This window comes from Rissa tridactyla, chromosome Z, assembly GCF_028500815.1.
Source record: "Rissa tridactyla isolate bRisTri1 chromosome Z, bRisTri1.patW.cur.20221130, whole genome shotgun sequence".
Taxonomy (NCBI): Eukaryota; Metazoa; Chordata; class Aves; order Charadriiformes; family Laridae; genus Rissa; species Rissa tridactyla.
This window is the reverse complement of record NC_071497.1, coordinates 31,926,898-32,071,076: the sequence shown is the minus strand read 5'-3', so window position 1 is coordinate 32,071,076 and position 144,179 is coordinate 31,926,898. Positions and strand designations below refer to the sequence as shown.

Below are 144,179 nucleotides of genomic sequence, written 5' to 3'. Positions count from 1 at the left end.
TCTTACCAACCACAGCATACCATGAAGAGCTTTGTCTGGCAGCAGCACCCTGGTTGAAATTTGTTATGGACTTTATGGACTGTTGCTTTGGCAATGTATTTCGTGCTGGAATAGCACCTTCCCTGGTGACAATTTTTTTGTCAAAAAATACAAGTTCAACAAACGTTAAGTTACATAGTTCTGCTATAAAGTTGAGCTATTGGAGTAAGAAAAGATTGACTTGAGACATAAAATGGACAAAGACTTATCTTTCTTTATTTTTTCCATCTTTCTTCCTTTATATGCTTTAGGTCCCTCAGATTATCATCCAGACCTTCATAGTGGCTATCAGCACTTTCTGAATCAGATCATCATCAGCATTTGACTGTCATGTGTGGCATTGGATGGAATCACCTTGCTTCCTTGTGCCTCACTTAAACATCATGGGATTCTTGCTGAATCATGACCTTGCTGTGCATGAGCTGTGCTTTGCAAAGGTTGTGAAATACAGAGGAGAAGAGGAGGTAAAGGAAAAAAAGAGTACTTGGTGAGTAACCAGAACATGAAATGAGAGGGTAGAACAGAGAAGACATAGGGGGAGGGAAGGATCAAGCAAAGAAACATCCCAGAGAGCACATACATGTGCGTATTCCCCTTTTTTCCACAGTCAGCTGGCACAGGGTGTCATATGACCTTTCACAAGTCATTTCAACTGTTGTGCCTTTGTGTTCCCTCTCTATTGTGGCTGTGTACCCACAAAGGCATTGGAGCAAGGGCTGCCTCTTGCTCAGGGTCTGTTAGTGACCACGTAACCCTGGTGTGAGTCTGTTCCCTAAGTGCAGCTGGTCACAAGGCTGCATATCCTATACTTCAGTGGTGGAACACCACCAGCCTGTGGAAGACTCTGTGTGTGTGAAAAACACAGTGGGCACATGCTTTCTGTGCCTCACTCGTCATTTGCATGGGCTTGCTGCAGGAGGAGTTGGGCCAAGAGGACAAGCCTGCATTGCTCAAAGCTAGCCCTAACATTCAAACCACTCTTGCTGCCCATTCAAAGCTGTTTTTTCCCACTCCATCTTCACCAGCATCAGCAAGGACCCACCCTTGTTTGTCAGCAAAGGCTGCAAGGCCTGTTCTCATTAAATCTTTAGAACCGGTGTGAATTTACTGCTAGAGAAGAGGCAGTCTGGGGGTTGTTGCACCCTGTCCTTTCACATCAGCAGATGCAGCACATGGTGAAATGGCTCTGCACAGTCTTCCTCCTCCCCTGTGCCACAGCTGCTCTGGAAATCATTGGAATTAAGATCTGAAGAACCAATTGCAATGTTATGACTCAAGGCAGAAAAAAAAATAGCAAAGAAATGGCATCTTAATATCTAATTAAATAAATAAGGGGTCTGAGTGCAGAGATAGCTAAGGAAAAGTAGGCCTTGATCCAGCAACAATCTTAAGACACTGTGAATGACTCAAAGCATAGGAGAAGGCAAGTACTCAGGAGCTAAAGTGCTGTGCTGGAGCAGGGTCTTTTTGCATAAATGGGCAGCTGGATCTTGAAGCTGGTGTAGTATGTGTTTTTGGTGTAGGGATAGGTTAGCCCTGAAGCTTTCCCTCCAAGTTAGGTATGATTTCCTCAGCTGGCTGGCTTTTGGGGGTCTGTTTGGTCCAAGCTGTGGGAGGGAGGTGTCTGAAGGAATCACTCTTCAGCAGGAAGCAGAGGTCAGCTGCAGGAGAACAGCAGACAGAAAGACTCACCAGTTTGCACCAGACAAACTGTGGCTTTCAGCAATGCCAGCAAAACTCCTGCCAAGGAGCCAGCCTCCCTTAGACAATGAAGGAGGACTGATCCGTATTGCTGCACAAATGGCCTGGTGTCCCACTTCACGGGGACAGAAGAGGCAAATTCTTCAAATGGCCTTGCAATTCCTGCAGTAGGTTTTTTGGTTTCACAGTTGATGCTTCCAGCTCTTTGACGGCACACTCAGATCAATAATATTTCATGGGAAGTAGAAACAAATACACACTCATCTAGTCACTGATTGCCAGTGAAACAGCATCTCCCACTGCTTGCCAGCCATGTCCCTGGTGTGCCTGTCGGCAGCTATGTTGCTTGAGGAAACAGACAAAAAGGAAGGCAGGGAGGAGGATTCTCCTTGGTATAGTTTACAGTGATGCATGGTTATGAAACTCTCCCTCCAGTGCCAGAAAACCGACTTCAAGCTAGCCCTGTTGGTTACTGAAATGTTGGCAGGGTAATTCTGCTCCCATTGAGACTGACGAGAGTTTTGCCATAGGCATGAGGAGGAAGAGAATAATTCCTTCACAGGAAAAGACATAGCCATAACTTAGCTATGTTTTATGGAAGAGGCCTCTAGATGCAGGGGCTGTCCTCTGCTACCCGCAGGCTAGTGTTTACATCATGGCTGGCTTCTGTAAATGATAGTAGCTTCCGTCCCCTGAATCCTTGGGTGTACAGACATCAGAATATGGGAATGCTTTAGCTCACAGCAAGACGTCCAAAATCTCTGGGGAACCACTATGGGCTACTAAAGCTGATCAAATAATGGACGAAAAACTGGAGGGGAAAAAATTTGGTTCAAACCCAAAAGCTTTTTCTGAGAGTTTGTTTTTTTCTACTAGACACCAAATAGAAAAATTAATTTCAGAATGCTTCAAGACAGAATGCCTGACTTGCCTTGAAGAGAAAGGTTGTCTTACCTTTCTAGATCTTAGAAATCTTTGGTGTAGCTTCCTTCTCCTTTTTAATTTAGGTCAATGTTTGATGCGACATTCACTTCTTCAAAACAAAAGATCCACCCGCTTCTTCTTCCTGGACCGTCAAAATAAATTATTTCAGCATTTCTTGGAGGGAAAAAACCCCAAAACTCCAAACTAAACTATAATAAAATTGCTGAAACATAGTATTACGACACAAAATACCCCAAAGAAAACAAAACCAATTCCTCCCTCACCCCCCTCTTCAGCCACGATTATTTAACTGAATTTATGTTCTTGTGACCGAAGCTGTAAATATTTATGGTTACCTGAAAATTCCTAGTCTGGAAGGCAAAATTGCTGTTGGTTTAGAGCTAACCTCTCTGCTGTGTTTTTGCCTTTATCTTTTTTCCTGTGCCTATTGTGTGACTTTTACAGGGTGGGTGGATACTGCCTCTCAAGAAGAGATGCTATATGGTGGCTAAAGGGTGCTGCAATGCCTTGCCCATCCACCAACAGTGCTTCTGCCGTGTCATCTGGACCTGCAAGTCTTGGGTCCAGCGCTGCCTTCCTTGTTCCCACCCTGGGTCTAGCCTGCTCTCCAGGCTGGCAGCAGTGGTGGGAAACAAGCCGTGGAGTGTAAGATGTTGCCAGCACCATTAAAAGGCAGGAAGAATTGGCTGACAAGTGAGGAGAGGCAGGCTTGGGCAGCTGTTGAAAGGGGGTTTCATCTCCTCCACTGCTTATACCTGGGGAGATTAGGGAGAGAGCAGAGAGGAGGGAAAAAGCGTTTTCTTAGGCTGTGAGAATGGAAAGCAAGGGCATCAAAGCAACAGGGGAGCGAGAGCCAAATTTTCTTGGCAATCATCCCTCAGCTTTAAATTCACTGAGAATTCTCATCCTCAGTGTTTGTCGGCTTATTAATAGTTGTCCTATAGTTGAATTTAAATCTGCCTCCTAGGTTGTCAATTCTGAATTAAAGAACGAAGTGGAAGAGGAGGAATGGCTCACGATGGGCCCTGAGCCAGCTTGGAGGGGTGCTAGTGGGAGGTTTCATTGCCTCTAACATGCGCTGGATCCATTTGATGTGGGAAGCATCTGCTGAGAGTCAAATGGATTGGGCTTGGGATGTCCCTGTCTAAAAATAGCTGCCAATGAGCAGTTCATATCAGGGAAATTGCTCTTTGGTGAATTCTGTTTTCATCTGAATTTCCTTCTCGGTATTACTATTCAGCAACAATTTCTGATCATGTTTCAGTGCTGCTGATGGCACGGAGAGAGCAGACATCCAAACATCTTGGACATTTATTACAGGTAAAAATAGATGTTGTTACATATATCCCATCACTTCTCTTACCTATGCATCATCATTGTCAAATGCCCTGTGTCATGGAACAAAGTACCCCGCTAAGATTACTTCCTAATTCACAGTAGAAAAGCACCCAGGAACATGTGTCTTAACCATTCAAAAAGATGTCCAGTGCCTGAATCTGTCCCCTACAGGCTCATCTATTCAAGACTGATTGTGGTATTTGCAGCCCACTTGGTGGAGGGCAGCAGGGCTCTTTATCCCTTTAATCTGCTAGGCAAGGAGAGTGGGAATAAGCTAAACTTAACTCTGCCAGCAGTGTCAGAAGAGGCATTGAAAATGGTGCACACTGGCATGGAAAAACAGTATACTGATTTTAGTAAGGAGTCAGGTCTGTGTTAAAAACTACACTTTGCCTCTGACTTGGGGATAGTGCCAGGGTCTTCCTCAGATAAGGCATTTGCAGAGTCATTTGCAAAGTCCTTGGAAAGCCTGTAACAGGGTGGTGTTTAGAGTATGTTTTGTCTATGGGGGAAAAAAAGGGAGGCTGCTTGATTGCCAAGGCTTATCTCTCTGGTTTAAAAAAAAAAAAAAAAACAAACAAAGAAACCCAAAACTCAACCACAAACCCAAACCCACCTCTGATTGTTTAACTTTACAAGAAGTAAGGAGTCACCCAACATGTTCAAATACACTTTTCTACATCTAGAGAAAAAAACCAAAGTTTCCTCCCTGGCTGGCTGCATTCAGGACAAAATTACAAAGCATCAGTCCTCCTAAACGGATGCTCCTGCCCTGGGAAGCAATGGAGGGAATGCCCATTGATTCAGGTGAATAACTGATAGAATGACTTTTCTTTCTAATCACAGCAGAGTTCCTTTGGAAGCCAAAAATTTTTGCTATGTTTGCATGTTAGTGCTGCACACTGGTCATTCCAGATGCATTTTGGTTAATTCAAAGCCACAGACTGCCAGGGTTCTGCTTCAGCTTTCTAACGTTACACTTCTCTGACACAGGTAGGTGTCAGATCTGACCCGAGTGATGTTCACTGAGCCAATAATTTTCACTCTGTGCCTGCACTCCATTTGATGGGACCTGAAGGAGTTCAGGGCAGGCAGGCTTGCTGAGTCAGAGTAGCGTATCTGTTTGATAACATAGCTGCCTTTCAGTAACTCAGGTGAAAAAAAGGAAAAAAAAAAAAAAACCACCCAAACCTCTCCAGGTTGAATGAAACATTTTGTTCAATCCAGAACATGTTACCTGAAATTTCAGGGTTTCTGTCACATTTTCTGGACCAGGAAAGCATTGCTTGTTTGTTTTCACTTTGGGGCTTTTTTTTAGTGGGGTGCTTAGACCCAGGAGGCCAAATGGAAGAATTAGTGCCTTTGCTCTCTCCTGTAAATCTCTGGGACAGAGCTATAGGGTGTTTGAGGTGGAGCTCTTTGACACCACAGTTCAAGGAACTTTTCTTTCAAAGGTAATGCTGGCTTAACTCACACCCACCTTTCTGCTCCCCTCCGCTCCCTCCTTGCTGCTTCCCAAGTTGTGCTAGTACAATTGCTTCTGGGGTTAAGTATAAAAAAAAAAAAAGGAGGGGTGTTTTTAAGTGGGATAATTTTTCTCATTCTGTTCAGCCACAACAAACTTGAGCTGGTACAACTGAGTGGGCAGGAGTGAGAGGTAAAGGATGAACTATGAACAAGTTGTCCTTTTTGGTAGAAGGGAGTGTTCATCAAATTACGGCCTTGATTTTTTTTCTTTTGAGGCTGTTCAGCTTTCTACAAATAGCTCACTGCATATGAGGACAAAAAGAGAGAGAAGGGCTTTGCAAGCTGGTGAGTAGGAAAAAGAAAAGAGGTGCATTTAAGCCTTTAGTTGGCAAACCAGCAAAGCAGGCGCTTGAACGAAGTCGTCTGTTTCTGAGAAAGGAGAGGAATAACCTCTGGAATTCCTTCCCCTCTTCCCTGTGCCAAGAAAGTCAGAAATTTGTCATGAGCAGCAAAATCAATATATTGAGAAGACCAATAGTAAGGAAGCAGAGATACTTAGAAGAAAAGCAGCATCGTGACAGTTTCAGCCATGTGCGAAAGTAGGTAGGGAAGCCTGCAAGTCTGTCACCATCCACCAGTTTCTGATACTTTCTTATACGTGTCAGAGAAGACAAAAAGCAGCACTGCGTGAGTGGGACATGAAGCTTGACAAAATTAGAGGAGAAATACAGGGAAGGATAACAGTGGAATGACTGCTTTAGGAATTTGCTGGTTTCTTCTTTCCAAAAAGGTAAACTACAGTTCAGGTTATGGATTTAATGAAGAAATTATTGGGATAGACTCCTTGGATCACCTTAGGAGAAAGAAACAAAACAAGTGACTGTGCTTTTCCTTGTATGCCATAACATCCATGAGAAACACAAATAAACAAATTGCCGGGAACAAAAGATGATTAAGGAAATCTTTCAGTTTTACCAATGCTTTCACTTAAACCTCTGATCAGGTATCTTTTCTGCTTGTGCTTGATAACAGCAGCGGAAACTCCCAGGCAAGCATATGCCCAAGGTACTTGGACCTCCTTGTTCCCATATATATTGCAATTCCTTCCTCTCAGGTACTCTTAAGTGAGCCATATTGCTGAACGCCCAGAAAACAAGGTTTTTCTGTTTTGTTTGGATGTTTTAGTGGCTGGGGAGGATGGAGGAGGACAAGAAAGCATTCTTGGGGGAGGACTCATGAAGGGTGGGTTACTCGGTGTGTCCAGAGGAGAATTACTGGGTATATCTACTTAAGAGTGCATAGTACAACAGCATGAAAAGACCTTCAGGGAAGATCACCGGTATTAGAAAACAGAACTAGGAAAGGCCAGCGTGGGTGAGTTATATTTTAAAACATATGACAATTTAAATAAACTTGGTGATATTGCCAATAGGAAATGTCTGGTGATACTGCTGATGTGAAATTTTAGTGGTCCTTGCCCAGAATACAACATTACCAGGATAATGTTTTAAGCATCTACACAGTTTCAAATGCAAAAACAAAGAAAAGAAGCTGCCTTTGTGCGTCACCAGGGATTCATTTCTGAAGAACTGCATTTCCCCCCCACAAAATACATTGACAAGTGTACATTTCACTCTCATCTAGGAGTTTGTTTTCTTGTCCTCAAATGACATAGATAGATGAATTGAGAGCCCTAGTTTCAGTTTTGAATTACTTGAAGCATATTTTTATATTCTCTTTGGCATTTCTGGTGAATAACATAAATACAAAGTATAATATAAAAGTATATCTATACAGTTGGCACTGTAACAGAAAATCCAAAATGATTGATAAAATGGTATATGATTATAATTAATTATTAGTTACGTGGTCATGTCACTGAGGTTCTGTGGTTCACTGACTACAATAACTTTGAAGGAATTAATGTAAGATGTCCACAGTGTTTGGAAAAGCTGGCAGAATATACATAGATCGAAGGACAGACCAACTGCAAGGCCTGTCCATGTGGGATATTTTGTTTCTGGTGCCTGCATAACTTAAATAGGTGCCTATTAGGCTCTTTTTGCATGATCACAGATTTTTCAGGGAAGCTTACACTTAAACTGTGGGAGAAGCCACCTTGCCTGTGAGGTCTTTGTGCCTTGTGCCCACTTCTAGCTGCACTCCAGGAGAGGAATATACTTGCACCAAGCACCTGAAGGGGAAAAAGTTATTTGGTGTAATTTGTCAAGGTCCTTATGCAAAACGACCTAAGCACTAGTCTGGGAATCTTGACTGATTGTTTTTTTTAATGGCCACCTGAGGTCTTCAGTATTGTGAGGCTGTGGACAGGATGACTCTCTAGAAGAAGAGGAGCTCAGTGGCAGTAACCATTTGTTTTCCCCATTCAGAAAGCAGAGGATAAGGGATTCGCCTCTCACGTTTTATGGAGCTAGGTGGAACACGTACATGCTGGTTTCTTCACTCTCACTGTTAGGAATACCTTGCTGCTCTCAAAGTGGATTAAAGTAAACTATGAAAACGAGTGCTTATTCTGAATAAAAACATTCCTGCATGGAGCTGATTTGGAATAGTTGTGTGCACAGAAGCTCTTAATAGCCTGAGGACAAAAAGGAAAATGACCACTGCAAGGCGGTCTTATTCACTCAACCCCCTATTCCTTCATCAGCAAAATCAAAGAATTGATGTATCCTGACTTCCTTTTCACCTCCTACCTGCTACTTCTCACCACCTTGAGGAAGAATGAACCTCAAATATTTGCAAGCAGTTTTTTACAGAAAAGCAATATGGCTTGTCCATGGTTGTCCCTCTGTGTAACACTAGATTACTTCAAATACGGCCTCCTGCTTCAAACCATGATGTGTCCACCTAAAAACACACAGTTGACTGTGTTCAGAATTATATCCTATCCCCAGCAGCATTCCCAAAGCTAACCCTCTAGACAGGTCCATCCGCCATTTCTTTCACACACCAGTAACTTCAGAGTTGTCATGAGTAAGACTTCAGATAAGGTCCCCCGTTAAATTTAATACAGGCAGGACAGCATGATTGATCTACCATATGTAAGGAGAGGACATAATTATTGTACCTTAGCAGCGCAAATTCTCATATTTACTTTCAGGAAACCTGAACTGCAAGTAATTGTGAAAATATAGATAGTAATTCTGCATTCAGGACAGGGGACTGTTAACTCTATGAGTTTTTCCTTGATGTTAGAACAAGTGTTCTTTGCCCAATCAAGTCATCTAGAGTGTTTCTGAAGACTTTCATGGGCTTCTGGACCCCCTCTGAACAATACCTCATTGTTAAAGGAAACCATACCCCTGTGATATACGATGCCGTGCTTCTAATATGTGATATTAACTTACTCTGCTGTAAATAATACCACCAAACTGGAAAACTCTGTTGCTGGGAATTGTTAATGAAACAGTGCTTGCAGACAGATTAGCTCCATGAACAAACCCAAATCATGCATAATCTAAGAATTTGGCTTCTAAAAACAACACCGTGAGATATAATTTGAGCATGAGGAACAGAGCTCTGAAGGGACCCCTGATGAGTCCACTTGAAACAAACAATCTCTCGAGGCACTGTAGGGTTTTTTTCCCTGGTCTCGTGTAGATTCTGGTAGGGTAGCTTATCTAATGCAAAAATTGATCTAACCGTTCAAAATGTCGAGCTATCAAAACACCACACTCCTTACATACTGTATATTAAAAAATCTCTGAGAATCTAAACCCGTGTGGACTTAATCAAACTGAATGAAGGAAACCAGATAAAATGCCTGGTTCAGCCCATGAAGCTGACCAATCTTAACAGTGGGGGGAAAGGGGGAAGGATGGGTTTTATTTTAATTTTTATTTTAATTCTTTTGAAGAGGAAGGAAGCATGCACAAATTTCAGTATAAACGACTTCTTGACTGATGCCAGTGTGGGAAGCATTGTGGGCCTTTTCCTTTAGAGAAATTAGAACTTTGTGTATGAAGTCAAGTGAACTTGTTTTTCCCAAAGTAGCTTTATAGCCCTCTGCTATTCTAAGTAAATATTCTTACATGCAGACAGAGCATTAGAGGGAGCTGGCACACCAGGCTGTGAATGACAAGTGTCATTCAGGTCCCTGTTTCTGCTGCAAGCACTGCAGGACCAAGAGCAGGACTGGTGGTTGTGTGGAAGGTCTCAGCATGGGGTGGAAGCTCTGCCATTCCTAGATGTAGTTTTCCAAATCTCTGCTGCAGTGGGAGAAGGAGTGCTTTTTCCAGCCTGATGGCCAGTGGAGAGGAAGATTTGACATCTCCTGGCCTGTGTGCTCGAGGGATAGATAGCTGAGAAAGCAGCTACAGCTTTGCCTTTACGTGATCTGGAGAGACAACCGTAAAAAACACCATTTGATCTTTTGGGGGATTTCTTAAACCAATGCTTCAAGACTTTGTGATCTTGCCTGTAAGTTCCTTGCCCCATTTCCCTCTCTAGGGCTCAGAGGGCCATAGAGGTGGAGGTGAAGCATCCTGGAGATACTAAATGGCCCTCTTAGACTTAACAACCAGCCCCATCCTCTCCTGTCTTCAACTGGGGCATTCCTAATCCATTCTAACCTCATCCAGATGATTTTGTTTCACAGAACAACAGCAATGGGAACACAATAGTTCCACAGTATTGCATTATTTCAGCTATGGCCAGGTATCACCACCCAGCAATCACCTTGACCCTCTGACATTACAGAATGACTGGCTCATTATGGGAGCCAGTTTGGCATCCATTGTGGGAGAGAATTTGCAAAGCAGCCTGAGGGAATTTGGCGCCCCATTCCTATTGAATTACAATGGGATTTGGGCATTGAATTTCCTTAGTTAGTCCTTTTAAACTTCCCCTTCTTTTTAAAGTAATAAAGGTGGGGGTTTAATAAGGACTCTGTGTTGGCTTAACTTTGCTTCTTTTGAAGTTGCTGGACGTTTTACCACTGACTTCAATGAGAACATCATTTGGCCAGTGCTATGCAATTTTGAAAAACTCACAGTGGAGATTTTGAATTATTTGCTCTTAAATTCATGACCTAAAAGTTTATCCAAAAGATTAATTTAGGGAAAAAAAGAAAAAAGAGGTAAAAAAAAGAGGTGAAAGAAGGAACCGAGCATAGTGGAGAGAACTGAACCTGATGAAATTTAATAAGTAAATTCCAAGGTGCTCTCCAAATGCAGCTTGGTTATCTTAGTCTCAAATAGCCTTGAAGGCTGTAATATTTATTTAACTATAGAAGATAATGCAGGGCCTTCCAAGAAACTTTCCAGCTATGATACACCAGTATACTCAGAAAATCACCTTTGAAGACAAAGACCTAATTAACTTTCTTCAAGATGCTTTATCAGCTTCATCTAGATATTTGTTAAAAACCTCTTTTAAACTACATATATAGATTATTAGCTATTAACTTAATTATGTGGCTTTTGGTCAGTTCAGAAAACCTTCTCTGATATCAAATGTGAACCAGAATCTACCGGCACAATTGTATATTTGGAAATAGCTTGAACTTCATATTGATTCTGCTTGATAATGCAGGAGTTTCTCTGGCAGACTTGAAACCCTGCTTTGAAAGTAGGCATTTATCCCTCCTGGCCATGTTTTTACCACCATTTTGAACTGAAATTGGACGGGGGGTGACACATGGTTAACAATGGGAGATCATCAACTTAAACACCTTCCATTTATGTGAAAGCATTGGTAATGCAATGAGATAGCTGAGGCCATGAGTCCATGCTGAGGGCAGGCTCCAGGTGGTGGAATTTTCCTGGAGCCAAAAAAAAGGAGCCAAGTATCAATACAGTGCTCTAAAAAAAAAAACCGTAAGGGATGAGAAACCGGAGAGGAAGGTCCAAGATGAGGACCCCTGAGCAGGATGTACTTACTTGGCGGGTAGTTTTTGTTTACTTGCAGGATCAGCCAAGGGAGAAGGATACTGGCTGGGCTGCAGAGAAGCTGTTGCACGATTCAGAAGAGGACTTGTGTAGAGGAAGGAACATCCTGATCTCCTTAATGGATGCCTAGGGCCAAAAAGGAACACGAATGGTGAGGCAACCAGGCAGAACAGTGTTTGATTTTGTCTGAAGCTGTATTTTCCTTCTATGAGATAAAGTGCTGGAACAGTGGCATGTAACTCCCAGAAAGGATGTGTATCTCATTGTCCTCAGTTATCTCTAGTTCTAAACAATGCCACATGCTGGGAAGCCAGGATGAGCAGCATTGCTCCAGGGCTCCAGGCTGGCTGGATCGTATCTCCCATTTTTGTGGATAGATGACATATTGAGAGCTTCCACATTGTGCCAAGCAAAGGGGCCAAAGGGCGGTGTTGTAGCTGACCAATGGAATTTTACAAGAGCAAAAGTCCAGCAATTCCATGAGCTTTAGGCAAGCAGCTTAATGAAGTATCCAGCCCTGGAGAGTCAAATTTGGCTTCACTGATCAGTGTATGCAATGATCAGAAAGTGAACTTGATCTCTAATATCAAAATCAAATCTCCCACATCTATTCAAGTAATTACTTTCTCTGTATCAGTTGTGATTAGCATCAAAATAAACTAAGGATCATGCAGTGTCTTCCATTATGTGTTCCTTCGTATGCTGTATCCAAAAGATATTGGACTGAGTTTTTTGAGTCCACTACCTCAGTGGGCTATGGTCCTAGCTCTACCAGCATATTGGATTTCTGGTTCTAGTAGTGTTTGGAAACACGACCAAAGCAGGAAATAAACTACTTCCAGTATATGTGGAAACTTCTCTTCTTTGTAGTGGGCAGAAGCAAGCTCAATGCACAAGAAAATGTTGTGTCCACTCCAGCAAACGTGCTCAAAAAAAATAAACGAGGAAGTAAGTATAAATTGCACAAAGGTTCTCCAGAAAAAGTTGAGCTAAAAGAAGAAACCTTGAGATAAAGGAAAAACATTGGAGGTGGGGGTGAAGGAAGGCAGGAGAATGAGGTCTAATTTTACACTTTTGCTTTCCTTAATTCCGTGAAGATGAGAAATATAATTTAGGCTCAGCACTTCTTTTCAAGGCAACCCCTCTTAGCATTTAATGCTGCAAAAAGATAGTCATGTATGAACATATCCAGAGGAAAAAGAATTTCTTCTCACATCCTGGCTGCTACTCAGCTAACAGGATTTTGTTTGTTAGCCTCAGATGCGTATATTTTCATGATTTGTTTGGACTCACCTCCAAAAAGAATTTGCACACAGGGAGAAACTGCAATTCAAGTGGAGAACTCTGATTTGGCATTAACAAACTCAGTTCTCTCTGTAGCTATTCAACTCAAATAGGAATATAGCCCAATTCCAATAGGAAGCTATGCAGATTTGCTAACAAGTGCTCTGAGAGTGGAGAGCTGCCCAAAGGTGTCACACTTAAGCCAAGATATATTAGTAATGTATAATATGAATAATTAGTAATGTATTATATGAGTAATGCCTTTGGCACATTGATAGGAGGGTCAGCTGATATCTGCGTGTGTATAGGACCCCTCTATTTTTCCCTTGGATACAGTATTTATAGCCCTGGCAACCTGATTCAATATTTCAGGAAGAAAACTCTAATCACTTCTAAGATCTTCTGCCACCATCTTGATTTCTCTCAGTGACATCACAATGCGTTAATGGGGTCACAGCTTCACTCCCTTGTACCTTATTTTCCCTTCCGTCTGGTTTTTGTCTGTCCATTGCTGCAAAATATTTGCGTAGTTTGCAGCTATATTTGCAGCTAGTTTCTCCTCAGTGCCCAGCACAGAGACACTCTGTTCCTAACTGGTGTTTCTAGGCTCTTCTCCCACGCAAATAATGCTGAGTAGATGTCATAGCAGGTATCTTTTGCATAAACTTTTCCTTCCAGAGCTCTCCTATGAGTAACTTTGCTTGGTCTTATGTTTGCAGAGTTTTAGAAAGAGAGGTCTAAGGAGGGACCTTATTGCAGTCTTCAGCCTTCAGGGATAGGTACAGGGAGGATAGAGCCAGACTTTTCTTGGGGCTGTATAGCAATAGGATGAGAGGCAGTGGATGCAAACTGCAGCAAGCTAAGTTCTGATTACATATTCAGAAAAAACAAATCTTGGTGTGGGTAATCAGACACTGGAACAGAGGCCCAGAGCTGACTGTGGGACCTCTGCCCTTGATGTTAAAAATTCAACTGGTCAAGACCTGGAGCACACTGATCTAACTGGCCATGGTCTGAGGAGGATGCTGAACCACTAGATGACCTCCAGTGATCTCTTCCAACCCAAATTATTCTATCATTCTATGTCTACTTATTATCTTATATATTTAGGCTGTTACGATTCTATAGAACATAATGATATTAAAAAATTGACAACAGACTGCACAAATGAATAAATAAATAGCTTTTTCTCCCATCTTGGCATTAATGAAGTTTTCTCTAAGGCTGAGTGATACTAATTCCATTTTATAAAAAATGCAGGCTGATAAGACTAAGTGTGGCTTTTCTACCAACATACTTAAAAAAGATCTGCAGTTTCATTTTTTCCAATTAGAAATGCAGAAGCATTAATTCTTTTTATCTTGATTGGCATCATGTTTCATAATGGAACACTATGAAACCAGTCCAACCATTAAAATCAAAGGGAGACCTTTTTCTTGATATCTGTGGTTTACAAATCAAATCTTGTTGGATGTTGTTTCTCAGTGGCTGTTGGGCATCTTTGGGGTTTTTTGCTTGGCTTTTTTAAAATGCATAGAGTGGAAATGGACATAGTAAATTAATGCTTTTTCCATAATTTTCCATGCACCCTCCTTTCACTGGGAAATGGTAGTATAAGTGAAAGATTGCCCTTGAAATGATAGGAAGGGGCAGGATTTCAGAGTCAAACCATGTGTTTGCTAGCTTAACTTCCCCTTTATACCTTTGCAGATTTTGCTCTCTCTGGTTAATTTCAGTATAACCTGTACTTCAAAGATATGAAATATGCTAATTAATTAACTTTTGCTTTAATTCTTGAAATAGAAACTTAGCCAGCATTGTCTTTGAAAGTGATTCTCCCTGTATTTACAATGACAAAACACTAAATTATGTTTTTGGATTTTCACAGTGAAACTAATATGATATTGTTGCTAGGTAAATTTTCCAAAACTTGTGGCATAATAAATCCTCAGTTTGCCCTTCTCAAACTGAGAAATTTTCCAGATGTAACAAATGGTGATATTCATGTTGCTTTTCTTGTCTCTAGTGGGAAAGAATCAGGACATTATTGTTGTTGGAGGTCTTGATAAAGCCCATTGAAATCAGAGAAAGGACACTTACTGACCTCAGGGCTGCATGAGCAAGAACAACAATCCTAATTTTGAATTTCTTATCTTTTGGCATAATTTCCATTTCATCTAGATATTCTTAAAAACTAATAGGAACTCAAACTATTAATACATTCTTTCAGACCTAAAGCTTTGTTTTTTCCCTTCTCTTTGAATAGAAGAACAGCCAACTTTATCTATCAAAAAATAAAGCACATAATTTATGGCATTTAATCAGTTGAAGAGAGAGGTTAACTCTCATGAATTGCATGAAGCTGACTGCCTGGTTCCCCAAGATATCTTCTTTTTTAATTTGACAGAAACCATGCAAAACAAAACTAGATCCCCCCCAACAATTATGTGGGAACCCAGCACTCCAGCTTTACAGAGATCATAGGAGAAGAATAAGCAGCCTATAGCCCGAGTCAGACCAAAATGACAGACAGATCCCCAGAGAACAGCTTTTTCGTTCAGGCAAGCTTGAGGAAGGGAATATTTATACAAAGGCCAATCTACTTCGCTGGTAGCTGTTTTGTTTATTAATACCACTGAAGACACAAGTGCTTCATTTCTCTCAGCCCAGGTTTCTTTTCAGCCTGACCTTCTGTCACATGACTTGAATAGTATAATATTGCAATGTGTTGCCATGGAAATGATAGTGATGATGGCATGTGTTCAGCATAGCCAAATTTGAACCTAATGAGAGCAGATGTGACTTTGAGCTTTCATCCCTAAAGAGCAGACCTGGTTATATTGTCATGTCTTTTCTTAGGAACCATGAAGAAAGCTCTTAAACACAACTCTCTATGATTGTATTAACTGTTAACAACAATATGAATGTATGGAAATAATTTCTACTTGCTGTAAACATCTTCTTATGAAGTCAAACACACCCACATCAGGAGAGCTATGAAAGAGGATGAGGCATGAGGAAAACAAGAACTCTTAGCCATCTGCAGTTCCCACTGCTGATGTGCATTATCTTCACCAAACATAAGCAGATTCCTGTATGTCACTGTGTGTTATCAGTTTTGGTCTCTACACTTTCCTAACAAAATAACTACTTCCAGTTGCTGCAGGCCAGTATGACATGCCATGCAAAGCTGCATAGCACCATGAATAAATTATGGCTGTCACCAACTTCTCCATTTAAAAAAGACTGTTACAAAAATAAATTAGCACTGCCCTTGAGCACTGCTAAGAGCGAACATCTCACACATGACTTTGCTAACTGAAAGAATAAGACCTCCATTTCACCACAGCAAATCCTGCTTTCTCCATGTGAGAGAACAGCCACTATGCTAAACAACCACGGAGAGAGAAAAGGTCCTAATGCACGAAAGGAGCATTCAAACGAAACATTTTAGAGGTAGTTCCAGCCGTGTTAACTTGGAGCAGTATCCAGAACTCAGCTGAATCAAGATCAGGAGAGAAGTCTAAGGTTCCTTCGTAATTAGTCTGGATAGTGCCTTCCCTGTAGCTTCTTGGGGAGAGACCGAACCTCCGTAACTCCCCCTGCTCCAAGTGTTGTCAGATAGGGATGCCTGAAATGAAGTAGCTGTGAATCTTCACCCATCACTATGTGTGAATTGTCTTATATTGCAAGTATTGTGGATTTATCTTTCGGTATGTAAAAAAAAAGACCAACTCAACTTTGGCTTCTGCAGCAGTACTTGAAAAAATTACCTACAAACACTGACATACATAGCTGCATATTGAGATGGGATAAACCATCCTTCCTTTGTGTGTGGAGTCCTTCTGTCTGACCTTTTGTTTCTCCTTGAGGTTTCCAAAAGTCCTGATTCTGAGCCAGAAGTTCAGATGAAAATGCTTATTGCTGTATCTATGAGAACTTTTTACTGGAACACCCCAATGTATTTTCCAGCAGTGGACACCATCCAGAGACTATCTGAGAAGCCAGTTTAATCATGGTGGTATCACAACATTGGACCAAAACTAATTAGGGCAAACTTGCAATTTCCTCATCAAAAAATAAGGTGCAAACCCTCCATAGGTGTCTATAAACACAGGAAAAAGACATGCTAAAAGAGAGGAGGAGGAGTACCATATCGCTATCTACTCCCTTTAATCCCTATGTGCATTATGTGGCAGAGGATGTGCCTTTTAAAATGTTATAGCTTGCTCAAAAGGCAGCTGAAACCCATGTTGTCCTTTCAAGCATCTGCTGCTGCTTCTCCTGTTCTCCCTGTAGCTCCTTTCCTGTCTTCATTTCTTCAGAAGTTCATGATAAGCTTAAACAAATTCCTATTTCCAGACTCTAAACTTAAAACTTCAAAGCGACTTAGCTGAGCAGTGAGGGAGGGCAGGTAAACTGCACTTAACCTTGGAAGCCTTGCCTCCTGCACTCTGCTTCCCTGTTTTCACAGCTCTGCACCTTCCAGGGACATGTCCCTCTAATTCTGCCAGTAGTCCTTTAGGAGACCAGACTTTATAGTGCCCCTGCTGAGCATCTGGAAAGAAAGAGAGGTGCCAACACCAGCTAGCATCCCTCTCTGCAGCGCTCACCCAGGCCATGAAGCTCTCACCATCTTCAGGTGGGACGGCACAGCATGGCATGGTGCTTGGGCAGAGAGCTGTCAGGGCATACTCCTGGACAGACGGAGTGCCCAAGACAGAAGGCAGGACCTGTAAAGAGGTTGTGTTTCAGCATGCTGGGGAGTTTGCCATCACCCTTCCTTAGCCCTAGCCAAAACTAACACAACTACGCAGTCCCTGTGCACTTAATATTACACCAGTCAGGTGGATTATCCTACAGAGTTCAGGGCGATAGTGCTTTTTGCCTGGTTTTGACATGCTGGTTCCATGGTGAGCGCTGAAATATGATGGGTGATGACTGCAGCTAGCAGCCATAGGCTGGCAGCAGGCTGAGCATATCACCAGCTACAGCTGAAACATTAGCTGAAAGCTGGGTGAAAGGAATCTGTTTAACAGGTGTGCTAGGAGTCTGGCACGGAGACCTGGGCTGGGGCCAGTACCACTGAATGTCTGCTGTGTTGATTCGTTGGCTGGCTAGAGTTACAGCAGGGTGGAGGGAACCAAACGCAAATGCCTTTTGGTCTGCAGCAGCTTCTCGCTTGCTAGAAAATTCCATCAGCGTTCCAGAGTCATCTACTGCACAGGAGATGCAGCCCTCTTTTTCTCTTGGTTTTCCTTTTTCCTCCAGGAGCCCATGCAGCAGTCCTTTACCAGGGGTTGTTCCTCAGCAGTCTCAGTTTAAAACCAGAAAACACAAGGCAGCAGGGAGCAACAGTCCTGAGAACTGGCTGACTGAGTGCAGACATCAAAATCTTTGAGATACGACCTTGTCCAGTAACAGTGGGCAGATCGATATCTGTTGGTGAGACAACCTCAGACTAGTAATTTATGCATCAGACTCATCTCTCCTGTGTCGTTACTCTCAGGATTGCCAGAACTACCTTAAACCTAGCAAGGAAATTACTCCAATTTCTAGACTGTCATTTCAAAGCTGCCAAGTCAACCTTCTCACCACACTACTAACAGATAACGATTGGAAGAGATCTAAACACTTTAGGCTTGATGGGCTGGGACAATTTTAGATAGCAAGCTGAGTAAGAGCTTTCTGAGCCAAAGCAGTACCCTCTGCATCCTCGTGACTTCAGCCACATGTCAGCCAGCCCTAATGTGTGAATATGTCTGACCGTGAGCCAGAAGGCTTCCTGATGTCCCATTGACTCCACTGAGAGTTCTGGGTACGCAGAATCAGGTGACAAAAGAACTGGAGACGCTTTCTTTCATCTGTAGTTTTCAAATATGCCATTACCAATTATTAAATGAAAGATTTACTTTGTATGCCTGAGATCAATAGGTGCTTTGCTTCTGATCTCAATGGGCTTTTTGGAAGAGCATTTAATAATTTCTGTGCTTCCGTCCACCAATTGCAACTACAGCAGAAACTTTTTACCAAGTGCTAGCACTAGATCCAGCAAATAAAGAATGATGATAGAAAAGCATGGGTTTGCTGTGCAAGTAGCCTGTTTGCCTCTAAAAATGGGAAACAGCATGTACCTGATTTGCACAAATTCATCTGGGTGTGGCTGGCCATCATGTGGTATATTCAGTCCACTGAAAATCTTTGCAGGACCAGAGCTATAACCGGTTCAACTCTATGTACTCTTACTCTCACTATTACTATTCTACTTCTTGATTGATCTCCCAGAATGAAGCATAGCAGAATCTGGCCAAGACTTTTTAAAATAGAAGAGAATTTTTCAGCACCAGAAAACAAGAACAAACAGAACCAGAAACATAGGTTACACAGGTAAATGTTCCTAAATGAGCCTCATTCCTTAATTCTTCAAAACAGCAAGCATGCAATCAGGTCAGGGAAAATTGCTAACCTGGAACAATAATTATGATTTGCCTTTTGTGATTTAGCAATTAATTAGCATATGACTAGTGAACATTAGGCTTATACAAGATTGCAAATCTGTAGTCCCAACCTCAGCTGGAGGCTCTGTTAGACTACACTGCTAACATAAGTCTTAATAAGTAGATCGGTAATCTCTGTTATGGGCTTCTTTCCTGTTCAGAGGGTAAGAAACATCCCATTCCTCTAGGTCTGAAGCAGGATTAATTGATTGGTCTCATATGAACCTGAAAGTCATTAAGAGCACGAAGGATGAAAAGCAATTCAAACTGCTTTATTACCATTTTCTAGTAAAGTACCAGTTTAGACTCTGGACCTACTGTGAAGCAGCAGGTTTCCAGATACTGAGTGTGCTGGCATGTGCTTCTGGAAAAGAGGAAACAACTGATTCCTAAAAGCAGAAACATCTGCTCAAGTCATGAATACACTTTCTGGCTGAGGCCAAACAGCAGGATTGCTAAAGAAGTCTATGTGCTTCCAGCCCCATTGTCTGGAGTCACAGCAAAATGGTGGTGAACAGTGAAGAACGTTAGCTCCGCCTTCACCCTCAACATGCCAGTAAATAAAAATTAATTTTATGGGGCTCACCATAGTCCTTACCATGATGGCTTTTACAAGAAAGGCAAGGACGGTCTTCTTTTTTCCCCCTGGCATGGATGGAGAAGCAGAGCTGTTTGTGCAGGAGACACATGAACTTCAGAGAGGGAAACATGGGCTGGTTGCCAGTCTGGGCACTGCACTAGGAAAGCCCACATCTTTGCTTCGGGCGGTTCTCCTACACTGCATTTTCATTTTTTGGGCTGTTTGATACACTTGTTTTCCCATTTAAACAAGCAAACTCTATTGAAGTCTCACTGACAGGTTAGTGATACAAATAGGGGGGAATTTGACCCAATTAATACAATACTGATGTTGGGACCCCATTTAACATGCTTTCTTATCTCCCCAGAGTTCAGTTTAATTGTCAGAATGATGCAAGTAAATAAGGAGAAGTGACCACCCCTATTCTGGAACACAGCTTTGCTGGAAGCAGCAGAGCTGCCAAAATCCAGGCATAAATATCAAGATACTTTTAGCAGTTCAGTATCACCAGCAAGTGAATATGATTGAGAAATCTTACTACCTGTCTGAGGATCTTAACAGGAAAACTCTCCCCATCTTTTATCCTAAATTAGGACGGTGGGCTTTTTCACTCGTATCAGAATGAAAACTTACTTAAAATCAAAAGAATGACAGCAAAGTCTGAAGAAAAGATGGGTTTACCATAGCAGATGGTAAAATTTAACGCTTTATCAATAAGCAATGTCTGTAGACTTGTATTCTGCAAAAGTAGAGCATGGGTTGAATTTTGAGCCGTGATTAGTTTTCCCATTGAAGTTGTCAGCTATCGACTGTAAGCATTTGCTAAAGTCCTCACAGAATGAGGGCCACAGAATGGAATATAGCCGATAGAGAAGAAAAGCGCACTGTCAACCTGTAGGGCATGTTCTGCAGTTCCTCGCACACCAAGCACGCCTTACAAATTGTTTACCCTTTTTCTCTGCTTCAGTGTTATGTGGACATTTACTGCTTCAGAACTAATACTACAGCCTCTGATCCTGCAGTGAGTCCTGTAAGTGAGACCTACCTACAGTAAGGGGTTCTTTCTTCTACTTGCTTCCAGCGCTCATGAAACCATTTCTCCATCCGTACTTCAGCAATGCACTCAAGCACGTGCTTAACATTAAGGTCATGCAGGACTTATGTATGTGATTAAAATTAAGCATGCATTTAAATGCTGCATGGAACTGGGACCTCAATGAGGATGGCTGTTGGATCAACCTGCTATGACCTCTGCTGAGCTGATTATAACTCAGCCTTTGTAGCATTCTATTTTTCCCCAAAAGTCGTAGTTTATTCACTGTGTCTTGTAACAGAAATTTAAGTGCTCCTGTTTTTTTTTCTGTAACACTATGCAAATGAATATTGATTTTTCAAGTCCTGTAAATATTTGAGATGATAGGAAAGATTTCCCATATCATTCCCCACCCCCCACTCCCCCACCCCCAACAAATTCTGCAACACCTTTTGTGCACAGAAGGGATGTGAAGTATAAAAATACTTTGGGTGCTTTTAAAGTTCTATCAAAAAATAAAATCAATTTCTGTGAAAATGTCCATTTTCTGCAAAACAAGTTTAAGAGGAAGAACGTGGACATTGCATTTGTCTCTGCAGCAGAACAAAGAAGAATGGCTAATCATCAACACCACAACGATTCTTGTATTGTCCACTTTTTGGCCATTGAAAAATTTGGAGGCATACATAATGAGGCAGATTTCCTTTACTTTCTTTTCTGAAGGAACATTCCTTTCTTGCTGAGAGATCAGAGAGGACTCTGAATATGCCTGTAGGATTGAGAAGCAGAAGGAGATTTTAAATTTTTGTTCTGCAGATTCAGATCTATGGATTATGCCAGTCTATTACCCCAAAGAAAAACAAAACAAAAGCAAAAACAAACAAGCCATGAGATCATCTGCATCACTGCTGTAAACAGATTAGCCCCATGTCATGTGAAAACTCCTTATCACACAGCTGGGATTTAACGTATGAGGACTCACCCTTTGCCATGTGGCCCTGCATGTCCATACACTCTGATGTTCCAACTGCAAAATATTTTAACAGTGCTTTTTCCAATTTACCTATCACCCATATTATGAACAGAGAGAGTTGATCTTCCTTCTGATTTTTAATCCTTCCCCCTTTCTGTCCAGAAGGACTGCTTAACCTAAAACCTTAATCCTTAAGCTTGGAAAGTCTGTAGTCACTTGCCTTCATAACCATGTTAGCTTTATCACTGCATCATCAGAAGTACTATTTTTTTTTAACAGAAAAGTCAATGTGCTAAGCCTCTCCTCCAGCATTGCAGCCTTCTGATATTTCACCCTGAGATAATGCTAGTGTCTTTGCCCAGCCTCATAGCTGGGGCACTTTTTAATTTTAGATTATTTTCACTCATCCCCAGATAGCTGGGAAATCTTGGCTAATCAAGAACCAAGAAATTATTAAACATTTCATATCTTACCCTCACGGAAAAGAGAAAGAGCTGTTTACCTTAAGAAGACAATTGAAAAAAGGGATGAAAGCTCAGCATCGTAAAGTCAACAAAATCTTTGTCATTCACATCAGCAGGCCATAATTTTACCTATGATGTTTTATTTGGTTCCCAAGTGCTCTTAGCTTTGGCTCTGCTCTACAGGTTTTACAATAGCTTCAGCCCTTTTTTTCCAGCGAGAAGGCATTCATATAATTGAGTGTATGATGTTTCCCTCCTCTCTCCCTGAGAGTGGCTAATAACCTCACCCTTTATTAGAGATGGGAAAAAACACACAGGAAAGAGATGCTGAAAACCAAAATTCATTATTTCTGCCACTCATGGAGGACTTTTTTCTTCATTAAGTGAAGTATCTTGAGGGCACAAGAGAGCTTTAAAATCCTTTTCCTCTGGATCAGACTTCAGCTCTTATATCCTTTTACCACTCCATCCAACTATTTCTCTACTTACACCACTTGCAATTCAGTTTTTGGTCTTTCCATTCTGCCTTTCACCAACCCACCTCTCCCAAGGACTGGTTCTTTTAAAGATCCACAGAACTTCTCTAAGATACATGAGATTCCTCTGTTTATACATGGTATGCAAAATATATACTTCAAATTTTTATATTCTGCTATCAAATTAGGTAATAGGAGGTTAAATCAAGTGGGAAGTACAGAGATATTCTTATTTAGCTCTCTGGTATTCATGCTAATGAAAAGCTGAAACCTCTTTTTTTCTGAATGTTTACATTCCAAAACTTAAACATGTTTATAGTATCACTGTTCATAATTTTCTTTCTTTCACTCATGAAAAAAGCAATCACAGACAATATATTCCACTTGTTTTGAAAAATGTTAACTTTTCATTAAAAATAAAGAAAGTTTGGAATTTAGCTAACAAAGACTGACAAGTCTAGATTTAAGTGCTTACTTCATGCGAACGATTTCATCTTGTAGAATTTCCAATTTTTTTATCAAAAAGTCATGAAGGAAAATGATGGTCTAGTAGTTAATATCTGACACTATAAATTTATGAAAAACTCAAGAAGGGCCTATAAAAAAATGGGAGTTCATCAGAGGGCTTCTGTGAGAGGGACAAATTAGTTAGACCTTCAATCCTTAATGTCTAAAGCTTCATGCCTAATCAATAGGGAAGGCATGCAAATACAGCCTTCATTGCACAGAAGTTTCTGGAATTACAAATTATTGTATATTGCTGGCACGACCGCCTGTGTGCACCTGGATTCCTGCAGTGGAACAGGCACTCCATTAACCACTGCAATTAACCCAGCTCCAGTGAAGCCAGTGTCACCACACTGTTACATACTGGCCAAGGATGTGGGAACGTAAATGCAGATCTGTGCACCCTTGTTCTCCACAGCACTGCCAGTGTGCCCACAACAAACATAGATGGCTCGTGTTTCCATCACAAGGATGCCTCAGATTCCTCCTCTGAAGGGATGCCTGGCTTGTTAGCTGCCTCGTAAAATAAAAACACAAGGCTCCTCTTGCTAACCTATATCTCAGCCTTACCTAGAGGTACAAAAGGACATGTTCTTCAGTTTTGAGAGTTTGAGAACAAGGAGTTTAATCTGAAACATAAGCACTCCTGATTAAATAAATAACAAGGCATCAGAAAGGCTGTGTAACTTCTGTGGAAAAGTTGAGGCCTACTTTGGCTTAGCTTAACATATACATCAGTTTTGTATGTCAGTTGTGTTCCTAATGCAGAAAATCATGCTGTAGAGATGTTGGAGTGCCAAGACTCTGGAATTTAATCTGTTTCCTTTTTTTAACTAATATTATTTATTTTAACAGCACCAGGCAAGATCAAGACTCCATCTTCCTCAACCATTCATCAGAATTGTCAAGCGAAAAAAAGAAAATATGCTATTACCTAAGGTATGCAAGACTTGCCATGTTAGGTCAGATTGATCCTGTGTCTTACAACAACCAATAGCAGATTCTTGAGGAAGGAATATGAGGCCAGAACAGCTACAGAGACACCTTTCTGTAGTACAGTCTTACAGATTCTGAAAAAATCCTGAAGATAAGACTCTACAAACCTGAATATATTACTATATGCTGTGAGAATTAAGTTGTGTACTTGCATGTGTCCATATACTCAGTGTCATGCATGATTGGCCAGAAGGGGCTTCCAGTCAATTCACTCCAGCCTCACACTTTGAACAACAGCTGGCTTACAGGACAGTAAATCCAACAAAAAAATATCTGACCTGCTGCACCCCAGAACAGAGCTTTAAAACTGAAGTCTTTGAACGTGGTATCAGAGAACCAGATCTCGTCAAGTCACTCACCGTTACTTGAACATAGCTCAAATTTTCTGCTCTGTCCAGACCAGTTATATTCACCTCAGGAAGCTTGAGCACCACCACCTCCCCTGAGCCCCTGCCAAAATAGATTGTACTGGGAATAAGTTAAAATATACACGTAAACAACAGAAGCAAAACCTACATGGGATCAGACTACTCATTGTGCAGTGGAAGATCTAAACACAGAGGAATCTGAGGGCCTCTGAGGGAGTTAACACCGTGAGGATGACAGTCACTCTTAAACCCAAGTGTTACTAATACTCAATGCTGTGAGCTATTTGGCCAAAATAGAACAGGCAATCCCTTCATTTCTATAGAACAATCCACACTATATTGAGCTTGGATTGAGGAGCCTGGAGCTTGCCAAAACTTTGACTTTATCAAATGTTCTTTAGTAGCCCAGCCAAAATCAACTTACTTTGACTGGTTGAAGAGCTTTCTATTCTTTTCTGCTTGGGGTTCATATAGCACGTGCATCACTTGGGTCTCTGACTATTTCCAGTAGGGCATTAAGTGAGCCAACTGAGGTCTGTTGCACGTCTGTTCTCTTACTGTTTTTCAACAAGTTATTTGGGCTAGCAGGTATGCTGCTTACACAGTTATATGTGTTTGCCTGTATCGAGTCTTCACACACACACGTTTGTGGCTACATATTTGCATGAGACAAAGCAATTTCAAATAAATACAGTTTCCTTTTTAAACAGTGGTGAAATTTGCAGTTGTCCTTATAAGGCCATTTCTTAGCATGGCCTCAAGTCCTGACAAGGCGCTCTGTTCTGTTCAGCAAGTGCTGTCTTTCCAGTGTGGGGATCCACTCTGCTACTGGAGTGAAGGGCACTTTTTACCTTGAAAAACAGAGAAGCAGCTGATTGGGACCCCATGGGACATTGTTCCCCAGATTAATTTCTTTTCTGAACTGAGGAATTGATGGATTCTTCTATTAAAGAGCAAAGTGCAAGTGCTCCTAGAAGGAAATACATTTTTTTTCTCAATTGGTCTAGAGATGCGGCAGGAAGGAGATAGTCTTTTGGAAAGAACCATCTGAAAATGCACACAAAACCTTAACAAGTGAATGCAACAGGCAGCCCGTAAACTCTGCTCATCCTGCTGCTTTGTATGCTGAAGTATTTGATGGCTTGCCTTGGTAGGTGAGACAAGAAAAAGGGTTATGGATGAGGAGAGACAGGAAGCATCCTGCCCTTGCTTGTAAAGTTAAGACCAAAGGGGACCATACTGAAAACCAGGAAGGATACTCCTCCCTCCCCACTCTGCTCCTGAAGCAGGCTGTGCTTCCAGCCCATGTGGCTGGAAGAGACAATCCAGTGACTGAGATGAGGAAGAGGTGGCAGAGGCTGCTAAAGAGGACAGTGGGACTACATCCAAAGTGAAGCACCACTCAGTGAAAGAAAGAGTAGACGCATCAGGCCCTCAAGGTTTGAGTCAAACCCCATTGTGGCTGATGGAAAGCTTTCCATTCATTTGAGTGGAATAAATGAATGATTCATGACATATATTGTTCAGATGATAGTGAGTGAGCAGTTCCCTAAGACAGGAATGAATCAGAGAGGTGCAGGCTTAGGGTGTGTATGTGTATGAAGTCTTTTTTAGACACAGATTGCACTACAGGAAGCCTTTGATCTTCAAGAAAAATCTTACTTTGCCTTCAGCAACATTTCTGTTGTTACACTGACCTCACTTCTGCAACCAAACATGAATGACAAAATGGCTGGGCTGAAAAACACCAGGTTGAAGGAGGACAGTAGTGCAGGTCAGGACACTTTTTTATTTATGAAACACTGATCTCCTGACTTCCAGATTGATCAAATTAATTTTCCCACAAATTGTTTCCTATATTGAGCAAACCAGTATCCACCAAACGTCCTGCACCCAATCCAACAAATTGCTGAAGGACAGGACTTGTAGATACTCGTGTGCATGGGATTCATCAGGACCACTCACGTGTCAGAGGTAGCAACACACACTGATGCTTTGCAAACTTCTTCAGCAAGCAATGCAACTGCATTAGCAGTACACAGATCAAGGATGGTTTGTGCTGCTCCTAGCTACGTGTAGTAAAAGTAAAGTGCTTACAGCCGCCAGAGGTAGAATAATTAGTGATTATTCCTTTCCTTCTTTATTCAATTACTCAGCCAAATCCACCTATGCCTTAAATTGAGTACAGACACCCTTTTCCTGCTAACTGCATGTTTCCTTAGGCAACACTGGTATTGAAAGTTTCAGTTTTGTGTTGTTTCACCCTTATTACAATTCTACTTAACTGTGGTCATTCAGCCTTTGGTTTGTTCACCTCCCTGTTTCACTCCTCTCATTATTTTGAATATACTGGTAAGCAACCTCATTTTGACAACGCTTGTCTGAGAAACTTAAGTTCAACGGGTATTAATCTTCAGTATCTGCCATGCCTACCCAATTTTTTAAGATGCTTACTTCAATTTTATACTGAAGTTGTTCATATAAGTGTAACACAAATGTTTCTACCAAATTTGCCATGATCAATTAAATGCAAATTCCACTTAAGTTGTTCTGTAAATCTCAGTTACTGTGGTTATAATTTTCCCAAATTCATACACTAGGGGATGAATCTGTTTAATAAAGTGGGATGTTAATAAATTGTAAAGTGTTGTGGTAAAAGCAGTGTGAACATATTCAATCCATGTTTTAAAACTTTTCAAATTGCCACCTCTATATTCACAAAAATGTTATAAAAAATGAACATATTACAGTACAACTGTTCTTCCATTCAAACCTCTGTTGTAGAAGGCCAGTTTTTTTAAAAACCTATGGGGCTATGAGCAAGTTATTGGGATTCCATGTTGCTAATGAAATATTTTAAAAATTCGATCTGCTGAATTAGTTTATCACTGACTGCTAGACACATGCATAGATGCGTAAAAGAATTATTTTAATGACTTTTGAGTTAACAGTTTTCTTTGGAAAATATAGTTTTACCAAAATTATATGTTATGATTTTGGTTATTTTTAATCAGAAAATTAATGATTAAAATTAAATGTGTTGAAATACTCATAAGAATTTTTTACTTGCTCTTCTGAATAAAACCAAAACCCAATTTCAATATATCCAAGCTTTCACGAAATCAAAAGTGTGTTTTCCAGCAAACCTTATTTAATTAAACATAACATACTAATTTATGAAAGGAAACCTAAAATAAGAAGTGCCAAATTCATTGGTGGCCTCTTGTGGTGTGTTTTTAAGCCTTTAGAATAGGTTTAATTGGGTTTCATTGTATGGCTGGAGTGACCCCATATACCCATTGTTCCTGGGAAGATCAACTGAAAGCCATTGCATCTTGTTCTCTTACGTTTCTGAGGAAAGAAGAGAATAGAGAATGATTTATGTTCCCAAGACCACAGAGAAGAAAGTCATTCTGACAGTGGCAGGGAATGGGATTAACTGGATTTCAGTCCTCACCTGCAAGTGTATTTCTTAATAAACCAAAAAAAAAAAACAACCTACAGTATTCAAGTCTAAAAGTATTAAAGCTTTTTTTATCTTTCATATAAAATTTTTTGAGATAGGAAAAGGCTAGGTTGTCCTCTAGACACACAGTTCCTCATCTTTATAGCATCTAGTTCCAATACTTTGTTCCAGGTCAGTTCCCTGGTCTTCAAGGCCCTTCCCAGCCCTGACTTCAACCTTGAGTACTCAGTGAAGAAAAATGAGCTGCCAAAGAATGGTTGGTAGGGCAGGATGAAAGATGTGGCTGGAAGTAGGGAGACATGCCTTCCTTGACTTAAAATGGAGAGTAAGTGGGTCCTTCTTAGGCCATGAGGCTAGCCATCCCTGTTTGAAAGCAGATCCTTATGAAGGACTAGGGAAAGCTGCTCATTGGTGTGGTCCCCAAAGGCTGGATGTAAACGAGAGAGGAAAGACCTGGATGGCAGGCTAATGCCTGGTGGCAGTCAGCAAAGGAGCTGTAGGAAACATTGGGGATGCAGTAGAAGGCCCTGACAATAATATAGCTTTGCATTACTTAGTAGAAATAAGGTTGAAATTGTAAGGAAAATAGCCTGCACTGTGATCTTGATGTGGAGATTTATTTTTTTTTCTCTAGTGAAGGGACAAGCTGTCAGGCTACAGGAATTACTGCACTTACTACCTGAGAGCATTTGAGCAGCGCGTTTCTTCTACTGTTGAACTTTACACAGCAAGACGAAGAATTACTGCTATACAGTAGAACTTGTGTGTCTATTGCAATCTTTTTTTTATAATGCTTGTCCACAATGCTAAAATCTCCATTAAACTTGCTCTTGCTATTCTGGTTGGGATTCTAATTAAAAAAAAAAGAAAAAGTAGGGATACTGTGTGAGACTAATTAAAACTGAGAATTCCACTAAGTCAATGAAAAAAAAACAAAAAAAAACCCCACCCACCTTGTGATGTCTACTTGCAGTTAAGTTTCTTCATGAGGTATATCTACCTGTGTCACTGCAAATTTCTTATGTATTTTAGTGTTTTCTTCATATAATTTAATAGTGTAATGTGTAAAACAACCTAAAGCAAAAATAGTGGGATGTTGAAAACCATGAAATAAAGACTGCAGAAGAAAGAATGCCACCTTTGCCTGCTGTTTGCACAGATGTAAGTTGATGAACTCATTGATGCTTAAACTATGAAAAGGATTGAAAAGGAATGACGGGATTTCTTGATTTCATCAGGTAACATTAGAGACAGTGGAGTGTATTGGTGCCTTTATCACATAACTATCTCAGGAGCCAGGACTTCTACATCCATCTACTTGAAAGTTAGCAATGAGGGAAAGAAATAGACCTGTTCAACTTCTAACGTGCATTTTGGCCTCGACCTGTCCGTTGCTCAGTTTGTTCACGTTTGAACAAGGTTAGACATCCATGGACAGAAGAAACAAGTAGGATTTTGAGGCTGGCAAAAACAGAAGCATCCTGGTGGCAGGATGTATGTGGCTTGGCTGAAGAGTCTTGGCTGATGGGCAAAAGATCTGGAATCAGATGGGTTCCAGGGCTGAAATGACAGGAAGCCTTGAAAAAAATGAAAAGGTTTGGCAGGCTTCATATTCTAGGAGTGGAATAAGACTCCAAAACATGTTCCAAGATTTCTGCAACTGGGGCTGTGGGTCGGGCAAGACGATTAGTCTAAGGGCTTGTCTACACAGGAAATGGACTGGTTACATTGAAATAATGATACTGCTATAGCTTGGCTGGTCACTTTCCCAGTTAAACAAGTCCTTAGCAAGGCAAAGAAATCCTTATGAGAGAGGAAAGACACAAGGCTGGCTGTGCTTATCCATCAGAATGAACTGTGGCTATATCAAAGCCTGTTAGTCCAAAGATGGCTTTCAGTCCTGCTTGTTGGGGAAGACCAACGAAAACAACTTCTGGCAGATGGACATGTTAGCTAGGAAACTGGAGTCCTTCTGCCTTGTGAACACTAAGACAAGAGCTGTACATTTCACATGAATGGCTGTGTCCATCTCCTGTAACTCATACTTCCTCTGCTTGTGTTCCCAAGGGATGAACAGGAATTGTTTAACTTAAAGGAAAAAGAGGATGGATATTTGAAAAAAAACTTGTAGAATACTAAAGGGCTGTGGACTGACGGTCGGTCAGTGCAATTCTGTAGTGTTTGATGAAACAAAACTAGTTAACACTAGACCTGTAAGCCAGGGAGTGTAAGATCAAGAGTGAGAAAGACATTTAGAGCTCCGTGCCTCCTCACCAGCAAACCACACATGAGCTGGTCTGCCAAAGGATTCTTGTTGCCATGAAATTACATGGCAGCTTGATTTTACACTGAAGATATTGAAATCTGTGATTAACTAGCTATGAAGGAAATTAATCATTCAGTACATGAATTCCAGGTACAGTAAAGTAGATAGGCAAACCAATTAATTTATTGGAGTCCCTATGTTTTTTTTAGTATGCCATGGGTTCTTGCACTGGCAATTCCCACCTGCAGCTTGAAAGTTGTCAAGAGGGAAAATAGATATCATTGCAGATCTGGACTTTCTCACCTGGAGGGCACAAGAAACACTTTGAAATTAGGGAATAAAAACTTCAGAGGGCTTCTGCAAAATGATCAAAAGAGAAACAGTTAAAAATGTGGGGCCAGCTCTAAAGATTATGATTAAGTTAGAAGGTGAAGAATGACAATTTAAGAACATATGGAGATGAATGCAAAAGTTCAAACCCTTGGAGCTATTGCTCCAGGCTCTCTGCAGATTCAGAAGGACCAGCATCAGCTGGTGTTTGAGGTACATTTATCTGAATTATCTGGTACATTTATCAGAATTTCCTTTGCAGTCACAATTACTAGAAATAGATTACACAACATGCACACTTGGACCTTGCAGAACCACTGGGCATCAGGGAGAAGCTCCCATAGGCAACAGCACCTGCATCAAAAAACACCACCTGAGAACAGAACAGGCAAGCAGCGACAACTATGATAATCCAGTCTAGAGCAATTTTCAGTGCAAATTCAACTGAAATGGATCTAACCAGCTGCAGCATAGACCTGATTATATCCTCCGCATATGTAATCCACCTACTTTTCTTTCTCAGAAAGGGCTGCAAACTTGCTGTTGCCCTCAACTTTTGTATCCAAAACATGAATTCTTACTGTTTTCCCTGAAGTTATTAATTTCTTTGTGGCTGTTCTGGAAACCCTTGGCTTGATTACCTTTACTGCAGTCACTATTCTGCTGTATTGCCTGATACCCACTATGTCCCCTTAAATCTGTCCCATATACTACTGCCAAATATTAGCCTGCCATTCCAGCTACATCTCAGTGCTCTCCTAAATCCCCTTCTCTGGTTACTACTTACAACCGTGTCACATTTGAACTTTTCTTCTTTTTTTTTTTCTTTCTTACTTTTGCCCTCCTCTTCCCCTCACTCCTTTCCCCTTCCCCTTTCCTTTCCTCTTCCCCTTTAAACAGCACCTTGCTTTTCTTTGTCACTTGTATGCTTTACCCCCATCCCTCCCTTATTTTTAAGGACTAGACATGGCTGAACTCCCTATTGCTTGCAGTACCATTACCAGAAGGACCAGGAAAGTGGAACTGTTGAACTAGGCATTGTACATGTGTCATAACAATCTCTTCTATTTGGCTATTAAAATCAGAGCGTTCTCCCTACATTGGCTATATTTCCTTTGTTTTCTCTTCCAAGCCTTTCCTTAAGGTACATTTTCCACAATAAATTTTCTCACTCATCAAGTGTGTGTGTGTGTGTATAAAGATTTCAAGACCTAGAGCAGAAATCATGCTAACATAATATAACTAACATATCTGCTCAATCATATCACTTCTCATTACATTCCATGTCAAGTTTTGATGCTCGGCATGTTTTACTATTAGAATAGTAAGTACCAGCTTGATTGCAGCAATATCTTTTGTAAGACTACACAGAAAAGAGTACCACCCACTTGCAGTTGTCAGATTTTCAGATAAATTAGTTCATTACTGAGGAAATGATGGCTTTTTTTCTGCCATCTTCTTTTGAAATTAATTCAAATATTAATATATTGATTGGACAGGTGGCATTTACATAGAGACTGATATGTATAAATAATTGTTACCTTTCTGAAGACAGAACGGGATGCTGAAATGTTTTTGTAATTATAGGTGAGGATTTTTTCCAAGTGTACTGGTACTATTTATGGACTTCCTTTTGTGTTTTTCTTTGTGTCTTTCTTTTGTCCTACCTTCTCCCTATTAATGGGATCCACCCAGTCACCTTGAAGGCTGAAATGTAGCCTTCTTTCCATAAAAGAGCTTGAAAATCCTGATACTGAAATAGTGCCGTCAAAAAGAAGCAAAACACACCAAGCCATTTCCACATGTTAGTGTAGAAACTCTATTATGGGCAATCTCAAGACTGATAAGAATGGACACAGGTTATGAAATACATTTTGAAATCTACACTACAGCACCTGCCTTCTTACATATGCGGTCATCCTTCATGACAATACGACTGCCCACCTCTGACTAGATGAGTATTTAATGGACATTGTAAATATAAATTCACATTACAAATGGTGTGTCTTCAATTCTAGAGGACACAACAGCTAACTGTAAAGATGAAAACTGGAAACAATGTGTTTTTCATAAATGGCAAAACACTAGTATAGATGAGATATTACAGAAGAAAGGCTCCTTTGAAATATAGTGTATTGAAATAAATTAATGCAGAGAGAAACTCAGCAAAATGCTACAGTTTAAAATGTAGGAAGTGAAGGTGGGCATTAGGAAACTGAGTAACTCTGGAGAGATCAGAAAGGGTAGCCGAAATGAAATGTAAATTTTAAAAACAGAGTAACACTTTATATCAATGTATCATAGTGAAAACATCAATGAAGAAAAACATGTAATTTCAGTATGTAACGCCTACAAGTAAAAAGAGAAATACCTAAACTATTGAAAGTAAATGGCAAAGATTATTAACCCAATTAGATGCAAGAATGAGTCAGGCAGAAGGTTTAAATTAGCAGTATATCCATTGAAGTCAATGAAGCCAGCCAAATTACATCAGTTGAGGATTTGGCTGATCATGTGGAGATGTGGAATGGAAAAAAAAAGTGCCATAAATACATGGGAGTAGAAAAAATTTTAGTAGAAAAGGTGCCATAAATACAAGGGAGTAGAAAATATTTTAACATATATAAATAGACAGCAGATGGATGAGGAAGACCTTCATTTTTTGTTGGTCAGAAACTTAAGATCATGAGGAAAGTCTTCAATGGCACTCATCAAAATATCTCCAGATTAGCAGTAGCAGTGACACACTCACAGATAGGAAAGGCGTGCCCAAAACACATGGTGTTATTAGAAGAACAGAGTTTTGGCATGCACTTCAGCAGTGTTCAACTTTCTTCAGTGTGCATCCCTACGCTCACAGGGAAAATGAATTGGAATTGACCCATATGTACAACTGGGACTTCAGCAAAAGCTGAAGATGAAACAACTTCATTAGGAAATAAAACTGTAAACTGAAGTAGTTCAAAAGTAGAAGATAAAATGCATTGTTTCCTTTTTATATCTTCAAAGACATGCAAGATGGGAAATCAACTATGCCTGAAATGCTTCCCTGGGAAATGAAAATACCTACTGGAGTTGCTTCAAAAAATGAAACTTGGGCTAAATTTGTAATGTATCAATAAAAATGTCATCAAACTGCATATACCAGACAGATTATTCAGCAGTACCAGGCACTTCCCTACAAAGCCAGAGTTCGCCTTGTTCAATTTTATGGTGAGTCTAGAAAAATTAGATATCAGAAATACTGGCTAGGAAGTGGAACTCAAATCTATCAGAGGCTGTATATTATACAGGTTGAATAGGACATGCAGAATAAAAAATATTTGACTGGTATTTGAGAGCTTAAGTTTTAAAAATACTGGAGTGCTAGAGAGACAGATCAAGAGGTGCAAGTGTTGCATTTAGATCTTAAAAAAAAAGTTGGGGGGGAAACGCATTTTTCAAGGGTTATGCAAGTAAGAATAGCTTTGTATTGAATTGCAGAAATCTAGCAAAATATACACGGTGGGGGAACTGGAAAATGACCAGTAAATATAGTCAGAGACTATTTGTATCCGACTACTAAATTTAAAATCATTTCACAAATCACTCAGTACCTATCTCTTCTGAAGACAAAATCAAACTGGTTCTCTCTTGAAGGCTTCTTAGTAGCGAATACAATATAATGTTGGGATATACTGTTCCTATACTAACCAGCAAAGAGTTGTCATGATCCAGAAGGTCAGATGTTGTAAAGCGACTGCAGTTTCAATCTCATTGACTCCAGGAAAACCACGCAAAAGTTAAATGAATCCAGCTGTGTCTTTGGAAGGACTGAATTTCATAAAACTTAATTTGCACTTATAGCAAAGGGTATTTTGCTTCTTCAAAAGTGCAAAGTGAATTTAATTAAGATTCATGGTCACTGTTTTTCACCAGTAAGAAGTGAAGCAGGATGTGCCTTTAGTTATTTAGCAAACCCTTGTCATGGTAATTACAGCTTTCCCAAAAATCAGTTTGTTGCCTGTCTTCTGGTGATGGATAAAACACCCTTTTGACTAGACTGCACTTTATTCTTTTATTAAATCAAATCGATCATTGAAAAGAGGATTGATTACTCATTGAATTCATGAGTACTTGAATTCATGAATTCATAATCATTGAAATCATGGATTACTCATTGGATCATTGAAAACTGATGTATTACTTACTAAAGATTTAGGGCCATTTGTGATTCATGTTTCAGTTACTAAGGATGTGCTCTGTTCGGTTCCAACCCAGTTGATTTTAACACTGAAAGAATTTTTTTCATTAGCTCTACTGGGAGTTTGACTGGGCTCTAAACACAAGGTTTTCTGCTGCCTGCACTTTTTAGTGTTTAGGTTGGAGAAGTGGTGACCCGTGGGACACAGCAAATCCACGCTTAAGTCTAGCATAGCTTTCCAACACCATATACTCATTATTCTTGACTCACGCCTAAATTAAAAGGTTTTGGAGCGGGACAGGTTCTCTTTGTAAAGTGACTTCTTGGTTCCTGGTCCTGGTGTAGAGTTTCTGAGGAAGATGGGGACAAGTATAAAACATAACCATGAATTTACCCAAATGTCTGACTGCTGAAGATTCAGTTTTCTCAAAGGAGCAAAAACTGTATTTCTAACACTTGGAACTTACACATCTGTCAGATAAGGACGTGACTTCCAATACCCTGCCTGGTCAACAGTATAATTCTCTTAAACAACCTAAAAGTATATCTTTCTATTGGTCTGCAACATTCTGAGGTGTCCTTGCAGATAATAAAGTGATCTTATAGTGAAGAGCTTGCTCTTGCAGATTTCAGAAATTGCCAGACTGACAGGAATAAAACATTCCCCAAATATTTATGAGCAGGCTGAAAGTTTTAGGTTTTAATAGAAGAATTTTCTGAAGAGTTCTTCAGAGCCTAGATTTGGATTATTTATACGTAAACACTTTTGAATCCACTGTCCTCTATAAGAGTATTTGCTAAAAGAAAAATTTGCTGATTAGATATCCCTTGTCTTTCATGGATCAGAGTGGGATTTCTCTGCCTCCAACCAAACAGTTTCTCCTCAAACTCCTTCACAACAAGGAAACCCTTGGAGGTTAAAGAAATAAGTGAGTTGCCAGGGTAAAGGTCAGAACAGCACATTTCTAATCTTCTTAGATAGGAAAGTGAAATTCTCTCAATAGCTGCAGAACATAATATTCTAGAGAGGCAGTGATATTCAGCTCTCCAGTGAGCTGATACAATGCTCGCCTCTTGCATAAGGGCTGCAAAACCTTGCTCTGGTAGGGTAAAATAGCCATGAAGAAGTGGAGCATAAATAGGAAGTTCACTCAAACTTGTTGCAGGAAAAGGAAGAAACTCTTCCAAATCTGGGGAGGAAAAAAAAAGAAGCCACTTTCAGTTCTGTGAGGGGACATTAACAACACTGCCTCACTGCTGATTATTTATAAAGAAGTGTGTTTTCGCTGTCTTATTTTCCACACTGCTTTCTTAATGTCTCCTGCTCACTAAGGCTGCGTTCACTGTCCATGCTAAATGTACCAGGGTTTCCCATCCTGAGGAACTAATTAGAGCCCATAGAGCAATGAGTTTGGGTGAAAAAAATAAAAATAAAAAATGGGAAAGCAAAATAGCACCATCTTGAGCTTCTGCAGTCTGCTCACCTCTCTCCCTGTGGCCTTGCGCCATGGGGCACACTGTGCAGCCCCACCAGCTTCCAGTGGCTGCAGGAGTGGGATGCAGGTGTCAGGCAGGGCCAGTAAACCCGAATCATCGCACACCAGCGAAGACCTGGCCTGAGGATGAGGCACTTGGGCCTGGGCTGGTCAGTTTTTCTGGGTGAGAGAAGATGCAGCCAGTCTGAGAGGCTGGCAAATGTTTCTTCCCCAGCCCCAGGCCCTCCTTCACCTGATGGAACATTGTCCATCCACCTCAGGTCAATGGCGAGGGGTGTGCTAATTTATTCTTTAAAACCAAGAACACCCCTTTCCCGTGGCTTCAGCCAACACGGCAGTGGTACACAACCCCTGCTGGGCAGACGGACAGAAGCTGAAATCCCCTCTCACCCCACGCTACCCCGGAGAGGAGCGGGGGTGCTGAGCCCCACCGTGGCTCCATCTCGGATTCCCCGGTTCCGGCCGTGCTGCCTGGCAGAGGAGATATCGGCGCCCGATGTCCTCTGGCGTCCCCGGCGACCCAAATGCCAGCACCCAGAGAGGTGCAAACTATCTTCATTGCCCCTAATGGGCTGTTAACCCGCCGGGGTAATTAGGACCAGGGGGCTGTCACCACGGTTAACCTCTTTATTGCCGGGCACGGCACCGGGGCGAGCCAGGGGGGCTGCCCCGCAGCTAAAGCCCTCCCCCGCCCGCCCATCAACCCATGGAGGATCCTGCACCCCCCGGACTTGCCCGCCTCGCCTCCACTGGACTTAGCAGCCAGAAGCGCCAGTTCCTGCGCGAAACCAGCGGTCCGTGGACACGGGGTGCTCCAGGGAGGCTTCCCCCTCTCTTTTCCTGGTGGTTGCTCCTTGGTTGGGGCTGTCTCAGCTCAGCATGTCCACCTCGCCGCTGTCTTTCCCCGGCGGCGCTCAGAGCACGGTGGGGATGACAGAAAGCCTGCGGGAGGAAGTTATGGACCACCCGACCACTAGGGAGAAGCCTCCCGCCCCGCGCCCCCCGGCACTGTTCGCCCCATCGCCGGAGTTCGTCTGGCCTCCCGACCTCCTCCCGGAGAGAGTGCCCGGACACCAGCGCTCCCCGCCGGAGCACGGGGGTCCCCCACGGGACCGGCGCAGGAGGCGCCCCCCAATCCCCCGCCAACGGACGGGGCGATAGGGCGGGAAAACATGTCTAGGCTACCTCCACCAAGATACATTTTTTTTTCTTCCTTTCTCTCTCTCTCTTTTTTCTTCCTTCTTTTCTTTTCTTTTCTTTTCTTTTCTTTTCTTTTCTTTTCTTTTCTTTTCTTTTCTTTTCTTTTCTTTTCTTTTCTTTTCTTTTCTTTTCTTTTCTTTTCTTCTTCTCTTTTCTTTTCTTTTCTTTTTTCTTTTTTCTTTTTTTTTTCTTTTCTTTTCTTCTTTTCTTTTCTCCTTCCTTCCTTCCTTCCTTCCTTCCTTCCTTCCTTCCTTCCTTCCTTCCTTCCTTCCTCTTTCTTTCTTTCTTTCTTTCTTTCTTTTTCTTTCTTTCTTTCTTTCTTTCTCTTTCTTTCTTTCTTTCTTTCTTTCTTTCTTTCTTTCTTTCTTTCTTTCTTTCTTTCTTTCTTTCTTTTTCTTTCTTTCTTTCTTTCTTTCTCTTTCTTTCTCTTTCTCTTTCTTTCTTTCTTTCTTTCTTTCTTCTTCTTTCTTTCTTTCTTTCTTTCTTTCTTTCTTTCTTTCTTTCTTTCTTTCTTTCTTTCTTTTTCTCCCTTTCTCCCTTTTTTCCTTTCCCCCTTTCTTCCTTTCTCCCTTTCTTTCTCTCTTTTTCCCTTTCTCTCTTTCTTTCTCTCTTTCTTTCTCTCTTTCTTTCTCTCTTTCTTTCTCTCTTTCTTTGTCTCTTTCTTTGTCTCTTTCTCCCTTTCTTCCTTTCTCTCTTTCTCCCTTTCTCCTTCTTTCATTCTTTCTTTTCCCCTGAAGTCTGATGCCCACTCCTCCCAAGAGCGTTCATTTTTAAATGGGATTGTTTCCTTGGAGGGTGGCTGGTCAGAAGTCAGGTGTTTTGGGGTTTGTGGTTGTGGAGTTGCTCTATTTTCCCTTTAAAAAAAAATAAAAATTAAATGTAATGCTGAGAGACAAAGAGGTAAATTATCTGCCTTGGTGTTGATGGTACGTCAAAGATTGCAAAGCCCAGGCGCTCTCTTCCTGCAAAGAGGATGATTTATAGAAAATTGCAGGCAGAACACACGCACATTCTGGCAGCCGTAAAGACAGTCCCTCCCTTTTCCTTAATGTTCTTTTATCAGCTTCTTAGGAGGTGTCCGCTTCATTTGTCTGCATGAAACCAGTAGTCTTAGTAGGAATCCCCAGTTTTGATGTTTTTTCCCCTTTTCCTTAAGAAGGATTCTCTAAATCCAACAGTGCTCCTTCTGCCCAGATAATATCCTTCCTCCTATTTCTCACAGCACTTGTTTGGGGCGAGGAGGGGGGGAGCGGAAAGAGAGGAGAGGAGGAGGAAGATCTTTCTCCTGTTTAGTGATTAACTTGCACGGCTCAAAGAAACAGATTTAATGGGACAGATCCTGCCTGCGTGCTTTGTACTCACGGCAGTCTTGCGGATGGGAAGATCGGAGACTGCATGGGTTTAATATTTGACTAGTACCTGGGCGACCAATTTTTGTTATTTTACTTTATTGCTATCGTTAGAATTTCTGCATTTGGTCTTCAGCTGAGCTGGGAGAGTGCAGACAAGGAAGTTCTATCATGCCTAACCTCTCCCAGAGCCAGTAAAATCTGGACTCTTTTTAAGAAGATCATCTCAGCCTCACCACTCACATAAAACTTCCTCGGAGCAGGGGAGGGATCTCCCCCTTCACCCGAACCGGAGCTTTGTGGTTCTAGTCTCTCTTCCACCCATGCAAATTGCAGCGCTTGAGGGCTGGAGAAATCCCAGTGATGTTCCAATACCAGTCATGCCCTTGTGCTCAAATTGATTTTGCCTCACTCCCTTGTATTGATTTTCTGAGTCTGCACATAACCCCTAATCCAGCCCCCCCCACTTCCCCCGTCCCCCCCGTCCCCCCCTTCCAGTGCTAGACATAACCCTAGAAAGAATCTGACCTGGTGCTGTAGGAAGACTGGAGCGGGGGAGGGCGGGGGGGGGGGGAATGTCGAGCAAAAGTAGCTCAGCACAATGCTTAATAGAAACGAGACGAAATGAAAATGCAGGCTACAGCCGCTTTGTCTTTGCTTGCTTGCCTTCATCACCAAGACACCTTTCTTTGTGAGCCTTGATCGTTAGTTTCCACGGTTTTAAATAATCAGTCACAAAGGACCAGACAACTAGGTGCTAGAAGGCATAAAAGTTATTTTAAGTAGAATTATTTATTTTATTTTCCAGCCAAAAACGTTTCACCAATGTAGGAAGTGCTTTTGGTGCTCGGTAGTACAAGCTCTCTTTTCTCCTAAATGCTTGTGAGAAATAAAAAACCTGGAGATGACTGTCTTTATTTCCGGGAGTAGACTTCAAAATACGTGCCAGAAATGGACAATTCGAGTCTCCTTTCTCCACATCAAATGCGAGCTGGAAGGGGGATTAAAAACCAACCACGTGGTAGATCTGGTTTTATACTTTGCAACCTCCAGCTCCATTTATGTTCTTTACCCTGCTCAGGGAAGATTAGCCTCTAGATGGATGTGTCTGAGGGATCACCTCAGGGGCAGATCTGCATGCAGAAACCGGTTTTTGCCATGGCTGGAAGAGAGCTATGACCTAGCAGAGCGCTCCATCCGAGCGGCTCCCCCAGCATCGCAGGAGCAGCTGAGCGCTCCTGCACAGGAAGCTTTGTGAAGGCAACAGCTTGGAAGGGGAAGCTCTTCAGATCTTTCCCCCTTCTTCTCTTCCTCCCTGGCCTGTGAGTGATTCAGTGTCCCAAACCTTAACTTTTTGTTACCACCTTCCTCCTCTTAATCTCCTTCATCTTCAACACCTCCTCCTCTATCACTACCATCTTCTCCTCCATCTGTCTGCCTCCTGGATCTCTCTTGTTTGCTTGCTTTCCCCCCTCCTCTTCCACCTCCCTCCCTCTCTTTCTTCTTGCCTTTTCCTCCTCTCTTTTCTTCTCTTTTCTTTCTCTTTTTCCTTCTCTTCCCCTACACGTTGTTGTTGTTGTTAGAAAGGATTCTTGCACCCCCTGGTGCTCTTGCGTTTTGTGTGGTAGGAGAGGAGATTGTCTTCTTTCTCTCTCTCCCTCTGGTTGCTCATTATTCAGAGAGAGACACAGAGGGTGAGTGAGAGAGAGAGAGAGAGACGGATATCTCAGGTCATCTGCAGCTGCAGCAAACCAGTGAAGGAGAGAGAGAGAGAGAGAGGGAGAGAGAGAGAGGGGGGGAAAAGCAGGGAAAGATGGCGATCCTCCATTGCTGAGACCTGGCAAGGAGCACATGAGACTCACAAAACAACTTCCACAACAATAACAAGAAGAAGAGCTAGGCAGAGAGGAAGAGGAGAGGAGGCAGCAGCAAGAGCAGCAGTGCCGGGACGCTCCTGTAAGTTCTCGCAATTAAAACCCATCTCCGGTTTGGCATTGGAGAGATCATCTCTCGTGTGTGTGTATATATATTTATTTTTTTTTGTTTGGTCTTTTCCGTCTTTCTTTCTTTCCACCACCTTCCTCTGAAATCCATTCATTCGGTCAACGGAGGAAGGAGGAAGAAAGAAAGAAAGGAAGGGGAAAAAAAAAGAGGAGAGAGGGGAGCGAGAGCGGGGTGTTTTGTTTGAGAGAGAAGTCTCTTGCATGGAGGAGGAGAAGAGGAGGAGGTGCTGGTGGTGGTGGTGGTGGTGGTGGGAGGAGGAGGAAGGCGGTTAATTAATTTTTTGTTGTTGCAAGGGGGGGATATGGGGAGATAAGTGAGATATCAGCCGAGCTTTCGGGGTGGGGGGTGCCCGAGAGGAGATGTGTGTGTGTGCGAGGTCTGGATGGTGCTGTGCGTGTGGACTTGGATCAGAGACGGGAGAGACACGGAGGAGAGAAAAGCTCCGTGCTGGCACGACCCAGGCAATCGGGTGACCTCTTTCTTCCTTCCTTCCTTTTCTTTCTTTCTTTCTTTCTTTCTTTCTTTCTCTCTCTCTCTCTCTCTCTCCCTTTTCCTCTCCTTCTCTTTCTCCTCGTCTTCTCTCGCTGCCCTCCTCCTCGCCGCTGGTGAGGCTGGTCCCTCACCCCAGCGGTGGTGCCCCCACCGCGGATCTCCTGGAGTTGGGATGCGGGGGTCCCCGGCGGCGTCGGGGCTGGGAGGCTGGTGGTGCCCGCAGGAGGTTGCTTGGAGGAGGACAGCGTTCAGCTGGAGAGCAGGAGCCATTACACACGCTTGTGCTCTCCTTTGAGAGAAAGAGAGCGAGAAGGGAAGAAAGGAAGGGGAAGGAAGGAGCCCACTTCTTGCTCAGTTCCCCGATGTCCCTACCTTTAAACCAGGCGAGGGAGAAGGCGCTTTCTCCCCTGCCCCTTTCTCAACCACCCGGAGCAGCTTTCTCCCTATCTCTCCCCCTCTTTCCCTTTCTTTATCTCCCTGTCCTCCATTTGCAAGCTGTCTGCTTTGGTTCCAGTCCAGGCTCCACAACACAAAGCTTCTCCTCGCTCTCGCACACATGCACACACAGAGTCTACAGGCTCTTTATGTCTTCTGGAGTAACCTTCTTCTCCCCCCCCCGCCCCGCTCTTAGTATTGTGGTTTCTATTCTCCACAGAGATCCTCCTGGAGCTTCATGTAGTTGTGATCTGATAGGATTTCTCCCCCCTTCACCTCCCTCTTTAGGGTGAGAAAAAGGAAAAGTTTCATTCGTTTTTCTGGTGTTTGGAAGGAGAAAGACCTTCAAGTTTGAGTGCTTTCTGCTGCTGCTTTTGTGTGTGTGTCTGTGGGGGTCTGTTTGTCTCATGAAGCTGCTTGCATGTCTAAGAGGAAGTGACTAGTTTGGCAGAGAGCTGTGATCTGAGTCAGGTAAGCCATGTCATGTTCTCTAGCTCCACCAGAAAATGGAGGAGAGAGAGAGTAGACAAAGCTGAGATGGGAAGTGCTCCTAACGTCGTGGATGTCTCTCCATGTTTTGAAGCTTTGCTGGCAGTAGCTGGTTTAATCATGATTTTTTCCCCTAAGGTTTCTTCAGTTTTTTCAATGTACAGCATTGTGATGGGTCTTCTCTCTGACTTCATGCTATCAGGAAATAAGGATTGGAGGAAATTGCTCAGATTCTCCTTCACACAGAGAAACACATCCTCAGGCTTTTTTCCTCTTATGCTTTCATGTGGAGGTCACCTTTCTAGATATTTTTCTTTGGTTAAAGACCACAGAATTTAGGAGGTTGATCAGTTGGCCAAAGAAATAGTGTATATACGCATATATTTATAGATTTTTGAAAGCATTTGGAGGTAAGTGCACGCAGCTTGAAGCTGCTCAGGTTCTTCCAGAGAACGTCATGAAATGTCATTTTTTTTCTAGGTGATGAAGGTGATGCCTGATTTGGGGGATTTTTAACATCTGATTTTCAAGAACATTCCTTCTTTTGGATGTATTTTAAATTAAGATGGAATATTTCTCCCCACTCACTGGGTTGCATTAAAATGATACTGGCAAGCTTTTAGTAGGTTCCTCAGAGCATCATAACACACATAATTTCTCTTGGAACAGTTTTCACAGCTGTCTTTAAAATATTTTTTTCTGAAAACTTAACGCAACATTCTTGTTATGATTTTAATGTCATTATGGAAACTTAAGATCTTTAAAGTGAGATAGCAGTTGAACAGGAATTTGTGTGCTTTTTTTTAACCCCCTTTTAATCTGAAATCATTTTGAGTAGACTCAAACCAGGCCTCACTCTTTTCCCACCAACCTAAATTTGCACATCAGTTGCATAGTAGATGCAGTTCCTCAAAAAATTCAAACTACATGATGAAATGAACGAGGGGGATACCACAGGGTAGTGCTACTGAGCTCGAAGGCACAGCTCCATGGAAGGGTATCAGTAATGTTCATTCATAGGTTACTCTGAAGAATTTAAGAAGGAATGTGTTACATACAGGAGGTGTAATTGACAGGATAAGGGACTAGTGAATCTGAATCAGAATATGGTCCCAGATATGCAAAAAGAATACAAGGATTTGAGGACTGCAATGACTAGCGATGAACTTGGGATCCAGCTGCTGCAAGGTTAAAATCAATGCCCTTATTTTATTTTTGCTATGGAAGAAATGGTTTAGTATATAATCTAATATACTTGGGAAGAATATTGCATTATCAACTGTGCATTTCTTAAGTTGTGGTTGCTGATATGTCACCCAAATTACTGAGATACTGTGGTGGTCTCCATCTTTCAGAAGTGGGCCATGGAATGTACCATTTCAGGTATGTTTAATCTTACATTTTGACAAAGTAAAGAGGGAGGCTAACTTTTTTTTTTTTCCCCTGAGGTGATGTTCTTTGATGCACTTTGCAGTCTCTGCACAGTTCTAAATCAGCAGCCACTGAAGAAGCTGAAAAAGTCCCCACTGGCCTTTGCATATTTGGGTCAGATCCCAAATATCCATCTTCTGTATGAGAGGACTGTATGGAGTCTTCCTAGGTATCTGCTTGGATTTCATAGTTCAGAATTGTGAATCTCCTCTTACTTCTTGAGAGGTCAACTCAGTGCTTGCACTACAATGTGCCCTACAGATACATTGCTCTTGAACGTAGCATGTGCAATCCAGGAACAAGTTTGAAATTTAAGCTGAGGATCTTTATGGGAAGGCCTCTTACCACCCTCCTGTGGTGACAGACACCCTAGAAAACCAAATGTCATTGCAATAGTTTGAGTTGGAGTGAGAGTGGTATTATTTCTATGGGGGGTTTCTTCACTATGAGACTGAAATCCCTTTAGAGAACGATATTCTTGTTAATGATGTTTCTTGCTGTAGTTCTACCCAGGCAGACTGAAGTTCACCTTGCTGTTAAAATACTAACTGAGGGATTCCTTTTATTTTTAAAACCAAATCAAAACTAATCTAAAAAAAAAAAACAAAACCCAAACCGTGAGTATTAAAGAAACGCTAAAAAGAATCTTAATTTGTGAGACAGTGACCAGAATGTTTCTGGTAATCGGGCACAAATTTCTTCACTCGGACAATGGCTTTCAATTGCTTTTGGTTTGTGGGCACCCAGAACTTTTTCATGGTGCAAGCCCTAACAGAAACTGCATTCATAGCTTATTCTTCAGTATATAAACTTGCTTTTCTTAATTGCCCTTCTCAACCCCGTTAGTCTATAGACCACTGCTTTAAAAATGTTTAAACAATGATTGGATTCCCTTATACATTTTTACTGGGTTCATAATGGATTACATTGTTGAGAAATTTAAATTGTCATGTTTAGAATTTCCTTCCATAATTAAAAAATTATTTTGTTACAAGAGGAAGACTGAAAAGATGTTGTGTATGCTCATACTATGAAGAATATAAGTACATGAAAAGAGAGTTGATAAGTAGATAAGTATTGGAGAAGAACTGTGTTCAACATACATGTCTGGACATCTGGCAGATGTTACTCTGGGCCCCAAGGAATGGACAAGTTTAATTTTAGCCTTAAAAAGGAAATGGGAAGAACTGAAGTCTTATAATAGTACAACTTACAGTTTGAGGAAGGTTACTTCAGAAAAGCCCAAAGATGTCTCTTGAAATTTGGAATGACCAGAAACGATTGTAAATGAATTTCTCCTATTGAGTTTTCCTATTACTCCAAACAATGTCTAGAGTTACAGTATAAATTGAGATTGCTCCAGTTTGCTGTAACACTTTCTCTGCGTGGTGTTGTGGATAATTTCTTAAATTGAGCAGAAGAACACTGCTTCGTTGTAAGAAACTGCTGCAAAAGGACTTAAAAGTATGGAACTAGTGAATAGCTGTGTAATATTCACTAACCAACATTGCCCTGTTTGAAGCTATTACTAAGCAAACCTAGAGACAAAAACCTGTAGTACCCAAAACCCCCCTGTGAAATACTGAAAAGAGTGATTTGAAGAAGCATACTGATAGAGGAAGGAGATCCTGTTTTGACTGATCAGGAAAGGCCTACAAAGGCCAGTATGTCCTTGTGTCTTTTCACATATTTTGTTTCCTTGTCCTTTGTTATACTTCCAATACATTGTAGTAGAAAAATAAAGTGCTCCCTTCACAGATATTTCTGTATTTTGAAATTAAATAATGTATTTTATGAACTTTTTCCAGATGAAAATGGTCTGCTGCTAGTGCCAGAACTGTATGATTTGCTTAACTTGCATACTGGATCAAGATGTGATCAAGTATGAACCTGTAATTGCTGGCTTTAGTAAAAATGTTGAACTTGATCAGTCTAAATGCTTGCTTTTCAAACAGTTGCTTTTTTGTAGAGTACTAAATAATCAGGCAATCTGTCTGAAAGGGTTTGTTTAATGGAAATCTTTCAGGTAGTGTTAAAATATAATATGGGCCTATAGGAGGCGAGCAGGAGGTCTGTGAAGTGTTAATTGAGGACGGGGTGAGAAATGCCACCTTACTCTTCAGAGGGTGAGAATAATTTTGAAGGGAAAAAAGGGCATGATAAGAATGACGGCTGCTTAAACAACTGCTAACCTCTGAGAGAGGAACTCAAATTGTTTAATCAAGAGGTGCTGGGGAAGGTGGTGTGGTGCAAGTCTTCAGTTGCTGGCAGAGACACAGTTAACATTGTAAACGGTTGAACTTCAGCATGGCACTTCTCCAAATGAGTTGACTGTTGAAAATAAAATGTTCCAGAAGAACTGGGAGAACAGGAAAGAAGTTAAAATAGCATGGTTTGTATGCCAGTGCTGAAAGAAGAAAAGGGGGGAGGAAGGGAGATAGCTCAACTTATGATAATTATCTTGTTGGTTGTAGTGAAAAAGCTTTAGTAGAAGTTTCCAAATGAGGGGACTATATTTAATAGAATGCAGTCTCCATTTGTGTCCTGAGTTTTGGAAGTATTCTGCTTTCAGCCTGTATTTGGAAGTTGAACACATAGGTAAATAAAAAGTCACATGATATTGTTTTGGGTTTTGTTCCATTTCATTCTTTTAACTTTAAAAACAATACCAAAGATCTGAAGTCTGCCCCTCATCTCTTGAGTTTTATGAAGCTGTGCCAGATGTTGCAGTACAAATACATCTCTGAAGGGGTTTGAAAGAAGAGGTTTGAGATGAGGAAAAGGAGTCTTTATTTCTGGTGTCTTATATTTGAAACACATAGTCTTATGTACCATTTCTGTTTTTTGTGTGTTCTCTTCAGCTCTTCAGGGCTTGAAGATCTTGGTACAGTTGTTTTGTTCTGCTCGAGGCAGTATTTGTTACTGCAGTAACTCAAAATATCCTTGCCTAATCACTACTTGAAGTAACTTTTCTTTAAGCAGTGTTTGCCCACCGTTGGTTGTGATTGCATTGTAGTAATTTTTGAGACACACTGGTTATCAGAACCGTCAACCACAGACCTAGCAACTGTGCTACGGCTTTTATTTACCCTTGATCTAAAAGCATCTTCATTTTTGGCTAGTCTTGGTGATGTAATTATGGACCTCTATGGCTTCTGTTTAGGGGGAATACAGTAAATTTTTGGCTTGGGCTAACAGCAGCTTTTTGGATAGAAGATGGTAAGATCTGTCAAGAAAAACAATCAAATATTGCTCATTTGGTAATTTAAAGATGAAAATGAGACATCTCAGGATATGCTGTCATTGTTCTTGAGTGGAGTCAAATACAGTCTCTTTAAGAATACATGTTTAATAATGTCAGCATAAAGAGCTGTAGGCACAGCATCAATGTCATGAGTGATTAGAAACGACTTACTGAGAGCTTATCAGGGTAGCAATCATTGCAAGGCCAGTATGTTGAGGACAAATAATTCTGAGAAAACACTTGGTTCACTGGACTGTTCCTGTTATTTTGAACTAGTTAAATTAAGAAATCAGTTGTTGAAGAGTGTCACTTGTTACTTTGGGTGGAAGATAAAACATCTAATTGGGATTACGCAGAAAATCTGTGAGTTATTTCATACCTTTGGGAGAAGCTAGGTGCTTGCATTGTGTGCCTGTATTTTTCCTTCTCCTTTCAACGCCAGGAATATGCGATTAATAACTTGCTAGTCATTTAGATAATGGGTGGTGAGCTGCACTGGATGGTGTAGTTGCAGCACATGTTACAGGTACAGGCTCTATGCTGACCTGAAGATTAAGAAGTGGGATGTTCAGTGATGGCATTACTGTTGCTATTAAAAAGCTCTGGAAAGGGGCCTGAGAACCCCAGCTGCTGTCGTGGTGGAGGAAGTCAGGCCTTCAAAGGATACAAGGATTAGAGTGTCAGGAAAAGTAAATGGTAGCATCAGCATAAGTAGAAAATAGGCAGAGCTATTCAGCAAACAGAAAAGTAGGCTAAGGCATGCCATAATTATGTGTAGTGGAAACTTGCTGCTAATAGAGCAATTGCGTGGGGTAGAGAGGCAGGAGAATGATTTTTCAAGACAAAACAAAGCAGACATTGCAGAGAATGATATAGGAAGACTGAGGATTCAGTGTGCTCGTGATAATGTGAAAGAGAAGACTTTGTTTTGAAAGATGCTAAAAATGGAATCTTCTGATGTACATGTGGTCACTGTTTCCGTGGCCTTGTAGGACAATAGGGGCTTCTTTGCACTGTCCAAATGAGCAAACTCTTCCTTCCCGCTTGCAGCTCTTAAGGTTCAAATAGTGCTGCTTCAGGGTGGTATCAGCAGTTGTGGAAAGAAGGCATCACAGAATATTCCTTTTGGGAAGAAGATGGGTCATACTGGATTGGACTGTTGTCATGCAAATGAATTCACAATACAATAGCTACTTATCACAGGACCCAGGCAAACACATTCCTCCCACACATTGTCCCTAGATCTCTCATTGCTGGCAAAGAAAAGAGGAGAATAGGGGAATGTGATGCACAGAACCTGTGCTCCACCAGCCCATGTTTTGAGTTTTCACCTTATTTATCAAATATTTATCTATTTTAACTCACACTTGGATTCTTCAGGTCCAGTCAGACTCAGCTAGATTTGTGGGCATGTGGCTCTTTATAATGGGGTTTTAGGCCTCTCTGACCAAACGCTAAGGAGACCAAAGAAAGCAGTCCTTGAAATCTTGCTCTAATTTTTTTTAATTCCTTCAATCATCCATCCCTCTACCCAGTAAAACAGGCATAATTAGGATTTTACAAGGATATCGGAAATTAAGACCTTGGTGCTGTGTTCTGTTGCTGTGTATGTTGAAACAAACCAATATGTAGGTAAGAAAAGAAAAATCTCCTTTTGCAGTGGTTCTGGTTTGTGAGACTGGAGCAGACCTGCTCTGCTGTTTGCAGACATTTGGGAGATGGGAACTAGAGTTACCTGCCACTTTGTTTCTATGTCACTGCTGTTATTCTGACTGATCATTTGTTCTCAGGTGTGTTGCTTCTTACGGTGAGTATGGAAGAAGAGACTAACTATATATACAATATCTACTTAGTTTAGTTGGCAAAGCAGCCAAGTCTGGAAGACAAGGACAATGGGAGTTATCCCGTTTTCTTCTGTGAAGGGAACAAGAGTCACACAACTGTGTGTGACTGTCAGAAAAAAAACAAAAATAAATGTCAATATAAAAAAATTTGGAATGATTTCTCTCCTTATTTGATCGGAAGCTCTGATGTGCATTTCAGTTTTTCCCTTCCTTGTCTACATCTGGGTGGCTCTGGCTGCAGGATATAGGACCTCCAGCACTGGTGGGCTCTGAAACTGTGCTTCTGTCATGCTCAGCTAAATAACTTGACAAGTGTAAAAGTGTTAACAAATGGCTGATGGAAAATTGAGAGCAGCCAGACAGCTCTCAGCCTGGTTAATTAGTTTCTTGACCGCTGAATTGTTCCTGCCCTCTCCTATGGTTGTGGCTTGCAGCCCTGTAAGAAGGGATTTGGGTTCCTGGCAAGGAGTGCATCCCAAAAGTTGAATTCATGTAACTTGAAGTCAGTGTGGACCAGTTACTTTTGGTCTAAATGACCTTTTATCTTCGTTGGGGGAGGGTAGTGGGGAGAAAGCATATCAGCTTTCAGCTATGTCAGGTCGTATGGAGGTCAAGTTCCCTTGTCTGTGATCAAGCATATGGTGTAAAACAGCCCAGTCTGCGATACTATCAGGACCTGGGGAGAGGAGGACTTTATCAGGCCTTCTGGAGGTAAATACGAATGAAGGCCATGTTAGCATGGCCTTATATGCCAATCAGCATATATGATGGCTCTCAGCTTAGGGCTTGCAGGATTTGTGTATTGTACCTTTCGGTGGTGCTGGCTCCTGATGTGTTTCCACCTTGGTGGCTTGAGAAGCTGTTGTTTCTCAGGAGCATGAAGGTTTCTCCTGCCAGGTTATTCATGCATGCATGAGACCTTCTGAAATCCCTGGCTCCAAGGGCATAACTGTACTACTCACTGGAGCTGCTGAAAGAGTGAGTCAATATATTTGGGTTTTGCAGCTGCATGAATAAATGAGTAAACCTGAATTATTTCTAAATGATTGGGTTACAGAGGTGATAACATACTACAATGAATTTTCCATTCCACGCCCTCTACAAATGTGCTGGTCTTCTTCCACCGTGGAGCAGGGGAGGAATACAAGATTTTCAGTGTGTTGTTCTCCCAAAGAACCAGATAAGAGCTGCTGAAAATGTCTTTCAGACCAAAAGCCTTGAGTCAGAAGTTACTTGGCAGGATGACAGATAGGTTGACCAAAGGTTGCATGTAGTGTGCTCTTGCAAAACGAACATGAAATGCTCGTTGCCCTCCATGGTTCTTCAGTGCTTCCACAGGTTCATCCATGTTACTTCAGTGGTGTACAGGAATATAATTTGCTTGCTGGTATTCTGGTTTTATTTCTGAAGATATTTATTTTAAGAATTTGTGTCTACATAGGTTTGTTAATACTGTACTGTAATATCAGATGGGCTGCTGAGACCTCAAGGGGGGTGAGCAATCTATTTTTAGTGTGTTTGAAGGGTAGATGATGTTTCAGGTTGTGGAATGACTTTCTAGGGGGCCTGTCACCATATACTGAAGTTTTGTATGTCATGGCAGTGGAGGCCAGTCATATGATGATGAGGTAGTAACTTAAATGGGACATAAAAAAAATCCTGCTCTTTGGGGAAATTTTAAAGATAGATGGAGCTAAAATGCCACACAGTCTGTTCTCATGCTTGTTTCCTTGATGTGCTGTAGACATCTAATCCTCTTTACAGGTGAAATAAGCAGCCTGCTTATGATCTGAAGGCAATGCCTGCTGATCTGTTGACATCCAGATTGGAGGGTTGTTCATGTCTGAGTAAGAATTTTAGTAATGGATGACCGAAAGACTGTTTTAGTTGCCCAAGTGGTGTGAGGAAGATGGTTTGTGATCTCCTTCACATCAGAAGTTAGTTACACGTGGAAAGTTGGATAATAGCAGTGCTGTCCTATTTAAACATATTTGACACCCTGGCCTGCAGAGATTTTGAGCTTTAGGTTGAGAAGACTGCCTCAGGCAAATGCAATCTGAACAGTGGATCCAGCCTTGCTTTGGAGGCACTGCACTGTAGTGGTAGCCACGAAGAACAGATTTTAATGATTTATTATGGTTAGATTTTATGTGGATTGGCTTCCTATTTTCTTTGGAAGGCAGTAAAACTGCAACTTTTACAGGATTCTTCTTACATTCCCAAGATTTTGTTTTGTGTGCAGGCATGTACACTTTATTTATTTATTTAATAAATCCTCATTGCCACTGTTAGGAACGTTAACAAAGGCTTTTTAATAGGTCAGACCTCAGCTACCATTGCATTTTCTTGTTACTGTAGTACGTTTGTCAGATAATTGAAGATGGGGGCTAAAGCCCTTATACTGTAAAAGCTTATTCATATGAATAGTCACTGATCCAATTTTGAATTTCACTGCAGCTATTCCTGTGAGTAAACATTTGAAGATCAAATCCTTAGCTGTATGGACTAATTCTTGCGGAGTTTTCAGGGTGGCATTTGGAAAATATATTTTGAATAGAACATGCCCTTAGCTTTCAGCAGCTACCACCTACATACGTGAGATGTTCATTTGTGGTTGCATGTGAGGGCATGGTTGTAGCTCATTTGCAAGAGCCAACAGGAGCTTATGGATTAGATAATTGAATTTTCATTCATGTGTGACTTTTCTTACATTCTCACTCTTTATATTTTGACAGGGGGAGCATGTATGTTACAAATACTTAAGTTTGACTTCAATTAATGCTGGCATGTCCCTGAAATATGATTTCATATGAGTTTGTGGGTGTTTTAGTGAGAACCTCCATGTTGCTGTGCTGCCTGTAGCCGATGTTCATGCATTCTGGAGTCCCATCACTAACTGTGGTGTTTTCAGAAGCCATGGTTTTCCATACTTTTTTTTTGATTATGGAATTGATTTGAATAGATACTAATAAGCTAGTTGCCTGTTCAAGACAGAGGTGCTTTGGCTCAGGGAAAATGCAACCTAGGCCCTTTTACAATGACAGGACTGTGTACGTTTGCATATGCGTACATAATAGAAGTTGCTATCCATGTGGTTCATACTGCTATGGTAGTTCATCTGGCAGATCATTTAAATATTTACTCCAAAAGATTTTGTTCTCTGTTGGTGTGAAGCAGCATTTCCAGTTATTTTTAGGTCTTTTTCATCTTAGCAACCCTGTTGGAGACAGACTAGACAAGTGCAGTAAACTGTCCTTGCATTTTGGTAGAAATCAATAAAATAAAGTTTAATGGTTTGGTCTCAAGGGGAGAACAGACCATTTGGTTAACAGAAGGTTAGGCCAAGTAATACAGTGCTGAGAGTGCCACAAACCAACCCAGAATATCTGGTCGTGTGTCCAGTAGCTGCATGTATTAAGCACTGAAATGGAGCTTTCAGATCTGCAGAGCCAGCAGTTCTGTTACCACTGCTGTGACGCAGGAGATAATTCTGTTGGGCAAGCATCAGCATGGGGGTGGATCTACAGTACAGGATGTGTAATGTCAACATGAAGCATGGGAGCTGGCAGTAAGAAGGAAAGCAGCCATTTCATGCCAGTGCAGGAAGCCTAAATAGATTTTTCCCCTCTGCATCTTGTCCTTTTATGCTGCTTTCATACTTGGTATTAAACGATTACCTTCTGCTTTGTCATCTGAAAACTTCAGCCCAGCAGGGTTTAATTTCTTTCTGTTTTTGAACCTGTTTGTTTTTTTTTAAACAAGTGAAGTGCACTCCAAAAGCATGTCTGATGGATTATAAAAGGGGCTGGGGGGAGGCTGAAGGGCTAAGCAGATCTGGAGAAAGAGAAGAGCTCAGTCATGTGAAAGTCCTGAGCTTCAGATGAAGTTTCATTGTAGATCGTTTTGGCTTTATTGCAGAGACAGTTTGTTCAAAAGCTGTAACCATTTGAGAACATTGTACTGCAGCTGTGAAATGCAGAAAGTATGAAGTACTGCAAGTGATACTGTATATACTTCGAAACTCTGTAATTACTAAGAAACTGTAGAAAGCTATTGTAATTGTTTCTGCTTTCTTTTTAGCAGGAATGTCCCATTAGAATTTCTTTTTCCTATTTGGTTAAAGCTAGCGGCAAATTACCATGACACCATTTTTTAAAGATCCAAATGCTCATAAATGACTGTTTAAATCTGCAGAAAAAGAATTTCTAAATAAGCTTGCTAGGCATTCTGTGGACTTAAAAATCTAGTGATATATCTTCTGTCAGCTCGTAGACTAGTCAACTGGTTTCTGTTTTTTTGTTGTTTGGTTTTTCCCACAAAACATTTGGAGATCATCTTCCTGTAGCTGCAGCCTAGGAAGCTCTAGAATACCAGAGCTTGCTTCCTGATGGGGATGGCAGAGCGGAACTTCATAATCAGACCTCTCATGGTTTCCATTGCCTGTTCCGCAGGATTTTCAAAGAATAATATTACAGCTCCCCTTGAATGAATCCTTGTCTTAGATGCTGTTCTGTGGTAGCCCTGCAAAGGTATCATTTTCTTCATATATTCCTAAGAACTGGAGTGGGAGTTTGGGAGTAGTCAACCCACAGGTATGTTTTCCCAGTTGCAATTTGGTGATGGGAGGAGGGGATGCATATAAAACGTGGCTTGTGTGTGAAGACTGACCGCTCTGTTCTGCAGTAACTTCATCCTTATGCAGTCCTTCTTGCTCCATTGGCCCCATTCAGGAGATTTTTGGGTTGAAGCTATGGGAGTCTAGCACTTCTGCATAGAGCACTTTCAAAAAAATGGCACTGAAGAATTACGTGAAACTTGAACACCATCTCGCAGGGCAGAACTTTTTCTTGGTTCCATAGGTAACTCCATGTCATGGTAGCTGTTTCAGCATCAGAAGTATTGAGGATGCAGGCAAACCAAGAGACTTTTTCTAAGGTATGGTTGCTCTGTCCTGTCTGTCCATGTAATTTCCCTTGCAGGTTTTATTTTCTCGTAGCTGGTAATTTTGTGGTTTTTCTAGTGGTGTTGAACAGTTTTTAGGACACACTGGAGAATGTTCATCAGAAGTGTTTCTTCATATGCAAGTGAATAATGCTTCTACATTTTGTCTGCACCTTTTCTCTTAGAACATCTCTATACTGCAGAGAAAACACACTGTCCTTGACTTTTTCATACCGAAAAAGGTGCTACTTGCCGAAGATAGTTTATTATAAATAACTACTAAGATGATAATCTCACCACAGCATGCTTGGCAGTCTTCCACTGAGTTAGCCTGTTTCAGCAAGGAGCTGTCGCTTAAGATACAAAGCAATCTGCAGGGACATATGATCACACACACTGACTGTTTTCTCTGTCATCATGGATGCCTCATCATTTCCTGTGTTTGATAATTAGGAACTGGAATTATTATCCGGTAGACCAGCAGGATCTAGCACCAGAAAGATGGACTTGAGTTCCCATCTCATAAACATCAGATTACAGAGAAGTTCTCAGTTATGGAGACACTAGTAGGAGAATGTCTGTTGGACGTGGTTGTGGTGGCTTTATTTGCTTTTTTTGTTTGTTTTATTTTTGCTATCACAAGGATAGATGTGAACTATTTGGGAAACTCTGGATATATACATGTTCACAGCACATTTTCCTGTTAGAAATGGTGGAGAAATGTAAGTCTACCACTGGCAATGGTGTAGAGAGGACTTTTTAGTGTTGGTTTTGTTTAGGTAAATAATGACATCAAGATCTCTGAATGTTTCATTTTGTAGAAACATTGTCCAAAAGAAAGACAATGATAAAGAGGTAAGAGGCTGTATCCATTTTTCTTAGGGTATTGGAAAACTAATATTAATACCCATATGTGTTTAGTGTCAAGATTTTACTGTAGTTACGTAGCTTGATGGTGACTTTTTGAGGTTGAAAAGTTGATACTGCTTTGTGGTACATGGCTGTTGATTTATCATGTTATTGCAGCAGTTGTGTGATGAATATCACCGTCTGTTGTATGCAAAATTCTTTTCAAGTAGAGTGCTGGCAAGTGTTCATGTTTTATTTCTTTAGAAACTGCTTTGTTAACAGTATTGTATGAATCAGAACTTTTTCTAACCTCGATGTTACTAATGGATTCTGTTCCTTGGTGCTTGATGCTTCTCAGAGTCCTATCAACTTACATTTCAAGCCTGGGCTTCTATGGTTGCTTAAAAGTATGGAACATGATATTTAGTGTAAGTAATTGGTAAGGTTGAGATGGAACAAATGAAAGTATCAGCAATGATGCTGGAATTTTTCTCCCTGATTTGATTGATCATGTTAAATCCTGTAGGTATCTCAACAAGATCAAGGGGAAAACAGGACATGAAGAATTTAGTCAGACACTGATTTGCAAGCCTTAATACCAATCTGTTTTTTCAAACATCACAAGTGTTTGGAGTAATTTGCCATCCTCTTAAAGGAAAGCATGGAAGGAGGCAGAAGGATGGTAACTCTTTATCTAGTGATGGTATGCTTCCCCACAAGCGTTACAAAGGCAAATTCCTGTGTTCTTTGCTGAAATTGTGGGAGTAGATTAATGATGGAATGGGTTGTGTTTGCTTATAAGATGAAGAAATCATTGGAACTGGTTCCTGATGTTCAATGACCCATGCATGATTGTGGAGTGTTCTTCATCTCTTAACATCTGACCTAGATGCCTTTACACTTCGGGATGGCTGTTCAGAGTCTGTCATGTCCAGAAGCCACCTAACTTGGGTGACCTTGTGGCTTTAAAGAAAATCCCATGGAACTGTTAGTTTCAACCTTACTGAAGGACACATTCTGAAGAGCTAGCTCATTAAGCAAGCTTTGAAGGGTGTGCTCTGCAGAGCAGCTTCCTGTTATTTGGTTAATGGTTGACCTAGTTCTATTGCCATATGCCTCCTGGAACGCATTCTAATATAAAATATGTGCTAAAGCAAGACTGGGATAATAGAAGGAAAGTCAAAGCCTTTATGAAACAGAAATCATATAGTGCTGTTGCGTTTTGGAGGGTATTCTAGATACTAAAAATGGCAGTATCTTCATGGAACTGTATTGATTCTGATTGCAAACTCAGGAGTGTTAATCAGACCCATTTATGTGTTTTTTTCAGACTGGCCTTGTACAAAAGGTTTGTATCTGTAATTCCCTGTGCTCCATATGTGAAGCTAAAGTTAGGGACTGAAGCACTCAGAGTGATATTACAGCTGTGAGGAAAGATCAGATTAGATCTGGCTAAAGGCAGGAGCATTTTTCCCCCATGGTAGGTGGTTTTTTCATTGCAAACCATGGATTAGCAAATTTTTTTCCTCTTTAAATCCTGGCTAGAAGCCAGAAATGGGGATTCAAGCTTCTACCAGGTATCAGAGACGATGCAGCATACATACTTACACTTGGGCAAAAATATAAGAAATTTGAAGGTACTACATTAAGTTCAACCTCCAACCTGAATGAGTACTGGCTGAAGCTCTGAGGAATCTATATAGGCTGTGTTTTCTGGTTAATTTGATTTTCTGCCCTAAGAAAAGGAAGGGTATGCAGTAACAACTGTTTTCATAAGCAGTGTGCACTATGGTAGAACAGTGGGAAGGGAAAATTAAAGCCATGCTTTGTAACCTTTTGAGAACTCGTGACTATCAGTAGATGTGGTGATTTATTATTCTTCTGTCAGTGTGGGAAACTGAACTGCTTACCAGACTTACTGCTTTGAATATTCATATAACCTGGCAGTGGCTAACCTGTGTCTCTTCAGTTGCAGATGGCTTGCAAGCAGTCCAGGTGTGAATTCTGGGCAAAGGTATGTCACGACAGCGGTGGAGGTGGTTGAGGCCAGCCCAATTTGTCTGTGTGGGAAGAAGTAAGCTGTCAGGACTTGTAAAGGCAGCTGTTGCTGATCAGCATGGGGAGTGCCTAACCTGCAGAGAAATGGTGGGATGTCTTGGGAGTCGTAATCATCTTGTACCCCTGTAACTTCTTCAACTTGATTCCCTTCATGTGCTTCTCATGACTCTCAGCTCATTTGGTGAGGCTATGAATATTTTGGCTTATTTGGCTAGGATACATGTAGTAACGGCATTACGCAGTTTCTCCCCTTCTTCCTCAGTGCTTAACACTAAATGGTATTTTTGTAGAGCTTCTGGATCTGGGGGAAACAAACTGCAATATTTTTAGTAGGACACAATGTGTTGCATGAGCTGTAATCATATTGGTCATGAAAAAAATCTCTGCTCTGGGGACTGACACAAGCACAGCTATTTGTGCAACCTGATCAGAACAAAGGATAATGCTTCTACTGCAAGATCAGACAGATCTGATGCTTCAGCAGGCTGAGCAAATGAATGGAGGAAGTGGTCCGCCTCCTCTTATCCATTGTCTCAAAGATGCAGGCTCATAGAGAAGAAAGGGAGGTTGAATAGAGCTTCTGAAGGAATATACTACTTTGTGTTCTGTGGGAAGAGAGCAAGCAGGAGTTCTAGAAGTTCTCTGCACCGGCAGGCTGACAAGCTTGTAATAGGAAAGTGTGGCAATGGACTACTGGTTTTAGCAAGTACTTTCTCTTCTGTAGCCTGCCTAGAAAATCTTAACTGGTGTTAGGAAGCTGATGAAAATGTTCCAGGCTTGGAATATCGGACCAAGCCTACCTTGAAGGAAGCTCAGTGGGTGTAGAAATCCAATTAATTCTGACCTGCTAGCAAAGAATGATTTAAGACTTTTTCTATACATGAAGAAATTCAGAGTTTTTTTCCTTTCTTTTCCTTTTTTTCCCCTTTTCCTGCTTTTTCCTTTATTTTCCATTTTTCCTTTTCCTTTTCCCCTTTTCCTTTCTCCCCTGAATAACTCATTTTTGTGCTCTGGGATACCTCTCAGTTGTGTTCTTGATGGGATTTTTACATAGGCAGAGCTGGGCTGATCAAATTACTGGGACAGTCAGAGTCATCTTCTGCTTAGGAGAATCCTTCTATTTCTCTTGCTCCAGCTGTCAAGTTGTCATAGCCAAATTAACCTTAGTGGGATTTTAGTAGCAAGCTCCCCTTTTAAAGGCATAATGAGGCTAAGGAGATGTGAGAAGAGAGGAAGCAGGACAGAGATTTTTTATAAGCTGGGCAGAATTGAGGGTTACTTCACATTCCAGAGCTATAATATTTGACTTCCAGCCTCAAAGGGGATTTCAGCTGAGAAATGAATCCTTTAGAGGAGGGGTGTAGGGGTTCTATCAGTATCATAGCTGGTTAGATCTCTGTGTATTACCTTTTTGCATGGTCACTGGGACTAGAAATTGCTAGCAGTTAGGTTTCTCATGGTCAGGATACGGAACCAGTTTTCTTTAAAATCAAGCTTTTCTTGTCTCAGGGGCCCATAACTGTAATTCCTTTAGCAAGCATGCTATTTTTCTTTCTTTAAGTTAATGGAGATTAGAGTTGTGTCTGATAACAGAACCAGTCTTGGTGATCCGTGAGGTAACTTCCATCCTTGTTTCTCCCACGTACTGTCTAGAAGGTATATCAATTGAAAAGAGAAGTAATTAGTTCCACAGGATGCTGACAGAGTCCATCACTAGTGCGCAGTGGGGATGAAGATGCTGTTTTAGGAGCCCACTTAGAAAAGCACATCAGAAAGTCATCAGACTCCTTGAGTGGAAGCCTGTGTTGAAACTATTAAATGTGTAGATGAATGAGCTGTCATGATCAGCGTGTTTAGTATCCAGAAGCAATTGTGAAAATTCTCTCTGTTCTTAGGAGAGGGTTAAACCCCGTCCCAGAGGATGTGCCTTGCTGGATTTGACTCAACAGAACCTTCAGTATGGGTTTCCATCTGCTTTGACCTAGGAGAAGTACTGTTGGGGAGAGGAAATAATGATACTAGCTGCTCAATGGCTGAGCTCTTAGGGATGCTTTGCCTCCTTTATTCAACCATGGTTACACTGTGTCAAAACTAAATCTGTGTTATTTGGATGGGGTGACCAAAAATGCATATATTCCAAAAATGACTATTAGAAAAGAGTTCAGTGAGCTTTGAAACAATGCATGGGTGTGAGGACCAGAGGAAAAATCTCCAGGTTGGACCTAAATCTCACAAATAAATCAAGGAGCATTCTCCCAAGTGATAAAGATTTGTGTCTGAAAGTGAATAGTTTCTGAAGGAACAGTATCAGCCTGGTGGTAAGCAGAGACAAAAAGTCAATTGCCTTTTGGTGAAGGCCGCAAAAGCATTTCTTATTATCTTCTGCTTATTCACCTCTTCAGGAAATAGGAGGCACAGCAGAGGATCTTGGCTAGTTTTGGAGACCTTCAGAAAAGCATTCTTTGAAGCTGTTGTATTTCCCAACTTTATATTAAGCAGATGTTATCTTTGTTTTGTGGGATGTTTTTATTATTTTCTTAATAATAGAACTCCTTAAGATATAAAACAGTTGGACCAATCACTGTTTTCTGAAAAGTCAGAGCACTGTACCGATCATAAAGCTGATAATGCTTTCACAAAAAAAGGCTATATCATGGCTAAGATAAGAGGAGCCATGAAGGGTTGGCTTGCATGAAAGTTTGAACAGGGCAGTGTGCTTGATTTCTAAGTCATCCATCAGGTCAAGAAAGGTGGATATCTGAAGTTCATGTTGCTGAATGTTGTTTTGGAATTTACCCATTATACTTCAAAGACAACAGCAAATTTTTGTTCTGTTATCAAATGTTCACAAAGGAGTTGAGCTGAAAAATGGTAATCATCAAAACGTGTTTGTACAATTTTTAGATCTAAGTCTAACATCTTTTGTGCTTTTTTTTCCTCCAAGTAAAAGGGACTGAGAATTGGGTCAGTTCCTCAGGGATTATCCAGATGGAGGCACCTGCTTTTGCAGCTCAAGGAGAAGGGGACTATGGGATGAGAAAACCTCATGCAGAGAGTGCAGAGCAGTCATAGGTCTCATTGGCCATTGGCTTTTCTAGTGTATTAGAAAAGACTTTTGGGGCTTTCCATAACCAAAGTAAATAACGACCTTGCTTTGATAGATCAAACAAATAACACCAGTGTTGTGCCTTTGACAGCCCTTGATCCCAAAGAGAAAAGCAAGGGTTTTCCTTTTTATTTTGGACACATTCCACCACAAACAAAAGCATCCCACAGGTCAGACAAGAAGGGTATCTGACAGGATTTAAAGAGACTTTTCCTTTTTCCTTCTGTTCTCTACACCAGTAATTATATTTAAAAATATATCAGACCTAAAAGCTCCTCATTCAGTTTATGTTTGTAACAGATAGAAAATGTGGAACAGAAAATGCTCTGTGACTCACTCAAGAAGTGTCTTGGCTTTGTAGCCTATGTGGACTTGAAGGGTCCTGTCTTCCTTTTAAATCAGAGAACAGTGATCCTGCAAAGCAGTATATATCATTCAAAATGGTTAGAATAGCAAAGTGGACTAGTACAGCATTTAGACACATAAACACAGGAGATACAGTTGTCCCTCTGCTGATATGTGTAAGTACCGCTCTTGGAATACTAAATCCATTCCTGAAGTTGGCATGTCTGTAAAATGAGTGTGGAAATGCTGGGGATAGTAATGATTTGAATTCTGGAAAATTGTTCTTCACAGTGAGAGCTTTCAGATAGTCCATTCCTCCCTTTCAGAGGTTTTCAGAAGTGACATTTAGAGGACTGAAAGCAGCTAATTTGCCAGGCTATGTCCAATGTTGTCGGAATCTGGAATCTGTACCAAGCTGTAACAAGATGCAGTGGCTGGAATCTAAGACTAGAAAATGTTTGCTATATAAATAGTTCTTTATTTCTAATTTAATAGTGGAAAGAGATTAAGAGCTATTGGAATGACTAATGGACTGTAGAAAGTCATAAGGCATCAAGCCTAAGTGTAGTTTCTCTTCAGATGCTGTGGTGGGAGACAGGCTTTACACTGTTACCATTGAGTTGGATGTGGACAACTGTCTGGCTGTAGAAGCTGAACTTTCTGCAAGATGACCCCCACTGCCATTATCTCATGTTAGGTCAGGGATTAGTTGTTGTAAAGAACAGCTGATGGGAACACTGTAACGTGGAGGTGTAAGAAGTCTAAGGAGGTGATTAACTTTTACCAGAACATGCAAGAAGACTCTTCACCTGGCAAAGAAAATGGAAAGCAAATAACCAAGTTAAATGAAATGATAAGGCTCACTGCACGTTTGTAGTTATCAGTTTAGGCTTGATTATCTGTAGTGGGTTTTCCTCCATTTCCCTGTTTTAGGCTTAAAACTATGGACAAATGCTTTATATTTTGTTCTCAAAGTGGAATCTTTGCACAAGGTTGGTGGTGGAAGCTGCCTTCCTCTTAAAAATAAGATGTGTTTTCCTGTTATCTCAATAGAGAAAAAGAAGAAACGTAACAGGGTTTTGTAGTCCTGACAGAGCTACTACAGACTTTCATATTGTGGTTTCTAAAGGAGACTAAATCCCCCCAAAAAGAAGACTTCTGGTTTCCTCTGGACTCTACAACCCAGCACTTCGGTCACCCAGAACCTTAGTCCTGGTTTTACAGATAGGAACTAGAGACTTTGTTCCTGCAGTTACCACAGAGGTGGCTGTGGCATAAAAACCCAATCAGAATTTGTCAATGTGTCAATTTCCTAGACTAATCTATTACAGATATCTCACCAATTATATTTTGAAGGCATTTCAGTAGATTCAAAGGTCTCGACCCTTTCAGTAGAAATATGTTTCAGTTTTTTGTTAAGACACCTCTCAAAACCTTAGACTTTGTTCTGTTAAGGATAATACGTATAGGAAACGTAGAGATTAGCTCTTTTTGTCTTCTGTGCTAACCAAAGACTTTAACAATAAGCACTATCATTAGATCCTCTTTATTTGATAACTGATGCGCAAACAAGTCAGTTTCTGGGAAAAATGGTACATTAGCTTGGTTTTGAAGGTCATGCTGCAGTAGAGGCCTCTCTAAATGCTTTTAACTTTATAAAACAGTTACTACAGCAGGATGAAGGAGAGTTTTGATCCCCTAATTGACAACTGTTTTCAGTGTTTAATTTGTAGTTTCAGTTTTGGAAGACTGCTTTCAAGATTCAGAACTCTGTATTGCAGTAGTCTAGGTGGAGGAATTAGAAGACAATGGGAGAACAAAGGAGTTCAGGAATGAAGAAGGAGAAAGAGGTCTGAGCTGTTTCCCCTGTTTCTTGGTTTTGGAATGAGTGATTATTTTAACCTGTAAGTAACACTTAGATTAGTGACTGTCTTCCATCATGAAATGCAAGTAAAGTTAAGATAAGAAGGTAACTTCCTCTTGGCAAACTTTCCCCTCTCCATTTCTCTCACATATTTTGTGTTAAGTCTTTTCTCCCAAGCATGGGTGCAAAGGAGACTTCTTGTCTTTAACTTGAACGTTTCCTTTCTTCTAGTAATCAAGTCTACAGATACAGCCCCTGTGTGCTCAGCTGAAAAGGAAATCACTTTTTTTTGACAGTGAATCTTCACTGCCAAAATGATCTTGTACTGCAGGTGGCTAGAGGTATATGATACAAGTTAGTTTGTCATCTTTGGAACACATCTGAAGGGCGGGCTCTTCAGGAAGGGTGAACTGTAGCACTAGTCCTATGATTAGCAAGTCTGGTTCTGCCTCCTTCAGCTTCTGAGACCTTGAAGATCCATTACAGGTTCTGCTTTCAGGTAAGAAGAAACTTCTTCCTATTTTGACCCTCCATAATAAAAGGCTTTAGTAAGTACTGATCCACATAAAGGTTTGGTCCTCAGCTGGGAAAAACTGGCAGAACTCCAGCAAATTTCTAGAAATAAAAAACTGGAGAAATCTCTGGAAACATAGCAGTTACCAGGACTTGCACAATATTCTGTAGCTTGTAAGAATACAGGAGCAGGAAGTTGGAATGACACTGATGGCTTAATCTTTCTGTGATCTCTTGTTTTTTTATGAGGCAAAGAAAATCTGTAGGAGAGAACTTTGCTCCTGTTCTATTGGTGGTATTGCCTTGCATGGCTTTGTTTTTCTTTGAAAACTGATAGCAGAAGACTATCCAACCTTCAGGAGTGGAGCCATTATATGTGGGGCTGTGCAACAGGAGCCAAAGTTTAAAAATAAAATACCAGGCTGCCTTCCTGAGGATCCAGACATAGCATACAAACACACACACACACACAGAGACACACACACGCAATATCTTGACTGACCACAGTTATATCAGCTACTGAGTTCAGAGTAACGGACAATGAGTACCAAAAAGGGAGTCTTGTTCCTCAAAAAGAAAAAGAAATGTAAGACTTCTGCAGCCTCAGATACCAGTTTCTGGAGTGCATGGGAGGCCTCTTGTCACCATCAGGGTTGAGAGACACTAAGACCAGATGACTGTCAATCACTCCTGCTGGTGTCTGCTGTAGCCCCTTCCCACCCCTTTCTTTTCTGGCCTTCATTTTCTCTGCCCTTCTGAGTAATGGCTCTGGGCAGAGCAGTCTTTTTTTAAAATGTGCTCCTCTCTTAAGAGATAAAAGCAATGGCTTTTATTTCATACTGAGTGCTGAGGGACTAGCATTCCAAACATCTTCAGAAGAAATGAAAGACCAACTCCTTTGACTTCAGAGCTACTTTAAAGATTTAGATCACCAGCATTGTTCTCTGCAAGGCTGTGGAAATAGCAGACCGGGTCAGCTCGTGTCTTTCCAGAAAACCTGGAGAAGGAGGAGGTCTACAAAGGAGGTAGTAGATAGACCAGGAAGAATTATTTATGGCAGAAAAGTAGAAATTTAAGGTTTAATGCCAGGAATACAGCTTGGAAGGTTAGATGTTATGTTAGAAAAGAACAATCTTCTGAAAGAAAAGGCAACACTACTCAGATGATAAACAGTTTAAGAAAATTGGAAGATACAATTCTTGATCACTTGTGAAGGAAGACAGGGATGAAGAAGGTGAAAGATTTAACCCTTTTTTGCCTGCTTCCCCAAAATGCTGATGTCATATCAACTTCCAGACTTCGATAATTGTGAGCTGGGCTGACAAGGGTGGGAACTCAGGGTTCTTCCAGTGGCTCGGTGTGAAGCAGCAGGGAGTGTGCTTCTCTCAGGTGACATGACATAAACTGTGTGCAGGTGGCAGCTGCACAGTTTTATCTGCCTGTATGCCGCCTCAAGCTAGTGTGCTGAAGGATTGGAGCCCACGTTTTTGACTGCACGGAGCGGGCAGATGCAGTTTCCAGAAAAAAACCTGATCCCCAGATGCACCTCACAGTAAATGCAAACTGGATTTTTAGCTAAGCTTCTTCCAGCTGCAGCAAGCGTGTTTGTGTATCTCAGTTGACAGTTAGGGGGAAGGAAAAAAAAATAAATAAACCAAAGGAGAGGTGTTACCACTTTTTATCTCTGCCCAGGCAAAGCAACAGTCACAGCTGCCCATGACACACTTGGCTCTTGGCAGAGCTCAGGCTGGTTGTGCTCTGCAGGCATAGGATGAAGTATGCTCAGTATGCTTCCTTCAACAGGAATGCCAGCAGTATCTTGGATTACTACAGAGATTGCTCTGTGTCTGTGAGCTCCTTCTGCAAATTTTGGGTTCACATTAAATGGGATCAGGAGTCCTTGGCAGCCTGTGTATGGCTCTCAGCACAGGCTAATCACCTATTTTGGAAAGTTGTTTTCTTAGACATCCAGAATCTCAAACTGGAACACTTATTTTATTCAAGTTTTTCTGACAAAACATACTAGTTTAACATACTAGTTGAACATACATTGAAGGTAATGCTGTATGCTAAACGTTTTGTAGGACTTGATTCTCTTACAATCTGAACTTTTTTTTAAAAATCCATAAAATATCTGGGTCTTGTTTGTGGTGATGTCCTAACAATGAAGGGTAGGTACAGCTGTCAGTATGTGAAAAGTAATTGCTTGGTTTGTTCTCATAAATTTTATTAGCCAGGGTGGAGTGGAAGTGTGCACACGTTTTGTGGCTCCAGCTAGCATGTGTGAAAGAGAGGTCTGATTAAATCAAACTTCCTCTTCTTTGGTCATGAGTATCTCCTGCTTACAGAAGATATTGAGGAAGACCTAGAGTGTTCCTCTTACAGATATTTTTATAAAGGTGCTAGAAGGGAGATTCCCTTTGATGACTTGTAGTGAGTTTTGGTGGTTTTCTGTCCAGACATTTTCTAGAACAGAAGAATTATTAATATGCTGCCCATTATTTAGAAGAGTTTGGGAAGACTTCAGAAGGATTCAGCAGTTTGGGCAAAATTGTATTAAGAGAAAAGCCTCTCAGACCATATAAGAATTTCAGTTTTTCTAGCTGTCAATCCTTCAAAATGAATATCCTCATACAAAGATCCATTTTTGGATGGCCACCCTCTTTTCCTTCTCCCTCTTGCCACTGTGATCTCGAGTAATATGAGGGTTAGACCATGTTCAGCATCCCCAAACTTTGTCTCCCCTGGTATTCTCCTGCTCTGCAGACATTTTGCTAACTTGACCTAAATTCTACAGCAAAAGGCCTGGATTCTGTGCAGGAAGAAGTGGAAACTCCAGTTAAGAAGTAAATACAAAGATAAATAAAGAGCATCAGTTAATATCCTTGTGTGTGGTATATGATTTACTCCTCCTCCTGAAATTTTAACTTCCACTTTGCTGGTGAACCTTTCATTTGTAGCTGTTGTGGGAAGTTAGCACTGGGATTTCAGGCTCAGGAGCACAGAAAGGTAGCATGGCATAACGGGGAAGGGATGGAGTCTGGAAACCCACTTTCTGCTGCTGGCTGTGTGACCTGGAGCCAGGCTACTTCACTTCCCTGTGCTTCTCCGTTACCAGGTAAAGGAATAAGGTTCTCGGTGGCGGAGACTCATCTTGCTTTTCACACACAGAGAGCCTGTAACAGTGTGGCCTGAAGCTGCATGAGTCAAATAAATAGGTAGTAATGGCATGGAACAGAGTGTCAGAATTGCTACTTGACATATATATGTATTTAATTCTGCCCTTTTGTTCCTTATGTGCTACCTACAGGTTGTGAGTCTTCAGATTTTATTCAATAATTTGAAGCTGTTTGAAAAGCAGGGGCATACTTTAGTCTTTTCTCTCTCTGAGAGCAAGTCACTTCTGTTGACTTAAATGACTTGTTTGTGATAAATGAATAGAAACCTGAAACATATGATATGGTCTTTTGTCTTGCTTTGGTGTTCCATAAAAAGCAGAAGGAAAAATGAAATTTTTGCAGGACTGATTGTATAATTTTGGCATAGACTCTTTTGTCAATGAAGTTCTAAATTAATGTGAGACTTTCGCTCTGCATACATTCCTGCAAACAAGAACCCACGCGTCAATGAATGCTTGTTGCAAGAAACAAATAAAAAAGTACAAATGCCTTTTATTCAAATGAGTTTTAAAGGGGAAGAAAGTCTAGAATGGATTACAGAACACATTACATCCTTGCTTTTTTCTCTTCTGTAGTGTTAAAGGATGTTGGCTAACATAAATGGAAGTGCCTCAAAATATCCTTTGTACGTATTTTGTTGTTATATGGTTAATGTATGCCTCTTTTGGGATGAAAAAACAGGGAGGAGATTCACCTGACTGGCAAGAAGTGTTGCTGAATGCTGTGTCTCAAGGGCTCTTCACTTACCTGGACTCTTACTGAAGAGAGACATGTATTGTTTATTTATGTGACTGTCCATGTATCCTCTCCATGTGTAGCTGAAAAGATGCATCCTGTCCTTTCAACCTGTATAAATCTGAGGACATGCAATTTTATAACAGTTGATTCTATGGTCTTTGTGGTTTAGGTTTTTTTTTGCCTTGTTTGCTTATTGCCATCTTTGTTCCTTTAGTGAGACGAAAAAGTAATTTCTGTATATGGTTCTGCTTTTAAGTAATCCTGCTCTGTTTTAAAACTTCTTGAGCTGGAGGAATCAAGGACACTTGATCTACCTACGGTATTTATGTGTACTTCTTGGAAAAGTAGCAGGTTGGGAAGCTTGTAAATTTCTTCCCTTTAAGTTAAACTTTGGTTCCTTTTTTTTTAAGTGGTTCTATAATCATCACTAGAACCTACTTCAATTATTTACCCCTTTGCTTTGGAACTGCAGAACATTGCAGTGTGTCTTTGTCATTACCATAGGTGAATATTCTTTCTCTTTGTTGAAAACATTGTGAGTCAGACTACCCATCCTTTGCTTTCAGAACATCAATTCTGAAGTTTTCTGATTAATTAAAAGGCACATTATATTGCATAATTTTGTTTGTATCTCATCAGGTTCAAAGTTCTGTTGTGTGTTTTAAACCACCACAGGGCTTGAATCTTCTGGGTTCTTTTGGCTATTTTAAAAAATGTTTTTGCCATCTTTTTAAAAATGTATCTTACCTACTTTCATCTACTTTGCATGCAAAGTAAATGTCAAGGTTTGTCCAGCCTTGGAGTTATCTAGTCAGAGCTCCTGCAGTTTCAAATAACCTTCCTTAAGTCCAAAAGCATGTCCAAGTGTGGGTACAACCTCACTTCTGGTTCTTCTAACACACTTGGCTTGGTATGATGTGCAGGATGACCTGGAGGTGTGATGAAAATGTTTGTTAGAAGACATGCTGAGGTCAGTTGGATAGAGCTTCTAGTGAGGACAGTAACACTAAGTGGATCCTGTGTTTTGGTTGTGGAGCTATTGCCAGTCGAGATGTTCTGTCCCCTCTATTCCAGAAAGGGAATATCCGTAGAGTACTTACCCTCTCTGCAGCTAAAGCAGCAGGTAGTGGGGAGAGAGGACAACTGCTGCCCAAACTGCTTTCCTAGAGCCAAGCGTGGATTGGCTTTTGGTTGTAGCCAAAAGCAGAATAACTGTCCTGAAGAGCCACTGTCGCCTTACTTTTCAATAACATACCTGGATTTACAATGAAATAAGAGATCTTCTGAGGAAAAAGCTTATGAGAAGGCCATTTCTTAGCCATTCATCTAATGCTTCTCTTCAGGCTTCTCTTTGTTGCTTCTTAGTATTTACATGCAAAACCAAAATTCTGGTGAAGTCTAAGGTGTCATCGGGCTGTCTTTTCTTGAATTTGTCTAAGTATCTTGGTGTTTTTTTCAGGGCATTTTTTTTCCTATTTGGAGAAGGTCCATTTTGACCAGGCACATACATGCGCACTTTCTAAAAAGTCCGTCAACCTTGAATTTGCCCAAGAAGTTTCTGCTCTTAGGCTAGGAAAACTGAAAATCTCTTCCAGTCTTTACCCTTCTTTAGACAGAGCGCTCTCTGGGGACCTGTGTTGAGTTTTCTACATCCTGCCTCTTACAAAAATCAAGCATTTGGGTTCAGTTTCCAGATTACACAGATTTCCAAAGGTTAGGGAAACTAATTTATCCGGAGACTTTCTCTGAAGTGAACTGTCCTATGCTTTTCTTTTTCCATCTTCTTCCAGAGTGTTTGAATAAAAAAATGATGGCCAGGTTTCAAATTGGTGATGACCAGAGGTAGCTAAAAATCTTTAATGAACTATTTGTAAATTATGAGAAATTGTTAGTTTAATTCACTGGGTTAAATAGAAGGAGTGGGTGGCTGGAAAATAGAAGAACATCATATTCATGGGCTCCCTTTATTTTTTTTTTCAAAGAGATACTTTCTATGTTGATGAACTAGTCTTGAACTGAACTTTCCTTAATGACAGGAGACAGTTTTCTTTATATGTGGTTTGGCAATTGTTTACATATTCTGGGATAAAGTTTTGGCAACTAGTTTCTCTTTTATCAACTTTCACCCTGTATCTTTAGGATAAAGCGAGAATGGTTCCACTTTCTTCAAAATTAGAGTAATTTATGACAATGGGAACTGATTATTTTGTTCTTAAATTGGATTTTCTTACCTTCCTAGTTATTTAGAATCCTTGAAAATTTTTCCATTTTAAATGGTTAAACGTAAAGCAGAAAAATCCAAGGTGTTCTGTAAAGGACTTGCAGAACAGAAAAAAGCCGCAATAGTTCTGTAATGTCTACATACTTGCAAGGATTGTAGCTTTTGAAGGATGCAGTTGGTTATAATCTCAGGCCCGCTTAGCCATGGACCTTATTACAAAGAAAATCTTAGTTATTTTTTGTTCTTTATGGTCCATTTCCTGTTTGGGTATTTCTTAGAAGGAAGAAAAAGAAATTGGATCTTAGTGGTTGACCCTCAAACAGCTTATTTAAAGCAAAAACGATTAAACTAGAACAGAAGAACTCCATTAGGAACTTCAGCATTTTACCACTTTTGATACAACTCAGCCTTAATAATAGTTTTCTCCTTAATTTGAATATGTCCAGAGTAGTCAGAGGAGTTTATCATTGGAGACATGGGACATAAGGTTAACAACAGATTACGGTTTTTTTCTTTTTGTGAGGGAGATTGTTCTTCATTATTACCTGCATAACAAAGTGTGCTTCTTTTATAGACAGACAATAGCAGCTTTTTCCTGTTATTAATGTAATAGTTTCTAATGCCTCTTTGATCCAAACACTTTCTGGCCGGAGAACTTCCATTAACCTTAATCAATTCATAGATACTGTGACCCATAATCCTGGGATCACTCTGAATTCCCCACCCCAACCCTGAAATGCATTGTAGATGTTCTACTTAGTTTCTTCTAGGGACTGTCTGCTATCTTTGCATCACACAAATATGATGATTGAGCCAGTATGCTATTTTAGTATTTTGTACTTGGGCTTTATATATGACACCAACTGCAAAAACTTGTTTCCTGGAAGGACCAGGTGGTGGAGATGGAGGTAGAAGGGAGAGTAAAAGAAGCAAAGTTCTCATTTGGACCCAGGATATTGCATTCCAGTGTGTATATATTCCATCCCAACATGTAATCCAATGGACTATGTGTATATATAGATATAAAAAGTTATTTGGGACAAAGAGACGTGTTTTTGGAGAACATAAATATTAGCTGCAACTTGTTCCTCCTTTTCAGCAGTATCACTTCCCAGCCATCAGAGACTGGACCCAGCATCTTGCTGCCACTATCCCAAACAGACAGAGGATCTTCACTTGCACAGCTGGAAAAAATCTTTTGGGAGGGGTGGTGGGGACAAGGGTGGCAGCGTAGTAATCACTAGTCTGGGATCTGTCAAATAGTGGAAAAGTATATATTCTTCTACCTGGGACAGAGATGCTGGCTGCCATACTGCGAGTGAGTCAGTGGGCAAATAAAACTGTGTATTCTGTCTGGCATTATAAATGGGTCAGTGATGGATTTGTATTACCTGAGGAAATTAACTGGCTGACAGAGAGGCTTCTGCTTGCTGCCCAGCAAATGTCGAATGTAGCAGGAAGCTTGGGTGAAGGGGAGGGATAGCTGGAGACAAAGGTGGTGTTAAAATAGCTAGGATGTTACTGGAGCTCCTCAAACGAGTGTTTCTGAGGAGGAGACTGGGAAAACAGAACAATTTTTAGACTTTGTTAATCCATGTTTTCTTGTTCTCCAGTAGGGTTTCAGCCATGGATCCTGCTTTATAATTAGAGTCGTGCGTGAAGTGGTTTTGGGTCTGCATGAGGTGATGTGCTGTTCTGTTCTGTTCAGCTTTGTTTGCTGGCACAGAACGTGACTTCTGGTGCTTTGGTTTTATAGGGTTAAACCCATTCCTTTGAATGCCCTTTTTCATCCTCTCCACATGCTCTCTGCATGGGGTTAACCCTTTAAACGAATACCTCTGGAGCATGTAAGATCTCAGGACGGACTGCAGGAGAGGGCTGCATCATCCCCAGGGTCTATTAAGCTGAGCTCATATTGGTGACAAAAGGCAGGCAGTGGGTTTTGTCTCGCTTGGATCTGATCCACGCAATGTTTGTGGTTCCTGACTGCCCTGTGAATTTCTTTTAGATAGTCTTGAATGTCTACCAGACTGAGCACTGTATTATGGAAATGATCTCTAGCTGAAAGATTACTCCTCTTACCAGCCAAGTTCCGTCTCTGTTGCCATTTCTGTGACATAGGTCCAGTCTCTGCACTTAAAGGAGGAACATGCGTCCAGCAAAGCATCTTTTCACATCCATCTTTCAAGATGGGGATAATGTCTCTTTATTTTGTGTTTTTGAAGACATTTTTCAGTAGTAGTCCCAAAGCAGAGCTTTGCCCTTGGCATTTGTGGTTTCTGAGTGCTAGTGACTTGATTTCCACCTCTGACTACACTAAGAGTGCCTGCTTGCGTTTTGAACCAGCTGTGTTGGCTGGTCTAATCTCAAATCTCTTAAGATTAAAATTCTGTAGCCCCTAAAATAATCCAGTAGTTCATGCGTTCCCGTGGTTTAGCTCTGTCACCAGTTGATGAGCTGTATTTAGCCTCTGTAAAAGCACCGTTCTCCTTGCAAAATAACATTGGTCCTCTCTAAATCATGCTCGCAACTCACCGGTTAAGTGACCATAGAGTGGAGCATGTAGTTTGAGGTGAATGGCAAGATTATTTTTAAAGGCGCTGCAGGCTGCGCCAGTCTGTTTTAGGGTTCATTTAAGGGCAGATGGCCATCAGGAGATAATCTCTTCTGTCTGCAGTCAGAGCTTTGCTCTTTCCCACTTCAGTTCATGGTATAGCAGGGTATGTGGTTGAGTTTGTCATATCTGATTTGCTACTGGCAGGACCCCCTTGATAACAGTTCTGACTTTTCTTGGCAAGAAAGAGATCTTTGCTGGGCTTATGCCAGGCTGAGGAGCCTGCTCCTCCCCCTTCTCCTTCCAGGGTGAGGCTGGTAATGCATCCTTTGTGTAAAGAGCTCCTAGAAGATGTTATTTGCAATGCATGAGAAGGAATTAGGTTGTTTCTGGAGTGCTCAGGCAGAGCGCTGCCGTGTTCTTCAGCACCACCTACTGACATCTTCCTCTCCCAAGTCCATGTACACGGGGGAGTGCACTTCTCTTAACTCACAGGAACTGGGTTTCTTGAGGTAAATAACAATACATTTTTGGCTGGAAATTAGAAACCCCATACCCGTTGCTTTCAGTTGCATTAGGCCATATGGGGAGCACTAAATAGCAGGATAGAAAAGCCAAGTTGCTTGATTCTGGCATCTGTTTTCCTAGGTTTGGCCAGCCCACTTGCTTCTTCAACACCTGTGTCTATGGAGAAGAGCGTTGAAAGGTTGGGTTGTGTAAGTGAGGTGGATGACTTGGCTCGTTTCCTGTGAGCATTTAGTATGGGAACCAAGGGGCAGACGACATTTCTACTCTACAGTTTTGCCCTGTGATGTTCCATCTTCCTCTTAAACCCTGCAAGGATTTAAACAGATAACTTTCTCTACAGGTTTTGACTGGGAAAATATGTGGGTTTTGGTGTTTTTTCATTTTCTGCCTCTTTTTCACCTTCTGATAGGAAAGGAAAAAGTTTATTCTGTAAAAAAAAAAGGAGCCGGTCCAATCAAAATTCCCCACTTCCCAGTAAAATTGTTGTTGCATCTTCTTGTAACACATGACCAACGCAGTATTCTGTTTATTGACTATGGTGAACCACAGGAAAACTTGACAGAACTGTCTGTGTGTCTGTATTTGCACCTCCACAACTACTTCTGTGCAGTAAATAAAGTACCTGCCATACTTAATACGGAAAAAAGTCCTACTCTGACTATTTAGTTGTTCAGATTCTCCCTTGTATTTAGTCTTTTTGGTTTCTGTAGGGATTCATAACATGCCATGAAAGTAATTCAGAAGATCAGAAAACCCCATCCTAGTCTTGCTTGGAGCAAAAGCATTTAATATTTGAGGGCCTTCTCATAGGCAGAGTTTTTCATTCAAAGACTCGGTTGCCCATGTTCTGTACTGTGCAATGTCTCACAGCTAACCTTCAGGAAGGGAAGACAAAAAAAGTCAGAATCATACTTCGTATGACTCTCAATTTGTCTTTTAATTTAGTTGTGGCATTTTATTTTCAATCTGCTTTTATTTTAAAAGTTTGAAGCTTGAAAGTATACTTCAGGCATTTAGATGGCCTCTTCATATATTTTTTTAAAAAGAAGAGATATATATGTACACTCCAGGAGCCCAGAGAAAGAAGAGACATTATTTGTGACAAATAGGAAAGGAGTGGTCAGCATTTAGGTAGCTTGCATCAGTAAAGCCCCAGCCTGAAGTTCTTTGTAGCTGGGTTACTTGTATCTGAATTGCTTTTGTTGATTTGATTTCCTTGCAAGTAACTGTCCTGGTTTGAGGTAAAACAGAACCAACTTTCTATTCAGTAATTTTACTTTTTATCTAGGCCTCTTCTAGCTCTCTGAAATTAACAGCATGTTGTGTCGAAAATGGTTCCTTCTCAGAGTGATAAGACGAATGCTTACAGTTTGTGCCAAGGAACAGTACGCAGAGAGGCTCTTGCTTATACTTATTGCTATAACAAGCAAGGACAGCTCATTTTATTATTTGCCCTGTTGGAGGGTTGGAAATGGAAAAGCGTAGAGGGGTCCCACCTGCAGGGAGGAGCGGACAGGACAAGTCACCCAGAATTGACCAACAGGGGTATGCCATCCCATCTGCCGCATGCTCAGTATAAAAGCTGAGGGATCAAAGGGTCAACACTTCCTTCAATGGCTGACATCCAAGGAGGACCCTGTCTGTTCATCTGCCTTTGATCCCGATCCGTGCGTTCCTGACTCCAGCTGTAGAATCCAGTTCCCACCTGTCACTGAGTGCAGCCTGGGACTTCCCCAGTGCCTGCCGATGACGTCATCCTGTGAGCTTAATACAGTTTTGTATATACTGTATCTATTTCATTACGTTTCTTTTTATTTTATTATTAATATTTCATTAAAGTAGTTTAGTTTCTTCGAAACTCGTAAATCTCTTTATCTCTCCTCCTCCTCTCCATGTACGAGAGGTAGGGGGAGAGCATCTGTTGCTGCCCATTGGCCAATTTGGCCAAAACCACAACAGTAACACATGGATCAAGTATTCCATCTTGGACTTTGGTCTTCCTTGCTAGGGAAGTTTGTGCTTTCCACACTGAGATAACTATCAGTTTGCTTTGTCTGCTTGAGGCTGGGGACTGCAGTCTTTTCCTCAAGATACCTTGCAGAAGCTGACAGTGTGCTCCTATCTGTGATTCTCTGATTCTCCTTTCTTTCGTACCTCCTCGTAAAATCTATGGTGTGACTTTATTTTGCTAGGATCTTACAGTGAGATGGCTAATATGCATTAATGTTCAGTAGCTGAGCATTACGTTTTTCTGTTTTGGGGTTTTTTTGGGGTGTGGTTTTTTGTTGTTGGGGTTTTTTTTCCCTTCATTTTTTGAAAAGACATTGTATTGGAGAACTGGTTGAGCTGATAGCAATGTATCCATCATTTGGACCTGTTTCAGATCATTTATGTGTTTATGTATTAAGTTCCCCAAAAGAAAAATAACCAGAGGTTCTGTGAATCCTTGTTCTCTTCTTGAACTGAAAACCCTATCTATGCTTCTGGCAGCTTCTAGCACTATGTAGCCTCTCTTCCACAAGTTTTACGAAAAATGTGGTTTATATTTCCTTTAAAGTGTAGGAGATTTTGCAAGCTATGAGGTAGCTTTACAGTGATCCATAGTATGGTATCAGGTATGTTAAATGAATGCATGTATTCAGGAACATAAGTAAATAGTGACTGTATAGGGATCAACAAAGTTGGTCGTCCTGTTTTCTGTGACTGGGAGATTTCTGAACAGTCTGGAATATAATGTAGGAAGAATGTGTAGTAGGAAGACCTCCTTTTGTGCAATCTTACCTGGAGCCCACTTCAGGTTCCAGCAGTCTTCCAGGTGGATGGATAAATACATTTTAGGAAAAAAATGAGTCTGTCTCTGTTTAATTTAGATTGTTGTTTTTACTGTTGAGTTGTAATGCATCTCTAATAGAAGATCTTTCCTGAAAATATCTTATATTGTAATACGTATTTGCAGATAGGTAAACAGAAATATTTACTGGAAGAAATAGCTGACAAGATCACATGTATCAGCTAACATATTTCTCTCATGGGTATAACTTTTGAGTTTCAAAATGTAAGAAATGGCCCAAAAGCGGACATCAGTAGGTAGATCTTGATAATAAAAGGTATAACTGGTAATAAAATTTTACCATGTTCTTTACAGGAAAATACAAACAACAAAGTAATTATATTGGAGTGGAGAGTTGCAATCCAGTCCATGGAGTTCTATCAAAATCCAGTTCTATCCAATTAAAAAATAAAGTGAAAAAAGAAATGGTATTTCAATTTAGTTTATTTAGATACCATCTTGTAAAGTAACTCCAAAGACAACTGTCAGAGGACCAAGAATCCCAAAAGCTTTACTGGAATTTGGTCATTGAAAAAGACACCCTGAGTTCAGTAGGTTTGCGTGACTGTAGTCGAGAGTTGAATTTATTCTTCCTCATTAATTATGGGCTTTTTTCATAAATGAATGATGAGGCTGGCTTCTTCCAGTTAGAATAGGCTTCAGGTTGCTACTTTTTCAGATTTGTAAATTTTTGCATTGCTATGATTTTACTTTTTAGTCCTCGTTTTCCCTGTTGTGCTCTTACATTATAAAAAGTGTTTAAAAAAAAAAAAGGGTAAACCAGCCCCAAACCCAAGGACATTAGAGCAGCAGCTCCATCGTACATGAGCTGAACCTGTCCAGGAGCCCAGGTGGCATGGCTGGAAGGTCTGCAGGACCACAGGTGTAGGCAGTGGTGCCTTGTAAAACCCAGGCTGCTCTGGCAGGGAAAAATGCCTGTGGTGTTACTCATGGGAATTTTGAGAACTTGTCATGTCTGTAATTAGTTGCCTGTGAGTCGCATTGCTGTAGTGTTTGGTAATTTATTTCTGGTAGGTTGATCAACAGCAAGAAAAAGGTGGTGGGGAGATCAGGCCAACACTGAAGCTTCCTGTGTGTTTTGAAGGAAAAAAGCAGCTCCAGCGCGTGGTACCAGGTCTCTACTAAGACATTTTGTTCGTGATGATCTTCTTTGACCCAGCGCACCACACAGGAGGTGGTGAGGGAGGGAGGTGAGGGCCTGGCAGCCAGGGCCTGTCCCAGCGCCTCAGCCAGGAGCAGGGCAGGCCTGGGGCAGCCGCAGCCCCGCCATTGGGAACCTCGCTGGGACCCAGCCGGCTGTGGGCCTGCAGGTGAGCCTCGCTCAGCTGTGGGCCCAGGGCCGGGCTGTGGGGAGCTGGAGACTAGCCCTGCTGTGGCATTGCTGATGGGTCCAGGGGGTGAAATGGTGTCCTGGGCTGTGGGGGAGCCCCAGGAGGGCTGTTCAGGAAGAGCTCAGCCTTGTGTGTGCCCTGAGGGCCGAGACACACACGGCATATCCAGGGGGACTGTGCAGATGAAAGGGGTTTGGCAGTGTTTCTGCCAACGTGGTGGGGTATGTAACATAACAGAATCATAGAATCGTTTAGGTTGGAAAAGACCTGTAAGATCATCAAGTCCAACTCTACATCTTTTAAATACATCTTTTAAATACCTCCAGGGATGATGACTCAACCACTTCCCTGGGCAGTCTATTCCACTGCTTGATAACCCTTTCAGTGAAGAAATTTCTTTCAGCTCCACCTTGGCACAGAGTAAAATGAAATCTCTGTGCGCAACCTGCGTGTATGAGGTAGGGACGAAGATGCCTCTGATCATCTGACTGGAGGAAGGCTTGGAGAACTGGAGATTTCTTTGTTTTACACGCAAAGTTACTAATACAGAGCTGAAAGTTCACACAGTGTGTGGTCTGACTGACCTTTTCAGTTGTGGTTGTGCATGTGCGTATTCTTAACTTCTAGAAGCTCTGCTGACTCCATCTCAAAATATAACGGATGGGTAGTCAAACCACAGAAGCTCAATTTTGAGGTCAGTGCCTTGGGCTTCACAATTAATTTTGTATTTTGAAGCTTTAAAACCAAACTTAAACATAATGATTTGTACTACTTTGGCTGCTGCCAAATTCTGTTAATGACTGTTGTTCAACAAGCACAATTATCTTTTGTTTTTGATTTTTAAAAACCTAGAAATCTAATATAACTGTGTCTCTGATGTTCTCACACATTTCTGCGTGTAGAGAAGGATGCTGAAGACAATTTGAGAATTCACCTTTGGTCTTTAAAACTGTGGCTTTGAGAATCTCTTGCCCAATGTTTTCGAAGCTTTCCCCTCATAAGGAAAATGAGAATACCTCTTCCCCATATTAAGCATTAAAACCATATATTTTAAGAAGAGGTTGTAAATGCAAATTAGTCAGACAATGGCATTTTAAAAATCTGTTTGGTGAGGTTAGCATCGCAGTACTAAGGGCATTTCAGAAGTCACATTATCTGTGGGCAATGTGGTCTCAAGAGGTTGGTTGTGAACATGTTTAAGGGCTTGTGGCATTTACGGATTCATTTCATGGTGGTTGTGTTTGGTTGTTTTGGTTTTTTTTCCCCCCAGACTTCATGTTCAGTTTTCAAGGTAGTGGATTTGGTAACTCCTCTCTCACTCCACCTGCATTCCCCTCTAAATTTTCTTATTGTGGCGTTTGAAAGTTTAAAGGATTATGGAACGTGTTGCCTTAGCTGGTCGTGATGGAAATGTGCAAATCTTGCTTTGTACCACACACATGGGGTGTGTGTCTTACCAGTGTATTAACATACGCAACTTGAAAATGCTCTTTGCTGGTGGGTAGGTGGGTCTCAGTTCCATATCCCATGCAGTCAAAAATGAAGACACACATAGCATTTCAGCGTTTTTTTTGTTTTTTTTTTTTGATATATGAGCTCAAACTAGCAGTTTGTGGTTTTCTTCGTCTTTGTGCAATGCCTGAATTTTAAAGAAAAATGTGGAAATGGTAGAGTAGAATTCTTTACAAAATGCTCCATCCTGCTTTCAGTGTGATGCATGGTGAAAACATCAAATTGAAGTCCATTCGGCAGTACCTGATGCTTGTTCCTCACAGCTGCAGTAACATAAACCTCATCTCTGTGCTGCCTTTGTGATACAGACCCTGCTCAGGTTCAAGCTGGAACCCATTAGAAAGCTTCCATCCGTTTTTGTAATCAGTGGCTGTTAATGATCTCTCCAACTCCTCCTTCTGATTTCTAGCAGAAAGGTACTGTTGGTTTAAGAGCCTCTAGACAGCAACCAGCATCCTTGAGGATACCTTCTCCAAGCATCAGTGTGACTGCTGGAGATGGTGGTGGGTTTTACCTCTTGAGGCTGCCAGGTTTACCTTTTTTCAGAACCTCAGGGTTGCTCTCCCTTCTGGTTTTCTATTTTGTGAGATGGTCTGAAGTTTCCAAAAGAGAGCTTAAAGCGTTTTGTGGTGGTGTTTCTAAAGGGTCTGAAGTTTTCCGAGGGGGTGGGGGAGAAGGGGGCGTGAGGGGGGAAGAGCGAGATTTGTGTGTGTGTGTGTGTTGTTTTTCCTCTGTTCTACACAATGGAGCTTTCAGAGAACCTCTCTTAAAAGGCATAGCTACAGCCTTTGTGTGAAGGGTGTGTCTGCTGGCAGGGTTTGCTGATGCAGACAGGCTGGCTGGTGATTAACAAAGGTCATTAGACTTTGGAATCTGGCAGGGTAGTGGGGTTGTGTGTCTTCTGCGCCAAGCAGGAGGGCTCCCCAGGGACAGGGCAGGCTGGAGGCCCCCCGCCTGCCCGCCCCCCGCCCCCCCCGCCCTGCTTCTGGGAGGCTCAGCTGACTTGTTGCCCCTGCCTGTAGGACAGCTTGGGCCAGTGTCTTGATGCTGTAATGCTCCGTTTCTGGAACGAGCCGTCACATTTGTCATCCATGGGACAGGGGAACCAACCTTAGGAGATGCTTGGGGGCGATCTGCTCAGGGAGGGAAGGTGCTGTTTGGGCAGTGCAGGGGGACAGCAGCGACATGACTTGGGGGGCAGGTCATGCAGGAGAAGGGGAGAGATGTTCTGGGGATGCTGATTTTTCAAGCGTCACCCGAGGAGAAGGAGGAAAAAAATGGGAAAAAAAAGAAAAAGCCTGGTGTGCTTGAGATGAAGCTGAGATAAGTGAGGCCATGTTGTGCACAGGCGAGAAGCTCAGAGCCTCTGAGTGCAGGAGTTGTCTGAGCTAAAATGGCTGCTCCCAAAGCTCAGAGGACTAGGGCAGCTTAGTGAGTCTTAAAGCTTCAGTGACGCAGGGGCTCATATCTCTTGAAAGTGTGATAAACACATTCAGCAGAGCTGTGGCTTGTTTGGCTGAGATGAAAGGACTAAGCTTGGGGGATGGGTAGTGAAAACTGGATGATCTGCTTTTCTGTGAAGTGCTCTAAATGCAGGAGTCGTCTGCTCCATGGAAAAATTTGTTTTCAGGTCTAATGGACTGTGCTAAAGGAGACGTGGGGTGGGGCTTCACTCACTGCTGTAATTTGATCCAGAGCAGATAGCAACCTCTTCCACACAATTTGGTCTGGTGCTTGCACATAAAAGCTTGAGGATCCTCGATTATTGTAACTTTGTTAGCTGAAAAGAAGCTGGTGCAGCGTTCATTTTCTCTATTGGTGGTGGGAGGGAGTAGGGGGAGAGAAAGGACACAATGCAGCCTGCAGAGTAGTGTAGGTAAATATGTTGAGAGCCTCCGTGCTCAGACTGTCCAGAATTTGACTTGCCAGAGGTTTATTTTAGCAGGCTATCAGAAGCAGCATTCTTTCATATAAAATCCTGATGCAGTACACTTTCTTCTTTCTATGCCCTAATGTTTTGGAGCTTTCTCCTCAGTGTGGAAGTAGCTTACTCCACATACAATAAACACATAGAATTTTCAGTGCCTTTGTGTCTTGGACCTCTGGAACACCCAATTTATCATCCTTTCCCAGTGCAGCACATGGAAGCTTAAAGAAGTAATTCCTGTATTAACATCAGAAGGATGCTCTTATGCACAGGGTAGGAAGGTCTGAGGCTTTTGTCTTACTTGTGCTTTGTGTCTCCTCCTTCCTGGTGGTGCAGAAACATATAGCTCTCTGTTGCGGCATTAATTGGTCACAAGCCGAACCACCATACTTCATGTTACTGTGTCTTGTGTTGCTTTGTACTTCAAGGGCTTTTGGATAAATCAAGGAAGTCACAATGTCTTCGAGCCTTTGTGAATCCTCTTTCCATTGTACTTCTGCAGTATTCCTGTTCCCAGTTGCTGTCCCTCTCTTCCTCCAGCCCTCTCCATCCCCCAGACTACTAATGCACAAAGGTCATGTCCCCAGAATAGACTAAAATTAAACTGTAAGCATTTTAACAAAGAATGGAGATGCCCTTACAAAGATTGGTGGAAGTAGGGCAGAGCAAAGCATTCCACTTTGGGTTCATGTAACTGAATCTCATCTTGCAGTTATGCCTAGGTTTTCCATGAATGTCAGGACTGATGGGATGTTGAGAAGAAAGGCAGGTTTCTTCCTGTGAAGGCTTTTGATCTATGGTAGTGAAACAGGCAAGACTTGGCAACTTCCAGGAAGGTTGGAGTAGGTCTCCTAAAGGCAGAAGCCACTGTCTTCTGATTGTAAATTTCTGAACAAAGTCATTGTTCATTACACAAATATAATGAATAAGACCAACTTCTGAACAAGTCCTATCCTGTGTAATGGAAAAGCCAAGAGGACAAAGTCCATTGAATCAATAGTGGCTTGTCAGAAAGTTGACTGTTTGTAGTGTTGAGTTAGAAACTTGTGAGCTACCTAGATAGCACTTAATGTGAATCTGAATCGATGCCTCTTAATATAGTAAGCAAAAGTTGAGATTTATGCCACAGTATTTGCAGAATCTCTGGAAATGACTGAGTCATCATAAGCTTGGTGTTACCTATTTTCAGGATTTGTTACGATGGCATTGCTGTAAAACATCTCTCTTGTCTCTTCCTTCTGTTTTTCTTGCAGAATTTTCTAATGTAAAAGGTCATCCTTGAACCATGGAGGTGCTGCAGTGTGACGGCTGTGATTTTCGAGCTCCATCTTATGAAGACCTAAAAGCTCACATTCAGGATGTCCACACTGCTTTTCTGCAGCCAACTGATGTCTCTGAGGAAAGTCCTAGCCAGCCAAGGTCTGGTTCCATGAATGCTAGCAACCAGACTGAGGTTGAATTTTCTTCTGTAAAGGATGAATTTACAATTGCAGATGAAATATCAGGTAAATCTCAACTCTAAGATTGATCTTAACTCTAATCCCCTATTGTACGTGTGGCTTATTTCAGTGTGTTTTAGTTTCTACTTTTAAAAGTGATTTAAAAAACTCAGATTATCTTTATTGTTATGTCAGCAAAGCAGATGTCTAGCTTCAACCATATTGGTTCTGACCATGGCTTTTTCTGTCAATGCAAACATGGAGGTTGATTTTATTTCTTAGCTGCTTTTCATGTATTTCTTCATACTGCTTTTTGGTTTTCAGATTTTCATGGTTGTTCTTTGCTACTATGAAGCACCTCAAAATTTTCAACTTTGTTAGCGTGCAAGCTTTTTTTTTCCCCCAATAAGATTATTTCATAAATTACCTATCCCAAACTGTACACCACAGTCATATATACGTAGACACTATGCATAATGGTCATTTTTCTGACCATTGTCAGATATGTAGATCTCACCATAAGTAAGTGAGGGAATCCTGGTGTGATTATTTTCTATTTAGGACGTGATTGCATTGTTATGCATACAGGGTGGGTGGAGAAAAAGCCTCTTTACTTGATTTTGTTTATTTACATATACACCTTAATTCTCATTTTAGGGCAAAATGCAACAAGTCAGATGGGGACTGGAAGTTACTATAGCCAGAGCCAGACTTTCTATGGTCAGCACATGGCTCCAAATCCTAAACCAACCAACAAGTTTTTCCAGTGCAAATTCTGTGTGCGTTACTTCCGTTCCAAAAACCTCCTCATAGAGCACACACGCAAGGTTCATGGAGCACAGGCTGGGGGGAGCTCAGTGGGGCCACCAACTGCTAGTTCCCTAAATTACAGCATCATGATGCATGAAGGGTTTGGCAAAGTTTTCAGTTGTCAGTTCTGCACCTACAAGTCACCCAGGCGTGCAAGGATTGTTAAGCACCAGAAAATGTATCACAAAAGCAACCTGAAAGAGAGTTCAACTCCTCCTGCTGCCGCTGCTATGCCTGAATCAACATCTGCTTCTGTGCCAGTGCAGGAACCCTGCAAGGAGCTGCCTGCAGAGGTGGTGGAGAGGAGCATTTTGGAATCCATGGTCAAGCCCCTGACAAAGTCTAGGGGCAACTTTTGCTGTGAATGGTGCAGCTACCAGACACCTCGAAGGGAGCGATGGTGTGACCACATGATGAAGAAGCACCGCAGCATGGTAAAAATATTGTCAAGCCTGAGGCAGCAACAAGATGGAACCGGTGCACCTGATGTACAGAGCAAGAGTGCCCAGAATGCCTCTCCAAACTCTAATTATATCTCCATGAATACAACAGGACGTGAAATGTCAAATGCTAACGTCTCAAACTTCAGGAGCTCTATGGGCAATTCCCTTATCAGGTCTAACTCTTCTACATCTTCCAAGTTTTCTTCTGTGTCTTACCCTCAAATGAAGCCTAAGTCACCTCACAACTCGGGCATGGTTAATTTGTCTGACAGATCCCGCTATGGAATTGCTGATATGACAAATTCTTCTGCTGACCTGGAAACAAGCAGTATGCTAAATGACTCCAGCTCAGATGAAGAGCTAAATGAAATGGACAGCGAGAATGGCTTGAACTCCATGGATCACCAGACCTCAGGAATGTCTGCAGAGCAGCTGATGGGATCTGATGGCAACAAACTATTGGAAACAAAGGGGATTCCCTTTAGAAGGTATATGAACAGGTTCCAGTGTCCCTTTTGCCCTTTCCTGACGATGCACCGCCGAAGCATTTCCCGTCACATTGAGAACATCCACCTTTCTGGGAAGACAGCTGTGTACAAGTGTGATGAATGCCCTTTCACCTGCAAGAGTTCATTAAAGCTTGGTGCTCACAAGCAGTGTCATACAGGAACAACATCAGACTGGGACACTATGAACTCTCAGACAGAAAGCATCGCCTCTTCTTTGAATGACAGCACAGTGTCTTATGAGAGTGGAAATATAAATGGCAGGAAGTCAGCTGGGATGATGGAACCAGTGCAACCACAGCAGCAACAGCAACAACAGCAGTCACCCCAGCCCCATTCACAGCATCCGTACAAGTGCACAATGTGCAACTATTCCACCACAACTTTGAAAGGCCTCAGAGTTCATCAGCAGCACAAGCATTCATTCTGTGACAACTTGCCAAAATATGATGGACCGCCATCAAACACACCACAAGAGAGTGAGGCAGATGCTCACCCCTCTGCCAGCACAGTGAAGAAGAGCCAGACCTCCATCCTTGGGCTCTCATCTAAAAATAACTTTGTTGCGAAGGCCCCTCGGAAGGTGTCAAATGACTTCCCTTTAGATCTGTCTCCAGTGAAAAAGAGAACTAGAATTGATGAAATAGCGAGCAACCTGCAGAGCAAAATCAACCAAAACAAACAGCAAGAAGATGCTGTGATTAACGTAGAGGATGATGAAGAAGAGGACGAGGACAATGAGGTGGAGATAGAAGTGGAGTTAGACAGAGAAGAAGAGCAAACGGAACCAATGATAGAGGTTTCCAGTTCTTACGCACCCCAACAAATGTGGGGCAGGGAGGCTAATGATTCCCAGAAGGAGACAAACTTTAGAAGCATGCAGCATGACTACAATTCCACCAATGGAGCAGAGATTGAGCTCACTTTATCTGAAGATGAGGAAGACTATTATTCTTCTGTCAGCATGAAGGACCATCAGAGCCCTAATGCTTCTGTTCTGGGGAGCCAGCCAAACATGTATGGTGCTGATCAGAACAATGAGAATTCAGAGTTTAATGATTCTGGCAGGCTTTACTATTGTAAACACTGTGATTTCAGCAACAAATCTGCCAGGAGTGTTAGCACCCACTACCAGCGAATGCACCCCTATATTAAATTTAGCTTTAGGTATATCCTGGATCCCAATGATCACAGCGCAGTATACCGGTGTCTTGAGTGCTACATTGACTACACAAACTTTGAAGACCTGCAGCAGCACTATGGAGAGCATCACCCCGAAGCTATGAACGTACTGAACTTTGATCATTCTGATCTGATCTACCGCTGCCGCTTCTGCTCTTATACAAGCCCGAATGTTAGAAGCCTGATGCCACATTACCAAAGAATGCATCCCACAGTGAAAATTAACAATGCAATGATATTTTCAAGCTACGTTGTTGAGCAGCAAGAAGGGCTGAACACAGAGTCTCAGACACTGAGAGAGATCTTGAATTCTGCTCCAAAAACTATGGCAACCTCCACCCCCGTGGCTCGCGGGGCTGGTGTGCCAGCTGGTTTTAACAAAAGTGCCGCCAAGAGTTTTAGTCCTGAATGTGAAAATCAGAAGGAACCTTCAGTCAATACTGTGGTTGTTTATGACTGTGACGTGTGTTCATTTGCAAGCCCTAACATGCATTCAGTTCTAGTGCATTACCAGAAAAAGCACCCCGAAGAAAAAGCATCATATTTCAGAATCCAGAAGACCATGCGTGTAGTCTCTGTTGACAGGGGCTCTGCTCTGGCTCAGATGTCTTTTGAGTTGGGGACACCCGTCTCCCCAAAATTGTCTAACTTGGCTTCTCAACCTCCACCTCCTCCACCACCACCTCCAGACCTCACTACTGAACTCTACTATTGCAAACACTGTTCATACAGCAACCGCTCAGTTGTGGGAGTGCTTGTCCACTACCAGAAAAGGCACCCAGAGATAAAGGTCACTGCCAAATATATCAGACAGGCACCCCCCACCGCAGCTATGATGAGGGCTGGTGAGTTGCCACCTGGTATTCAGAGGCCACCAGTGTCAATGCAGCAGTTGAGCCGGGGTGGATCTGAGACTTCTGTGAATCCTCCCGAGAATGAAATGTTCTTCTGCCAACACTGTGATTATGGAAATCGGACTGTGAAAGGCGTGCTCATTCATTATCAAAAGAAGCATCGTGACTTCAAAGCTAACGCAGATGTGATTAGGCAGCATACAGCCACCATTAGAAGCCTTTGTGATCGCAGCCAGAAGAAATCGACTGGCAGCGTGCCTCCTCACACCTCCAGCACTGAGCGGGACAAGTCAAAGCTGAGAGCCCTCAAATGCAGGCAGTGTAGCTACACATCACCTTACTTCTATGCATTGAGGAAGCATATTAAGAAAGACCACCCGACTCTGAAGGCCACAGTCACATCCATTCTGAGATGGGCATTTTTGGATGGCTTGATAGAAGCTGGTTATCACTGTGAATGGTGCATTTATTCACACACAGAGCCAAGTGGTTTGCTTGTGCATTACCAAAGGAGACATCCCGAGCATTATGTTGACTATACGTATATGGCAACTAAACTCTGGGCAGGTCCTGATCCTTCCCCTCCTGCCTTAGTCATGCCAACAGAGATAAAGACCTATAAATGCAGAGACTGCATTTTTGAAGCATCTTCCATTTGGGATATTACTAATCACTACCAAGCATTTCACCCTTGGGCCATGAATGGAGATGAATCTGTGTTGTTAGATATTATTAAGGAGAAAGATGCTGCTGACAAATCCATCCCACAGCCTGATGAAGCTGGGGTCAGGATGGATTCTGAAGACCAGATAACAACATCACAGATGGATCAGGATGCAGAGTGTGCAGAGGATCCTAGTCTTTCGCAGGAAAAAACTGTCCAGCTGGCTTCTGCAAACCCTGCCATCTCCTCTACTCCTTATCAGTGTACAGTTTGCCAGTCTGAGTATAACAACTTGCATGGCCTCCTGACACATTATGGCAAAAAGCATCCTGGCATGAAAGTGAAAGCTGCAGACTTTGCTCAGGATATAGACATCAATCCAGGGGCTGTATATAAGTGCAGACATTGCCCATACATTAATACACGTATTCATGGTGTTCTCACACACTACCAGAAACGGCACCCGTCCATAAAGGTCACTGCTGAAGACTTTGTGCATGATGTGGAGCAGTCAAATGATATTGCTCAGAATGATGTGGAAGAGACAAGTAGAATTTTCAAGCAAGGCTATGGTGCTTATCGGTGCAAACTGTGCCCTTACACCCACGGAACACTTGAGAAGCTGAAAATTCACTATGAGAAATACCACAATCAACCTGAATTTGATGTTTTTGCCCAGTCACCACCAAAGATGTCTGCCTCAGTGGAGCCAGACATGGTGACTGAAATCAAAGCCTCCCCAGAAATTGCTGCTGAGGATGTTGGAGAAGTCTCTATGCCAGCACCTCATTTCTCCAGTTCTCATTTAGTGTCTCACACAGTGTTCCGGTGTCAGCTCTGCAAATATTTCTGTTCCACCCGGAAGGGGATAGCCAGGCACTACCGCATCAAACATAACAACGTCCGGGCACAGCCAGAGGGCAAGAACAATCTCTTCAAATGTGCTTTGTGTTCATACACCAACCCTATCCGCAAAGGGCTTGCGGCACACTACCAGAAAAGACATGACATTGATGCTTACTACACTCACTGCTTAGCAGCCTCCAGGACGGTAAGCGACAAACCCAATAAAGTGATCATTCCGTCTCCTCCCAAGGATGACACTCCTCAGTTAAGTGAGGAGCTGAGGAGGGCTGTAGAGAAGAAGAAATGCTCGCTTTGTTCCTTCCAGTCCTTCAGCAAAAAGGGAATTGTGTCCCACTACATGAAGCGTCACCCTGGTGTTTTCCCTAAGAAGCAGCATGCGAGCAAGCTGGGGGGTTACTTCACTGCTGTGTACGCCGATGAGCATGAAAAGCCAACTCCAGCCGAGGAAAGGAATGAGTTTGAAAAGCCTGAGGTGGAGACTGAGGCTCAGGAAATTGAGTGGCTTCCCTTCAGGTGCATAAAATGTTTCAAGCTGTCCTTCAGCACAGCAGAGCTGCTGTGTATGCATTACACCGACCACCACAGCAAGGATTTGAAGAGGGACTTTACCATACTGGGAAGTGGCACCCGCTCTCAGAACCCTGTCTACCAGTGCAAGCACTGTGATACGAAATTGCATAGCACGGCAGAGCTGACTGCACACTTGAATGGTCACAACGAGGAATTCCAGAAGCGTGCCAAACGTCAGGAGAGGAGGAAGCAGCTTTTGAGCAAGCAGAAATACGCAGATGGTGCTTTTGCAGATTTCAAACAAGAGAGGGTAAGGATTTGTGTGTCTGGTCTCTTCCCTGCTCCCCGCTCCTTGCCAGGGGAGGGAAGCACAAACACTACCCTTCTTTCTGCACCCCAAGAGGCTGCCTATTACTAATGCCCACTTGCATGTTCTCTTTGACAGCCAAATGACCACAGGCTAATGAATGACTCAGCATGTCAGTGAGCTCCATAAGTCAATTACACATTCTGCTTTAATTTCCTTATCCATTCTCCACCCCTCCCTAGGTGCTGTAGGAAGCCCTGCTCTTTCCTACTGCTTCCTTCAGAATTTTCTTTATCTTCTTTCCTTCCTCCCACCCTTCTGGAAGGCCATCTGTATCTGACAGTTACTTGTTCTTTTGTGGCAAGGCTGCCATGTACTTTGTTGCAGATTCTTTACAAAATGTCCCATCCCCCTCTTTAGTGTACCTGTGAATAACAAATCAGTTTTCCTTCTCAATCTTCTCTCTCTCTCGGTATGTTCTCTGATTAAGCACTCAGTAGTAACATGACGTGAATCTATCTGGTGACTGAAGCTTTGGGCAAGTGCCTCATAAGCAGAAGATGAAATTGTGCTCTTTTTCTTGCTCACTTACCCCCTTCCTTCTACTTAATTTTGAAATATACTTGCTGTGGAAAAGCTCCCACGGCTCTTGGGGAAGTTGTGGTGTCATGAAAGCACAGTTTCACGCCAAACTGAATGGTCTTCTAGAGGACCACTGTTCTGCAGAAACTGAAGGTCCCTCCTGCACAGATGTCTTGTCCACGTATTCTGGAGGCATTAACAGATGTCAACAAAAATTGACCTTGCAGTTCTGCAAAACAGGACGTATACATCAAGCGTAATTTCCCTTCAGGTGTTAAATCTGGTCTGCGTTCCTAAAAATGAGATTAAGAAAGCATACTTAGTGATTTATGCTTGTGTACTCAAACAGGCTTTTGGACACCTGGAAGATGTTTCAAAACTTAAGGAGAGGAAGGTGGTTGGCTACAAATGCAAATTCTGCGTGGAAGTCCATCCAACACTTCGAGCCATCTGTAATCACCTCCGCAAGCATGTCCAGTATGGGAATGTCTCTTCTGTGTCAGCTACAGTAAAGGTAAGAATTTTAAAATGATGACTGAAGGTGACTGCAGCTTACATTGTTTAAAATAAAAAACTTGATGAAAGTCTATGGAGGGCCGTTGTGAAGTTGAATGGGTTTTGAACTGGGTATTCCAGTTCAGTGTGATGTTTTAATCTAACACTAACACTATGTTTCTGAAGTGCATTTGTTTTATTTTAAGATGTTTTAACTTTTTTCCACTCTTGATCCAGGGGCACGAAGACTATTTAATTCTCATTTCTTCTCAGCCACAAAGGAGTTGATGTCGTTGATGACCGAAAGACTTGGTTTATGAGCAGGAGGCTTTCTCTCAGCTATTCTGGGCTGTTTTTCTGCTTAGTTAAAAGAGCTGCTTGGTTTTTTTTTTCTTTTTTCATTTTTTAAATTTTTTTTTCTTTAAGAAGAGGAAGCGTGGACGTGCAAATGTGCGAAGTTGCTTATGGTACACCTTTCCGTATTATATGTGCACAACGGCTCCAAACAAAACATTTAATGGCCAGCTGAGCCAGTGGTCCCATTCAGGTGATTAGGTGCAAATGTGTTGTTCCTTTCTCCCCATGAAAGGGGATGCCTTCTAGGACATCTCCAAGGATAGGCCATGCTCCACAGCCCGATTTCCTGGATATCAACAGGGATAGTGAAAGTACAGCCAGCCTGTGGGAACTAGCTGTGTATTCCTCCTCGTGCTCCAGTGAGCTCTCAGCAAAGGCTCATGCTGCAGGTCTCAATGCCTGACTAAGAGTGCTGCTTTCATGACATCGTCTGCTTGTGAGGAAGCTGAGTCCTTTATAGCCTAACTCATGCTACCTGAGAGAGCTTTCGTTGCCCTACCAGTGACCTTCCTTTATCTTACTGGTACTACTGACAGATTCAGGTGCTTCCTCCCTAAGAAACCATTTCCTCTTCTCCCTGGTTCTCAAATGAAGTTTATGTAGGGTCAATGCTTTCTTTTGAATAAATAGAAATTTTGCAGCAGGGAACAAAAGCTGAAATCCATGGCCGAAAGAATGTGATGGAAATACTCTTATAGGTTATTAAAGTTGCGCCAAAAATGCACGCGTGCTTTGGTTAGAAAAGGGAAAGGAAAGGAAGTTAGGAAGGGGAATAAAAAGGATACTTTTTCTGGTTTGTTTGTTTTTTTAAGAGGATTCTAGAGTCTTAACATAGTGGCTTCTTTCTTGTGAATTTGACACTTATGGAGAAGTCTGCTGTAGACTAGATTAGTTATTTAGTCTGCAGAGTAGGTACAATGTAACCTAGAGCAAAATAAACTAAAATTAGCACGCTCTATACGTTACTAGTGTTTATCTGATCAAGTTTAGAAGATTCATATCAAGACTATTGAAAGACAGTTGATTTGGTTTCTTGTCTTTTTGCATTATCTGACACAAATTTGATCAAGGAGTGAGATTCTTTTTTTACATATGCATGTATGAATATACTAGATGTAATTACATTTTTCCCTCCCAAGAGTAGGCCCTTTTTTCAGAAAGCCATTGATGTGGAGTTTGTGTAGGGATATATTTAGAAAAATAATGCAGTAGGAAACCTAGGCATTATAATGAGCACATGGGAAAGAGTGAGGGGCAGAAGGGAGAGAGAATTGATGGCTTTGGGGGGGTATGTGTTTTTTAGCAGGAAGCTGAAGATTCTTCAAACACAACTTTGATGGAGGGTTGTGAGGGAGCCAAAGACCCTGGCATTGTGGAATTTACAGAAGCTGAATCTGGAGCATCCTTGGAAGATGAAACCAGGCCTGGGGGCTACCACTGCAGCCAGTGTGACCGGGTTTTGATGTCTATGCAGGGTCTGCGATCTCACGAGAGGAGTCACTTGGCTCTGGCCATGTTTACCCGGGAAGACAAGTACAGCTGCCAGTATTGCTCCTTTGTCTCTGCTTTCAGGCACAAGTAAGTTGTGGCTTTTATTTTTGTTCTCGAAGCACAAACTAGCACTACTGTTCTGTAGGTTGACACTGAAGAAGAACGCACTCACCTTGATCTTGAGCAACACTTTTCTCAGCACTTAGGTACTTTCCATCCTACAAAAAAAAGCCTTGAACATTATGACTGGCTGTTTATAAAAGGTTGCATCTTTATATCTTCTTGAATTTATTTAAGCCCTTTTTTTTTGCAAGTAGGGGAAAAGCATGCAAGCAAAAGAATAAAACTTCTTTCAGTAGGCAAACAGTGAAGCCCACCACTTATGGAACCTTGTCAAATACATGAGACTTAATAAGCCAAGAAGAGGCGAGAAAAGTACTTTCCTTGTTAATCTTTAATACATATAGAACTTCTGCTGCATATAACTACCTTGTTTATAATTATTACAACTCTTTGATGATTGAGTTTTCATTCCTAATGTTAAATAACTGTCATAAGTTTACCTTAAAATTAATTTTTTTCTTTTCTTAATTATGGCATGCAATTTCATTTTACAAATATTTTGTGTTCACACCAGTGTGGTATACTAGTGACTTCCTGAGCCTGTTTCCTTGTCTAACATAGCATGTGAAAAATACGTTGTCATCATTACTAGTCATGTTTCTTATGATTTGTATCCCTAAGGTTGACTTTACCTTAAGCTGGGTAGTTTTTAAAAATATTTTAATCATAATCATATATATATATAGCATGCCCCCCAAAACTGGGGTTTTTGGGGAATTTTCCACTGGCATCTTGGAGTGACTCATAGGTACCAGTTTCCTTTAATTTCTGGGAAGAGAGCTGCTTATTTACCATTTTAACAAAAGAAGAGAGAATCCAGATGCTCATTTGATTAGGCATTCATAGCACTGTCAGTAGCACTCTTAAATCTGGTGAACCACAGAATGGTGGGGGTTGGAAGGGACCTTGGGCCTTGGACCATCTAGTCCAACCCCCCTGCCAGAGCAGGGTCACCTAGAGCAGGTTGGACAGGAACGCATCCAGGCGGGTTTTGAATGTCTCCAGAGACAGAGACTCCACCACCTCTCTGGGCAGCTTGTTCCAGTGGTCTGGCACCCTTGAAGATGTTACTGTTTTGCAATCAAATGCACATGTGAGGGAAAGCATAACAAAAAGCATTTTTAAACTGCTTATGTTAAAAAGTGAGATTTCTCCTAGTGTCACAGCGTTGCGAATTTATGCCACAGTTTGGACTGCCTTGTTAAAAAGCTCCATGTCATTGAGCAGCTGGCAGGAAAAGGACTGGGGGAAAGATGCATTCTACATGGACGTATCCCACCCTGCTTTGGCAAGCCTGACAGTGGGGGACGCCCCTACCTCACATAGCTTACACAACCTGCTATTTGCCTAGCAAACTGGTTTGCTTCTGAAATCAGACTTGTGTTGAGTTTGGTCTCTAGTCACTCTTGTTTCCTGCTGAGGAAGTGGATAAAGTCATGTCCTACAAGTAGAAGGACAGGTAAGTTAGAAAGTGGTGGGTGGCAGGGAAGAACTCTACAGGTGTCACTTAACTTGATAATAGGTGTTGCTGTTGTTTAAGTTGTCTGCTTCATCTTTTATTTATTTTTTTCTGATGCAATTACTCTCTTGGGAGATAAAGTCTGTGAAAGAAACCAAACCACTGTTCTCCCAAATCTGACCAAAACTTAAAAACCTGCCTTTGGAATTATTTTACTGTCAAAGTATGTGGTTGTGAATATAGTTTTGATTATTATTGTGTAGAATACCTTAAGGTATATATTTATAATAGCTTCATCTTTATTATATACATCTTTGTCAGTCTGGTCTAATTGTTAAGTAAGGTCATTCCCTGTCAGCTATTTAAAACAAGTTTTGTTTCAATATTTTACTCATTTAGGAGACTTTTTCCCCATTTCTCTGAAAAAGCTGTACATTTTATCTTGCCACAAAGTCCATCCTGGATTTCTATTAAATTGTGCTTGTATGAAGTGGCCCTGAGAGGACACACAAGTTCTTTTCTTTTTTTTTTGTCCTTTTTTTCTCTCATCAGATCTTTGAATACACAGACTTCAGTGTTAGCTCTTGTAAACAGGGATTTTCTGGCTCGAGCTCTTGACAGTGTGGGACTAAAGATCCTGTGACAACCTTGTGTAGTGTGAGAGGGCTGGAACAACTGCTACTTGATCTATGTGTTGATATTCAGTAAGAAAAGAACAGGAGGATTTAGGAAAAATAAAAGGAAATAAGCCTGAAATACAACTAGAATTAAGGTGGCAGGTGAGGAGTAGTTTTGGTGAATTGCCACTCCTCCAGTGTCCTGTAGCTGCCCTGTTGTTGTTCCATCACCATGCATAAGATGACTCAAACTAAGACTAGACCACAAAGTGTGAATGTGTCCAAAGAAGAGGCTGTATTGTAAATGTTTACAATCTGAGCTGAAACTACCTGCCTGCCACCTGGACACTGTGAATTCATGGCTGTCAGCCACAGCATAGGAACTGCAGAGTTCTGCAGGACTCAGATAGAATGAATTTGATCTTCTGTTAGAAAATGTGGAAAACATCCTTTTTTCCTTTCCAAACTTTACTGAGCTGTTACAAGAAACTGTGGAAAGAGAGCAGTTTCTGATCCCCCCCTCCTCCCCCCCGCAACAGTGTTCAGGCTGTCTGTAGCTTCCAGTTTCCTTGAAGAAAGTAGAGGCTGGTTGATGCCACCCCTTCTTCTCTTGTGGAGCTTCATGCAGAATCTCCCACACTGCCACTTCTGAAACTGCTGCCTTTTAATTCTGGAACTCATCAACTGCAGCCTGCTGGCACCCTCCCCAGAGAAGGATCTCTAATCTGCTTTTGCTGCTGTAACCAAAAGAAGGCTTCCTCAGTAAAGCTGGTCAAAAATACTGGGTTTTTTTTTATTATTATTTTTATTCCCCACCCTCCCTCCCCCGATCAACAGGACAAAAGAGGTCGTATTTTCACAAAAAAATACGTTTTCCAGGAGAAAAACTCTGTAATGATAATTTTACTGTTCTTGTCTGTTTCTTGTTTTTTCAACTGGTCCTTTAAGTCTGGGACAGGTCTAATTTTATTTATACTCATCTTGCCCTAGAAGTTTATTCAGTGGCTTGCTTTCTGCATAACAGAATTGGTGTCAGCTCTGCTCCTTTTCCTCCGATTAGATTGCACTTTATTCTGTAAGAAGACCTATTGAATTTTAAGAGAGACCATGAGAAAAGATAGTTGGGCCTGGTCTGCCTCTTATTTAATTTATTATTACTGTTAAGTGTTTTGCTTTGCATCTGAAGGAATAGTTGAAATGATTTACTCTTTTGTGTTTCCCTTTTCTGTCTTTCTCTTTTCAAGTCTGGATCGTCATATGCAGACCCATCATGGACACCACAAGCCGTTCCGTTGCAAACTGTGCCCATTCAAGTCCTCTTATAATAGCCGCCTGAAAACCCATATACTCAAGGCTCATGCTGGTAAGTTTTCCCTCTCAGTTTTGCAGTGCTGCAGCTGAAATGGCCCGAGTATTCTTGTTGCTGACCAGAGATGCTGGTTTGAATCACGTGTTTTGTCACCAAATTTGGGTAAGATTTTCAAAGGCAAATCAGGATTGGCCAGCCTACGCACCTGTTGGAATCAGTGGCAGTTTGGTTAATGTTTTTGGAAGGACAAGAAATTAAAACAGTGGTGAATACTTCAAGAGCTTCTTCCTTTTCTTCTGTTTTACATAAATGATTTTTTTAATTATTATTTCTGCTTGTTTCCAAGAGAATTTAATCAGTCTGCTTATATCATTGGTGTCTTAATGGATTGGTAGTGAGCTTTGCTCTGCTATGTTTGCATTTATGTTTGTGTGTTAGTTGATTCTGGGAAAAGGATTGTGGATTGCACCTTGGTTTTGGAAGAGTCTTACGCTGGCTTTCATGTTAAAACCAAACACTGCAAACTTTGGGAGTCAGGTCTGTGTGAAGCAGACTGAAAATGGCACAATTCCATTATTAAACACGGAAATTTGTCTTGCAAATCTCTGTGTTGCAATAAGGAATCCATACAAGCAAGAAAACAGACATGCTTCTGGTGAACAGGAATTGGGAAGGTGATGTGTCATACAGGATACATCATTTGGTGTTGTACCTTTGATTACTAAAAAGTGCAAGATTCAGAATTTCCTCAGTTTTATTGCTTGACCCTAGACTCTTGGCACCGTCATGCCTCATGCATTGAAAGGTTATCAGAAGATTAGAGTCAAAAACCAGTGGCTCCACTGGCTACAGTTGCATATTTGTGGTTAAAAGGACAAAAAATCAGCCCTCAGAAGTCAATACAAACACGAACTCTGATGCATGTAACAGAATATTGACCAATCTAAAAAAAACGCAAACTATCCCAGTTGTTAAAACTTGCAAGTAGAAACTCCTGGAACAGGTTAAAAAAGGGCTTGAAGTATGTTCCTTTCTTTATTATTTGTTTACACTATGCCATATACTTAGGTTGGGGTGGAGGAGGAAGATGGGAAAAGGGGGATAAAAGGCAGGACAAATTTGTAGCTGTTTTCTGAATTAAAAAAAAAATAAAAAAAATTGTCACCATTGATCCAAAGGCACTTTTCATCTACAGAAATGTAGGAGGGATTGATGGTCGTGTGTACTTCATTTCCTGTATTGATTTCAGATTTCACAGAGCTTGTGCCGGTTCCCTTTTCTGTACTTGGATGGGTATCGTGGATTAGTTTAACTTTTGCCAGCCTCCTGTTGTATGGGACCATGGCATTCTGTCCCTTCTAGGAAATCCAACTGTATGCAGCAGTTCCACTTTACAGAGTCCCATATCCTGTACCGAGGTGACATGGTTCTTTATCTTCGCCATCCATAAAATGTTTTCTTTATGTTATTGTACGGTTGGGCTACTTTGTGTTACCTTGTTTGAACCTGTGAGATTTTTAGAGCCAAAGATAGCATGCAAGTAAAATTTACTTCACGCTTCTCATGTAAGTCACTGTTTTATTTATTATGAATTCATGCTCTTGAACTTGTATAGTGGACAATCTTTGAAGGACCAAGTTTTGCATCATACAAGAACACAATTTTATGGTTGCTAGATAGTGCTTGCACAACGCCTTGTGTAATAGGGTTTCCAAAGGCTTATGATACGTTTCTGCCTCAGTCCATTTCTACCAAATATTCACATCACAGAAAAATTGCTTGTATGTTTTTCAGTCAGAGCTTTGCTTTTTTGTGTTTTGAGTCAATCCTTCAGGAATATATCCTACTGAACAAATGCTTTACGAAGACTTTATCTCAGACTCCCCAGCTTTTCAGTAACACAGTGGTTCTCTGAACTTTTGCTACGTTTTTTTCCTCTATTGTCAATCAGCTCATTATTAGTTATTTAGAAGTGGAAACTTTAATCCCCTTGATTTTTTTCTGAAGACTCCTGGAGATCTTTAAAACCAGTAAAACCATGAATCCTGAAGTCTTTTACTCAATCGGCCTCTCTCCCTCATTTTCTGGGAATGGGTCAAAATTCAGTGGACTATAAAACGCATTCTTGCCCAACAGCTGGTACCAGTCAGTGTTTCTGGCATTTGTTTGTCATTCAGTATGTGCCGTCTCCTTTGGCATGGAGCAGAACAGTTTACACTATCTCTAAGTGGACTGTCTGTTGTTTTCATCTGAACTTTTTCACCTGTTCTTTTTTTTTTCTTATATTTTTATGAGGCGTTAATTAGCATTTTCTAGTGTCCTTGCTTCATTAGTCATGACATTGGGTGTGCTGCATGCACAAGTGGATGATTGTAAGACAGAGTATGGGCCCTGCTCAGTTTCAGCGTAATCTGGAATGTAATGCTTTGAGTATGTATTGGGTGTTGAGACCCACCACATACAGTTTTAGATTATTTATTTATATGTGTATTAATATAATTGTTTTATGAAATGCAAAACTAGCAGTCAAAACAGTACAGAAGGCTTCTGTTAAGCCAAACTGCAGCCTTTCGTCTGCAATCAAACACATCCTTTCATGCTGATGTCCACCTGAACCATTGTGGCTCAATAGCAGGTATATTTTTTAGTTGCGTCTAGACTGCTTAGTATGTAATCATCCTTTTTTTGCTTTAATGTCTTGCGGTGCTTTTAAGTTAATGGTTGGTTCCTGTCATCAAGGAATCTCTTATACTGACAAATCATGAAGGTCTATATCTGTATCTCACTGGTCTTATATCTTGGAGTTTCTTTTGTCCTTATATTATCCTGTTCCACTGAGCAACTTGTACGCGCCATACAAAAAATGTTTTCTATTTGTAAAAAGGTATTATATAACTGATATAATATGCAGGTGAGGAATGCCATTTGAAAAAAGTGGGGCAATTTATTGTTTCACCATTTCAGATTCTAAGTGATCTGTTCTTTTTCAGATGTACCAAAAGAGGCTTTTTAAGAGTTTGTATTTTGTCCCCATGATTATCATAGTTTTTCTGGAAGAGAGGGGCGGGAGTTATTTTTATGTAGGGTGGTTGCTAAATCTTTTCAGGTGTGCTTACTCTGACACTGTAATATGTGTGTTTTCACATTCTCTTTTCGTTCGCTTATTTCCGGTGTTGGAAACAATGCTGTTTGAGAACCTTGTTTGCTAAATTTGTTGAGAGATGGAAAACATGTTCTGCTTCGTTCATTACCAGAACTCTTTTTCTTCTATTACTATTCATGAATATTTCACTCCTGTATTAGTTTTGGCACTTTAAGTACAACTTATATGTGGCCAGTATTACTCTTGTATGTGGAAGTGGCACTTCCAAAACAATAACTTGGCACCTGTATAATATCACATTGTTTGTGTTGGGACAGTTTCACTTTGTGTTCCAATTGCCTCCATGCTTAATGCAAAACAAATCTTGTCTCAGGATTTGTTTCCCCTTGTTTGCTGTCTCTATGGCTTGGAATGTATTCAAAATTAAATTCACTACTGTTCATTACTTCTGTTCTTTCACTTCTTTTAGTGCTTTTTCAGAACACACTTTCACATAGCCTTACGGATATGCACTGTTCTTGGTATTGCCATGTTCACTTCTTGTAGTAGACCAACCTTGACTTGGTTACCTGCTGTATGAAGATTACTCCTGCATAATGGCAGGTTTTTCATAAGGAAAATGCAACCTTCCCCAAATGTAAATGGTTCCCTCCCCATTTTCACTTTGGAGGGACCTTTGTTAGCATTTTATAGTGTCGTCCTTTCTTCATTAAAATGATGCTGGATGTGCTGCATGCAGAAACAGATTACTTCACCCTCTGTAGTTGTGATGCTCCCAAAGAAATTCACAAGTGCTATTGTTAAGTGACTCCATTTTCATCCCAGAGTTGTTTTCTTCTCATACCATGCAACACAGGCATGCTAAGAGTTTTGTCTCTGTTTTTTGGCATCGGTCACTTTACAAGGATCTGCGGTTGTCAGAAAGTGATACTTGGTCCAAAACAGGTGTCTGTACCTGCAGAACCCCAACTGCTCCAACAAGGAGACATGCATAGCTTGTTCTCTTTGGGGTCAGTTATTCCATGAAGAGTCCATGGGAATTTTACTGCCAAGTTCAGTAAGAGAAGTATGGGGGCCCCATTTTGTTTCTTTTGTGAGCTGATGACTTGCCTGTATTTCGCTCACCCAGGTGAACATGCCTACAAATGTTCCTCCTGCTCATTTTCCACCATGACAATCAGCCAGCTGAAAGAGCACTCCTTGAAAGTGCATGGGAAAGCACTGACACTACCAAGACCCCGCATTGTCAACCTTGCAGCCTCACACGCCCACCACACCTCCAAGAACCACACTGCTGCTGAAGAAGTGGAGGACTCTAATGGTAAGAGGTGCCTCAGAGCAAGAATTTAATTGTCTAAGGTGCCACTTAATATTTTTATTAAAAAAAAATTACAGCAGGTGGCTTGCCCAAAAGCAGCTTCATTTGATCATTAAGAAAGAAACAGAAGTTGCATCAAAACCAAGAGTACATATGGTGTTATAGGAAGTGACCTGCTTTAGATCCTCACCAATTCATACTACATTAACTTGTCCTGTCACCAATTGACTTTGGGATATGTCAGTGCTGGCTTTACTTCTTAGCAGAGATTTAAATTCTAGAAAACTTTCAAAGGCAGAGCTTCCATTGATAGCAAGTGGGAAAGGGATCATCTAATTCCATCCATGCTCCTGAAAAACACCCCTTTGTCTTGTTAGTAGAGCACTTCCGTGAAACCACATGATTATGCTTAAAATGTGAACATGTAATGATAGTAAGAATGATAATTCTTCTTGTCCTTGCTACAGAGGACACCAAAAGTACCTTCAGATATTAAGCTGCATCTGCAGGAAGGAGAGCTTTCTTTGAAAGCTGTTAATCCCATTGTGCTGGAGGAGCATGCAGAAGAAATTTGGAAATTAGCAGAGGAAGGGACACTGTTAGAGAAAATGCAGACTCATAGTATAGGTGTTGCGTGGTATCACAGCAAGTGTTAAGGCTTTTTAAGTGGTAGCTTATGAGGCATGTTTTGGGTGTCACTTCCTGCCAATTGAGAAAAGAGCTGGTGAAAAAAAATCTTCATTCCCAGATGAGTTGCATTGACAGGGGAGGCGAATGTAGGCGATAATAAATAAAAGGTTCAGACCTGCAGATGGTCAAGGGACTGGGATGGGTGGAGAGGGTAGTAGAAGAGAGAAAAAAATACCTTTTTTCCAGAAGTTTGAGAGGTGTTTTTTTCTTGTTGCTGTTTTGCTTGGGTTGTTGGCAAACTAAGGATGGGAGATAAAGATTTTCAGAAGTCATCTTGCAACATTTTTGGTCTCCCGTCTTCCCTTCTTTCCTTTTTCACCAGAAAAACGTGTGAAATGAGTGAAAGATAAGAAATAAGTTCAGAAATGGCAGAAAGAAATTTTAAAGAAAAAAGTAATTGGCATAGAAATACTTTATTGAAGAAAAAGAGAGATGTGAATAATATTTTTGTGGTTCAGCAAGTCACTTCTGGAGTCAGAATCTTATCAAAAGATTTCGACGAGCTGCTCTCAGACTACCTTTTGTCGAAGAGTTGTCTGGAACACTGCAACGAAGACTTACTAACTGAGCTTTTATTTTTGCTAATGCTGGCTTAAACTAATCCAACAGGCAGAGTACATGTTGTGATGTATTCTGCTGGGGTTTTATTGCTTTCAAAAAAAATGTTCCATTACTGACTAAGAAGTGGAGAATAATTTTCAGTGGCTGTCCGAGTCTTTCCTGTGTTTTAGCAATCTTTTGGTAGCAATGTTGTGTTGAGAGATACAGAAGGACAATATTTGAATTTGGAAAGGATGGTTCGTTTACTCCTTTTTTTGCTTATCCCAGGAGCTCAAAGTCATGATTAGTGAAGTTAAAATTCAAGTGCAAGTTTCTTTTGAAGATAATTTTACAGCCTTTAGGAACTCTTCCTAAAAATACATAAAATGATGACTGTTAACAAAAACATTTCATGAGGTTAACTGTTACCTAGATCTATCTTGCAGCCTGAAACCAAGACAGAATTTGTCCCAATTAGCTTGATCATCTTTAAACGGGGTTAATGGTTAAGTCACTTTGACAATAATAGAAGCCACCCACTGGGGAGCTAGTCAGACGAGTACAGGTGTTATAATAATCGCGTTAACATTTTCAGCATTGCTTGAGGAAGGAATAACCTGTTTTAAGTAATTTACATTAACTTGATCTGCAGCCAACTTCCTAATGATGGCTGTTCTTATAACATCATTTACTTTCGGTTTTTAGAAGGGGATAAATCAATGTCTCTGTGGCCTAGGCCTGCAAGATGCAGGTGATATGTAGGACTAGATAAAAGACTGTTCCCAATAATAGGAAACACAGGTCTGTGTGACAGGCACTGTTACGTCCAGCTGGAGCCAATATTAAGTTGGGCTCACATGTTATAGTGTAGTTGCATTTTGCGTGTGTTGGTGTGTATAAATAACCTGCAATGTGGGCTGTAATCAAGTTAATTCACTGGGGATGCAAAATTGAATTAGGGCTAGGGTGAAAGGCAGACAAAAGATTGCCTCACGTTGTTATGAACTTGTTTTGTAGGTCGGTAGGTATGCAGGAAGCTAGTGTAATTGAAATGGTTGCAGAAAAGGTCTGTTCTTGTCTGTGGATGAATATTGTGGTTGGAATAGGAAATAGAGCAGGATGAATTAAGGAGATTTGAGGAGCTAGCAGAACTCATCTTGCCAATTGTTGAGGCCTGTAAAAATGGAGAAAAGGGTACTGAATTGTAATAGCAGAGTGCATGTCTGAATAGAACTGTTCTGGGACAACAGCCCAGTGGAACTTCTGTTGATGCTTTTTTTTTCCTGCAGAAATTGTTCCCTGAGGGGCCTTTCTTGGAACATTTCTTTTGTTCTTTTAGATTGATCCATTCATTAAAAGATGTGAATATATTTAAATTTCTGTGACTCATCTCTTTAGTTCAGTATTGGTAGCAGCAAGCATATCTGGAGTGTTCAACTGTATATCCTGGAGGTGTTTTGGATGCTTGATGTACTTTTCATGGAAGTGAAGTTAAACTGGAATAGGTGCTGACCATTTTAGGTAGGCCCATCTTTGGCAACTATGTTGTCATTAGAAAGCATAACAACCACTTCAGTGCTTGCATGTCTCTCTCAGGGCAGTAGTGTAAGAAGGTGATTGTGTCAGTCTCAGTGAGTCAACAGAGAAGGCTTTCTTACGGAGATGACATTGGAAGATGCTGTCTTTTGTATCCTACGTTTCTCTGTGTTGGGTGATGTTTTGATTTGTAAGGATGCTGTTTTCATTGTATTGTCACGTAACTAGAGGTAAAGCACGGAGGGGTTTTTTTGGAGGTGGGGTGATGATGTTTTGTTTTGGGGGTGTTTTTCTTACAAGTAGCCTCAAAACAGCAAATTTTGATCACCAGTACAACTTCTCTCTTTTTTGCATAGGATGGGGACACTGAATGATTTGTGGTATCCATCTCTTCTTGAAATTATAAGATTGCCATTGTAAAATGTTCTTTTGTGCTCCCAATAGTTTACAGCTATTTTTCCTCTTGCAAGAAAGAAGTGGTGGTGTTTGACTATTTATTCGCATTTATGTGGTTGGCTTTTTTGTTTGTTTGGATTTACGTATGTATTTGCCCTTTACACTGAAATGTGGCTTAACACTTTGGAGAACTTACACAGAAAAAATACAGTGTAAATTGAAATATTACAAACTGCTAGGAGGATTTGGTGAATCCCCTAACAAGATCTGTTCTTTTCCTGATCTGTTTCCATGTTCTTTTACTGTCTTTGTGAGAATCAGAACTTATATTCATGTTAATCTCTGCCCAGAAGGGTTGTATGGATTTATTGATGATACTGTCATCCTGTGGGGCAGTATGTGTCACAGATAAAGGTTTCCAGCGTTGCACTGTGCAGGGTCAGCTCTGTTCCTGTTGACTTGAGTGCAAGGCAGTGGAACCCCATAATCTGCATTGTCAAGGTATAACATTAGAAGACCACTGTCTATTTCAATAAGGAAGAGTTGCAAGCAAGGCAGAAACACAAAAATTGTGTGACTGAACACTAGAAAACAGGAATAGGAACAATAGCAGCAGGTGTTACCTGCAAAGTGATCATCAGCTAAGGAGAAAGCAGAGCAACAGATGCTGCTTGTGTAAGCACTGGTGTTATGCGTGTTTGCTTGTATTCAAGGGCTGTGGAGGTGGTAGACTGCCTTCCTCTTATAAACTGGAGAAATCCCTGATTGCAACGTATTGTCATAAAGCCCATAAAGCAGAATGACTCAATAGATTGATAAATGGTTTCATGTTATGACTTCACCCTTAGTAAAAGCTTCTTGGGAGCATGTGAAATACTTGCCCTAAATTGCCCTGGCTAGTACTACTGCTTTTTTTAAGTAGCTCTTTATTTTGTGAAAATAAGCCCTTTGGCCTAACTGCTTTGTAGAGCAAAGTACTGCTCTTCATTCATATGGCTGGCAGATTTGGAGCCTCATAAATTTGTTTCTATCATGACTGTGTGCAGTAATTCAAAATAATAGTTTTTTAATTTTACCGATTAAGAATATTAAATTGTCAAAATAAAACAGTAAAGTGCAAGTGATAAACTAGATAGATCTGGATGTGACTTCTAAATGTGGCTTCTAATGTCTTCTCAGTCATGCTGCTGTTATACAAGATCATTCCTTTTTAGTGGTAACCAGTTCTTGAAATGTAGAAATGTTCTGGTTTGAGGTAAAACAGAACCAGTTTTCTGTTCAGTAATTTAACTTTTTAGCTAAGCCTCTTCTAACTAACTACCGTCTGAAATTAACAGCATATTGTGCAGGAACTGTTCACTTTCAGAGTGATAAGACCTATGTTTATAGTTAATGCCAAGGAATGGTATGCAGCGAGGCTCTTGCTTATACTTATTCCTATAAGAATCAAGGTTAGCTAATTTTGTTTTTTGCCCCATTGGAGGGCCAAAAGTGGAAAAGCGTAGAGGTGTCGCGCCTGCAGGGAGAAGTGGACAGGACAGGTGACCCAAAACTGACCAACGGGGTATTACCTCCCATCTGCATCATGCTCATTATAAAAGCTGGGGGACCAAAGGGTCAGCCCTCTTCAATGGCTGGCCTCTGAGAAGGACTCTATCTGTTCATCTGCCTTTGATCCTGATCCAAGCATTCCTGACTCCAGATATAGAATTCAGCTCCTGTCCATCGCAGAGTGCAGTCTGGGACCTGCCCAGTGCTTGCTGTTGTTGCGATCATCATCCTGGGAGCTTGATATGATTTTGTATATATTGTGTATATATTTCATTATTTTTTTATTGTTATTACTTCATTAATTTATTAATATTTTCATTAAAGTAGTTTAGTTTTTTCCTAAACTCATAAATCTCTTTTTCTCTCTCTCTCTCTCTCTCCTCTCTTTGGAGAAAGAGGTGGTGGTGGTGAAGCATCTGTCATTCTCATTGGTCAATCTGGCCCAAACCACAACAAGAAAGCAACACGCTTTGTGTGTGCCCTTGAAGCTCAATAGTCATGCTTTTCATTGTTGTGCAAACCAAACGGGATCTGTCATTAATACCAGCACACATCACAAAACACATGCAGGGTCAGAACTAGAGGATTTTTTGAGTTCCCCAGTACATGGTATGTCAACATCTTCATTAAATTTAATTACTTGCAGCAGGAAATGCGTTGAAAACTGCTAAGTGAAACACCCAGTGCCTCGTTCCAGCTTTTTCTGAACTTTAGCCTTTGCCAGTGGAAAAGAACTTTGCCTCATCTAGAGACTGAAATATAAATACATCTGCTTGCTTTGCCAGCGCTAGGCTGGGTACAAAACTGCTTGACTGAGTCCTGTTTCTGGGACTGTTGTTTAAGAACTGCAAATCCCTTCCCATTTCTGTACACTTTTTTGAAGTGGATAATGCATAATCATGATGTGTGTCCTCTGTGCCACTTGACAGATGAAATCCTGAGGGGTGCAGAGAGCCTTTAGCAGATTTGCTAACGCAGTTCCATGTACTTAACAGAACGAGAGGAGAGCAGTGGGAAGCAAGGAGCCTTTTCCACAGCAGATGCCAATGAGGCAGGATTGTTACAGTGATCCACTCAGCCCTAGAGCCACACTTGTCCCTCTTTCTCCCCCAGTGCCCTTTCAGAAGAGAGGAAAGTTTTCCATATGCTCAGACGTACTACCCCTGACTTACTGTTTTTTTAATCCATACTGTAGTTTGTGGCTAACATGTTGCTCTTGATGAGGGATATTTTTCTAACCTTCCAGTCAGGGCAGAAAGTTCCTAAGACTGTCACTCTTCACCTTTGGTACTGTTTCTCTCTCATTGTTGCTACTGTGTCTTAGCGTTTTGTGGCTGCTGCTGTTTGGGGAAAACCACAACAGGCAGGAGTCCTCACAGCCCAGAAACCTTGTATTGGAGCAGAATAATCTTTTCTTTGTGTTTGGGGTTTTTTTTGGGGGGGAGGGGTTTGGACTTGACTTTTTTGAAGTTTGGGACCCTTTTATTTGACTATTGTTTGATTGGGGAGTTAGAGAGATAGTAGTGACTACAGGACAAATTCAGGCAAAGCTTCATTACCTAATTGTTTTAATTGCAAGGTAAGTTGGAAGGACAACATCCATGTTAAGGATGCATAGTGCAGAATGGAACATGCCTCTGCTGCTTTGTAGTTACAGTCAGGCTGCAAAGAGCTGTCTACTAGTTCTGCCTGCTTTTGTGCCCTGTAAGAGTGATGCTACATACATCTCCTCATTATGAAGTATCACATTAACCCTTCTTCCTTGGAGGCTGCTTTCCCCCACCCCACCCCCACCCCCAGCTGTGTTCCTTCTTTCTCTAACCTAGAGCAATTTTCTGATTTCCCCTCAGACTTTGCCTGTCTCTCTTTCCCAGAGGTTCTGCCAGTGGCCACACTGCCTGCCAGTGCTTGTTAAAACTGTCCGGTACTTGTTGGTGTGTCTTACTTCTTGTGATCAGCGTTGAACTAATTATCAGATGTTGGGTCAGATGGGAACATTTCTCCTCCCTCAGATTGGCAGGGACTGGTGGAACAAGTGCAGGGCTTGTTCACCTCCAAGTTTACTGAACAAACTCCTCACTGTTTCAAGGACCTAGGGCACTGGGGATGACCTTGCTCTCTGCAGCTCTCTTCCACTGCTGTGTAGTTGTTTGGCTTTTGGCCTTTTCCTACAGCGTGTTGAGAACAGTTTTGTGGATAGTGGAACAGAGGGAGATGTTTATTCTGTCATTGGCTGTGCTCAGGGGGGTGTCAACTTGCTGTTCATTGTGCTCTTTTCTGGTCCTGAGCTTTTTGTGCTTGAACTGAATGGGTAAAGGCAAAATTGAGATTCAACAGGATGGAGACAGGAACTCATGCAGCTGGGAGAAGGTTGCTGCCAGTCTTTGTATGGATTTCACCAGCCTGCTGCAGTGGGATTGATGTGATACTGAAAGACTTGCCTAGGGTAGAGAGAAGACAGAATAGGCTGTTTGGGTGGATCAAGTAATAAATGAAGGAAGAAACATCCTCTGGATTCCTTCCAGGCAGACAGAAATGACCTGATTCCCATGGGGGAAAGAATGAAGCATATCTAGACTCCTGTTGGGTTTTTTCCTGAGGTTTTTGCTTTTGGCTCTGATTTTTATGTTCAGGATAGGGGACAAAGTAGCAGGTGATGCTCTCTTAGCTGTCATGTACTATTGCTGTCCCTGGAATTTGTGATCACTCTATACAGAGTGAAAAAGATGCTATTGCTGTGAAGGGAAATGTGATATGACTTGACCAATGCTCTGCAAGAGAGCATTTCTGCAGGCTATCATGCCCACACGTTAGTAGCATTCTTGTGTGAGCTTACTGGTATTCTCCCTGTCCCCCAAGACTCCAGTTACTTTATATTGATCTAAAACTTGCTGGAGGGATTTGGTGCTTGACAGAGAGGTAAAATTCTTTGTTCATTTTGGCTCTGTTGAAATGGACATATATTATCATCGTAGTTGACAGACCAAAGTTTGACATTTAAGTAGCTGGTTTTATTTCTTCTTTAAGGGACACGGTTACTACATTTGGGTACCGGTGCTTGAAAATACTGCCCAAACTGATCTGAGATCACTCAGAGCTGGTGACAGAGATGAGGCCTTTCTATTGGCAGTAATAATAATAGTGATGTCAAGGTGGATGCTGAAGGTCTCCAGAACAAATTACAAGTTCCTGAGCTCTATGATTAGAATGGATCCTCAATGCCCACATAGCGTCACTGTAATTTTAGGTCCAGTTTTAAAGCAGAATGCAAAATGTAGAATGAGGCACTTGATAAAGCTGGATTTCTTTCCCTTCTTCATTTGAAGCTTAGGGGCAAGCGAGCATTTAGGTGACAGCAGCATATGTGTTTGTGCCTATGTGCTTGTATTAATACAAATACTTCAAAGGCCAGAGCAATAGAGAAGTAAATGTGAAGTACTCCTGAAAAATATCCGATGAATTGCTCTTAAAAATGAGAAGGGAGTCATGGAGCATAATAGCATGAGGATGGTTCGGCTACCAGTGCAAAAAAAAAAAAAAATAAAAATTGCTTGTTAGATTATTGTCTGAGTGAAGAATCAATCAAAGTAGTAAATCTTTGTAAATTCAGAAAAGAACTTGTTACCAGCAAGTTCTTTTGGCATACTGGTTAAATCAACATCTTGCTAACATTGTTCCCAGGTCTATTTATGTTCCTCTCTTCTGTAAGTGCACTTCCATTTATGAGGTTTGAGTTTAGCTTAACAGAATAAGGAATAGCTAGAGAACCTTTTATTTGATGCACTTTATGGAAATAGGTAAGTACATGGAGATCTCAGTGTTTGACATGTAGCAGACATCTTGCTTTTGAGTGCCACCCTGTACTTAGACAATGGAATTTATTCCTTGAGTAACAAATTATGAGAATATAGGGTTGAAACATGACCAACAGTTTGAACTATTCAGCCAGTATAGGCCAGTGGCAGCAGATTCTCAGCCTGCAACGTTCTTTAAAAGAAGGCAGTGGATAAACAGAGTTGAAATAACACGAATACCAGAGGAAGGGAAACAAGATGCACTCCCCATACACCATCTCCATGCTATAAGCGAAAACGGCAATGGGCAAAGCAACTGGTGGGGTTAGAAAGCTGTAGTGGCTTGGCACTGATGTTACAAAGGTTGCAAGTGGTCAGAGCAGCTACTGAAAGAGTCTAGTTTATAATGAAGGGGTTGTGTGCAGCCCAAATATGACTAGTAAGTGGCCAAATCTCCTGAAGAACTGAAGGAAAGTTAAATTGAGTTGAAGCCAGGAAAGAAATTTTGTTGTGGGGAGGACATATGAAAAGAAGGGATAACTAGAAATTAAATATCTGCATGATAAAGTGTTTCCTAAACTAAACTGATCCTTCCAAATCACAGCATTAGCAGAGCAGGGTAATGATTCAGGCAGTGTTCAGGACCATGTTGTGCTTGTCTTGAAAGCTGATGCTAATAGGTTATCCTGGAAGTGTTGGATACTCAAAAACAGGAGGGCAATGGGAAACTCTTGGACTAATCCTTCTTTTCTGATGGAAATTATATGGTATAATTTATTTCATCAATTACGTTGCTGCTACCTAAGTCTTATAAAATTCCTACTGCCCTCCTTTCCATCATCTTATAGAGTATTACAGTCACCCTCTCCTGATCTCAACTGTGAAACTCCCAAGATTCCTCAATAGGCAGCACTATGAGACTCTCTTTGTGTAAAGGAATTCAGATGACAAAATTACTATTTTCTTCTTCTTGGATGAAATTTATGCCCCTTTGAAATGCTTTTGATATAGCACAAGAAGATGCATAGCACGTATCCTGTCTTAGCTCCATTCAGAGATAGGTGTACAGGTAACTCAAAAAGGAATTCAAAGTTATAAAGAAACATGGATATGGTTTCTCACTTCTTTTGAATAAGCAAGATTGCATAGTCCATGTATCTTTCTGGTTGCCCTCTTCTGAGCCTTAAACATATATGCATCTTCTCACAAAAGCTGGTCCAAAATGATCCAAAAAGTGGCCTTTACAGATAATACTGCAATAAATTCCTCCAACAAGGTTTTTGGGTTTTGGTGTTTAAATGGAAATTTTATTTCAGGGCTTTATTTTCTTTCCTCTGTGATTACTCTTTTGTCTTCTGGAGTGTGGGAACAATGACACAACATTTGATTCCGTTACATCTCGTTCACAACACCCTAGCAATGTAAAGGTTCTTTAGTAGGAACCAGAATTTGGTTAGAAAAGTAGATTCATATTCTGTTTTTAAACATGCAGTGACTAAAACTTCTTTGTACTGTATGCTTCCCTAAGCTTCATTAATGTTTTGTTGCATCCCTCTGAATCTCAGTCTCTTCTATCTTCCCTTCCTCTCAGCTTAATTTATTGCCAGAACATTTCACCCTCCCACATATTCTTCCTTCCAGGTCAGTGCTGCATGGCATAAAGTGAACAAATGTGTGTAGTCTTGACAATCTTTGTATGACACCCTGCTTTGCCACCTTCCCACTTTTCAAGCTGTTGCCATTTATGATTATATGCTATCCTACCACTCAGTGAGCTGGTAATTTTGAGTCCCATTGAATTTTAGAAGGGATTATGTTCCTAAATCACATAGGTTCTACTCTTAGCCTTATCTTATGCCTTTTAAAATAATAATAATTATTATTAGTTGAATCATCCATGCCTTTGGCCATACATCTTGTGTTTGTTGGTATTTTTTGGTACAGTATTACATCTTGACTTGGTTTCACAAATATGTTTCTATCCAGAGGAAGCCAGTTGTCTGCTGCTTTTCTTAATTCCTTGGAATTTCTCTGTCATTCTTCAGAGGAATCTCTTTACATGAATGAATTCAGAGAAAATTAAATAGTATTCCAAATATTTTCCTTTTTGACTCTTTAGGACGTTGTCTTACAGATCCATAATGTCCTAGGCCTGTATTGTTACTACATTCCCCTTTTTTTCCCTAAAAAGTGGTTTTAGCACTTTTTGTTATTTATTCTCTTTGGGTTTTTTTTAGGAGCCAAACATGCTCTTCCCCAGTTTCATTTCTCATGCAAATGGTAATATCTTTTGACTATGGTTGATGCTTTTGTGTGGATTCATCAGGAAAGTGTGGTGTCTTCCTTTTTATCTCCTGTTGTCTCCTGCTGGTCATTGAGCTATTTAATTATTGGTTGCTTGCTTTCCAGTGTTCTCAAACAGTTGCTTTTCCTGAACAGTGTTACTCCTTCCATCCCTATCCCTCATTGTGCAGACATGCAAATACTTCTATCAGATGTGTCTAGTTCTGTTCACTCTAAAAGGATGACGCAATGGTTTGATTTCTTTCCTTTAATACGTACTTTTTCCCCTGGTTTCTCAACTGCTGCTCAATGTCTCTTACTTAGACATGTAGAGGTGTTTTCCTGGTCTGTTGTTGTTTGGTTTAGGTGTCTCGTTTTAGTGTGTTTGCTGTTGTGTATGTGTTCATCAATGGTTCTGAAAATACCTACAGATAATGAAAACATCATTTAATTTCTGAGTAAATTTATGTATCTGGATCAGAATCCTTAGTTTTGTTTTTTTCTTCTGAAAAGATCCCAAGTTTTTATTCTTTTAGGTATCTGAAACATGTTATATATGGCAGAGGATCCATGAAAACTTGGGTTTTCATTTTGCTTCTGTGGTGGATTTTCATTGTATAATTTTTCCCCAGAGTGCGATCCCAGGGTATGAAGGTGTGTGTCAAACTGCTTTTTCATGATTGCCTTGCATTCCATTGTAGTGGGAACTGTGAATTCTCTTTTGGATGAGGTAGTATCTCTCAATATTGTTGATAGAATCAATGTGCTAGTCTTTGGGTTTGTACTCTGGGTAAAGTTTTCCAGGTGGCAACATTACTTATCAAGCATTTAAGTGATTTAGGCACACTGGAAATGCTGTCTTTCTTCACCCCTTGCAGATAAACTATGAGGCTTACTTATGTATTATTACCAGCGCACAGTAGTAATTTAGATATGGTTGTGTAGATGGGGCACCATGTGGACAGTCATTTCTGCTGCTTTCCTTTCAACTAGTAATTTCCACATTTGGATATGAGAATGTTGTTGCACACTGAGGGTAGGTTCTGTGATCTTTCAGATCCACAGGTGCTGGCAGGGATTACACTACTTGTTAACCTTGTTATTTTTCCTTTACAGGTAGTCTGTAGGTAGATGCAATACGTGAAATTGCAAAATTGGGATTTGCAGCATCACTGCTGTTCTTCCATTTTTGACTACACCAACTACTGTTAATTTTTGCCTCTTGGCATGACTGTAGGTGTCCTTCCTTTTATATCAGATCATCTCACGCTGTTACCTTGCTTGTGGAGTTGCATGGTGAAGTCCTTCCACTCCTTTTGGGTAAAATTACTTTTTAAAAGCGAATCTCAGTGTTATTGGTGTGGGGTTTTTTTTATTTGTTTGATTGTTTTAAATCAGTCAGGGCTAAGTACTTTGTGTTCTTTCCCTGCATTGCATATATGAACATCCTTTATTTTCTTGTGCTGCCTTGAAGCTGTTCAGAGAAAAAATTGCTGGTTTTTTTCCTTAACATGGAATTGGTACTTCCTGGTATTTCATTTTTCTTCATTTTCTTCCCCTTCATGTTTTCTTTTTGTCTTTGTGTTTTCCGTTACTTAATACAAAATTCTCTGTCTCTTCCCTTTGCTTATTTTAATGTCTTTCGTCTGCTTTATGACTTTGATGTAGGCTTCTAAGGCCATTTTACCTTTTTCAGACAGGGATGGCTAGACCCTCTTCCTGCTCCAGGCCAAGGCTGTTAACACTTTCCTGGAGTGCTCCCAATCCTTTGTACTTGAGGTGCAGGAAAAAGATTGAGGTGGAACTTACATTGTGTACAGCCATGACTCAATTGTTGGTCAGTTCTGAGGGAAAAGCTCTGCTCTCTTCCTCCTTCATTCTTCAGTCTTATATCCAGGCATCCTGTTGTTGCAGCAACACCGCCAAAAGGTGTCCAGGAGTTTGGTGCACAGCAGCTCGAGGCTTGTGTAAATGCTAAGGCTCTTAAAATATGTGGTTAACGTTTTATGTCAGCCCAGCACTGAAGTACATGCAGGCTGCTCTTCCAGCAGAAATAGAGGAGGTGCCCATGTAGAAGTACTCTGCCAGTTTAAGGCAGTGCTGTTGCTCCTTGGCTGTGGATTTGCCTCCACAGTCCTTCTTTCAGGTACTGCTTTTAAAAAATAAATCAAAAAATCCAAAACCTCAACTCCATAATCTGTTTCTTATTTGCTGGCAGTTCATTCTCTGCTGTGTGCTAAAACACGTGTTTGGAAGCAAACGTGAGTCAGTTGCTATCTTTCCACTGCCTTCACTGGTTTTGGAGTGGGCATGAAAAAGGAAAACCTCCCATGCCTTTAGTCGGCTTTGGATTCTCTCCGAAGTGTTCCTGCTGGAGCTGGGTTGCACCTGCATGCTAGGATAGCTGTCTGGCAAGCTGATTCTCAGAAACCAACAGAAGCCCTATACACATGTGTTAATCCTGGGTGTTTTTCTTCAGGAAGTGCTAAATCTTGCACTCCAGAAGGACTGCAAAATAATGAAAGGATTTGGCAAGGGAAAAGGGGAAGAATACGCAGGCAGAACTAGAGACCATTGCTACCATTGTTAAAGTGTAAGACTCCGTATAAGCTCTTCAGAAAGCTTTTTTTTTTCCTTTTTTCTGTAAATACTATAGCTATCTTAATTGTAACAGAGCAATATATTAAAAAATGTAAGGTGGTCAGCACGAATCATGATTGAAAGAAAGAATTCAAATATTAAAGGTAGAATTTGCTTTTTGGCTATTGCTGATAACAAGGAAAGCTACTTTGTATACTTTTTTTTCTGTGGTAATAGACATGTAGCTATCTACTTCTGCAGTTTTCACATACCGGATTCCAGTTTTCCATACCGGATTCCAGTATCTGATTGAAAGTTTGAAAGCTGGAATAATAGACAGCAGATGATAGAGGAAGTAAAAACTTCTGAAGTATAGTAGATCTTCCAAACAACAGCAAAACTTCTTGTTCTGAAAATATATATATTTTTTTTAAACCTGTAACTTTCTTAGCAGTGGATCTCACTGCGGCCTTGGCTAGGAGCTTTGATGCTGTGATGGAAATTTTTGATCCATTCTTCCTGAGGAAGGGAACAGTAAGCTACAAACTAGACTTTAATCAGTACTCTACAAGTAATTTGACCAGTACACGTATAAAAAGAACTGTTTCCAGTACTAGGAACTTTTTTTAGGTTGTCATATCCTTGTCAGAAATTCTGTCTTAACTGTTTTGAACTTTTAGAAGCATTGAACCCAGTAGCCCGGACACCAGGCTGCAGATACGCAAGTCAGCAAATCTGCTCTGAACCGTGCATCCTTTTGGACCTCAAGGTCCTGTTCCAAAAGCAGGCAAGTGCACAGTTGCTGCCTTTGAGGGAGAAGAGAGTTCTGCAGAGATTTGCAGCTCCTCAAGCCTGTCCTGTGCCAAAGTAAAGGAAGTGGGCAGCCTGTTTCAAACACAAGGAAAAGAAAGCCTTGCGATCTTAGTGGATGGAGCTCACTGTAACTCTTCACGGTGAGGAACCTGCTGTAGAAGTGGTCAAAACAAGACATGAAAAATGCTGCATTGTAATCCAGCCTCAATTCATGAGGCTTGGATAGGAAAAACAAAAAGGTTTCATTCATTTTACCAGAATCTTTCGTGTCTCTGCCTTTGCCTTTGCTGTACACCTGGTGATGAAGCCAGGAGGCCTGGAGACACTTATCTCCTGCTTGTGTTTTTTTTGCATATTTGGCTTTTTTGGTTGTTGTTAGTTTGTTTTTCATTTCTTGGGCATGTATAACACCTTTCTGTGGTAGTGAGAAAAGAAAGCAAGCATTTTACTCTTTTGAAGACAGGTGGAGAAGGCCCCACACTGAGTGCTGTATAGGCCTGTTTGCCTTTTGTTTCTCTGTACTAATTGGTTAGAATGGATGGTTTTAAGTTCCCACAAGTATGACTGCTAGAGAATTCCTACATATCCAGCCTCAGGGACTTAAGCTTTGGAAAATGAAGTACCCATCAAAGCAGGAGGTGGCTGTTACAGTTTGTATTCTAACTTCCCCCCTTTCTCCCCCCATTGCTTTTTTTCCCCTTCTTCCAGAAAGCTTAAGAAAAGAGCCTTTTGTCGTCTTTCCTGAAAAGTTACACTGAAATTCATCTGTGCTTTATTCATCCGCTTTCATTTGTGCCATTCATGGGCAGCTGTGGGTTATACAGGACAAAGCAGATGAATTCCTAACCTTCACATTCAAACAGTGTGTTGGGAAATGTTCAACACCACAATCCCCCCTCCTTTTTTGGGGGGGTCCAACGAAAGTATTGTAGTTTTCAGTTTCAGTACTGAGACATCTCTGGCCTCTGTTTCTCCATATGCCATTAAAATGGTGTGACAGAGTTTTGCTGGGCTGTAGAAGGGATGCGTCTATACAGATATATCTGTATAAAGAGATCTCTTTCTCATATAGCAAAACCTAGCAGCTTCTAAGAAAATGTGATTTAGAAGTTGCATTACTGGAATTTATGTTTAAATATCTTTTTTTTTCCAATGATGATTTCATTTTAAGCAACATCAACTAGGAGAACTGAATTTACCTTTGTGAAGACTGCTTCAAATGTTGTGTCAAAATTGTATAGTTTTGCTAAAGTTAACTTTTGATGTGGGTTTCTTAAATAATTCTATGAATGAGTAGGGAAGAGTATAAGAGTATCCATTTATTTTTCCTTTCTTTTTTTTTTCTCTTTCCTTTTAGATAGGCTATTTATATGTATCCTGTGCCAGATCTTCATCTGGTGTAAACTGGCATAAGACATCTGAGAGGATCTGGTCGGATATATGCACAAAACATGTAAACACTTGGCAGTATGATTAATGTGCTTCACCTTCACAAATTAAAAGTGTTTTAAAACCAGACTTCTTTTCAGACTGCTTTTAATTTAAAACTGTCACTTCTTCCCTCCCCACATCAGATATAAAAAGCATAATTTATACTGATCACCTTTTAAATTGTAGTGTGCACGTTACATTAGATTAATAAGTGCTATACCTCTTTTTCCTAATCCCTTCAAAAAGCTGTCACCAGATTTCATAACCAACATCTTGATCAAACTCTTCTAAAAGCCAATAGGTGCTGGAGCGGGCCTTAAAACTTTTTATATTTGTTGATCCACCTGGAATAACAACTTCCCTCTGTTTTTGTACAGACTCTTCATACTCTGAGCCTCCTGATGTTCAGCAGCAGTTGAACCACTACCAGTCTGCAGCTTTGGCCAGGAACAACAACAACATCAGCCCAATCCCACTTTCTGGGAGTGCTGCAGGAGTGGAAAAAATGGAAGCCATCCTTAACTGTGAATTTTGTGAATTCTCCTCGGGTTACATACAGAGCATTCGCCGTCATTACCGTGACAAGCATGGAGGGAAAAAACTCTTCAAGTGCAAAGATTGTTCCTTTTATACAGGCTTTAAGTAAGTACTGTGCAAAACAGATAAACTGAACTCATAAGGGGTTTTTTAGCACTTGACTTCTGAGGTCTTTGAGAGCTGGCTGTAGCTAACAGAAACATGGCCACTGCTGACCAGGGAGAGGAACATAGGAAATGCCATGCCAGATCACAGCAGCATCCATGTAATCCATTTTCCTCTCTCCTACAACAGCCGGTACCATCTGCTGCAGACGAAAGCACAATAAGTCCTTGCACTAGGTTTTACTTGCTGGAGGAAATGATACAGGTAGTACTTTTTCCTCAGCCTAGGCAATTAGAGGCTCCTGTGTGAGAATTTTCTGCACAAAAATAAGGTCATTCCATGCTGCAACCAGCATAAATAAAGCATGGGACAATCAAGTGTCCTAGGGAGGCAGGAGAATTTATATCATCATTCTGAAGAAACCTCTCTCATGTAATTTTATTTCTTCCACCATCTTTCTAGCTGAAATGCAAAGCATTCTCTAGCATACCTGATAGCATACAGAGACATTTCAGAAAATCCCCAATTAGATGTCCAGACTTTAAAAACTTGGTGCTGTGTGTGTTTTCTCTGTGTGTGTGTTTTTAGCTGCTGTTCTGTAAGGGGAAAAAAGGTCTATGCACCTGTGCTGCTCATTATTTCCTCCTGATATGCTGGACCTTTGAGCACAATGCCCTCAGCTGACATTTGAGGTCTCAAACTTGTTAAGTTCTTAGGAGACTGATGACAATAAGCAGTATGACTGGATAAAGGGGAGGAGTTCTGTTGAAGAAAATATTGAGCACAAACCTGAAAGAATCGACACAGGAACAACCTCTAGTTACATGTCTCTAGCTTCTGTTGCTTCAGCTTCTTGCTGCCTCTGTGGTATAATTTGCTGCTTGTGCTTTATATCCTGATTGCTATCTGTCTTAAAGATTACCAGCAATTGCCAAGTCCATTTAGTCTGTTTGTATCTTGCAAGTGCCATTTTCTTCTACCTGGATGAAATGAAATTGTCTGGAATCAAGCAGCATTTAAACATATTCATAGTTGAATAAGGGGGTAGTGTTCTTTCATGTGGTGTCTCAAACATTTGGGGATTAAGTTGTGCTTCTTTTAGAAGCACAGCATGTTTTCTGTCTTTAAAAAAAGAGGGGGGAAACCCATACAAATCCCCTCTTCAGCTCACCATAGAAACATAAATGATAAAAGTAGTCACTGAAGTTGACAGAAATATACCTGTAGAATTCAGTGATCGCTGGATCAGGCCCAAAGCCACTTGTGTTATTAAGTTGCTCTGTGTTCAAGCTAGCAGTTTTGAAGAACTCCAAAGAGACTTCTGACTGGTTCAGTGGAGCAAGCTTCTTGGCTTTTGCAAACTTTACCACTGCTTTAGGAAAAAATGACCAAGTGCCCCAAGTTTACAGGCACCTCTCATTTCAGTAGTTAAACCTGTGGTTAGATAGGTGTACAGTTAATTTCCTCTGTATGCATGTTTCTTGCACCTTTTTAAGTATGCAGCCAGTGTAGTGCCAGCATGAAATTTTTTGTTCAAAAGTACTGTGAAAAATCCATTCCTCCACATTAATAAGTAGAGTATTCTTAGTCTTGGGTTTTCAGATCCTTATAGCTGATGCTTTAAAACTTAACTACTCAGTGCCAGACTCACTGTGTCACAAGTCTGTTTTGAATCCTGAATCTAAACATTTTAGCTGATTTTTGGGCTTTTCCTAGGAAGACAGAGGTGGTTAACGATGTTACCTGCCTCTGGAATCTTCACCTCTGCACCTCCAGCACACTTGGTAGGTTTTGTTCAACTTGCTAAAAATTTAATCTTTACCAGAGAAATACTGAGTTTTTCAGACTGAAGACAAATAATGAGCATGAAAGATGGGAATTCTTTTGCTATCTTAACTATAGCAATGTGCCTGTAGAGCAACCTATGCCAAAGAATATCTTGTCAGAATCAGTGTTTGTTACTTGAGGATACAAGCCTGCAAATAACTCTGCTCATGTGTTACTCATGTGAGTAGCCCTGCTGAAATGCCATGTGGCACTGCGAAGACAAGGCTGAGTGGTATCTGTACCATTTTACATGACACGTCCCTTATAGAGCTATGACACTTCATCGTTCCCTGCACACTTCTTCTGACTGCTTCCATCTCTCCCTCCCGTTTCACAGATCTGCTTTTACTATGCACGTGGAAGCTGGGCATTCAGCAGTTCCTGAGGAAGGACCCAAAGACCTTCGCTGTCCTCTTTGCCTCTATCACACCAAATATAAACGCAACATGATTGACCATATAGTTCTGCACAGAGGTAACAATATCCCTGTATGTGTCTGTATCTGATGAGGGGAATGCTGAACAAAGCCCTTGTCTTTCAGACTGGTTTCATTAAATTTTTCCATCTCTGTTCATCATTAAGTTTTCCTGTCTCTCTACATGAGAACAAGTATGTTGAATAAGTCACCAGCCCTTGAGTATCTTTTGTTTCATTTCTAAATGATGCATCTTATTTATTTCCTGTAGAATTCAAAGTTAGCCAGTGCTGAAACAGGGCAGATTTAAATTTTTTTTAAGCTTTTCCTCTAGAGAGGTTAACAGTCATCAAACACCTGTTCAGCAAGAGTTGCCCTAATTTACAGCTCTGATCTAGGCCAGAGTTGTTTCCTGCTTATGTCCTTGTTATCATAAAGTCCTTGCTATCATAAACTCTGTGACAGGGTGGATCAACTAACCATAGAGGCCCCAAAATAACCCTTGATTACTTGCTTGAATTTTTTTCTGTTCAGCATTCTTAGAATTAAAACAAGAAGTATAATTTATTTTTTTTTCTTTAAGGCTCCTTTTCTATCTCCACCTCTCCCTTCATTTTTAAGCCAGCTAAAAGCAGGATTAGGGATTTCTATATTCTATTAACTGTGGGCTTGCTAGCTCAGAAGAGACAGCTGTTTGGGCTCTCTGGGCTGGGATTCCTGCCCATAGCTATCACACTTGATGCTTGTAGATGGTCTGTTGGCTGCCGAAATCCAAACCCATGTGTTGGGATGGCACTCTGCCTGCTTGCAGGTTGGGCAGAGTTTCACAGTAGGGTATTGGTGGTGAGCAAACACAAGTTTTGCATGCCATCTTTTTCCTGGAGGAGATCCTGGTGTGACAAGCACTATCATAATTCCTTGTAACATACCTCTTTTCAGTGTTGGTAGCTTAAAGTCCTTCTTGTATCAAAGCAGTGAGGCTGGCAGAGTTCATACAAATTTCTATCTGCTAGCAGGGCCATTCTGAGGGAACATCTGGGAAAAATGACCTGTCAGTGATTCAGAAAGCATGTTACAAAGCTGCCTTATTTGGTTGTAAGAATTTGGAAGTGCTTTAGCTTTTACTTCCTGTCTTTGAAGGTGTTGCTGTGTCAGGATTTTGCTGAGCTTCAGCGCATACTCCAGAACTAGCTCACTTTAGAGGACAGGAGGGCTTAGCTAAACCCTGTGCAGGGTACTGTGCAGTTCCAAGTGCTACCGAGGTGTTGTCTGGTTTGTACTGCCAGGGCTCCAGTGGACATTGCCAGACCTTTAAAACACAGATAGACAGGCTGAGGGAGACCTTGGTGGGCTTAGTTAGAGTATTTTTCCATCGTGCGTAGACTTGATGCTGGGAACGTCCAGCTGTGGAAGTGGAGAAGCACTAAATGAGCTCAAGCAGTTACACTCCCTGTACAGAGCAGTTTCTGATCAGTTGTAAGTGATTACCTCCTGGGTAAGTGACACACTGGATTCTTTTGAGCTGTTGCTTCAGTTGCATAAACCAATCCCAAGCCTTTGTGCTGCTGAAACAAAGCTGATAGTGAAGGACATCATGAAAACCTACTAGAGCATTGAGAGAGGTAAAAACAGAGTAAAAGAAGTTCCAATGCAAATGGGATATTAGCTGATAAAAAATCTGAGAGGCCACTGAGGGAAGGACAAGGATTTTCTATGGCATCAAGCATCCAGGTAATAAAGGAAGTAAGGTCCTTCCTTAAAGTTCTTTCTGGTGCATATATCCAGCTAAAAAATTCTCTACCATTGTGTTTAATTGTGTGGCAGCTGAAGCAACAATTTTGACAAGATCTAACATGTGCTGAAAGAGAGACTGATCAATGGTGAATATAGTCTGAGATAGCCTTCCTTTTTTATAGCCATTGCATTGGTAAAACAAGGGCATAGCCCCGAGCTGTGGTCCAAGAAAATTAGTTTTGAGGTAGATGGAGTGGTGCAGTGTATAAAATCAAGAGTGAAGGATTTGATCCATTTCATAGTTAATGTTCTTCCTGTGTAAAAAGGCTGTTTACAGATCCGTGACTCTTGCATTACTTCCAAGTTGCTGCATCTGTAATCCTTGGTGAACCAAAACAGCATGTGCTTGAAATGGAGAGTATATTTGCCTCTTAATGAAGGGCTACAGAAACTGGGTTTTACAGGGCTAAAGCATTAACAGATAGAAGGCTGAATGCCTAGTGAGAAAAAATTAGGCAAGGAATTTGCTTCCCATTAAGAATGAGGGCAAACAGGAAGCCTTTATGAGCTTTCCTCCATGTATCACCTATTCCTCGTCAGTGTAAAAGTGAGTCACCATCCCTTCTGCGGGCACAGATGGAGCACAGACTCATTACAGGTGGCCTGTACCAGGGGACTGACACAGCTAGAGGCTACTGTGCAGGTAGGTGAAGTTAAGTTTGGCTCTCGAGTTCTTCCTGGCCTTTGTGACAGACAAGCCTGGGGAGAGGAGACACGGAGTCAGTGAACTCTTTGCTCTATGACCAGCAGAGGTGTTGGCCTTTAATTTAGTCTGGACAATGCATCTAGTTTTCGTTATCCCTTCCAGTAGCATTCCCATCACACATTTTGAAACATATTGTTATTTTTCTAGTGCTAAATCCAACTTACCAAGATCACTATTGGGTCTACTGTAAAATTTTTGGAGTGTTATTTTTGATTCTTTTAGTGATCATTTTATTCTCTTTCTGGTAGTGAGAACAAAATAGTGATTTTGTTCTTCCATTTGATAGAAATCACACCCATTTTTCTTGAGTAGTAACTTTAACATAAAAAAGTCAAATTTTCAAATTCATCTACCTCCCCAAAGACTTCATTGCTACATATCCTCTCTCCTTGCATGTGGTTGTTTCTGGCGTTATTCCTTGTACACACAGCTTCATTGATACATGCAGAACCCTTGTGCTGTGCTTGCTTTTGTCTACTGGAATGCAAATGCAATGTGTTGTGTGACTGTAGCTTGGATTTGCAGGCAAAAATGCATATTTTCAAATGCCCAACATGACCAATGATTGGTTTATGTCTAGATAGTAGGACTGGGTTTTTTGTAGTTTGTAATCTTTCAGGGAAGAAAATCACTTGTATACGCTGTTGTGTGTTGCTCAGTGAAGATTTTTCCTTTTCACAAAGGACTGATAGAGTCATGGGTTCTTTTATACCTTGAGCAAAAAAATGTATGTCTGCTTTGAGTTACTGTACTGCAAATACATAGTGCATTAATGGCCTTTCAATTTAATCTCTGATCTGCATTACAATTAGACTGAATATTTCAGTAGTCGTTGTTTAGAAGCTGCTGAACTTTGAAGAAGTCTACACACAGATAAAGAAGCTACCTCTTTCAATTTGTGTATGGGGCTTTATGGTTTGCTGTAATTTTGTGAGTTGCCCAGATATGATAAGTGCATTCTAAATGAGTAATTAAATAAACAGAGCTTTGTAGGGGCAAGCTGGAAATAAGAGCATCACCTTACAAAATGTGAGGTTGTGGATGCAAATAAGCCTGCAAGTTCCAAAATTATTGCTTGGAGGAAGCTCACTGACATGAGTACATCATGTAAAAGTTTTATATCATCCCCTGAAATCCTTCAGGCTAGAATTGATGTTATGTTTATTTTGCTTTTCACATGTTGTTGTGCTGCCTTTGATTTGGGGAGTGTGTGTTTGATTGTGAGATAACAGGTTTTGCTAATGTGAGTTAGGGAATGCTGCATTACTCCAGACTGGTAGATAAAAAGTTTTATACCATCCCATGCTTTGGCTTTTTTAATCTATGCCAGGTGATAGAGAAAAAGTGAATTTTCAAATATTTTAATTAGTATTTCTCTCTTTGAAAACTTCACTTTTTCATTTTTGAAACCAGCTGTGAAATTTATTTCAGTGAATTCAAAAGCACAAAGCTGCAACAAACTTGTAAAAAGTCTTCTTATGACCGCAGAATCACAGCTTTAAATTCTGTTGTCTCTTAGACAGTTTTCTGCCCTCCCCTTTTCCCACCCTGAATGGACACAGCTTAGTGTCTTTATAGCTAGGGAAGCTGTTGATAGTGTAGAAAAGAATTACAAGTCCACAGAGTATTTTTTTTAAGGCGTAGCTTTGGGATAAACTTCCACTTTTTGAAGTGGCCAAAGAGGAAGTTAGGAGATAGAATACCTTTTCTGTTCAGGGAGAAGCTGAACAGGATGGAATATTTTGCTGAGCTGTGGAAAAAGGCTTGTGAGCAGTGGTGGCATGTCAGTGGGCCAAAAGTGAATGAACAGTGGAGCTTTTGCCACCTTCCAGAAACCCTAAGAGAGTCTGTATTTCTGTATTTGGTTTTGGATGTGATATTATCCTCTTCACTAACAAAAAGGGGCCATTAGCTCAGATTCTTAGGTGGATTGCTACGTCTCACATTCTCATAACCTTCATTTCTACCATCTGAGATTCAGGCCTGGGTTTTTTGTTTGCTTATTTTAATCTGTCGTTAGGGATGAACCTGCATGAGGATGATCAGATTCCTCCTTTAATCTGCAGTCCATAAGGAGTAACAATACTAAATTTCAGTGTTCTAGTTCAAAAGGCCAGTTGCGTAACAAAAGCCCATAATGAGGATCTTCTGGTGACCCTCAGCTGAAGGATCAAATTTGGGGGTTCTTTTGTGCGCACATCTCAGGGAACCACAGTGGATGAGTGTTATGCACATCAGATTCTGGCTTTGTCAAATGGCTGAAATTAATTGCTGCTCTGTTAAACATCAGTGCTTTCTTTGAGAAGTTGGGAGTTCAAAAACTCAGTAAGAGCATTTCAGTACATACCCGTATCCATGATCTGAACTGCAGGAAGTGTGACATGACATGCATGCAGATTTTGAGTCTGAGCTTTCTGAAAGCTGTGGATGTGTTGGGAAGTTTCTGCCCCTGGCTGAACTGCACAGCCTCTTCCAGGAAAAGGGTCCTGCCTTGCTTACCCTCTCAGGTCCCAGAGAGTAGCTTTAGGTGTGATGGTGAGGGTGAGCAGCTCCTATTTTTATAGAGCCGGCAGAGTGATGCATTTGGAAACACCCTGCGGCTTCCCTGTTTATTACATTTCTAGCAGCCATTCCTGGCTGCAGTAAAGTGCCAAACAAAGTGGACTTTTGGTCTTGCTGATTTTATGGCTGGTATTTTATTCCCAGGCTCTCCTACTTTGCCTCACAGGTGGAGTCTCGTTTGCCCCAAAACCTCCGTTCCCATCCTCTTCACCCAATAAGCAGTTACATTTGTGAGAACACCTGCGTTTGTAGCCTTGGAGGATTAATCCTGTCATTGCAGAAGAATTTTTGTCTTGTGTTTTTTGTGTCAGTCCAGCTTAGCTCCCATTCTTCTAGAGATGGACTGCCCGCCTAGATAGCAGAGCCTATTCCCTGTGTGGGTGGTAGTACCCAAGATGTTGACATGTGGGCCTGGTATTTCATAAAATTTGTTAAGTGAATGTTAATCCTGTCCCTACAGAAGAGCGGGTCGTTCCCATTGAAGTCTGCCGTTCCAAACTGTCAAAGTACTTGCAGGGAGTTGTTTTCCGCTGTGATAAGTGTACCTTTACCTGCTCCAGTGATGAGAGCTTGCAGCAGCACATAGAGAAGCACAATGAACTGAAACCTTACAAATGCCAACTCTGCTACTATGAGACCAAACACACAGAGGAGCTGGACGCTCACCTTCGAGATGAGCACAAGGTAACATCCAAATAGTTTTAATTTGTATTAATTGACTCTTTGCAAATGCCATATTAGTTTACTTGCATGTCATCTCTGATTAGCCAACTTGCCATTGGTTATTTTTTTTCTCTCCATTCCCCAAATATGGAAACTAACCCCTCCCATTTTGGGCTTCACTTCCTCTGTTTTCTATTATTTCTTTTTTTCTTTAGAAGCTCAAAATTGAGGGTTTGTAAAGCTGTTCAGATTGACTACAATTGGCAGACTGTTGTATGCAGAGTATGATTATCTGGAAAAGGCACTTGTGTATGCTAAGTTTATTTAAAGAGGGGAAAAAAAAAGGTTTGTAAAAGAATATGAAGGCTATGTCATTCAGTCTCTCTAAAAGGCAGGAGATTCCAAACATAAGATTGCTCTGGCAGCTTCAGCAGTCTGACATACCATGCATATTTTAATAACAAAGAGAGCAATACATCTCCGTTTACATTTTACAAGGGAAAGATAAACAGCAAGTATAAGCAGGTCCTAAGTTAAGACTGCTTTGGAGTTTGCGAAGTGCCTGAGTGCAGACCTGATCCAGTCTTTGAGAAGTCATTAGAGGCTTTCCACAGACTTAGCTTTGAGTTTCTGTAACTCTGAATGGTGTAGCTGAGAGACACTTGAATTCTAGAATTGAGATGTGTTTTGGAGTATTTGTATTGTGTTTCCAAGGGAGGCAGCTATATGCCTCCACCTGTTGGAGCTGAGCTGCCCAGGTCCTCATTAAAAACTCACTCATACTTCATTGACTGAATTGCACTTTCCTTACAGCAAAATACATTTATATTGACAGTATCAGCAGCAGACGTCCCAGCAAAACTTTTTGTGCTTAAAAAAAAACTTGTCTGTCTTATAAAACCAAACTCTAAACTTACGTTGGCTTGCTATGGTTGTCTCTTCCTTTTTACTTCTGGAGAGTCTTCTGCGATTCATACAGTACATGGGATGCTCCACGCATCCTAGTCACTACAGCAAGGTGGCTGGCATATATCCAAGAGGCACTATTACTCATTCTTTTGACACAGTGCATCAGGCTGGGAAGATTATTCCCTTACTTAGCTCTCCCTTCCAATCCAGACCTGCAGTGATGGTGCCAGTAGTTCAGGGTATCTTTTCCACATTTCTCTTTGGTAATTTACATCTTGCTAATTTGTGTCAAAGTTCTGGGCTCAGATACCCAAGTGATATATTGCGCCTTGAAGAGTTCGTGTATGTGAGTTGAGTTGAATTAAGTCCCTTGCATGTGGTCTTGTTTGTTTAAATCTCAGTGGGTAATGTGTTAAGTCAGAGAACCTCCTCACAGCTGTCTGTATGGAGTAGTGCTAGGAATCCGCACACCACCGCATTTAGGATAGTTTGCTATTTGGAGATATACTGCAGTCTAATTTACACGCTTCTTAGGTTCATTCACATTCCATTTCCCGCAGAGGGATAAAAAATAGTCAGTGAGTGTTGATATTTCATTCAGCATCTTGCAGGAGGTGTTGTACTGCTCTCATTCCTTCGTCTCCATCCTTTCTGCCTCTGTGGCTCAGTGCCTGTGCTGCTGGAGGGCTGTCTCTCTGCATGAAAGATGAATCCAAAATCCTTCCCAGCAGTGATCAATGAGCTCAGAGGGCGCTTGTCATCCAACAAGTATTAGCCCTAGTGTCCTGGTCATGCTCCACACTCTCCGCCTCTACTGTAAATCTACTCCTCTGCTGCTTCTGTTGGATGTGGTGGAGTTCCTGACTTCTGTGCCCTAAGCTGCTCCTTTCATATTGCTGCTGTGAGCTGTTAAGTAGCTGGTGCATTTCACCCTAGGGTTAGCTGAATTTGACTGCTGGGTGAAGTGTTCCCATTATAGTCTGTATATCAGTTTGCAAAGCACTTTGCAGCCTTTCATAATGAAAATTAATCTGTTATTAATGACTGAAAGTGTATGTGGCACATAGCAGCCATGTGCTTAGCGAAGAACCGAGCCTTTCATGCATGAAGCTGAATGAACCAGTCACAAAGAATTTTCCTCCAGTGTGGATGTGCAATAGCGGTGTTTGATCACAGCAGTTGAATGGTCCCATAAGAAGAGGATACAACTTACAGTGTTTTGCATTTCTTAGATTATTTTTTTGTTTGTTTTAATATATCAAAACCAGGAAGAAATGAGCGGGGTTTACTGAACCTCCTTTATTTTTGAAAACCAAAAATGAGAAATGCAGAATAAACAGCAAAAGAAGAATCATCAGCATTGAAAATAAATGAGTGTTAATTTGATTAGGGGCTGCATGTCACCTAAAGCTGTGTAGGTTTTGGGATGTCGATTTTGTTTTGCATATGGGGTGATTTTTCTGATTAGCTGATGATTGTGCTGATTGCTGACAACAGTGTTTCTTTCAAAGGTGAGTCGTAATTTTGAGCTGGTTGGACGGGTTAACTTGGACCAGTTGGAACAAATGAAGGGAAAAACAGAGAGCTCCAGCAGTGATGAAGAAGAAAAAGATGAAGAGTTAAGCCCCAAGACTGAAGAGAGAGGTCAGTGCAGCTCTTTTTTTTTTTTTTTTTTTTTTTTTTTCTTTTGGCGCTGCAACATGTCCCACCAAGCAAGGTCAGCTGTTGACTCTGCAGCACATTCCTGTAGAGCCACGCAGGCATGCCAGCAGGAGCAGAATGGGGCTTTTGTGAAGACACTGCTCCTGGGGGAATCTCATGTTTCTCATCCTTATTACAAGTTTTCTGTCTGTTAAAATATGTGCTATGAGAGAACACAGATAGCATCTGTGACTTATCTGCCCATGCAGATAACATCTATAAGGGCTTGGAAAACTATGTGAGTATTTAAGTGGTCTGTCAGATTTTCTGTTTTGGTAACCAGTTTTCAGCTTTTCACTTGGCATTGTTCAAGCTAGGGATGGAGGTGTCATGGCCAAACTTATTTATGGGCTGTTATTAAGTCTGTGCCCAGCATTCCTTGTCAAAGGAAATCAGTCCTGTTGCTGTTGCTGCAGTTGGCAGCTCTGGAGTCAGGTTAGGTCTATGCCTCACCTGTACTGTTGTGTATTTAAGAACGTGCCTAAGTTCCTATCTAAGACTAATCCCACTGATCTCAGCAAGGCTAGGCCATGTGCTTGCTAATGCTTCTGGTTTGGTTGAAGTTAGATCAGCAGGGAAAAGGTATGTTCTCTGTAAATTAAGCTAAGGGTTTCTTGTCCTTTCCTTCCAAAAACCTTCCCCCAGGAAAGCCAGGTTGTTGCAGTATCTGGTGTAAACCCCGTGTTGTCTAGTCTGCACTGGTGCACAGCTCATTAGTTAAATGCAGGATGTTCGCAAATGTAATATTTTTAGCCCTGTGATGTTTGAATGTCAGGTTCCTGGGGTCACTCACTCTTCTGATGCTGACAGCTGTGGTTAGCGAAGTTCTGTATACTTTAACTAAAGGTATGCCACCATGTTTACCTCGTTCCTCCTGAATCTTCAGTTTTCACACTCACTCAGATGTTGTTCATGAAAGAAAACGTGTCTACCTACATCTTTTCAGGCCTTGAAAAATTCTAATTTCTGGATTCACAGGCTGTTTACAGAACAGGAGGGGCTCAGATCATGCTTTTTACCTTTTAATAGCAAGACCCCAGCATCTTGCCTTCTGTTTAGTGTCCCTGCAGCATAAATCTGGTCTGTGCTTATCTTTAGCACTCATTTCAAGTTTAGATAGCTTTTATTTAAATGAGAAAGGAAGAGAGTTGGATGGAAAAACGTTTATGTTTTAATGAAAAATATCCTTCACAAGATCTTAGAGCAGTGGAAAAATCAGAGGAGAACCTCAAGGGATGTTTGTTCCAGATGCATTTTGAAGTTCAAGTTCCGCTCGTGTGGAAACCTGCTTGGGTGTCTGTTTGGGGACAGCTTTGAGCCTCAGAGCCTCATGACTGGAACGATGATTTGTGTAATGATTTGACTAAAGAACCAGCTCACCTCAGTTGCAGACGTAGCAGTCTGATTAATGTTTTGTATAGACCCACAGCTAGCAGGGGATGAAGAGTCATGATGTCCTTGTGAGGATTACCTTAGCATTACATACAAGCACAGGTGCTGAAGTGACCTTGGAAGTCATGGTATCCAGACGAAGAAGAAAGTGCTATCTGCCAAGTCTTACAAATCCCTGTAAATGCACCATGGGGAGGGGAACAGCCCAAGGTGAAGTTCGTTGTTTAAATTGGCTTTAGGTTACACTATGAAAATGTGAAAATACAACATTCTATGCTGGAGAGTAAAATATGCAGGGATAATAGATAAGTGTTATCCCCATGTTTCATGTGATCAATAGTTAAGCGAGGAATAGTGTCTTAGTAATTCTAATTTTTATTTTGTACTTCTTTCACCTGTATCTATTTTTTTTAATCTGTGACTGGCTAAAATGACTTCTGCATGGTTGTACAGATGAGCAGTGTAAAAAAAAAAAAAAAAAAAAAAAAAAAAAAAAAAAGGCAGCATATTTCCAAATTTGTTTTGCAGCTGTTCGTTCCTGTCTGGCCTGTACGGTTAATGTTTCACCATTGTTATTTTTTCTTCTTTTTAATCTGTTTGTAATATATTATACCAAAATAGGTAGGAAACCCTTATGCCTACTACAGCAAGGGTATTTAGAAAAGATCCAGTTGTATGGACTACATTTTTCTAGTCAAGTTGTGGATTACCACTGTAAGGTGCAAGATGCAAGGGTACACTTTCAAAAAATATCCTGGTGAGACAGGAACTGAAGGTGTGGTTGGATGCCGAGTCGCATGCTGACATCTCCCTATGGATTTTCAGAAGATAGTTCTAACACAGAAATGGTTTGCCCTGTTAGCAGAGGACCAGACCTATGATTTTAAATATAGCCTGTCACAGTAGCTAATGCTGTCACAGCTTTCAAACCACATCAGACTGTGTAATCCTGTATGCCACTCGGGTGCTTTTGACAATTCTAGCCTTTGTGGTGTTAGCAGGAAGTGGGATTTGCTGAGAGTGCCTCTGTGTGCTCCAAGTATCTGGAAGCAAATGCTGTCTGAACCCTCTGAAGGCTGTAACTTTGGCAGAACTAGGATTTCTTCCTGTGAATCACACAGCTGCCTAAATTCCCCACTCTGACTTCAGGCTGGTATGTGCTGTACTGAAGATGCAAAGAAGAGTGTGTTGCTTCTCCAAATAGGCTGTTGGACAGTGGACCAAAGAAGGACTATAGCCCATGTGAACAGGAAGAGCTGAACTGATGTCTTGGACGGGAAAGGAAGGGAGTGGTTGGCTGCCGGTGAAGGATAGTAGAAAATATATTGACCTGGGAGGAAAAACATGAGGGAGGGAAAGAAGATGTCTGGCATACACCATGGAAAGAACAGCTGCCCCTGGTAGGGACTGCATCCCAGAAGAACTGTCTGCCTCTACTGACATTTATGTCTTGGTCTTAGCAGAAACTGGAGTTGACAGGTGTGCTTCCACAGTAGACAAAAATAAATGTCCATGAGTGCTTGTATGTGTGATGCAGGAAAACCTCAGGGAGGTCTCTGTGCAGTCTGTTACTTCTCTTCTGCAGGCCTCAGAGAAGAGCAGCTTCTGATGCTCCTCCAGGGAAGCCGTCCAAATTCACAGTCTTAGACACAGAAGTGATCTGAAGTAGGGTGAACGAGATGGTGTTTTCTGAAGAGGTGATGGATTTACTAGAGTAACACTTGCTAATCTTAATGGGAGTTGCAAGTATAAATCATAAACTGATTTGGGTTGGAAGGGACCTTTAAAGATCATATAGTCCCTGCCATGGGCAGAGACATCTTTCAGTAGATTAAGTTGCTCAAAGCCCCATCCAGCCTGACCTAGAACACTTCCAGGGGTGGGGCATCCACACCTTCTCTGGGCAACCTGTTCCAGTCTCTCATCATCCTCATATTAAAAAATGTCTCCCTTATGTCCAATCTGAACCAAACCTCCTTCAATTTAAAACCATTACCCCTTGTGCTGTCACTCCGAAACTTCTACCCTCCATAAATATTTGTCCCTGTACCAAGACTGGTCTGCGTGTTGTGGTGTGTTTATAAATTTGTACCACACATAAGACATTAAAATCCAGATGTAAACTGAACTAAGGGCATTGGCTTACTTTCTGGTGTACCTCTTGACACAGCACTTTGCTTTGTTATACTTAACCACAGACTAAATCACTGACAGTAAGAAATACAAAGTGAGGTTTTTTTCTTTCAGGGGGAAGAGGCAAAAAATGATAAGTACGATACCATATAGAACTTCAGTAAAGGCTAGCTAAAGAAAAATGTGTCATAAAAGTACATTTACAGGACTTAAATACAGATAATAGGGAATGCGTAGGAAATTTGAAGTTCATAGGCTGATCTTGAACAGAATAAATCTGCGAGTGAAGAAATCAAGTGAGCAGAGATCAGAACCAAAATGAAGCAAAATCCCTTTTCTTTTATTATGTAGTTTGGGAGGAGTCAGAAAGACATTCTGTTGATTTCTTGCTTAAGATAATCCCTGCTAAGGAATTAATGCTCTGAGCAGATGGTGCTGTCTCATTTCCAGCAAAAGAACCAAGTGAGATAGTCCATGCAATTATTTTTAATGGCTTGTGTGGTGATCTTCTTAATTTGTGAGAAAATGTTTCATCTTTTGTTAAAGCTGGCTGTGTTCACATGGTGCTTGGCTTTCAGAAATACCGCTCCCTGAGCTGCCAGTGACTTCACTCGTATTACTAGGTGCTTGACACTTCTGCAAATGAGGCCCCAAGCACTTTGTATAAAAGATTAGGATGGGATGAAACACCTATGCAGTTAAGATGCTAAGACTTACTTAACCCATGGGATTTCATGATGAAGGCATATCTATTTACTATGAGGATTGATCACCTGTTAAATATACTAACTCTTTTATTTCCTAAAATTTGTACTACCAATTCAAAAATTATAGATGGGCTTTAGTGGATTTTTTGATTTTGCTTTCAAGCTATTTCAGCCCTAAACTTCTCAGTTTTGGTTTTGAATTAAAACTCCACAGTCTCTTCGTTTGTTGAAATACAGGAGCAGGTAGTGGTAACTTGTTACCCTTATTTGCAGAGATGTTTTAAGACTTAGGATGGGATTTGGCGCTAGCAGTGTCACTTTGCTTTGGGGGAGTTGCATTTTCACACGCACAGTTCTTTGATAGGTAAGTCATTTTGCTCCTCGGGGATGAGAAGGTGCAGCAGAGGGGATCAGAGTAGGATTACAGTGGTCCCTTCTTGCCCTGGCACTTCTGAATTCATGGGCTATGCTGTCTTTTTCCAGATCCCATGATGTTTCCTGACAGCGGTGCTCCAGAGAAACGCTTCCCATGTGAATTCTGTGGCCGATCATTCACAGAAGGCTCTGAGTGGGAACGACACGTGCTGAGACATGGCATGTAAGTTGGCTTACACTCCTTTGCCAAACAGCCAAAGGTAACAGTAGATCTCTGTGCATTCCCCCACCCCATTCCTTACCTCCCAGGAAGCTCTCTGATGAAGGCAAACACAATTCTATGAAGAACAATTCTGTCTATTGCAAGTGTTAGATACAGTCATCAGATGTCCCTGCATGGGAAGTTCCTGTTCGTCCTTTTTAACTCTGCTGCCCAGGTTGGCTGTAGATTGTAGAGTTTAACTGTGATTCTAAAACTTAAGATTGCCCCAAGCTGAAAACCACTTGGCCCAGGATTAACTTTACCTGAGTATTTTGTTGATTTTGCCTGTCAACAGAGCAGTGTAAAAATGGCAGAAAGCTATACGGAATGTTCTAGGAAGGGATTGGGTTTTTCTTCTCCTTTATTGTTATATCTCTTTCGCATGCTTGCAGCTAAACTTGCATAGCAGTGCAGATAATTATGTGCAGAGAAATGTCAAGACCTTCAAGGGAAGTAAAATCAATATGAATGAACTCCTCCTAAAATGTGCATAGTGAAGTTCACTAGTTCATCTTCATAGTGAAGATCTTTGCCTTTCTATAGCAGTTTACACAGTGTGGGATGATATGCATCACAGATAAGAACAGGCATCTTTGGAACAATCATTTTGTGACTTTTGATGAAGATCTCATCAGTAGCAAAGATATCTTTGCTCAACAGAGTTTCTTTGAAGAGTGGATTTCATTCAAGGTTGCTGACATGTGGAAGACATTTGAGTACAATATTGCAGGTTAACTGTGATGTGATGAGAAATTACTTCCTTTACTCTTAATCTTGCCTGCCTAAAAATGAGTACTTGAAGTGTTGCAACCTATGAGAAGTTTTATTGTCATTAACTCTTTGGGGAAAGTACTTTTTTCCTCTGCCTTTGGTGTAGTGCCTTGTAAGTCTTGTTTATAAGGGACTGGGAAAAAGGGAATAAACTCTTGAAAGTCAGAATTGGGGTTCTTCTCTCTCATCTCATATCTGTCCCAGTGTAGAGCAAAGGACAATTTGGTTTCAAAGCTAAAATGTCATGGGTACCACTGGTAGCATCATTCCATGCCTCTCCTCTTGAGTATGAGGGTGGCCATGGTGTGGCTGATTGTGTCTACCTTTTTACAAAGTGATCTGTTTTTCTCCCTCATGTGGTATGCACAGATTGTCTCTGCTGTTCTTTGTATCAACTGTGTGTGTTTCTGTTTTCTGCCACTGGGCTTTCCAGGGCACTGAACGAAAGCAAGCACAGGACCAGTGAGGACAGCCAGCCAAAGGAGGATGTAGAAGAAACCATTAGCACACTGCCAGAAGAAAAAGAAGGCATTGAGAAAATGGTGATGGACTATTCCCACAACAGTGAAACAGCAGTCAGCATGGTAGCTGCTGACAAACCTCTCCAAGACAACTCGGAGGCCAAAAACGAATAAGCATTTGGTGTGATTCTAATCAACGTACTTGAACGTGATGAACGGGGTGGGGTGGGTGGGTGGGGCGGGCAGAAGGAAGAAATAAAGCTGCTTTAGGACTGAATGATCTATTTTCAAAGCACTGGTACCTGTGTGAGTGTGTGTATATTAAAGTTATTTAAGTGATGGAATAAGTGGCTCCATTACATCACTGCATCTTTTCTTCTGGATCTTGACAATGGGAAGTTACATTCATCTCGGACTAATGAAGCAACTCCCCGTATTCCTACATTACACATCGTGCTTTGCAGTGGAGACTTGGATTGATTGTGAATGGAAGCATCGTGAGCATGGAAAAATTAGGGGGATAACTTTTCAACGCACAAATTTGGGTGCGTTTTTCTAGTTTTAATACATAACGCTTTTCCAGACTGAATGCAACTGCTTTAGAAAAGAAAAAAAAAAAAAGAAAAAAAAAAGGAAAACAAAAACAAAACAGAAACTGCTTCGCTTAAAACAGTCACCTGTTTCCTAGTACCTCAGAATTAACCAAGGGAGATCTCTGCATTTGTCAGTACTACCTGTTGTCGTTGTGGTTAAATGTAGAGAGACTGCTGGGCAAGGTGGTGAATGGAGGAAGAAAAAAAGTTTTAAAGAAAGGAAAACAAATTGTGCTTAAAATCCCAGTGTGGGTTTTATTTCTTAAAATACTGTGATTTTTTTAATTATTTTAGTAAAAAAAAAAACAAAAAAAAAGAGAGAGACTTTAATTCTTAGATAACTGTTTGTGAATTGTCATCCTTTATTCCAGGTAAGCTGTTTGTTAGTATTCAGTTATAATTTTAGGATTTGATAGATTTCATGTGACTGATTGTGCAGTTTTGTTTGCCACATGTTTATTTTCTTATCAGCGTGAGGTGTTACAAATACAGCACAATTAAGTTTCTCATGTAAAATGAGTATTTCTTTTCGAGGGGGGGACAGGGAAAGGAGACTAGATCTTGTGAATAGACCATTTTGTTGTTGTTGTTATTGTTAATTTTAAACATGGAAATAACAAAGAAGTTTTAACTTTTTTTTAAAAAACTAAAGAACCAAACTTACGGCACAGCTATGCAGCTCGCGGGCCAAACACATAGGTCCTCATAACCTTTCCGTTGCTTGTCATATTAACATCTATCAGTCTCACACCAGTAACTTTTCGTTAAGATTGGCTGCCTTTTTTTCTTCCGTCTGCGGTGTGCATGTTTTCTTTTTGTTTTGGTGTGGTGGGAGGGAGGGGTGTCTGTTAACACATCTTTTTGCAAGCGGAGGTGAAATAGTTACATACGACATTGAGCCTGGAGAACTACTTTTACTCGATTCAAGGTGGAGTTGCTAAGTTTTTCCCCTCCTCCTTAGCTTTTAGCTTGAGGGGGGCAGCGTAGAATGAATAGAACCTGCATACCTAAGTGGCTGATCCTGCAGTATTTCTTGGGTGGGAAGCCTACCAAACCTAACGGGAATTTTGCCTGAGCAATGAATACAGGATCTGGTGCCTGTGGTATGTTCTGATTGTGAACAAAAAAAAAAAAAAAAAAAGTTTCTTTCCAAAAAGTAGAAAGTACTTGACTGAAACCTAGTTTTAGAAATGCATGTGTCTTTGTTTGTTTTTTTTGTTTTTGGGGGGGATCTGTGGGAGGGGGAGGGGGGTAAATAGGAAGCTGCTGAGGAAACGGGGTCCTAGAAAGCTTCACATAAAATTGATGGCAAAAATGTTGCATTTGTGGAATAAGTGCTACTTGAGAAGCATGGTGTTTTGCTTTTGGGGATTCATCAATTGTGTGTTAGGGGGATTCTTTTGAATTTTTTGTTGTTTTTTTTGTTTTGTTTTGTTTTTTGAAATAGGGAGGGAACGTCATGGAAAAACACATTGGAGGGACAAGTATAAATACACATTTCATGTCTGTATTTGTTTTTTAATTGGCCTCATTTCAAATGTATTTAAACAGTTCCATACCTGGATTGGGTGTTTGTAATGGTTACCAAAAATGAAAAAGAAAAAAAAAAATGAAATAATGATTGTGACATGCTTTTATCACTACTTTATTTTTCAAATAACATGTAAATATTGTAATCCATTGGATTTTGTTTTGCTAACCTGTTAATAAAAAATACGGGACCATTATCCTTTTAACAAGCCTAGAATGTCATATTTTTTTTTCCTTTTTTTCTTTTCCCAAAAATGTATACCTGATATATTGTGGACACACATTTTAGATGCATTATTATGATTCTGTTGACTGTAATGACATAGAATTGAAAATAACATTTTTTTCATTGTTTAATTTATACAGAGGACTTTTTCAGAGTTTGACAGAAGGAAATAATAGCAAAATGCTAACCCATTGGCTTCAGCACTCGGTATTTCCTGATTTTAAAATTACTGCTTACTGATGGGGGATAGGAAGGGGATACTGAACTGTTGCACTGACGGGTTTGTTTTTTTTTTAAAAAAAAAAAACAATGAAAATTAATAAAAACTTTTTAAGAGTCTGTGCTTGTGTGTGTGTGTGTAGTTTTGTCTTGGCTACTCTGCTGATAGGTCTGTACAAGTGACCAGTGCTGCACTTGGCAGCTCTGGGAGGGAGCGATGTACCCTTATCCCCCCTCTGCACCCTTTCCTCCTTTCACAGGGAATTTTGGATTTACAGGCTTGTGGGGGGCAGGGGGCTGTGTGACTTCCCCTAGCTCTCAGGGTCTCGGGTCTACCACATCCCCAAAGGATGCGTTAAATATCCACCAGCCCAACAGCCATTAGAGGTCAAGGGCTTACTGCCAAGGTCTGCTGGCTCCTTCTGACACCAAACATAGAAATGAAGGAATTTTGCAGGCTGCCTTGAAAGATCAAAATAGGTGGAGACAGGCTGGCATTTGGATTATCACCTCAGTCTCTTCATGAGTGGGGATGCTGTATGCTCCAGTATCTGATGATATACTGGATCCAGCATTGAGACTGTGCTAAATCAGAGTTGAATATACACCCAGTAAGATGGAGGAGGCGGCATTATTTATTTGTCTTTCTCCATTGAAAACTTAACATGTTGCTTGTGGTATTGTCTTGGAATCTTTCTATGATAAATACAGGTTTTTAAATGCCCATTTAGAAGATGTCAGAGGTTTTTATCTGGCTATGCTTTAATCAGATCTTGCTTCTGGTTTAAGTAGCTTTTTGATTGTACTGGAACTGTATTGTACGATAGAGTCATAGAATTGGTTAGGTTGGAAAAGACCTTTACGATCATCAAGTCCAACTGTTAACCTAACGCTGCCAAGTCCACCACTAAACCATGTCCCTAAGCACCACATCTGTTAAACAGTATGAAAGCTTTGATCACCTGATAGCTTTACATGCTTCCACCTTTCTCCCTATGAGTCAGAATATTTCTCTGTTAAAATACTTATTTCATTATCCCATGTTTACAGATTAAAAAAAAAAAAAAGGATGTGGTTTAAGTTGCAAGATGTTGCCTTTTTTCAGTGGTCTCTGGAAACATTTCTCCATAGAGTGGTTTTGGTTGGACGGGACCTTTAAAGGTCACCTAGTCCAATCCCCCTGCACTGAGCAGGGACATCTTCAACTAGATCAGGTTGCTCAGAGCCCCGTCCAACCTGACCTTGAATGTTTCCAGGGATGGGGCAGCTACCACCTCTCTGGGCAACCTGGGACAGTGTTTCACCACCCTTAGCGTAAACATTTCTTCCTTCTACCTAGTCGAAATCTTCCCTCTTTGAGTTTAAAGCCATTACACCTTGTCCAGTTGCAATAGGCCCTGCTAAAAAGTTTGTCCCCCTGAGGGAGACCTACAAATAATTTGCATGTTGTATGTTCTCGCCCAGAGCTGACCTGCGCTTCCACCAATTTAAAAAGAGAAAGGGTGGCTCAGTGGAGTGTCACTAACAAGAACGACATAACCGATGTAACGAAAGACCTTGGGATGATTTCTAGAGTATTACAGTTACATTAGCCCGTTCACCTTGGTGGCAGGATTGTGTGAGTTTGAAACAAAGCCCTTGATCTTCCCAGTGTTGTGCTTCTGGCTGAATGTGACTGAATCGCCTGCCTTGAGATTCCTGTACTGAATTGAAATAGAATAAGGGGGCGGGAGGAAAGAGGCAAAGGAAAGAGTTACTAACACGATCGTTTCCTCACATTGCTTCTCTGCCTTGTTGGACAATTCCCTTTCTCGTAACTGGGAGCCTGGGGCTTCACAGGGAGCATTTGTACCGTGGGACGACTGGTCCTCTGCACACACTGTACTCCCAGGCTCATTGTCATTCCTTTTCTTAAGAAGTCTGGGTAAATGTTTGCCACATTATTGCTGGCTGGCTGCTGGCGTTTTCTTTTGGTCTAGAGGTACAGTGCCTGAATGCTCTCCATGCAGAGATCTTGCCTTCGTATTCACACCGGTGCAAAGGCTTTGCAGGAGTTGCTATGGGAAGGGAGACCGCTGTCTCCCGCCCTTGCAAACACACCGCCTGCCTGGAGAAGGGTGGAGCAGTTGAGGTTACCCTGTGACTCAGGGACCAACACTGAGGATTGGCAGGGTCACGGTAAGTAAGAATTGTAGGTCCGGAACTGTAGGGTTTCCAGCGGAAAGTCCACTCTTTGCAATGTGAAACACTGATACTCGTGGCCCGGTTATCTTGGAAACTGGTGGCACAAGGAAAATTTCGTGTGAAATTAAACAGCAAAAGTCAGTCTCCTGGCTTCAAGAAAATATCTAAACACAATTGCAGATGTTCAGCACTTTTCAAGGAAAATTTCCCCACGTTTCTCCAACCTTCCTCACCCTGAAGTCTTTTTTCAATATTTTTCTGATAACATAGGGCTTTTCCACCATGAAAGCCAGCTCTCTGGCTCCAAAGCAGCAGGGTTACTGAATAGGAAATGATTCTGATTAAGAAGATTTTGGAAAAGGGAATGGTTTAGTCCAAGATAGGCTCAAGGTGTTGGAGAAACATTTCTTTGTTTGCAGCATGGTTAATTCCACTCCCCCTCCACAATAACCACTGCTGGAAGCAGGGATTTCAGTTTGAGCAGTCTGAAGCACAAAGTTTAGCCTTGAGGGCTACAGTCCTTCCAGGATGCAGCTTGTAAAACTTCTACTGTCTTCTCATCTGTCACGTACCAAACTGTCATCAGATAAACGGATGGATGCAAAGACCCTGTAAACCAAAGGTGGGGAATGGATGGTGTAAGTCAAAGAACAGGCATCCTGGCCAAAGTCTTGGTAAAGAAGGCTGATGTCTATTTGGATCAACTGATGTTTGGAGACCCTGGCATTGTCTTTCCTGCTGCATTTGCAGTAACTTATCTGTGTGGAAATACAATGCGTATTTTGCAAGAGCAGAGGGAGAGAAGGAAGCCTGATTCATCAGACGTGCAGGATGTATGCATGTGTGTCTATGAAGGGAGAAGACATTCAGGTAGAACAACCGGATAGCTTTTCTACTGGGACAGTGGTGCAGCGCTGGGGCAGGTCAGCCCATGAGCATAGAATATTTTCACTGTTTGTGGTTCTTTTGGATTCATACAGACAAAACTATGACTGCCTTAGTCTAGCATCAGCAATAATCCTATTTTTGGGAAGAGGTTGAACCAGAGACCTTCAGAACTCCCTCCCAGGCCCATTTCCTATTTCATTTTCCTATTTTCCTATTTCTTCAGTGTTCACTTAACCTTTGATTTCTCCAGCTTGTCTCTGACTTTTTGCAAGCCCATGTTTTTGGTGAAGTGTGAACTACTTTAAGGACATGCTCACTGACTCATAGATTCTCCTCTGACCAGCATTTCTGTCTATCCTACGTCCAATCATTTTTAACCAAAAGGCATGCCCTTCCATCTAAATGTAGGGTCCGTGACATATAAGGTACCTAGGGCAATAATGTCTCAGCAAGATCAAAGCAAATTTTATCAGACTTCCTCTATGCGTTTATATGCCTCATTATCAGGGCACAGCACCAAACAGCTCCTAGATGTAGAAAATGGCATCATGCAGGAGAAGATATCTGTCTGTATCTCCGCATTTCATCTTGGCCCAAACTATTTACTTAGTTCTGACTTGAATCCTATAGTTCCTTTTCTCCAGCATCCCCACAATATGCTACAAATCAAGTGAAATACCCAACAAAATGGTGTCAGCGTGGTGGGGTTTTGTTTTTGATTTGCTTTTGTGATTGAGCCAGTATTCTCACTTGTTACAACTGGAGGAATTCAATCCAAAGTTCTGTCAACTTGGAAAAAAATGAGGAAAACAGCATGAAAAATAAGTAAAATAAAATAACTTCTGATGCAATGCACTCCATTGCATAGCAACAGATGGAGTGTGCAGCTAAGTGTCAGGTAGCACTGCTGGCTTTTCTTGTGCTGCGTTTGAGATCTGTTTTGTTCTAGTGGAATGTGGGAACTGATCAGACCAGGTCTGTTCTCTGCCTAGTTCAGTGTCTTGACTCCTGAAGGAAAAAGCAGGAAATCCCATGGTGAGCAGGTTGGGAATAATCTGTCCCTAATGAAAGTCTCATCTTAATCCGTTTTGACAATAGCTTTATGCACAGAAGCAGAATGAGTCCTACCTCTTTCACATTCACTTTATATTATAGTAATATACTTTTGCTACCAATTCCATTCGAAATTTTACTGAACTCTTGGTTTCTCTGATGAAAACTGACAGGTGAAACATTTTAAGTTAAAAAAAAAAGTTATTTTATTATCCTAAAAAGGAATGCTTCCTAAAATTAGTTGTGTGATCTCTACTATTCCTATGCTGTTCATAAACTGCATTTTTCATGTACATAAAATAATCCGTCAAGAATTACAATTGATTCATTTCAGCTAGGATGCTTAGGAAACAATGAAGTCAGCTGCTGGGATGAGAAGAGATGTGCTTCTCTTCTTCTCAAATAATTTGCCTCTTTGAATAGTAAGTGTAAAAGCAAATATGCCTCAGCTTGATTCTTGAATTCTCTATTGAGTTTACACTTCCATTAATGAAGAGCTTAGCTCAATCTAGCCAACTGTACATGCATGACTTCCAAATCTAAGTGAAATGTGTCTCTTTGCAGCTGTTGTGTTGTGCTCTCAGTAGTGTTTAAAGAGAGAAGTATATTTACCATCTATGCCTCAAATTAATTTAGCTTGTGTTGAAAATGTTGGACTGAAATTTTAACTTTTTTCTGCAACTGAAGGAAATCATATTAAGCTACTGGGCCAAATGATGCTTCAAGTCTTTGTGGAATCATTTAGACTGAAGTCACCAAAGACTTCTAGCAGAGATGCTGTAGTAAAAGGAGTGGTAGTTTTGGTCTGTATGAACCAGTAGATAATTAGAAGGCAAGCTCCGTAAAGCAAGGAGTCTTTGATGTGTTATTTCCAGAGAAAATGTTTTCCTCTGCTTAGACTCTTCAGGACCTCAGGTATGTGATTGATGAAACCACATGATTTAAGTAAAAATAGTCATTCAGAAGTAGAAAGGGTTTGGTTTCTCATAGGAAAATAAATATACTAAAAGAATGTTGCCTGCAGAAAGGAATAAGGTCTTTGAGCCATCTTGCTGCAGCTGCACGGTATTTCTTGCTATTACTATAGGAACATCCTCCAGGAAAACAGGTTAGAAAGTGAAGTTTGCTTACCCTGTTCTTCAGCTGCTCCTGTATCACTCTTTCACCTTCATTTGCAGGATGTCTCCTAGTAGACATAGGGAGAGGACAACAAACTTTGGCCATGCTGGAGCTGGTAGGAGTTTGGGCTGTGGTATTTAGGAGGCTGAGAACATTATTGTGGTTGCTGGTGCCAGAGGAAGCCCAGGCTCATGTTCATGCATGACTGAGACTACACAGACAGCGTCCCTGCCTGGAAGGGAGGAGCATAGAGCAAAGCAAGAACACAGAGTTGTCTGCTAGGCTTCGGTTGGGACCATCTGGTGATCAAAAGAGTATCTTTGTGCTTGCCTTCATCAGTCTTTATAGTCTGTTCTGGAGGGGAGGTGTAAACAGGACGTGTGCTTTTTCGTCTCAGTTGCGGAAGAAAGCTTTTTTTGGGTGAATGAATTTAAACATGACTGATCCTTCTCTGAGGAATTGGTTGGTCTTCTGTCCTATCCACCAAAAGCAGGAAGGACAGGCAATCAGATGTAGATATCATATCCTGTGTAATTAACTCAACTAACAGCAGCAGCAAAAGTGTAATTATATTCTTATAATCACATTAAATGTATGTTGTTGTTTAATCCATTTAACATGTGTTTAGCAATTAGGACTTCATTCTGCAGGGAATCATGTTGTAACTTAGATTTCTTTCCGTGTAATTTAAAGATGACAAGGAGATGCTCTTTTCGCACTAGTTTATATCAAATGGGTGTTGTGCCTGCCTGAGTGGGCTGTTAGAGTAAGATGGAGAAGAGAAATAAGGGATAAGTCTCTCCAAACCAAAATGTTGGCTTTGCCACCATTTTGCATGGTGGCAAAAGTAAGAAAATGTTACTTCCTTGGCAGCCTCCTTGCCTTTCAACATTCATAATGGCAGCATGGGACTTTTAAAAGCCTCGGGGGGACTGTTGGCATCCTTTGGCGTCTGTGTGGTCTTGAAAACCTCTGAAAATCATGCTTTCTGTTGGAGGAGGTATGAGTTCAGGATTTAATATTGATTGAAGTTCATATTGCAGGTGTGCTGGTGACCAATGGCTTTTCCTGGCACTTCTTTCTGATTGCAGACATGGAAGAGTTGCTTTTCGTGGGGAGTCTCCATTCACCTGGAGCAGAGGACTTCGGTCATCTGCTGCAGATGTTTCGGTCTTTGCCTGGGAAAAAAAAGAAGTAGACCTCCTCCTCAGTGTCATCCTGGAGAGCAAACTCTGTGATTTCACACTCTGCATTCAAGTAGAAGCATGATCAGGTACCACCATCAGTCAGCAATGGGAAAGGTCTGTGCTCACAGGTGGTTAATCTGTTCAGGGAAGACGTGATAATTTTTATTTTCATGCAAAGGGAGAGCATTGAATAAGATGAGCCTCCAAGATTTCTCAATTAAAATGTTCACATTCAGTTTCAGAGAGCTCCATCCTGCTACAAACACTAGCAAAGCCTGTAAATGAAATGGCAAGGGTGTAATACAGATGAGCTGTTTTCCAGCATTCAGGTGAGTTTCTGCTTTATGAGAGTTTACTGACTGATTCTGCGTTTTAGTGATACTTTCTGCAAGTAACAAAAACTCCATTTCATGGTTGGTTCTTATGCACATGTAGGTGGTTTGCCTTTTTATCAAGATAACCTGAGTATCTCAAAAGCGGCCATTATGCTTATATTTTCCAGATGTCTACTGTCATCTGAAAGCTACTGATGGAAAAGAGAAAACACAAAACCAGACAGTCACGGTACAAGCTCACTTCCTAATATTTCTGTCCATGGGGTTATCTGTAACTGCCATTCATGCTGACGTAGAGCTTTTCCTCACAGACCTCCAAACAGAAAATGAAGGGAGATAAAATGCAAGTATTTCTTCTTTTCAGCACTGAGGTGTCTGATCTCTTGGAGCTGGAGCTGGGTGTAAGCTATCCTCTCAGATCCAAATTGCGCATAAGCTTTGGAGAAGCCAGGAGCTGAATACTGCCCAGTCCCCACGGTAGGTCAGACTGAAATCTTACTTACAGCATGTCTGAATCCTGATCAAAATGTTGTGGCTCAGATCCATCTCTAATCTGAACATGTAAATTGATGGTTTCTAAATAACGTCTCTGTGCAGCTGTTTCATTGCTGGACTGCCTTGTTCTGTACAGTGTTTTCCAGACATTTTTAGCTGTCTGTGAGCAGTGAGGAATCTTGTTTGCTTCTTCAACAGCAGGTTTCTAGCACAGCTTTAGTTAGTTCTGATTGTGTCCAATTTCAGGCTGGGATTTCTTTCTTTTAAAGGTAGTGATAGTCCTCTCTTGACTAACTTTCCTGTGTCATGAATAACATTCGCTGAATCTAAAATATTTAGACTTTGAGTCCTCTCAAAGCAGGAAGAGTTGCACAAACTTGCATTCACAATTCCTAAACCTTAATTCCTGTTTATATTCCATTGACAGAGAAGGGCTTAAAACTATTTATAAACGTCTCCTGTCACCATTTCAAGGTCCCCTTCTTGGAGGATCCATAGCACTAGGAAGGGTTCTGTTGTTAATGAAATATTTCAATTATTTTCATTCTAATGTTTCTTTTCAATAATGGTAGTCATAATATGAGCAAAAGCCTGCTAGTATTTCATGCTAGTATCCTTCATCACAAATGCTCTCTCAAAGAGAGTAATTTATAGTTAGAGGATGGAATAAAAAATGGAACAAGACACTAATCTTTTTGTACATGACAATAGCATAAAGAATTCATGTCACACAAGTATTTTTTGTAATGCTTGCTGTAGTATGAACAGAGCACAAACCTTCACTAAAAACACTTACCATCTAAGGGACAAAGAAGTTGTGGCTTACTGTTAGAGCAGAAGAAGGTTTTAATATCTCCATTTGCTAGATAAAGAACTGGTGTACGTAGGAAGTAAAGGACATTTTGTTGTCTTGGAGAAGTCTATCATAACCAGAAAATAAATTATAGTAAGTTGTGCCCTTGTCCATGGCTTTACCCTGAAGACCTTCCCTTCTCTTTTACCAGAATAAGAATGTAAAACCAGAATGGACTGTGTGCATCATGGAGCTGGGTCCTGCCAAAATAAGCTAACAATAAAACTGGTTCAGCCCTGATAAAAGCACTGAACTTCTTCTCCTGTGCATAGAAGGACACTAAACTCACCTCAGAACTAAGCAACAATTTCCAGGCCAAGAATAACACCCCCTGAACAAAGAATATGGTTCTGACATGCAGTGTCATAGGGTAAAAAGATGCATTTTTATACAACAACTTTCAAGAGATGCTCAGGTCCAGGAGAGAGGAGAAATACGTTCCTTCCACAAACTCTTTGTTTCCTTTAAGCAGGTTTGTATATTGTCCAAACTCTTGGTAAGAACACAAATGAGTTACTTTACAGGTTAGATGATATCAGGATTGCTGGTACTCTTGTTCATGGTTATTGAAGACATGAATCAGTTTTCAGGGGTTAGGAGTGTATTGGATTTATGTGCTAAGCTTTTGATAGAGGAGGGGAGAGGGGTTATAGGGGTGGCTTCTGTGAGAAGACAGGAGAAGCTGTCCCCATGTCAGACAGACCCGGTTCCAGGACGGACCCACCATGGGCCAAAGCTGAGCCTGTCAGCGATGTTGGTAGCACCTCTGTGATAACATATTTAAGAAAGGGTAAGAAATGTTGTGCAACGGCAGCTGTGAGAAAGGAATGAGAAAATGTGAGAGAAACAGCACTACAGACACCAAGGTCAGTGAAGAAGGACGGGGAGGAGGTACTCCAGACTGTGGAGCAGAGATTCCCCTGCAGCCTGTGGTGAAGACCATGGTGATGCAGGTTGCGCCCCAGCAGCCCTTGGAGGACCCCATGCCAGAGCAGGTGGATGTTCCCTGAAAGAAGCTGCAGCCCATGGAGAGCCCATGCTGGAGTTCCTGGCAGGAAAGGAGGTCCAGGGAGAGGAGGTTTTATGGCAGGACCTATGATCCACACTGGAGCAGTTTCTCCTTGAAGGACTGCAGCCTATGGGAAGGACCCACGCTGGAGAAGTTCATGATGACTGTCTCCCATGGCTGGGACCCACACTGGAGTAGGGGAAGAGCATGATGAGGAAGGAGCAGCAGAGACAACGTGTTCTGGCCACAATCCCCATTCCCTGTCCCCCTGCACTGCTCAAGGGGAGTGAAGTGGAGCCTGAGAGAAGGGAGGGATTGGGGGGGGGGGAGGTGGTTTTAGTTTTGTTCTTGTTTCTCATTATCCTACTGTGTTTGATTGGGAAGAAATCAAATTAGTTTCTTCAAGCTGAGTCTGTTTTGCCCATGATGGTAAGTGGTAAGTGATCTCACTGTCCTTTTCTCAACCCTTGAGCTTTTTGTTATATTTTGTTCCCCTGTACTGTTGAGGAGAGGGAGCGATGGAGCAGCTTGTTGGCATCTGGCAGCCAGCAAAGGTCAGATATCCATCTCTTGGTCCACAAATTGCTCACATTTAAGTCTGTACTCTTGGTAAGTGCACAGGTATAGTTACATCAAGAGGGAAAATGCTTTAAGTTAAATATTTGCTTTTGCATAAACCGTGAAAGGCATACAATTTTTTTATTTTTTGTATGACGTATCTTTAAAACTGGTGGGGTACCATAAATTGAAATTTACTATCAAGATGAGTAAAAATGCAATCAAATACAGTCAAAGAATTTAGGCAAAATTAGTGAGTGGAAATCCTTTTTCATGAGGGGGAACAGATCTGTACCTCCTTAGAGTCTGTTAAATGACACTTCTGAGGACAGGGAGGTTTTTCTACCCACTCTGGTGAGAAGAAACTATGCACCTGTGTGTCTGGGGCTCTCTCTTATTGGACCATCCCCTTGACCAGGCACTTTCACACTTGCCCCACAGAAGTCAGGGGACTGGTTGGACCTCCTTCCGCTACTTCCTCCTTCTGGAAGTGGAGAAGCAAAACAGCACAGGTCTCCCTCCAATAACCCATCCGGCTTTGCTGGCAGCTCTGTCTTTCTCTGTGCTGACCATTACTGATCCCTCCTTTTCTCTGAAGCTGTGGTAGAAGTCCACAGCTCTTCACAAACCCACAAGAGTGATGGGGTGTGCAAACACCTTCTATACCTGTGCTCCTTCTGTGAGTCTGCATGCAATAGCTCAGAGCCCCTGTGAAGAAACCAGTCTCATGACTGTTCTTGGAAAACTTAAGCTGTGTTGCTGAGGTGAGGATGTTGTTATCTTGCCTGGAAAATGGAATTTATCCTTTCAAAACTTATTGTGACGGGGAGGATGGTAACATTAACTTGGTCAGCAGATGGCTTTTTCAGGAAGACGTTCTGGGAACGTGTTCAGGTTTCACCTTTCATGTGGTATATGTGCATACTGGCAGCTGATTTAGACTAAACAAAGAGTAATTCTGCGTTGTGGTTTCCTTCTGTCAACAGTCTGCGTGATTAGATGAAGTTCCCAATGGCATATATTGGCTATTATTTTCTTTCCCTCTGGGATCCCTAGTAAGCATCCATCTTGACTGCAAGTCAAGTCTAAGGTGTCCTCCTGCTTTTTCTATTTTTTTCAAACTCCTGTTGTGATATCTAGTCACTCGCTTTCCTCCTGGTGATGCTGGAGGCCTCCAGCTCTCTGGTTTTGGCTACCCTCGTCTCTGGCCTCTGCCACAAGCCCACCTGCTGGTGTT

At 41.2% G+C, this 144,179-nt stretch overlaps 1 protein-coding gene across 9 annotated transcripts; it reads left to right on the top strand.

The window, feature by feature from the left end:
* The first annotated feature begins 40,201 nt into the window (after nucleotides 1-40,201).
* Nucleotides 40,202-130,910, top strand: ZNF462 (zinc finger protein 462). Of its 9 annotated transcripts, none has more exons than XM_054185355.1 (13): nucleotides 40,202-40,823; nucleotides 80,577-80,828; nucleotides 81,420-86,908; nucleotides 87,837-88,001; nucleotides 89,643-89,917; nucleotides 93,274-93,392; nucleotides 97,571-97,762; nucleotides 113,751-114,015; nucleotides 116,180-116,316; nucleotides 121,780-122,003; nucleotides 124,403-124,535; nucleotides 129,308-129,422; nucleotides 130,666-130,910. In XM_054185355.1, the coding sequence occupies exons 2-13, from the start codon at nucleotides 80,609-80,611 to the stop codon at nucleotides 130,865-130,867; spliced, it is 7,536 nt and encodes a 2,511-aa protein (XP_054041330.1). In that variant the 5' UTR covers nucleotides 40,202-40,823; nucleotides 80,577-80,608; the 3' UTR covers nucleotides 130,868-130,910. The 9 variants fall into 9 exon arrangements, with proteins under 9 accessions (XP_054041330.1, XP_054041338.1, XP_054041339.1 ...); XM_054185359.1 differs by having other exon boundaries at nucleotides 40,203-40,823; nucleotides 89,814-89,917; XM_054185357.1 differs by lacking the exon at nucleotides 40,202-40,823 and adding an exon at nucleotides 40,851-41,094.
* Nucleotides 130,911-144,179: the final 13,269 nt, after the last annotated feature.

Coding starts and splice junctions, on each gene's coding strand:
- ZNF462 (XM_054185355.1), top strand. CDS start 80,609: ATGGAGGTGCTGCAGTGTGACGGCTGTGATTTTCGAGCTCCATCTTAT. Junction 93,393..97,570: donor TATACTCAAGGCTCATGCTG/GTAAGTTTTCCC, acceptor TCGCTCACCCAG/GTGAACATGCCTACAAATGT. Junction 114,016..116,179: donor TCCTTTTATACAGGCTTTAA/GTAAGTACTGTG, acceptor CCCGTTTCACAG/ATCTGCTTTTACTATGCACG.